Raw genomic sequence first — 144,179 nt, 5'->3', positions numbered from 1 at the left:
CCTCAGGGGAGCAGAACAGGATGTAAAGAGTTAGGGGAAGAACTGGGGGGAAGGAGTTTAGGAGATAAAGGAAAACACCTGACTGACCAAGTCCCAGACCTGTCTAATGATATGCCAACCAAGAAAGATAACTTTCTTTTTGTATTCAGTTATGATTGATCTAATTCATATTATAACTGTCTTAACTTATGGTAATAAGATAGTTGGGAAAGCTAAGTTCCCATCAAGATTGTTTCAAAGGTTGTTGTGACTGTCTTTAAAGATATTAACAAGACAGTCTGGGAAACTGACCTGCTTATGATTTTCATTTTAGCAATTTCTGAAAACAAGCTGGTTTAGGGTTTACATCACTCTGATAGCATGATACTTCTCTTTTTCCTCCTCAGAATAGAGTTAGAGTTGAGATTTCACAAAATAAAGCATATGCTATCAGACTAGTCATGACTGTCCCTTGACCAAACTTTACAAATGAGGAAATAGCCCAAAAAGAGAAAAGCCTTGCTGAAAATCAGAAAGACTGGGAGAAATAAAACCAGAATCCCCAGTCCACCAAGTTGCTACTCCATGACACCCTTTTGCTAAAGACAAAATAATTTCTGTTGATATCTCTTGTATTTTACATTACCAATTTTTTTCTCCGTATCCTTCTCCTCATCCCAGAGAGCTCTCCTACGTGACAAGTAATATTTTTAAAGAAAAAGAGGAGAAAGAGTGAACAAAATTAAGACATCAAAAAAAAAATCTGAAAATATGTATAACATACCACACCTATAGACCTTCTATCTTTTTGTTGAAGTTGGGATTGGGGGAAGATTTCTCATATACCATTTTTTTGGGGGAACCATGCTTTGTAATTTTGCAGCATTCATTTTTTATTTATGTTATGGTTGTTAATTTCCATTTCCAATGTTGTAGTCATAGTTTATGTTGTTTTCTTGCCTTTATTTATTTACCCTGTATCAAACTATAAATCTTTCCATGTTTTTATAAATTCATTATAGTTATCATGTCTTATAGCACAGTAATATTCATTACATCTATGCAAACAGTTTGTTTAGTCATAACTCAACTGATGGGCATCTACATTATTTATAATTTGTTTCTATCACAAAAAGTGCTATCAAAATATTTTAGTGTATATGGGAATTTTCTTCTTGTCAATGATCTCTTTATGGAAACCTAATAGTGAAATTTCATGAAAAAAAAAGTCTGGACATATTGTTCCTTTTATTTGCCTAATTCTAAACTGCTTTCCTAAATAATTGTACTCATTCACAACTACCTACAAATTCACCAATATATTTTTCTTCCCACAATCCCTCTAAAATGTTCTTTTCTTCCATTTTTTCATTCTTTTTAGTTTGTTTGATGTCTCATAGACTCATTAGCTTTCTTTTGCTTGGTTCTAGTTTTTAATGTATGATTTTCTTCAGTTAACTTTTGTATCTTTTTTCTATTTCATTAATTCTACTTTTCAAGATGTTGTTTTCTTCAGTGGATTTTTTTTTTCATTTGGCCAATTGTATTTTTTAAGGAATTGTTTTCTTCAGTCAATTTTTGTCCTTCTTTTTCCAAACTGTTGACTCTCTCTTGCTTAACTCTTGTTTCTTTTTCCAATTTTTCTTCTACTTCTCTTTATTTGTCTTTTAAAAGTGTTTGTGACACCTGTCAGATTGGCTAGAATGACAGGGAAAGATAATGGGGAATGTTGGAGGGGATGTGGGAAAACAGGGACACTGATACATTGTTGGTGGAATTGTGAACACATCCAGCCATTCTGGAGAGCAATTTGGAACTATGCTCAAAAAGTTATCAAACTGTGCATACCCTTTGATCCAGCAGTGTTTCTACTGGGCTTATACCCCAAAAAGATACTAAAGAAAGGAAAGGGACCTGTATGTGCCAAAATGTTTGTGGCAGCCCTGTTTGTAGTGGCTAGAAGCTGTAAAATAAAAGGATGTCCATCAATTGGAGAATGGTTGAGTAAATTGTGGTATATGAATGTTATGGAATATTATTGTTCTGTAAGGAATGACCAGCAGGATGAATACAGAGAGGACTGGCGAGACTTAAATGAACTGATGCTGAGTGAAATGAGCAGAACCAGGAGATCATTATATACCTCAACAACGATACTGTTTGAGGATGTATTCTGATGGAAGTGGATCTCTTCGATAAAGAGAGCCTTAATTGATCAAAGATGGACAGAAGCAGCTACACCCAGAGAAAGAACACTGGGAAATGAATATAAACTGCTTGCATTTTTGTTTTTCTTCCCGGGTTATTTATACCTTCTGAATTCAATTCTCCCTGTGCAACAAGAAAACTGTTCGGTTCTGCACACATATATTGTATCTAGGATATACTGCAACCCATTCAACATGTAAAGGACTGCTTGCCATCTGGGGGAAGGGGTGGAGGGAGGGAGGGGAAAAATCGGAACAGAAGTGAATGCAAGGGATAATGCTGTAAAAAATTACCCTGGCATGCGTTCTATCAATAAAAAGTTATTTAAAAAAATAAAAGTGTTTGTGAAAGTTTCAAAGAAGCCTTTTTGGGCTTGAGACCAATCAATTTTTCAAATTCCCATGTGGACATTTTGTCCTCTTCTGAGTGGGTATTTTGGTTTTCTTTGTTACAATAGTAGCTTTCCATGATAAAGGTTCTTTCCTATATCTTGCTTGTTTTCTTTCTTCCTTCTTTCCTATTTTGTCACTTTTGAGATTGAGTTCTATTCCTGAAGTGCAGGGGGCACTGCCCCAAGTTTTTTTTTGTGATGCTAAATCTTGTGTTTGGTGTCTTGCTCACAGCATAATTTCTCCAGCAACAGCTTGGTTTCCCAGCTGGCAATTTATTTTCTGTACTGGGACTGAGGGTTGTGCCTTTGGTCTGTTTTGCTGTTGAGTCTTAGTTACTCATCTGCTGTGATTAAGACCCTCTTATTAGCTTTCCTAGACACTATCTGAACTTTCTTGAAATCCTTCTAATCTGTTTTAAGCTAGAGAGTAGTTTCATTCCATCAGACTCTATTCAGAGGCTTGGTTTAATGTGGTTTTTAAGGAAAACTAGGAAAGATCAAATAGCTTCCTGCCTTCACTTGGTCATCTTGGCTCTGCCCCTGGAACTCTCCCTCTAAAATTTTCTATTCCCATTTTTGGGAATTAGTCTTTGCCTATTTGTGAGGTGAGAAGTAAAACTTCAGGGTTGTTTTGATTTGCATTTCTCTTATCATTACTGATTTAGGGCTTTTTTTTTTTTTTTCACATGGAAATAGTTTGCAACTCTTCTTTTGTGATTTGTTTGTTCTGACCTTCAACCACTGATCTACTGGGAAATAGCTTTGAGAATGATTTCTTTTTGTTAGAATCTCTGCTTAGAGTTCAGATAAAGGCCTCATTTCTAAAATATAGAAAGAATTGACTCAAATTTATCCATTCAAACCATTATCCAGTTGGTAAATGGTCAAAGGATATGAACAGACAATTTTCAGATGAAGAAATTGAAACCATTTTTCATCATGTGAAAAAAATGCTCTAAGTAATTATTGATCAGAGAAATTCAAATTAAGACAATTCTTGGGTATTACCTCATACCTCTTAGAGTGGCTAAGATGACAGGAAAAAATAATGATGAATGTTGGAGGGGATGTGGGAAATTTGGAACACTAATACATTGTTGGTGGCGTTGTGAACTGATCCAACCCTTCTGGAGAGCAATATGAAACTATACCCAAAGGCTATCAAAATGTGCATACTCTTTGATCTAGCAGTGTTTCTACTGGGTTTATATTCCAAAGAAATCATAAAGGAGAAAAAAGGACCCACATGTGCAAAAATGTTTGTGGCAGCCATTTTTGTAGTGGCAAGAAACTAAAAATTGGCATGCTTTATTGGTGAATGGCTGAATAAGTTATGGTATTTGTATGTTATGGAATATTATTGTTCTATAAGAAACAATCAGTGAGATGATTTCAGAGAGACCTGGAGAGACTTACATGAATTGATGCTAAGTGAAATGAACAGAACCAGGATATCGTTGTACACAGTAACAAGAAGATTATGCAATGATCAATTCTGATGGATGTGGCTCTTTTCCACAATGAGATGATTCAGGCCATTTCCAATGATCTTGTGAGGAGAATCATCTACACCCAGAGAGAGTCCACTGTGGAAACTGAGTGTGGATCACAACATAGTATTTTCATTCTTTTTATTGTTGCTTGCTTGCATTTTGTTTGATCATTTTTCCCTTTTTATTCTGATTTTTCTTGTGCAACATAATTGTATAAATATGTAATACATATATTGGATTTAACATATTTTTAGATTAGTTTAGATTCCTCGCCCTCTAGGGGAGGGGGTGAGAGGAAGGTGGGAGAAATTTGGAACACAAGGTTTTGTAAGGGTTAATGTCAAAAAAATTATCCATGCATGTGTTTTGAAAATTAAAAGCTTTAATGAAAAAAAAGAATCACTGCTTAGAAGGTCTCAAATTCACAGTGATTGGGGTAGATCCTGTACAGAAAAAAAAAAAAAAGGTTAGAATATAGGACCTCTAAGCTCAGAGATTCTGTGAAGATAAGATAAATCTCTATGCTGATAGAGCTTTCCGTCCAAAAGACTGTGCTAAAGAATAGACCATCATCTTTCTTGTTCTCTTGGGTGTACTAGTGTTAATGCTGCTTAAGATTCCTTTAGATTTTTTTGGCTGCTTCATTAAATGCTTGTACATTTTTGTCCTCTACATAGAAAATGTGGTTGCTTCTGCATCAGGGTAGGGTTAGAAACCTCAAATTTCTACCCTGTTGACCTGGTGTCAGCCTTAGTTTCTGACACTGATTCAATGAGAGAGAGAGAGAGAGAGAGAGAGAGAGAGAGAGAGAGAGAGAGAGAGAGAGAACCAAGCAGTCTCCATCACCACATCACCACCCCGTAGATGGGATACTATCTTCTATATGATTTAAGAAAATCTGGGTGGCTTACCTAGCAGGAATGCTTGAGTCTCCGAATACAGTTAAAACCCCATTTTAAGAACTTTCCTCTTTTCATCCCCTTTTCCTCCTTTCCTGGCTGCAGCAGGACTGGAAGAGAATAGAGAGAAATTTTTTTTAAATTTTAGATAAACCCCAGGAAGAGATCCCAGCCACTGCCATTTTGTCCTCAGACAACACCTCGAAAAATCTGCAAGCCTATGTCTCTCAGCTCCCAGGTATCACCTCATGTCTCAAACAGTTCACTACCATCTTAAAAATTTGCCACCTTAAAATCCCAGGAGAAAGATTTTGAATGTCAGAGAGTTTCAAGGGGTGAAGAACTGTATTTTTTGACTGTAAAAACTGGCATATTTAATATTTCTCTTGATTCATAAAAGGGAGAATTTTCTCCCAAAATTTGACTTTAAATTTGTATGCATTTAAATTGGAAACCTGATTCTAAATTGTATGAAATAATCACTTTTAATTAGTGTGCACAAAAATTATGAACTAGGTCATTTATCTGTGCATAAGATTTTAGAAAAGTGTATTAATCTTTAATATTAAAGTATTATTACTGGAAATTTAAATCTTTACAAGATCTTTATTGGGGACTTACTCAGCACTAACAAGGTTACATGTTTGTATCTCCTTTAATTAGATGTAATTTATTTAAGGTGTTATGTTGCCTTCTAAATTACATGTTGTGCAATTTGTAAATTGTAAAATTGTGTGAACTATGTCTTGGAATTGGATTTGACTTCTAGACAGTATTGTGGGAAAAAATATTTTTTCATATTGTGGAAAATATATTTTAAAACAGCTGTTATTGTATATAATGTTTTCTTTCTACCATTTAGGGAATTAAATATTTTTACCTTTGCTTGTGAATTGAGAAGAAGTTTCACTAAAACGATTTGGCTATCACTTATAAAAGTAAGATTGTTAACGATAAAGCCTAAAATTGGTAATTATTGTACATGGAAAGGTGAGGAAGAGGTGAAAACTTTATCTGGATTGGTTTTGCATTTTAGAGTTGTTTACCTAGGAAACTGAGGGTTTGTAGCTCCCTTCCCTTCTTAAAAGAATGTGGGGAGAGAGGTCGAACAAATCCCACAAGGATAGCTGGGATGAACAGACAGGAGAAGTAAGGTCAGCTCCTTCTCTATGATTCCTGTAAACTGCCCTTAATTTATAAGCTTGCCAGGTTTCTTAAAACACAACAAGCACAACAGCTTTGAGCAAAAGTTTATTTGGATTATATAGTTTTCAAACAAGGAATGCCTTTACGGGGAATCTATAAGCTTGTTACATAGAAATGATTTATACCAAGATAGGGCTAAATTCAATAATGAAAAGAAAGAAAAACAATTGAAAGATGTTAAATGAAATCTCTTACATATGTGAGATTTGATGAACTTTGTTATTGTGATAAGGCTAATTTAGTTGGATATATTAAAGTCACCTTAAAGAACATGTTTTACTATAGACGATATTTCTACATTCTGAGTCTTTTGTTGTTGGTTATTGATCAATTTAAAGTAAGTTCATGTACTTAAAACCATCTTCTAAGATATCAAGATAAGTTGTGAATTTTCTGTGATGAATCTTTTACTATATCAATGCATTACTTATTATTTAGGATATGTGAATTTTGAGAGCTGAATCTACCTAAAGCTATGATTACTTGCTATTTGTGAAACTTTGCTCTGTGAAACTATTTGAAATGAAATCTCTTGGAATTGTAACTGTTATTGTTTTAAGTTTGAATTCAGCTATGGATGAAGTCAGTAAACACACTATCTCAGAATGACTGCATGTTTGGTTGTCATCTGGAGTTCATACTTAAAATCAAACAGAGGTAAAGACACTTTCTATCATAATCATAACCTTGATTTTTCCTATTATAGCAAAATTATAGCAAGTGGTCAATAGAAGCCATGAACACGATTCAAGTATGTAAGATCTTGTTTTCATTCTAAAAATCAGGTAAATTAATATTTGGTCTTGTCATTTGTCTGCTGTTAAATGTATATCTTACTAGAAAGATATACTTGTATGAAATAAAGTTTTTGAAAGTTTTAAAATGATGTAAGAACAATTGATACAATTGTTTGTGGGACCCTGCTGTCATTTTTATTAATTATTGAAACTAAATCTAAAATATCTTCAGTGTCGTTTGAAGAAGAAAATTTTAGTGTAACCAGTTTTCTTAAAAGAATGTTATTGCAAACAATAGGAGGTTATGGGGACACCAAAGCCTGGGTAGAATTGGTAAAGTATATTATAAAGAATTTGAAGAAAAGTGATCGCAATGCCTGTGTGTGTACATTTCCCCTTAGTCATGAAAAGACATGAGAGTAAATTCAAGTGCATGGTCCTCTTGTTCCAAAACAATACATTTGGAGAAAATTGCAGTGTTTTGTCCTTTCTGTTTCCTTCTGTAAAAAGAGGGAGAGCTAAGGTTATACCAGCTTCTCATCTAGGTTTGGGAAATCACTCAGGGTGAAGGATTCCAAAACCTAGGGACTTTGTTGTCATTCATTCAAAGTTGGAATGTAACTGAGGATAAACTCTGGCAATTTCTCAGAGATAAACATATTTCTAATTGACCTTTGGTGGTATTATAGAGGAGGAGGTACACTCACCTGTAACTTGGTTCAAATGTTTATTCCTTTTATTCTGGCATTTGAAAAAGAAAATGAGGATCAAACAACCATTTCCAAAGGAGTAGGAGGAGTTTACCACATGAATTGTTTGATGAAATAATGTTATCAAGACCAGAATCTTCTTATGGCATAATGAAATAAGATATAGGTGCAACAAAGTATAAATAAAAAGAAAAGAAGGGATTGCAGAAAATATGATTAAAGATGTTGCCTCTGCATCAAATTGAGGATGCCTACATGACAACACACTGATAAATGTCAATGTTACAAAGAACATGTAACTGATTTTTGCCAATATGTTCATTTATGCCTACAGTTACATTTAGGGTTAGAGACTGACACGTAGGGGTATTTGCTACTCAGGAGAGGCTGTAACTTCTGTAGTACCCAGTAATTGGGGAATTAGGGGAGGGACTTATGTCTCAGGACAGGGAACAAAAAGTTATGTTTTGGTATGTTAAGAGTGTGTCTATTTGTGGGTACCCATTCTTGCAAGATCATGAATAAAAATCTTTACCTGGCTTCATCAGAGTGTTTGCAAAGTACCAGTTAAGGTCTTTTGTTTCTGTGAATTAAGGGAAAACTAGCTCATGAACAACTAGGGGAATGGGTGAGGTTTAGGCTGGTAGTTTCAGCACTGGGCAATGCCTTCAGCCTTTTCTAGACAGACACTATAGGTAGGAAACATCTAGGAATCCCCTGCCCACCAAATAGTATGTAAATGATAGGTAAAACACTGCCAGAGTAGTAAGTCTGTTTTTCATGGTGAACAGCTGAGGTATTTTTCCTGAGAAGTCCCTTTACCCTGCAATAGCTGCTAAAAGTGATAAATTATGGGATTAGACATTGTAAGCTGATATTTCTGTCCCTCTTCAAATTTAGTATGTGATAATAGGCATCTCATTAAACCCCTCCTCTGGGTCTCAGTAACAAGAAACCTTACATTTGTGAGGTTTCAGACAAACGTTTAATACCCTCCCTGAGCAAAAAAAAAGTTTTCATTAAATTTATGTATGTTTTGTGTTTATTGAATTTGTATGTGTTTCCTCACAATAAAATGCAAGCTCCTTGAGGGCAGGAATTATTTCATTTTTGCCATTATATCAGCACCTACCATATCCAGCTCTAGAAGGGATTTAATTAGCACTTGTTAAATTAGTTTGGACCTTCAGCTGGACCTAGGATTTAAACAATAGTATTCAAAAAATAATATCTTTGACAATGATTTTTTCCCCCAGCTCCTCCCTGAAACCTAGATTAGTGCTTTGTAGAGTAAGTAATCTGAAACAAGTTAAGATTATTAAAACTATGTAATAATCTTACTCCAGATGTTTCAGAATGGCAGACTGATCTTTGCCTAATTTGTTCCAAATTTTCATGAGCAATACAGCAATTTTTGGAAATTGACATCCAAAACAATGAAGGCCTCTGAAAGAAATATCTGTTAAGTTAATCTCCAAGTATTATTAAGAATAAGGGAAAAAATGACTTTTTGAAATAGCTAATCTACCAAGCAATCGTAAATGTTATGGGCACTGTAACTTGATAACATCAGAACAGGTTGGACAAGGACAACTTGGAAATCTAAGAGTGACTACTTTCAGCAAAGTGACATGCATTATTAACACTATAGTTCCTCAAAATGGAGATAAGGAGGGATTCATATGGAAACCTGGATAAAACATATTCAATATGAAACAAAAAACTATTAGAGAATTTCTATTAGAAGAGAATTGGAGATTTAATTGAATTGGAGATTTGTATGGAAACATGATCTTATGTTATATGTGGAAAAAAATTGAGTAAGAGAATTAATTTTAGAAAAGCATAATTAATAAGTTAGATAAAAAGCATGTCAAGTATAATTTTTTATTGTATTGAAAATAAAATCAAACACGAAGCAAATCCAAATTGAAATCTATTTTATATATCATTAAAAAACACCTTCTCAGACTTGAAAATTCCTTACCACTCTGAAGTAAACTTGACTGAGGGAGCTATAAGAAGTAGTAACTGGAAAATGTGGAAGTTAATGTTGGAGGGTGACTAAGAACTTAGGAATGGATTTCAGTCACTTCTTTTCTTTTATGGTACTGTTCAACTACATTTAAAAGCTAGTATAATATTCTTATTTCATTGAGTAGCTAGCTAAATTGGATTTCTATAGTTTGGGGATTAAAGCATTATATTAAGTTTTAATCTTAATATAAATAACCAATGCAATTCAACTTGGTAGTAGAACTTAGTTAAAGTAAAAATTTGTAGAGTTAATTTAAAAGACAACATAATAGAGGGCAAAGACGATAGACTTTGGGAGTGAGGAAGACCTAGATACTAGAAGTGCCCTCAATAAATCTTTAAGACTATAAATTACAAAAGAATTGCTAATAAGCGTAGGTGAAGAGCTTTATCCTTCATACATAGCCTCCAACAGTTCCTCTCCAAAATAGCCAGTGCTATGCTTTCTGGGATTAACATATTCTTCAAAGGAAGGCTACACAACATTTTAATCATTCTTATACCACATTTTTAAAGCTTATATAAATTAAATACCTCGATATAAAGATTAAAATAGCTCAAAAAACACCTCAATAGCATACATATAACTTACTTGCCAAAATAAAGGAGATGGCAACACTGAACTAGAGTATAGACACGTTAAGTCTTAAGGAAGAATGATGATTACAAATGGTAACAGATCATAAAACAAAGGGGAGCAGAAGAAAGTAAAACCAGTCTGAAGAAAGCATAGTAAGACAGTCAGCTAAGCAAAGTCATCCCAAGGTTATTCAAGAATGAAAATAGCATTACTAAAAACAGAAGGAAAAAGTGGGGAAAAATTGCAAAACGCATTTTAACAAACTGTTTTCTCCATGAAGGATAATGAACTCACTATATTTGGACCCTAACTCACAGTCCTTAAGAGGCTTTTGAAAGAGGTAGAAATAGCACTAATCAGAATAAAAATGAGAAAAACAGCTAGATTTGGATGCAGTAGGAAAAAAAGGAGATCCATGCTGGAGATGATCCAACTGTATGTACAATGACAGATAGATATGCCGTGTATCTTAAGGAGAGGGATATACCAAAGGAGTAGAACAGTCTTAGGCCTTGATCACTATCCTCCCTAAAATGTGCTATCTAGAAATGAACACAGTATTTTTTAAAATAGTATTTTGTTTTTCCAAATACATGCAAAGATAGTTTTCAATATTCACCTTTGAAAAACCTTGTGTTCCAAATTTTTCTCTCCCCCAACTCTAGACAGCAAGCAATCTGATATAGATTGAACATGTGTAATTCTTATAACTATATTTCCATATTCATCATGTTATTCAGGAAAAATCAGATCAAAAGGGAAGAATAAACATAAGAAAAAAACTAAGCAAGTAAACAATGATAACAATGAAAAAAGGTGAAAATACTATGCTTTGATTCACATTCAATCTCCATAGTTCTCTTTTTGGATGTGGATGGCTCTTTCTATCACAGCCAGAACACTGTTTTTTATGTAGTCTCACTATGTAGTATCACCTCCCTCTTTCTAGAACAACTTTCTACTTCAATACTTTGAAGGCTCTGTGGTATTGTCCTGGGTATTACCTTCTCTTAATACAGATTACACTCCTTTGACCTTTTGATAAATAGTCTCAGAGTTGTGACTACAAAATTCATCATCTTGCAGCCAGAAGGGTGATGAGACCCTTAAAACTTAGCTAGGCTTTTCCGCAAAAACAAAACAAAACAAAACAACCCCCTCTTCTCCTGCCAAAGTCACTCCATTGCTAACTCCATACTCAAACCCTTTCCAAATTCAAAATAAAACCATGCGTGTTGATTCTTCCACCTTTGAAATATGAAATTATTATTGGCAGAGTAAGAATTTTTTTCATCTGTTCAGCTTTTGGTGGCACTGGAATTCTAGAAAACCAATCAAAAAGTGTCTATTATATGCCAGGCACTATGCGAAATTCTCAGTCACGCAGAGGTCCTCAAACTACGGCCCGCGGGCCAAATCTCCCTCACCCAGGGCTATGAAGTTTCTTTATTTAAAGGCCCACAAAACAAAGTTTTTGTTTTTACTATAGTCCGGCCCTCCAACAGTCTGAGAGACAGTGAACTGGCCCCCTATTTAAAAAGTTTGAGGACCCCTGCTGGATATAAAGAAAGATTAAAATGAAGTAGTTCCTGCCCTTGAGGAGTTTATTTTCTTTCAAGAGAGATAATCTATATCCATACAAATACAATTTGTGTATGTGTGTATGTATGTATTTTTTTTCCTAGATGGACACTAACAAGAGATCAACATAAATTTCTGAAGGATGTGGCATTTGAGATTAATCTTAAAGGTAGGTAAGGATTATAAGAGGTAGAAGTAAAGAGAGAGTAAAGGTAGGTAAGGATTATAAGAGGTAGAAGTAAAGAGAGGGTAATGGGTGGAAGTAAAGAGACACTTTGTACAAGGAAATTAGAAATTTAATTATATGAGGAAAAGTAAACAAGTCAAATGACTAAACCATAGAATACAAAAAGGAAAGTAACATATAATAAGTCTAACATGTAATAAGATAGAAAGCAGTCATATTGTGAAGGACTTAAAATACTGAACAGGTTTTTAAAATTTTTATCTAAAGGCAATAGGAAGCAACTGAAGTTTCATGAGTGGGAGTGACCTTGTCAGAGCTTTGGTTTATTATCTTGGAGGCTAATGGAGCATGAACTGGAATGGGGAGGGTCTAAAAGGAAGAAACCCAATTAGATGGATAGAGGAGGGAGTAGAGCATAGAGATTTTGTGCATTCATACCACTTACCCATTGGAGAATAATTCATATTCTCAAATATTTGTGTTACTTCCTTCTGTAGCAATCAGTCAGACCTTAGGAAGAATATTTGATTCAGCAAAAGAGAACCAAATTTATTCAAAATAATTACTAATATTTACATAACCCTTAACTTACTTTATATATATATATATATTTTGAACTTGTCAAAAACTAGGAAGTTACAATTTCTCTCTTCACTTTATAGATTAAAAAATGGAGACATAGAGATTATATTATTATATTATTATATGGTCATACAACAAGTAATTGATAAATTTAGGACTTTCTCTAAATTAGGTTATACAAATTAAGCAAAACTGTTTTGCTATCAAAATCTTCACCAAAATAGTAGGATTAACAAATAACATTTCTGTACTCTATTGCTGTAACAAATCTTTGTATTCATGGATGTGAGCATCTCCTCTATTGGATGAGATTACAAACCAGCCATATCTTCTTGTGCTTATAACCACAGTCTTACCTTAAATCCTTTGCAGAAAGTTCATCCAACATGATGGACATTTTTATATCTCTTAACATTGCATGGATATTAATGGAGTGTGTCAACTGTCCAGTAGTAATATCTCACTCTTGATATGTGATTGATCTATCTCCTCTTCCTCTTATTCACCTCTGATGATTTCTTTTATTTTCCTTTTATAAGTGTTCTCTAATAAATTATTGTTAAATGATATTTTCCTTATCTTCAGTATCTCTCTATTGAAGAGACTGAGTGTTAATTGGCTGAATTGGTCTCCAGGATAAGGTTGTTTTTTGTTTACTCACTGTAGTAATTCATTTTCATTTTCTTAGGAAAGAGTAATAGTTTGTGTAGATTATTATCATTTTATCTATTTCTCACATTTTTTGGCATTAAAAACACATTTAGTATGTCATATAGAAAAGAAGCATGGCATAGTGGAGAGAAAGCAGGTCTTGAATTTGGGGAAATGAGTTCAAATCCTTTTTCCAATATCACTAGTTATGTGACTAAGAGAAAATCCCTTAAAACCTTTGAGTTCCAGTTTCTTTATGTGTAAAATAAAGACAGTAAAACCTACCTCACAGGCATAATTTAAAGCTCAGATTAGATAAAGTACTTTGGAAATGTCAAAGTTACTGTTTAAATGACAGTTATTATATACCATATTTTCTCAGTTTTATTCCTTTCTTACTTGTTATCAATTTTGATCTTTGTTCTAACAAGTCAATGATATGACTATATGGACAATTGATTTGGAAATGTTTCACATGTGTATAACAAAATCTTTTCCACTCTATTAGGAAATTGATAGTTTTATTTTTTGTAATATTATTTGGTCTCCAATATATCCAAGGCCTCTTCTCTCTTCCTGAAAACCCCCCCAGAAAATACTCATGATGTGTGAGTATGAAGCTTCTATATACTCTACAAACTTTTGGTCTCTCTTGGTCAGAGCCGAGCAACTGTCTGACAGAGAGATAGTGAGTGACAGAGCAAGTCACAGGATAGAAAGTGGGTTGTGCAGTAGTGAGAGCCAGACACAGATGAGGCTCTTGAGCAACGAGTGTAACTTTTGGGGAACAAGAGAATTCTAATGTATAGCCTGAGAAAGAGCACTAGAGGATGACATTGAGTTTGGCAGAAGGTCCTTGCAAAGACACAAACTACTCCTGCCTATAAAAGAATTAGTCAGATTCTCTGAGAGTAAGGAGAACAAGACAGATGATTTCATCTGATCTAGAAAATGAAAATGGACAGAACACCAAGTGATTGCCTAAATAAGGGGGAATCCAGAGGGAAATTTTAGCTTGAAGGGAAACTGGCAATGTTTCTTCAGGAATTGGGAAGACCCAGATAACTCATTCTGACCCCTTCCTTCTTGATATTACAGCCATAAGGGCCATGGAGCCATGTGCAGAACCAATCTCATTATAGTCTGGACACAGTGATAGTCGCCTAGGGCATCTAAGAGCTCAAGATAGACATAATAGGCCACTGAGCTTGAGGATCCCAAGTGTGTAGAATGGAACTGACAGCAAACATATGAAGCAGTTCAGGATTTATCCACTCTGTTATCAGGCTGGCATATATTACGCTTTAGGATAAGAGAAGTTCCATGTTATCAGTAAGTCCATCATAGGGCCTTAGAACATTATTTCAAGAAAGACCAGGCTGAATTTCCCTTCCTTACCTTTTCTTCTGCTACCTCTTCCACAAATTCACAATAGTTACATCCAGTGCAAATATTTTCCCCTTCCCATTCCCCCTCCAGTTTTAGAATCATGAAAAACAACAAAATCAAGTCAATCATTGTTCCTGAATGTGTTATGTCAATCAAGTCAAGTCAATAAGCATTATGCCATACAATAAACGTTACAATTTACTTTTAAATTATTCAGTTCACCATTCCTGTGCATTTTTGGACCAAAGAACATCTCCTTGATCACTTCCCTATGTGTATTGTTTCCTCATTAGAATATAAGTTTCTTGCGGGCAGAAACTGTTTTTGCTTTTGTATCTATATTTGTAGCACACAGCACATAGTCAGTATTTTGTGAATGCTTTCCTATTCATCCCTTCACATAGACAACATCAGTAGAATATATGTGATAAATTTTCATGTAACCTTTCTGGTCCACTGTTTGCAACTTTGAGATTCATAGTTGCATATATGTAATTTGCTATATTGTTTGATATTTCAAATTCTATACTAGTAATATGTATGTAATATCTCTGTGTACAAATTAGTACAGGTTTAACGTGTATCTACAAATTATACTTATGCATGTGCTAATTTATATAGACTATAAATTTTAACTGGTAGCATAAGCATGACAAGAAATATGCTATGACAGCAAGAATGCCAGAGATGGCTCACTACTTCTGCCCCTTTTTAACAGTATTTTGTCTCTTTGAAGTGAATCAAAATTTCAGGACAATTTTGGCTTGGTGAGGCATGGTGTGAGTAGAAAGAACAAAAGGGTAAATAATTTCATTTCCATTTCAGAAAAATTCAGCTACAGGTATAGTATAATTAGGAATGCTGGCTATTCTCTAAAGTGATTAAGAGGTAAGAATTTACTTTCCTTAACAGAAATTGGAGTCAAGGCTGGTCAGATTTCTACTCTGTGAAGAGGAGAGAAAAAAGTATAATAAATAGTAGTAACATTTACAAAGTGCTTTAAGATGTTCAAAACACTTTACAAACCTTATTAATCTCTAATCTTTATAATAACCCTAGCAAGTAGGTACTATTATAGATAATGAAACTAGGCTATACGAGATTAACTAATTTAACCAGGAATACTTATTTATAAGTATCTGAAGTTAAATTTGACTCCAGGTCCAGCCTCTAATCCATCATGCCACCTAACACTGCCAGAGATTCAAGTTGAAAACTGGCAGGCAGTGGGACAAGTAGGTGGTACAGTAGATAGAGCACCAGCCCTGAAGTCAGGAAGACCTGAGTTCAAATCTGAATTCAGACATTTAATACTTCCTAGCTGTGTGACTCTGGGCAAGTCACTTAAATCCAACTGCTTCAGCAAAAAAAACCCAACCCTTTTTAAGTATCATTTAAATGGAGGTGAAAAGACAGTCCAAAGCATGTAATGAATTTCCTATTATTTATATATTTGAATATTTATACTTAACTATGTAAATTAAAATAAAATATATTTTGAGAAGATAAGATAAAATATATATAAATTGCTTACTTACAAAAGGAGTTGGTGTCAGCATATTGAGATGACATCAGATGGTGATTTTTTATAATTTTTCTGTGTGAGGATTCCAAACCAAAGAAGAAATTCTTCCTCATGTAAATCATTCATGTATTAAGCCTCTAACACAAGTGTTACATGTATGATATTAAAACTCTTTTGAGTCCTACCCCCAAACTCTCCAAACTAGCACCATCTTATCTTAATCATATATTACTCACTTCTCTAGATTCTATATTCCAGTCAAACTGCACTACCTTTTGAATACAAGCCAAATATGCTCTGTTCCCTTAAGGAAGTTAGCACTTTTAACATGGAAACATGTCTGGACTTGGAATGAAGACTCATTTCCCTAGCTGTCTCTATAGAATCCCTAGCCCCTGAGACTTTTTGCTTTCCTAATCTTTGAATGCTGATATCTTATCATCTGTTTTCCCCCAAGCTGCTGACACATTATTGGGAGAAGAAATCCAAAATGCTTTCACTTACTAAAAATCCATAGTATCTAACTTCATCTGGGTCTGACTACTGCAAAATAGTCCTTATTAATTCTATTTGTAAAAAAGAAGTGTTCAAAATTTTTTCTCCTTTTGCCACCAGTGGTACTCTACCTTCCCATACCTAGTGCAAATTATTTAGTTTCATACAGTGAGATCATTATATGAGGCCTCCTTCAGTTCCCTGCCTCATTTTTAAAAACTTCAGCATATTTATGATCTCTCTTTTTCCTAGATTCCCAAACTGATCCCATCCTTTTTCTCTCCCCCTGGACGTGGTTCTTGCAATTGTTCCCTCTCACATATCCTCAGTCTTTTTTTACTTTCCTCTGGTTACTTCCCATCAGTCCAAAAATATGCTCAGATCTCCCCAAATACCTTCTCTTCATCCTATTTCATAATAACAAATGTCTCTTCTTCTCCATTCATTATTTCATTACTTCTTTCATTATACCCTTTCATTATTTACTTTATTACTTCATTCTCTTCCCTTCAGTATTTCATTATTTTCTCCTCCATTCATGCACTCTTCAAAAAGCCTTGAAAACGCTGTCTCTAATTTTCAGATAAAGAAATTAAAACCATTTTTAGTCATGCAAAAAATGCTCTAAGTCATTACTGATCAGAGAAGTGCAAATTAAGACAACTCTGAGGTTGTCTCAGAGGTTGTCATACGCCTCTTAGATAGACTAAAATGACAGGAAAAGATAATGATAAATGTTGGAGGGGATGTGGGAAAATTGGGACACTGATACATTGTTAGTAGAGTTGTGAACTGATCCAACCATTCTGGAAAGTACTATGAAAGTATGCCCAAAGGGCTATCAAACTGTTCATACCCTTTGATTCTGCAGTGTCTCTATTGGGCATGTATCCCAAAGAGATCATAAAAAAGGGAAATGGAGCTACATGTGCAAAAATGTTTGTAGCAGCCCTTTTCGTAGTGGCAAGAAACTGGAAACTAAGTGGTTGCTCATCAGTTGGAGAATGGCTGAATAAGTTATGGTATATGAATGTTATGGAATATTATTGTTTTATAAGAAATGATCAGCAGGATGATTTCAGAGAGACTGGAGAGACTTAACATGAACTGGTGCTAAGTGAAGTGAGAAAAACCAAGAGAAAATTATACCCAATAACAAGAAGATTATATGATGATCAGTTCTGATGGGCATGGGTCTTTTCCATAGTGAGGTGATTCAGGCTAGGGCTTGTGATGGTGAGAGCCATCTGCATCCAGAGAAAGGACTGTAGGGACTGAGTGTGGATCACAACATAGTAGTTTCACTTTTTTGTTATTTGCTTGCATTTTGTTTTCTTTCTTTTTTTTCTTTTTGATCTGATTTTTCTTGTACAGAATGATAATTATGGAAATATGTATAAAAGAATTGCATCTTTAACATATATTGGATTACTTGTCATCCAGGGGAGGACAGAGGGGGAAGGAAGGGTAGAAAAAAATTTGGAACATAAGGTTTTGCAAGGATAAATTTTGAAAACTATCTATGCATGTGTTTTGAAAACAAAAAACTTATTAAAAAAAAAAAAAGCTGTCTTTACTCTGAGCTTCCATCTACACTCTCCCTACTTGACATTGGACTTCCATTCTAACTTCTTTTTAAATTTTTAGATACAGTGTCCTTTCTTTGGCCATTGTTCCTGACTTTCCTGTACCTTTTTCCACTGCCCTCTTTGAAAAGTCTCTCTTCCTGTAGATTTGGAACACTGAACTCTGGGCTCCCCTTTTACCTTTCTAATTTCTCCTTCTCTATCTCTTCTGGCTTCATATTCTCTTAATGATCCTTTAATGAGATATACTCCCAGAGCTTTTCCTTGACCTTTTTCTTCACGGTGATATAACCCCATGATCTTTGTTATTCTCCTTTATTTCCACGATTTTTATTATCATTTCCATAGGGAAGGGAGGGGAGTAAGCATTTATATAGCTCCTATATAGCACTTGCCAATATTATCTCATTTGATCCTCACAACAATCCTATGGGGTGAATGGTATTATTATCCCCATTTTATAATAACTGGTTCCTGGGTACTATTTAATAATTTATCAATAATTAGATTTTACAAGAACATATTTACTTTTGGGGGCAGCTATATAGAGGGGCACGTTCAGAGCTGGGAAAACTTCTCTTCCTGAGTTCAAATCTTGCCTCAGACACTTAGTTTTTTGATCCAGGGAAGTTCCTCTATTCTTCATTTGGGGAAGAAAATGGCAAAATACTCCAATATATTTGCCACAAAAATCCAAACAGGGTCATGAAGAGTTAGACATGATTGAAATGTCTTAATGAACCATTTTACTTTGAAGATATAATGATAATGAAATTACAAACAATTCTCCTAATACTTTAGGGCTATACTCTCCCCTATTTACTTCATTCTCTGAAGAGATGGGCTCAAACTTACTTTAGTTCCTTGATAACATTGGCCTCACCAAATTCATTACTGCTTGGCTGACTCCAAAATATCCTTGCATCTTGGGGCATCACTTCTGAGCAGGCTGCAAAACTTGGGTATTGGCATGTCTCTGTTCATTTATCTGAGACAAAAAATGACAAATGACAAGTAGGAAATGAATCAAAACCTATGTTCACAGAGGTACATTAGCTTAAACAGAAAAACTCAAAGCCTCTACTTTTATAACTATCTCTCACAAAATGTCAGGAACAAAACACTCAAAGAAAACCAAAAAGATTAAACTTACAAAATGGCAAAGAAAAATGGATGAGTCCAACTCAGCTATTTTAAAAGACAATAGCATTTCAGCATCCCATCAATCAAAAAGGCATCTCCTAATCACCATGTTTAGAAGACTAGAACCAGTTACAAAGGGGACACATGTTCAATGCCTCTCCAAGGCACTTCCATTACATGCCATTATATGGCACTTTATCTTTCCCTTGCTCTGCCTTCATTATTTTTAACTGTATTCCAAGTTTGTAATCTAGAAGATAGCTTTGGTTCTCTCCTCTCACTAATTTCTTTTTCTTTTATTTTTATTAAAGCCTTTTATTTTCAAAGCATATGCATGGATAATTTTTCAGCATTGACCCTTGCAAAACCTTGTGTTCCAAATTTCCCCCTTTTTTCCCCCCCTGGCAAGCAATCCAATATATGTTAAACATGTTAAATATGCTAAATCCAATATATGTATACATATTTATGCAATTATCTTGCTGCACAAGAAAAATCAGATCAAAATGGGGAAAAATAAGAAAGAAAACAAAATATAAGCAAACAACAAAGAGAGTAAAAATGCTATGTTGTGTTTTACACTCAGTTCTTACAGTCCTTTCTCTGGGTGTAGATGGCTTTCTTCATCACAAGATCATTGGAATTGGCCTCAATCATCTTACTGTTGTTATTAAAGAGCCATGTCCAGCAGAATTGATCATCGTATAATCTTGTTGTTGTCATGTATAATGACCCTCTGATTCTGTCATTTCATTTAGCATCAGTTCATGGAAGTCTCTCTAGGCCTCTCTGAAATCATCCTGTTGTTCATTTCTTACAGAAAAAGTAATATTCCATAACATTCATATAGCATAACTTATTCAACCATTCTCCAATTGATGGGCATCCAGTCAATTTCCAATTTCTTGCCACTATAAAAAGGGCTGCCACAAATATTTTTGCACATATGGGTTCCTTTCCCTCCTTTAAGATCTCTTTGGGATATAAGTCCAGTAGAAACACTGCTGGGTCAAAGAGTATGCACATTTTGATAGCCCTTTGGGTACACTTCCATAGTATTCTCCAGAATGGTTGAATCAGTTCACAGCTCTACTAACAAGATATTAGTGTACTTGTTTTCCCACATTCCCTCCAACATTTGTCATTACCTTTTCCTGTCATTTTAGTCAATCTGAGAGGTGTATAGGTCTCACTCAATTCTTAATGAGTTCCTGTGTCCTGTTGTTTCAGATCTGTGAAGTTAATCATACGTTCTTGCTGTTTTTGTGTACAATGTATTCCTGCTTCTGTTTGTTTCATTCAGCATCAGTCTATGTAAATCTTTTTCAGGTCTTTCTAAAATCAGCCTGTTCATCATTTTTTATAGAACAATAATATTCCATTACATTCATGTAGCACAATTTGTTCAGCCATTTTCCAATTGATAGCATTCAATCCTTTTCCATTTCTTTGCTACCACAAAAAGAGCTGCTACAAACATTTTTGCACATGTGGGTCTTTTTCCCTGCTTTATGATTTCCTTTGGATACAGACCCAATAATGACATTGTTAGATCAAAGGGTATGCACAATTTTATAGCTCTATGAGGATAGTTTCAGATTGCTCTCCAGAATGGTTGAATCATTTTACCACTCCACTAACAATGCATTAGTGTCCCAGTTTTCCTATATCCCCTCCAACATTTATCATTATCTTTTCCTGTCATCTTAGTCAATCTGAAAGATATGAGGTGGTACTTCAGAGTTGTTTTAATTTGCATTTCTCTAATCAATAGTGATTCAGAGTGTTTTTGATATAACTATAAATGGCCTTAATTCCATCATCTGAAAATTGTCTGTTTATAACCTTTGACCATTTATCAATTGGGGAATGACTTGTATTCTTATAAATTTGGCACAGTTCTTTATATATTTTAGAAATGAGATCTTTATCAGAAATACAAGTTGCAAAGATTTTTTCCCAGCTTTGTACTTTTCTTTGAATCTTGTTTCTGTTGGTTTTGTTTGTGCAAAACTTTTTTAATTTAGTGTAATTAAAGTTGTCCAGTGTACCTTTCATAATGTTCACTAGTTCTTTGGTCATAAATTCCTCCTTTCTCCAAAGATCTGATAGGTAAATTATCCCTTGTTCTCCTAATTTGTTTACAGTATCATCCTTTATGCCTAAATCATGTATTCATTTTGACCTTCTTTTGGTATGGGGTGTGAGATGTAGGTCTATGCTGAGTTTCTGACATATTATTTTCCAATTTTCCCAGAAATTTTTGTCAGATAGTGAGTTCTTATTCCAAAAACTGGAGTTTGGAGTTTATCAAATGTTAGATTGCTAGAAGTCTGGATTATTGTATCATGTATATCTAATATATTCCACTATCCACCACTCTATTTCTTAGTACCAAATGGTTTTGATTACTACTATTTATAATTATAATATAGTTTTAGGTTTCACATTGCTAACCCACCATCCTTTGTAATTTTTTTCATTAATTTCCTTGATATTCTTGACCTTTTATTCTTCCAGATTAATTTTTATTATTTTTTCTAGTTCTATAAAACAATGTTTTGACAGTATGACTGGTATGGCATTGAACAAGTAGACCAATTTAGGCAGAATTGTCATTTTTATTATATTAGCTCAACGTAGCCATGAACAATTGATATTTTTCCAGTTGTTTAGATTTGATTTTATTTATAAGAGAAGTGTTTTGTACAAGATAGCATTTAGATAAGAGCCTTGAAAACCAAAAAAGTAATAGTTAAGGGTATACTTAGTCACAAATAGGTGAAAATCCAAATATCTCCTATGTTCTCTATGTTCAATTTCAAAGAAAGCTATAAATATCCCTGGGAGGAACATTCTTGATTATGAAGTCATTATCATGATCAAGTTTTTTTTTTTTTTTTTTTTTTTTTTACCATTGAGTTTTTATAGAGAAAATTGATAACCTAATATTTATTTTGGATATAAAGATCAACAAATACCAGACCAAACAGGTTCTAAAGAAGTGTATGACATCATTGTCACCAAGGTTAGCACACTGAGCTAGCTTGATGAAGGGGAAGAAGGCCAGTATTTAATGTTGCCAAAACAAGCTAGAATTATTTCAACTATATTCAGCTAGCCTGTTCTGTATATAACATTTTCTACTATATAAAAACAAACACAACCTATGTCTTTCTCTCCATTTCAAGTAGGTAGAACAGCAACTGTTCTGGAGTCAAAAAGTATGAGTCATAAGATTTGAGTTCAACTGGCCTCAGATGCTTTTTAGCTATGTGACCTTGGGCAAGTTACATAACCTGTCTCCTCAATTTTATTTATTTATTTATTTGTTTTTATTTTAAAATTTTAATAGCTTTTTATTTACAAGTTATGTGCATGGGTAATTTTACAGCATTGACAACTGCCAAACCTTTTGTTCCAAATTTTCCCCTCCTTCCCCCCATCCCCTCCCCCAGATGTCAGATAGTCCCATACATGTTAAATATATTAGAGGATAAATAAAATACAAAATAAGTATACATGTCCAAACCATTATTTTTCTGTACAAAAAGAATTGGACTCCGAAATATTGTACAATAGCCTGTGAAGGAAATAAAAAAATGCAGGTGCACAAAAATATAGGGATTGGGAATTCGATGTAATGGTTCTTAGTCATCTCCCAGAGTTCTTTCACTGGGTGTAGCTGGTTCAGTTCATTACTGCTCCATTAGAATTGATTTGGTTCTCCTCAACTTTAAATGGAGATCATAACAGTATATGTTTCCCATGGTGGTTATATGAGTTAAATGAGATAATTTATTTCTAAAGAACTTAGTCCAGCGTATGGTAGGTGCTTAATGAATGCTTGTCCATCCCTGTTTCCTCTATTCCTGCCGCTGCTTCTTAGGAGCATGAAAACTTGTGGAAAGGAGAAACACTAGTATGCCCTTCATGGAAGATTTCCTCAAAATCTCAAGCAGATGTGTTGGCAACTGTTTAGTATATATGGGTTCTTGCTGTTTTATGGGAGTGTCAAGCAATAGTATCTGGACTGGTGTATATTGTGTTGGTTTGGGAGACCCTAGAGCTGCCAGAGAAGTCAGCATTTCCAGGGAGAGTGTATTTATACAAGAATAGAGAGTTAGAAAATCAGTGTAAGTGATGAGTGAAAAGATTAGAAGCCAAAGTAATAAGTCTGAAATTTGGCTTGGCAGAGAGAAAATGTCCTGAAAACAATTATGAGTATGGCTGAGAGCTTCAGTAATGCAGAACTTTTAGGAAATATACAGAAAAGGCTAGTGAAATGAGGAATTCATACTATTACTGGTTCTGAGTCTGTGGTTTGGTTGCAATTATTAACTCTCATTGTTAGCATACACAAAAAGAGAATGAACAGTCATATGAAATTTCAAGATAAAATTCTTTCCAGTCTAGTATATCAGAATTCTGGACATCTGGATGTCTCCTACCTTTTATATGAAGATTCTATAGAACAATATGGAAGGTGAGGGAAATTTCACAGGAAAAGGAGGAATAAGAGGGAAAATTATGGATAACTGAAAGGTAGTTGTGATTGTGTTCAAAAGAAGCACTGTGATTAGCTATCATAGAGAGCAATAGCTCGGTGAACAAAAGCTCACAGCCTAACTACCCTTCCATTGATTGATTACATATCCCTTAGGATTATGTCACAACTCTGAGATCAGGCCAAGGGGCCTAAGGAGTTGGAACACCCATTTAGCTACTTTAAGACTACTCCCCTATGATAACTAGCTTGATGGAGAATATGAAGCCAGTTTTTCCTCTTTTCTTCTTCCCTCTGAGTTTAAATAACCTTTGATTAGTTTTGCAAAATATTTGGCAAATATCCTCTCCAGTCATTTTAGATATACTTTATCTATAGTCAGGAGCCTATCATTTTTCTTTCTTTTCTTCTTCTTCTTTTTCTTTTTTTTTTTTTTTTTTTTAATTTTTTTGCTGAGGCAATAGGAATTAAGTGACTTGCCCAGGATCACACACTTAAGAAGTGTTAATCGTCTGAGGCCAGATTTGAACTCAGGTCCTCCTGACTTTAGGGCTGGTGCTCAGAACCTATCATTCTTATATTTTAATCGTCCAGAAATCTAAATCCCAGTCACACATTGTTTACTTGTTTCCAACTCTTAGTGAGTGCCATTTGGGATTTTCTTGGCAAAGATACTGGAGTGATCTGCCTTTTTCTTCTCCAGTTCTTTTGACAAATGAGGAAACTGAGGCAGAGTTAAGTGCCTTACCCAGGGTCACACAGTTAGTAAATGTTTGAGGTTATATTTGAACTCAGGAAGATGAATCTTCTTTTCTCCAGGCCCAGCACTCTATTCACTGTGCCACCTGGCTGCCCTACCAACTTGTTAACCAGCTCTTCACTTCCCAGATTTGCCTTTTACATCTACAGATCTTACCTTCCATAAGCACCAATGATAAAAACACTACCATGTTTCTTAAGATCTTTTTTCCCCAGATCTGCATAATCTTTAAGCATGTTTTGCACTCTTTGCATGGCTACATGAATCTTAGTTTGACAGATCTAGTATTTTCCTTCATGACTGGATACCAGTCACCAGAAGACAGTAGACCCTTCAATTCTTGTTAGCAGGACAACAAATAGCTGCTTCAGAGGACAGTCACCAATCACCGCTATTCATCTTTCTTCCTTTAACCTTTCTCCCACTTCCAATATTTACACCTGGAGATGGATATCACTATTCCTTGTAGAACAAGCACCTGCTTCCTTTTCTGAGCACTTAGCTTCCTCTTCAAAGAGCCTCACCTTTGTCTCATTTCCAAGAGTTCACTTGTCCTTCATTTTCTCCTTTGTGTGAGATTGATATAGTTCAGCCATTCTCCTGTGTCTATGATTCTCTTCTCCTCTTGGTTGTCACTTTGATGCCTTTCTTTAAATTATTTAAAGAAATTATTTCATTCTTCATAATAATCCAAGAAAGTGAAAAGATGTTTTCTAAGACCCCTTTCCTTCTCTTTCAGGAGGAAGGACAGCTTGCATTCTGTACATAGAAAGCAGTCATTTGACCATTACAGAAATAAAAATTTGGCCATGAGGGATAAAAGCCCTCTATATTTCCTATAATGGGCTTCAGCCCCTCAGAGCAAATTTTAACATAATTGGGAATACCCAAAGTGGCTGGGGCAGGTACCCCTCAAATGGGGGGGCTCTGCACTTCCAAAGAGCTGACCAATGAGTAAGCTTTCCACCCCTAACTATTCTTCTCATTTGGGGTAAGGGAGAATCAGAATAAATTGCATAGAATAAATAGATATGAATAGGTTGCAATTTGCATCATGTGTTTAACTTTGCGACTTCAAACATTCTGTGATTTTTATTAGTAATATCGTTTTCACTTTCAGGTCGGTAACCCCCGAAACATTTTTGCTGCTATGATCAGTAGAGGAAAAAAATGAGAGGCTTGATGCCACAAGTTTGTGGAGGGCTAGTATCCTGCTTATCTATTTTTACTGGTCTTGTTCATTAGAGCTCCTACGTACTGCATTCGTTGCATGTTTTCATTGTTTGCTTTTAAAATTCAAGTTTTGTCTTCCAATTATGTCCTGAAAGCCACTTAATGCAAGTCCAAACCTGCAAAGTCACTGATGCTACTTTGTGAGAAAACAAACATTTTAGATAAAGTTTGGGGGGCTACGAGTTTGGAGTTAATGAATAGACTATTCATTATATCTGGGGGAAAAAAAAGGGAAGAATTCGTGAATGTTAGTGAATTTACTCTAGAAAGTGCTAAAATACTCTCTCTAGCCTTAAGTGAGGGAATTGAAACAAAATATATGTGAAGAGCAGCTTACCCTTTTTTACTTCTGCCATCATATCCCTATCCCTTCCAATTACGCCCAGCTTTGCCTCTCCTCGCCTTTCTTCTGCACTTTATAGGTTATTTCCTGGTTACTATGTTAGTGAAAGTGCATATTATCAGAATCCGTGTTTTGTTATAAAGAATTGTATGCAGAAAAAGTATGTTTTAGCAATCTCTCAGGTTTTTGTGGTTGAGGAAATCAAACCTATTTCTCACAGATTCAATGTATCAGTGTTCAAATGTTTTATGACTTTTGCTCCTGTTTTCTAGAAACATTATCCCTGAGAAAGTTGAGGATTTGGTATGTTTCCTTCTCTCCCTTGACATACTCACCCTTCATTCAAACTTCCCTATCTTTGCCAAGGACATAATTTTTCTTCCAATCATTTAAGTTTGCAACTGAATTGAATTAACATCAGATAATTAAATATATAATTATTATTCATAAGACTGTCACCAAGGATGTGTGCAAAGAAAATAATGAGTTATATACAATCATATTGCTCTCAACATAAAGATTGTCAGTAACTTATTATATTTGTTAATGAGAACAAAATATGTTTGTCATGTGAATAAAGTTTTAAAATATTTATTTCATTTTATTTCATCTCATTTTAATTTTCATTTTGCATATGCTTTATAATGCACATAATATGTTATTTCAGTAGAACATATTTGTAATTTTAAAAAATATATACTTATAAGTTATATGAATATTATGGAATATTATTATTCTATAATAAATGTTCAGCAGGATGATTTCAGAGAGGCCTGAAAAGACTTACATGAACTGATGCTAAGTGAAATGAGCAGAACCAGGAGATTACCATACATGGCAACAACAAGACTATATGATGATCAATTCTGATGGATGTGGCTCTTTTCAACAATGAGATGATTCAGGCCAATTCTAATGGCCTTGCAATGAAGAAAATCATCTACACCCAGAGAGAGGACAATGGGAATTGAATATGGACCACAACATAGTATTTTCTCTTTTTGTTGTTGTTTGCTTGCATTTTGTTTTCGTACTCATTTTTTCCCTTTTTGATCTAATTTTTCTTGTGCAGAATGATATTTGTGGAAATATTTATAGAAGAATTGTATATGTTTAATATGTATGTATTGAATTACTTGCCATCTAGTGGAGGGGGTGGGAGGAAGGGAAGGATGAATGTTGAATGGATGAAGGATGAATATATTTTAAAAATAAAAAGCTTTAATTAAAAAAATACTAATATGGGGATACATTCTCAAACATTTTTCTTGATAGGGGTCTACCATTAAAAAGAGTTTGGAAACTACTGGTATTACTATAGACAGTAGATAAAAATAGGAAGAAAACAGCTATAGAGACATCCGGAAGATAAAATCCAAGAAAAATAACTATAACAAAAGCCCCTCCCCCCCCCAAAAAAAAGCCTCAAATATTTATTTAGTTGGAAATGTTCAATGGAATTAGGGAAATTTGGAGAGTGGACAGTTTTATAGGGGAAGATGATTTGTTCTGTCATGGACAAATTGACATATGGGACATTCATAAGATAATGAATAGCCAGATAGATTGGAGCCATGTCGAAGAATAATTTTCATGCCAGGATAAGAATTTTATTTATTATTATTATTTAAATATTACTTAAAATAAATTATTATTTATTTTAACACAGATGAAATAGGGAGCAGTGGAATGACACAATTGGACCTCTGCCTTAGAAATGATTTTGGCAGTTTTGTGGAGCACAGTACACTGTGAAATGTAGAGAAGAGAAGCTGGGAGAGAGAAAAGTATTTGGAAACTATTGCAATTGTTTGGGCAAGAGGTGATGAGGATCTGAACAAGGATGGTGATGGCAATGTGGAGAAAAGAGAATGGCCATGAGGAGTTGTTTGCAGAAATAGATTTCATAAGACTTGGCAAATGATTGGATGAAAGATAGAGTGAAGAAGAGCCAATGAAGAAGAACAAATAAGTTTGGAGGAATTGTAGTTCCGTAATGCCAGAGAAACTGAGGCAGGAGAGAGATTAGAGAGTTTTTAATATTTTATTAATGAGAGAATAAAATTGACTGGACAGGACTCTCGTCTCAAATTATCCAGTGCTGAATGGGAGAATCTCAAACCTTTAAGTTCCTTTTGGAGACAAAGAAGAGGGAAAGGCAGGAAAGCCTCTGTCAGTTTAGGGGAGGCCATAAACCCAAAAAAACCCAGAAACAGGATGTCTGAATACACAGAGATAAAGATGTCAGTGAAATATCTTGAAATATTTTAGAAGGATATTGTAAATTCTTGAGGACAGAAAAGAGTCAGGAGGTTTACTCTCTTGTTTATCTTGCTTGTGCTAACAATTTATAACCTTAGAGTAATTGGTCCTCAGTCTTAATGGACCAGAAGGGGATTTACAGCTTAGGGGAATAGTTAGGGAGACTGAGATAAGGGAAACTTGTACAGGGAAACTGAGTCAGGACAGTTAAAGAGAACTGTGGCATAACAGTTCTAGGGGAAAAGTGAATTCATTTAATTTTGGACATGTTGAATTTGAGATCTGGTTGGATATATTGTTGGAGATGTCTAAATATGTAGATTTTGGAGTCTACTGCATAGAGATAATATTTGAACCTATAATAGTAGATGATAAGATCTCTAAAAAGGGAGTAGATTTCAAGAAGAAACAAAAGAGGGGTGACTTATGCAAAAAGTAGGATGCAGATGATGATCCAGCAAAAGAAGCTAGGCTGGAAAAGATCAGTCTAAAGATAGGAAGAAAGTCAGGAGAGAGCAGTGTTATAAAAGTCAAGATAAGGGATAATGTCCAGGAAGAGATGGTATCCATATGTATCAAAAGCCACAGGGAGGTTAAATAGAAAAAGCATTGAGAAAAGACAATCAGATGCAGGAATTAAAATATCATTGTTAGCCTTGGAGAGTTTATTATTGTATAATATTGTAAATTATAGCTGTTTAGATGTTTTAGATGTCTGTAGATCTTGTCTGAACTATGTATCTCCTTAGTACTTAGCTATGCACAAAAGAGATACTTGTATGCAGACCCTGAATAGCTGGATGATCATAAGAAAGTCAATTAACCCAGGAGCCTTAATTACCTTCTGTATAAAATGGGGACAATGTGCTTTTATCAATTGTGTAATAGATTAAATAGTGTAAAGGAAGGAAAAGGAAAGCATTTGGTAAATTTCAAAATTCTATATAATTGTGCTATATAAAGTACTATATAAATGTCAGTCATTATCATTATCCCTTCCTCTATGTCTTTTCTTACACCATTTCCCTACACCTGGTATATATATCCTCTTTCTTGCTCTTAACTGACTGAATTCCTATACTCATTTAAAACCCAACTCACAGAGCATAGGAATAAATGGAGTCTTCCTTAAAATAAGTAGCATCTATCTAAAACCATCAGCAAACATTATATATAATGGAGAGAAGTTAGAAGCATTCCCAATAAAATCAAGGGTGAAATAAGATTACTCATTTCACTACTATTCAATACTGTACTAGAAATGTTAGCTTTAACAATAAGAGAAGAAAAAGAAATTGAAGGAATTAGAGGAGATAATGAAGAAACAAAACTACACTCTTTGCAGATGATATGATCGTATATTTAGAGAATCCTAGAGAATCAATTAAAAAAAACTATTGGAAATAATTAACAACTTGAGCAAAGTAGCAGGATATAGAGTGAACCCACATTTCTGTATGTTGCCAGTAAGATCCAGCAGTGGGATATAGAGAGAGGGGTCCCATTTAAGATAACTGTAGATGGGGCAGCTAGATAGTGCAATGGATAGAGCATGAGCCCTGAAGTCAAGAGGACCTGAGGCAAGTCCCTTAACCCTAATTGCCTCAGCAAAAAAAAAAAAAAAAAAGATAACTCTAGATAATGTAAAATATTTGTCTACCTGCCAAGACAAACCGAAGAACTGTATGAATAGAATTACAACATGCTTTTCACACAAATAAAGTTAGATATAAACAAATGGAAGAATATCAAGTGCTTATGGGTAGGCCAAGCTAGTATAATAAAAATGAGAATTCTACCTAAATCTACTTATTTAGTGCCATGCAATCAAACAGACAAGAAATTACTTTATAAAGCTAGAAAAAATAACAAAATTCATCTGGGAGAACAAAAGTCAAGAATTTCAAGGGGTTTAATGAAAAAAAAAAAAGCAAAGGAAGGTGGCCTAGCTGTATCTGACCTAAAGCTATATTATAAAGTGATGGTCATCACATCATTTGGTACTGGCTAAAAAACAGAGTAGTGAATCAATGGAATAGGTTAGGTTCACAAGACACAATAGTCAATGACTATAGAAATCTAGTATTTGATAAATTCAAAAGCTCCAGCTTCTGGGACAAGAAGTCACTGTTTGACAAAAATTGCTGGGAAAACTGAAAATAGTATGGCAGAAACTCAGCATAGACCGACATCTCATACCCATACAAAAATAAAGTCAAAATGGGATCATAATGTAGACATAAAGGGTGATAATGTAAGCAAAGTAGGAGAACAAGGGATAATTTACCTCTCTGACCAAGGGAGAAGGGAGGAATTTATGACCAAAGAACTAGAGAACATTATGAAATGCAAAATGAATAATTTTGATTACATTAAATCAAAAAGTTTTGTATAAACAGACCATTGTAGCTAATATTAGAAGGGAAGCAGAAAGCTGAGGGAATTTTTTTATAGCTAGTGTTTCTGAAAAAGGCCTCATTTCTAAAATGTATAGAGAATTGACTCAAATTTATAAGGATACAAACCATTCCCTAATTTATAAATGGTCAAAGGATATGAACAGACAATTTTCAGACAAAGAAATTAAAATAATTTCTAATTATACGAAAAAATGCTTTAAATCACTATTGATTAGAGAAATGCAAATTAAGACAACTCTGAGGTACCACCTCATACCTTTCAGATTAGCTAAAATGACAGGAAAAGGTAATGATAAGTGTTGGAGGAGATGTAGGAGAACTGGGATACTGATGCATTGTTAGGGAAGTTGTAAAATAATCTAACCATTATGGAGAGCAATTTGGAACTTTATCCAAATAACTACAAAACTATGTATATCCTTTGATCCAGCAGTGCCTGTACTGGGTCTGTATCCCAAAAAGATCATAAAAGAAGGAAAAGGACTCACAAATACAAAAATGTTGGTAGCAGCTCTTTTTCTAGAGTCAAAGGAGTGGAAACTGAATAGATATCCATCAGTTGTGGAATGAATGAATAAGTTATGATATATGAATATAATGGAATAGTATTGTTCTATAAGAAATGATTAGCAGAATGATTTCAGAGAGGCCTGAAGAGACTTACATTAATTGATGCTAAGTGAAATGCGTAGAATCAAGAGAACATTGTATATAGCAACGAGATTAGATGATGATCAACTCTGATGCATTTGGTGCTCTATTCAATAATGAGGTGATTCAGGTCAATTCCAATAGACTTGTAATGGAGAGAGCCATCTGAAATCGGAAAGAGACTTTGGGGACTAAATATAAATCACAACATAATATTTTCACATTTTTTTGTTATTGTTGTTTGCTTTTTTTTTCTTTCTCATGGTCTTCCCCCTTTTGATCTGATATTTCTTGCACAGCATGATGAATATAGAAATATGTTTAAAAGAATTGCAAGGTTTAACCTATATCAGATTGCTTGCTCTCTCTATGGTTGAGGCGAGGGAGGGAGGGAGAAAAATTTGGAACACAAGTTTTTGCAAAGGTGAATATTGAAAACTATTTTGCATGGGAAAAATAAAATAATATAAAAAAAAAACAAAAATAAAAAACTTAACTCATTTCATATCCCTCCTCCATGAAGCCCTCCATGATTCCCTATCTTTCTATTTGAATCTCAACAATTTGTCTGATATATCTTTAATGCCTATATAATGCATTTTTTATAGCAGTCCTTTTGCACTGCCTCATTGTGGCGAGGGGAACATGAAGGTTCGGCCATCAGAACACAGGATCAGGTAAGTCTTACCAAACTGGTAAGGCATCATCTCTGGATTCATCCATAAACCACATCACAAGGTTCTGAGTAGTTAAACACCAGAAGATTAACCATGAAGTGATGAATTCCTTGGCTATGATGATCTATAAAACTTCTACTTCTTCCTTCTACAATCTTCCATATCATTGCCTTTGGTCCTTTCTCCATTAGAATGAATTAAAATGTACCCATACTTTCTCATTCCATGCAATTCTTGTCAATGTTTTCTTATAATCCCTCAAGAGGGATATTTCAGGAAGCATACTTCCGGCCTTCTCTACACTTTTTTTAACATTATGTGAGTACTAATGTTTTCTATCTGTTAATTTTCACTTTTATTCATCATCAACCCAAGTCCTTTTCTGTTTTTCTGGGTGATAACTATTTTTTAAAGTTTTATCTTCATTATTAATTGACATTTTCTCCGTTGTGTTCTTGTCTCAAAATTAACAAAATAATTAATCAAGCGTCCATTTATAATATTTACTATTTAAGGAAGGAAGACTAAATAAATACTTAACAACTGACTCATAGGAGATGACCTAAGATGAAAGAGACAATGACTTTTCCAGCCCTGATAATTCACAAGGAATACATCCTGAGATAGACACATAAAGGTTGTTATACTATTCACTTTGAAAGTACTCACTGCCTTTTTTTTTTTAATAATAGATTTTTATTTTCAAAATACATGCAAAGACAGTTTTAAATATTGGATGATAACTTTGTGATTCCAAACTTTTTGCAGTCTATTTTCCAATTTTATCATTCAACTGAAACAGTTTTCTTTAAAGTTACACAGCAATTGCTTAACTGCCGAATCTAATAGCCTTTTCTTGATTTCTCTATAGCTTTTAATACTGCCAATCACCCTCTTTTCCTAGATAGTCTCTTTAAGTTTTTGTGATACTGCTTATTTCTCATTCTCATATTTGTTTGATCACTTTTTAGTCTCCTTTGCTAATCTTTTTCTAGGTCATTTCTACCAATGATATATGTCTCTGAGGGCTCCATCCTAAACTCTTTTCTTCTTTCTCTATAATATTTTACTTGGTGATTTCATCGATTGCCATGGTTCAGTTATCATTTCCATGTAGGTGATTTTTAGATCTATATATCTTTTTAACTCTAACCTCTTTCCTGATTTCCAGTCTCATATAAAAAACTCTCTCCTAGATACTTTACAGTAAAAATCCTGTAGATTTCTCAAGCTCAACATGCCCAAAACAAAATATATTATCTTTCACTCCACTCTCCCCTCTTCTGAACTTCTCAGTGACTGTTAAAGTAACACCATCCTTGCTATCACTAAGGCTTGCAACTCTGGCACTCACCCTACATATCCAATCTGTTGCCTAGTTTTATCATTTCTACTTTCCCAACCTCTCTTCTGTAAGTTTTTTTCTTTCTACTCAGATTGTTCCCACCCTTCTCACCTCACTCCTGGACTATTATCATACTCCTCTGATAGGTCTCCCTGATTCAAATCTCTTCTTATTCCTTCTTACTACTACTCTTCATATTCCATTTAGCTGCCAAAGTGATTTTCCCAAAGTACAGAATCTGACCATATCTCTTTCCACTCAATAAATTCCAGTGGCTCCCTATTACTTCAGGTCTAAATAAAAATCTTCTGTTTGACTTCACAACCTGACTCCTTCCTGACTTTATAATGTTCTCTTACTTTTCTCCCCACTATGTGCTCTACAACCCAGGAAATAAGATTTTATTTTGCTGTTTCTTGTGCACACTATATCCCTACTCACTGACTACCAAAAATGACTATAATGATATCTACCTCTGGTTTCTCTGGCTTCCTTCAGAACTCAGTTGAAATCCCACTGCCTTTACCCTCTATTCTGAAGTAGTGCCTTCTCTATGAAATTACCTTTATATGTAGTATTTACATTTTATATGTAGTAATTTATATTCAATATGTTTCATTTTTGTCTCCCCATTAGAATGTGAACACCTTGAAGTAGGATTATTTTTAACCCTTTTTTTTTTTTGTATCCCTAATGCATAGTGCCTGGCACAAAATAAATGCTTAATAAATTCTGTTGAATAACAGACTGATGCTTTTTATATTCCAGAGGAAGCAGATAACATTTGAAATGAAATTATTGAGAAACAGTCTTTCCTGTGTTACCCCTCCCCCTTTTTTTTCTTTTGCAATGATGGTGACAAGATAGGAGAAAAATAATTTGATGATACTAAGAATCACATAGCAATTCTGAAATGAAATTATTGAGAAACAGTCTTTCCTGTGTTACCCCTCCCCCTTTTTTTTCTTTTGCAATGATGGTGACAAGATAGGAGAAAAATAATTTGATGATACTAAGAATCACATAGCAATTCATTTGTTTTTACTTCCTAGTCTCCCTTGTACCACACATCTAGTCATTTAGCAAGTCCTGTCAATTCTGGATTCTCCAAAATCTTTCCTATCCATTCCTTTTTCTCTATTTTCATAATTGCCTCCTTAATATAGACCCTCACTTTAGCACCCACTTGGACAATTGCAAAAACTTCCTAAAAGATTTTCCTGACTTTATTCTCTCTTCTATTCAAAACATCATTTATACTGATGCCAGACTAGTCTACTTTATACATAGATATTATTCTTATTCTACAGGCATTCTTATTGATTCCTGTATCAAATTAAGACTCTTTTTGCCTGTCATTAAATGAAGACCTTATACAATCCTGGACTACCCCACTTTTTCAACCTTATCTCCTATTACTCTCTAGCACATTCTACTTTGGCTAAATTGAACTTTTTTCTGATTCCTGATCATATATACTATATTGTAGTCCATGTTTTTTCCCATACTATTTTCTATACTGGAAATATCTTCTTTTCTTTGCTTGTGAAATTTCCATGTATCCTGAAGTTCTAATGTTAACTGTGTAGAGCTTTCTCCCAATGCTCAGAATCCTTTTTTAAAGCCCTCCCTGAACCCAGAATATTTTGTTTTGCCCCTCTCTAATACTAGAATTTAAGAATTGTGTGGGACTCTGAGACCAATCTAGTATTACCTGTATCTGGCAAAAAATCCCTTTCATAACATCCCCAAGAGTTGTTCTTTAAGACTATACTTAAAGATTCTGCACTATCTCCTAAAATAGCCCATTCTCTTTTGGTAATCACTTTAACTCTCATATTTTTTCTCTTAACATGAAATCTAAATCTAGTATTGTCTTGTTGGGGGAGTCAACTTGAAAATATTTGGAAGACTTATCGTGTCCTCCAAGCCTTCTCTTCTAGAATAAAGTAGCTCTAATTCTTTCAACTATTTTTTTTTGGGGGGGGGGCTGAGGCAATTGGGGTAAAGTGACTTAACCCACGGTCACACAGACAGGATGTGTTAAGTGTCTGAGGTCAGATTTGAACTTTAGGGTTGGTGCTCTATCCACTGCACCATCTAGCTACCCCTTAATTGTTTTTCTTAAAAGCATGTTCTCTAGATTATCCTCTTTGATTATCCTTCTGGACCTATTCTAGCACTTTGGGGCCTCTCCTCATTTAACCATCAGAGTGTGTTACTGACCAGTTAGTTGTTTCTATGGAAAGCTCATTTCTAACAGTGATGAGTTTGGGTGAACCCCAAACTAGAGACTTTCTGGGTGGACATGGCTCTCTTCAACAATGAGATGATTTAAAACAGTTTCAATTGTTCAGTGATGGAGAGAGCCATCTATACCCATAGAGAAGACTGTGGGAAATGAGTGTGATTCACAACATAACATTTTCACTCTTTTTGTTATTGTTTGTTTGAATTTTATTTTGCTTCTTTTTTTTTTCTTGTGTGGCACGATAATTGTATAAATAGTTATACATATATTGGATATGACATATATTTCTATCATGTTTAACATATATTGGACTACTTGTCATCTAGGGGAGGGCATAGGGGAAGGGGGGGAATTGGAACAAGGCTAATGTTGAAAAATTGTTCATGCATATGTTTTGAAAAATAAAACCTTTAATAAAGAGAGAGAGACAGAGAGAGACAGAGAGAGAGAGAGAGAAAGCTCACTTTCTGGGGATAATGCCAATCCCACTTTAGTTCTCAGAAAACCGGCTACCTCTCTCTTTGCTTTGTCTTTTCATGATTGTCAATTTTTATCCACAGTGGGAAAAATTATTCCACCTCTCTTTTAATGGAGAGTTTATTCACAAAAGCATGGAATAGCTGTATACAATTCTTTAATGGAAATAATAAGGATAAAATCAAATACAGTGAAGCAATTGTCATCTGGGAGTCCACACTTCCCTTCCAGACCAGTAAATCAACAAGCCAGGTTCTCTATAGACAAGTCAAAATTCAGGAGCTCATTTCCTTCCTAGATACTCCTTCAGGGAACTAGCCAGCATTAACACTGGAATTTATATCAGATATATCAAAAGTTCCCCAAAGATCATTATTTAGCCAGTGGAGATGGCTCAGAAACTGAGGTTGTCAATATTTCTTTTGAGGTCTGAACTCTAGACAATGGGCAATATGGAATCTGGATCAATGGCTAATGTCTTCCTCAGAATAACTCTGTCTCCATTTCTATCTCTGCTTAGTTTATCCCTGGCTGTATTCACTGCTTGCCCATGGTCTGACTTTTGTCCCAAGAGGGAGGTGACCTTGCTAATAAGAAATTATCGGAAGGGCCAATCATAACCAGTGGTATCCTGAATAATTGATTCTCTCTGTCTGTGTCCCCTCTCACTTTCATCAAAGTAGCAATAGTCTGATGACTTTCATATCTGAGATTAGATATTCTTTCTCCTTGTCCTTCATTCCTCCCTCAGCTTTTTCCCCTTTTGCCTTGACTGCTTTTCCCTCATGCTGGCTGATTCAAGGGATGACAACAGTGGAAGAGGACAGGAAAAGAAAGCTGTTGCATGTAATCTGACACCCAGAATTGAAAATGTTACTCCAGACATTATCTGACCAGGGCAAGAGTGTAGTGGGACTCTCACTTCTCTTGTTCTGTACACTAATGTAACCTTGGATTGCCCCGTTAGCATTGACTCATTTTGAGTTTTAAATTCACTAAGACCTTCAGATTTTTTCCACAGCAACTTTTGTCTAGCCAAGCTTCCCATTTTAATTATGCAGTTGATTCATTGGACTCCAGTTTGGAATTTGCATTCATCACTATTGAAATTCATCTTGTTGGGTTCAAACTGTTCTAGTCTGTGGCTATATTTTTGGAATTTGACCCTGTCATTTAACATATGACTTATCCCTACTAACTTGGTATCATTGGCAGATTCTATGGCTTCATTCAATTGATAATAATTAAATAGCCCTGAGCTAAGGACTAATTCCCAGCATACTCTAACAGACTTCCCTTCAAAGTAATTTTGACTGATTAATGATTATTCCATGGGTTTCCTCATTCACCCTATTACTTTAGCCTTCCATCTTTTCTAATAGAATAATTGCATGAACTATTTTGTCAAATATTTTTCAGACTTCTAGGATTATGTCTACAAAACTGTATATATGTTCCTTTACAAAATGATTTCCCAATCTAGTTACTGCATCAAAGAAAAAAATGAGATTAGTTTGTTATGGCTTGCTCTTGATGAGCCATCCTGGTTTCTAGTGCTCATACATAGCGCTCAGAAACCATCACTTCAATAAAAAAAAAAAAAAAAAGTCCCTATCACCAGTCCTGTGTGTGTGTGTGTGTGTGGTGTGTGTGTATGTGTATGTGTGTGTTTGCAACCTGGCTAATATGGAAATGTTTTGCATAACTTCACATGTATAATCAATATGTTTGATGTATAATCAATAATCAATGAGTGAGAGGAGTGGAAGGGAGAGAATTTGGAACTCAATTTTTTTTCTCTTCTGTATTTTATTTTTTCAAATACATATAGTTTTCAACATCCATTTTGTAAGATTTTGCATCCCAATTTTCTTCTCTCTCCCTCAACTCCCCCCTTCTCAAGAGACCAAGCAATTTTGATATAGGTTATACAAGTACAATTATTTTAAACACATTTCCATATTTGTTATGTTGTACAAGGGAAAAAAGGCCAAAAAGTAAAACACCAAGTGAAAGAAAAAGCAAACAAACAAAAAAAGTGTGGTAGTAAAAATACTATGCTTCAAAACACATTCAGTCTCTACAATTGTTTCTCTGGATGTGGATGACATTTTCCATTCCAAGTCTATTTAAACTGTTTTGGATCATCACATTGCTGAGAAGAGTTAAGGCTATTCTAGTCTATCACATAAACTTGCTGTTACCGTGTACATGTTCTCCTGGTTCTGCTCACTTCACTTAGCATCAGTTCATATCTTTTCAGCCTGTTGTTCATCATTTCTTGTAGAACAATAATATTCCATTACATGTATATGACATGATTTATTCAGGCATTCCTCAATTGATGAGCATCTACTCAATTTCCAATTCCTTGCTACTACATTTTTGCATATATGGGCCTTTTTTTCTCTCATTTCTTTGGGGTACAGACCCTGTAATGACATTGCTAGAATCAAAGGGTATGAACAGTTTTATAGCTCTTTGGGCTTATGGAACTCAAAATTAAATGTTAAATTAAAAATGTAATCAGGAAGTAGTTAACTTTATGTGTATGTAATAGCTTTCAGTGATTGCAAAGGTTTGTTTTTTAAAGGTCTGAGAAGATGGGCAGTTTGGAAGTGAGTAGGAAAGAATAAATAGAAGATGAAGATTAGAAAGATGATTGAGGTTACAAACTACAAACATTGGAGAGAATAGGATTAAGGATATGTATAGAGAGGTTGTTGGGATAAAACAACTCACTGCCAGATTATGGGGAAAGAATTGAGTAATGGGGGATTATTTGAGATGGAATAGATCAGATCCAATGGCCTCAATTTTCTCAATAGGAAGCAAGATTCTCTGCTGGGGGTAGGAGGTTACGGATTAGGAAAGAAGGGAAAATAAAGGAATCTTGAGGAGGGAAGAAGTTTTGAAAAATTTTGATAACTGGGGATTAAGGAAGAATGAAAAACATAACCTTGTTTCCATGGGGGTAAAATTGGATAGCATGAATTTGACCTACAAGCCTAAACTCAATCCTATCTTTCTAGAGTCTTTAGGACTACCAATATATCAAATCAGACCTGTAAGATTTTATATTAATATATGCTCCATTACCTCATTTCTCTAGTGGGGGGAGGGGGGAACCATAACAGCCTTCTCACGATTGAGGATGTGTCAATAATAAGGGAATTCCAAGAGGAATTGCAAAGATGGTTAGCTAATAATGTCATTCATTATATTTGTATTTTAAGTGGCTAGCATTGTGTTGGTACCTATCGATTTTTTAATAAATACTTGATTTCAAGGTGATTATGTTTGGAAGATCTGGCGAATCCCACTTAGAAATATTAGTTTTGGTGATTTCTTTTAAGCTTCAGTCAGGAAAATATGATCACCTCAGACATGGGCAAACTATGTATCCTTTCTGTACACTAAGCAATGAAAACTTTTAAGATTTAAAAATTATAATTTAGGGGCACTAGGTGGCGCAATGGATAGAGTACCAGTCCTGAAATCAGGAGGACCTTAAGTTCAAATCTGATCTCAGACACTTAACCCGCCCTAGTTGTGTGACTTTGGGCAAGTCACTTAAGCCCAATTGCCTCAAGGGGAAAAAAAGAAATTATAAGATAGAGAATTTGGAACTCAGAATTTTTCAATGTAAAAAATTGAGGGGCAGGGGGGGAGGGGGCTTTCTGCATGCAATTGGAAAAAATAAAGTATTATCAGAAGAAAAAAAAATTGTCAAAACAATCTATGTTTATTCCAAGACGTCCAAGTAGACTGATTAAAACTGTAAGGTTTTAAAAGATCTTTATTGGATAAAAAGTTACCTGCATTTGAATTTTCTCTTGGCTATCTTAATCAGACCATCCACACAAGCTTCTCTAAATAATTATAAATCATAACTTAGAATTAACACCCCGCCACAGAGATCTTCAACATACAAAAAAATTTTTTTTAAATTTTAAAACAAATTCACAGAGTAATATAGGTTGTCATCAAATAGGAAGCTTTTCTGGAGGAAAAAAAAATCTAATTCAGATATACTTGTGGTTTACTGTCCCTATAAAAGAAAATCCTAATAAACATTATTTTTGATAAATATACAAAACTTTTGGTTATAATAGGGTAATTCAGATGTTTCTATTTCTAACATTTTAACATTTTCCAGTTAAGGAGGAGGGTGATGTTAAGAGATGGAAGAAGTGGTTACAGGTTGAAATTAGTATCTAGAAATACACACTTTATCTGCTTTCAATTAGAGGCACACAGAGAGGAGGGAAATGAAGTTGTCCAATGTGTTACAAAAGGATAGAGATTAGCTGCTAAACTGAAAAGGAAAAATTAGTTAAAGCTGAACAGACATAATTAATGGCATGACAGAGCATGCGAACATCATTTCTTTTCAACACAGTGACTAATGATAACAGGATGAAGTTAACTTATACAAGGATTTGAAACTGGAAAGCAGTCAGCAAAATTGTTCTAAGGATCTTAAACTTTAACTAATAAAGGCCATTCAAAACAATGTCCATTATGAACATGCAGTAACTGGAATGTGTTTTGACTATATGAAACCTCACTAAATGAAGTCTACTCTATGCTGCTTTCAAGTTATCAAAAGAAAAAATTATGCTTCTACAAATTTGGATTTACATACATATAGGATGGAATATACACACATTGAACCTAATTGTCTGTTTACTGAAGAAATAAGGATAAGGGGTACATAGGTTGTGGGGAAGGGGACATCATCACATTGACAATGTTAAATTACAAGGAGAATAGTAACTTTAATACATTAAGGAATACCACTACCAAGTCAAGAAACTATCACACAGTTGGCCCTTAAAAAAATCTCAGGCAGTGTCCTGACCTTCTATTCTAGTGTTTTGACCACACTATTCAATCTCTCAAATGATTCAAATCTTTATTTGTTCAAATTAACAAACCATTAGGTTCTCTAAAAATCAGTTTAATTTAGTCATAAGTTACAAAGGCATGTTCTAAAATTAGATTTATACATGTCAAATAAAATTCCATAATCAACTGCCCCTCTAATGCTATCAAACATTAAAATTTTCAATTCCAACTTCAAAACTACACATGGACAATTTGAGCTCAACATCACATTGTATAGGTGTAGATAAAACAATTTGTACCTGTTAACTTAGACTATATTAACTTTTTAGCATTTCCTGTATTTTTCTGGATTCAAATTTCTAGAATTGGATGACCTTACTTCTTAGAACTAATTTTTAAAATGTAATATGGCTGTTTTGGTAGGATCATAAAAGTAAAGCTTAACAGGACAAAATGTATACATTTTAAGGAGAATCAATCTGTCTAGGAGCACGAACTGTTTAGGGAATATAGAGACTAGACCAGATTTTGTTGGTACAGAATTTCATGTAAGGAAATTCCCCATTATCAGTGAAGGTTGGCATTTTCTTGGCAATTTATATAGTTTCTGAAAGTAGCCTGGGGCATTTACAGGTTGTGACTTGTCCCAGGTCAAAGCTATCATGTGTGCAAAGGTGCCTGGGGGAAGGGGGGGCGGGAGGGGAGAAGAGGGACGAGAGTAGGGCAGGTTTTAAATCTAAGACTTCTTGGCTTGGAAGTCAGCTCTCTACTCACTACACCATGCTGTCTCTTGGGCTGAACTTAACTGCTTATAAATTATATTTTTCAACAGCATTCTTATTCAGAAATTCCGCCACCTGTGCCATTCATTCATTGACTTCTGCACAAGAAACACACCCAAACCCACAAACTAAAATATTTAAGCTAATTTAGATATTCAGGGGACAATAAAAGATAAGCAGATGTTGCTGTAAAGGATTTTATTTATAATAGAATCCTATGTGCTGCAAATGCTACAACATAGAAAAAACACTAAGGAAGGTTTAAATGGAATTTCAAAAATAAGCTATTATCAATTTCAGAAACAATCATAAATTTGAATATATGACTTAAAATCTCTTAAATTAAACCAGGTAATATCTAATCATTCTAGGTATATAATACAATGACCGAAAATGCCTGAGAATTAAAAATCATAAACTGGGGAATTTAATGCTTTTGAAAATCAGGCTAGACTACATGTAATACAAAATCTCATTCTTTACTAAGTATTTTCTTATCATGCAGTACCATTTTTGAATTACATAATTTCTCATCTGAATTCTAGCCATACTAATCTGTGGACATTAATTTTTAGTATTTTATGATGTGTTCAAGTGTAGCCATGAGTTAAAAAGGTAACCTATTAGGACAGAGCCCATTAGAAATGTAGTTTCTGCTACCATCTTGACCTATAAGATCATCATATCTGTACATAATTGGTATTTTTGTTACCATCTAGCATTAAAAATCCCTGCACTTAAGTGGACACCAGTAAATACTCCGATACTGTGTATATGAACCAGAGTTTGTCTTAATGAATTACTAAAGTAGATGTAATAATTATTTCCAATTAAGATTTAAGAACAAACCGATTAGGTTTTCAGATAAATTTTTTTTCTTGGTAATCTGTGGAGTGAACTAAAATAATCTAGTCACCAGTATTTAAATTTACATTTGTATAACCAATTCTGTTATTTTAAAAGTAGGAAGCTGAAACAGCCTTCATGTTCTTAACTCCATACCTAGGAAAGACACATTGACTGAAAATTTTAATTTGTCCATAATAATACTAATGGTTAAAGTAATGTATATTTTTATCAAAATAAGCCTAATTATACTGATGTAGTCATTATCCTTGTTATGTATGGGCTTTGTTTCTTAGTATTAGAAATACTCTAAATAGCCACTACATACAAAGACAACTCCATAAACCATTAAGGCGCTTTACGCTAGGCTTTTACCATAAATTTCACAGTTCCAGAATGATGATTATTTTTTGTTCAATTCTAGTATTTTTTTTGGAGGGGAATAGCAGTACAGGGGTGTGAGGCTGAATTTTGCCATGATCTTATTTTAATACATTTGCTTCATGATTCTTTTTTAATGTAGTAAGTGAAAAGTAAATTGCAAAGGAAGCTTTCTTAGCTAGATGATTAAGTACAGTACTTTGGATTGTTCAAAAAAGATATTGTATGATTATCTCTAAGTTTTCAGAGCCAAAGCCATGTAGTACTGTAGTTACTTATTGATAACTTGGCTAAAGTTCTTAAAAATTCACTATTGCAAAAGCTATACCTAACAATCTTCCATAATGGTTTAAAAGAAAAGTACCACTTAAGTTATGACAAAAACATACGCAGATACACTTTGATATGCTAACATGACTGCAATTTATCAAAAGACACAAGATCAATTCTTACGTATTCGAGTTTTAAAAAAATTAATGTTTTGGCTGAGCCATATTTATAAACACAAGTTGACATTGCAAAATAGTTGCATATTCATAATGCTAGACAGCTTGATAGGTTCAAATTAACCCGACCTGTCCAAAAACAAACCTCCTAAAAATACTTAAGCCAGTATAAACCTGCAATATATGCCTAAACTTCAGTACTTATAATCATTGTTCTAATATTTAAAACCACACCTAAAGGATAAGGCATAGCCAGCTACTAATTGGCATAATTGTTTATTTCTCATTTAGTGAAAATGTCCTTATTTTATTTAAGTGGCAAAACAAATTTCAACTCTGATTGCTATGCAAAAGAAAGGACTGAATGTATCTGCTTTGCAATGAACTTTACAGTTCTCAACCACCCCCCACAACCACACCCCCCCCCCACACAACATGCTATATGAAAAAAGTTACTAACTGAACTACAGGTATTAAATACTGAAAAAGTTAACAGTTTATTATAATTTATTTTATTTAACAATCTAGGAAGTTCGCAGCCATCAGCAATTCCAGTGCAATTTCAGGTGCAATTGGAAATTCAGGAATCTCTGTGGAGCTGTTAGTGTAGCGAACCTTGTAGGTAAAATACATGCATACTTTTGATAGCACATGTGATGGAATTTCTCTAAAATTAACCTCATTGGTTTCGTTTTCAGCAAACTGACCTGAAAAACAAAAGTAACAATTAAGATCTAGAGCTAGCCAACATTAAACTAAAGCATTCACATAATTCAAATTAGAGAAAGGTGAACAAGACCATGATGATAATATTATACCATGTTTGTATAACAGAATGAGAAGATTTGACAAGGTGGTAGAGTATAAAGAATAATAGGTTTGGGAGTCAGGAGGCCCGAGTTCGCATCTAGGCTCTGGTAGTAGATCAGGACATTTAACTTCTCTGGGGTTCAGCTTCCTTATCTTATGAAGTAGGATGCTAAATTTGAAGATTTTTTTCTAGCTTTATAACTATATCCTATTCCTATGAACTAGTTGGCAGGTGGTTGGTCATAAAAAGCCATCTCATTTTTTAAAGCTCTTTTTAGGAATGAAATTCTAAAACTTTCTTTGGTAATCTAGTTCAAGTACTTAATCATTCTTAATGACCTACCCTTACAAACTATTCAATGTACTTTTTTTTTTTTTTTTTTTTTTTAAGCTGAAGCAATTGGGGTTAAGTGACTTGCTCAGGGTCACACAGCTAGAAAGTGTTAAGTATCTGAGGCCCGATTTGAATTCGAGTCTTCCCGAGTTCAAGGCTGATGCTCTATCCATTGTTTCACCTAGCTGCCCCTCAAAATTTACTTTTTATATGAAATATAAAATCTACTTCAAAGTCACCCATCAGCCTTCTTTTTTTTTCTGAGTAAGCCACTTAACCACTTCAGTTTCTCACAAGCATTTTTAGGATTATGCTGTAAGCTCTTCTATACTCATTATTGGAAGCATGTAAACTTTTTTGGAGAAGTCATTGGAGATGTTACTACTATTTGCTAAGCCTTGCTATCCATTAAATTGAACAAGACTACAGTAGAACAATTATAGGATGCTTTCAAAGGTGCAAACAATATGGTATTCAACTCTGCTTGGCTAGAACACTACCATAACCCTAGAACGTCCTCTGGTTTAAGGATATGCTGAAATTATGTGTTGTTAACTGTACCAACTTTGTATGGGTGTGGTGATAGATGGGTGTGTTTTTTAAAGAACTGCCTATGTTCTGAAAGAGTCAAAAGCAGATTGGTCAGCTGAATTTTTTGGCCAAAGTAAATTACAAAGGCCAACTTATAAGGTCTGTTAGTGAAATTTCCAACTAGTGAAACCTTAGATCCTTCAAGTCCTGAAATACACTTTGGTTAACTCACTATAAAACATTTCCTTAAAATTCTTAACCTTGATCTTTACTCCAAGAAGAGATTTAGGTTACAAGCAGCAAGATTTTACAAAGAAAGAGAAAAAAGTCTAGATGTTTGGAGAAGACAGTATATGAATAACTAAAATAAAGAGCAAAATTCCTGAAGAAAAGTTATACTATTTTATGACTTAAGGAGTTGAACAGGGATATTGTGATTGCAGAGTGAGTGCATGCTCCTTTTACCACAAAAAAGTCATTTTCTCAAAAAGGTTCTTGCTCTAAGCTATGAAGTCAGGTTTATTTATAAAGAGATCTACCATTTAGAAAGTGTTTTAAGGGCAGTAGATAGAATGCCTGGCCTGGAGCCATGAAGATTCATCTTGAATTCAAATTGGGCCTCAGACATTTATAAGCTGTGTGACACTGAGCAAGTCACATAACTCAGTTTGCCTCACTGTAAAATGAGGCTAGAGAAGGAAATGGCAAACCACTGCAGTATCTCTGTCAGGAAAGTCCCTAAATGGATCACAAAAAGTTGGACATGACTGAAAATGACTAAGTAACAAAAGATTTGTAAAGTATTTTCCTTATAGATTATTTTATTTGGTCCTTACAACTACTCTAGAAAGTGGATACTATTATTATCCAGATTTTACAGAGGAGGAAACAGATTGAGAGAAGTCATTTGCCCTAGGGTACTACAGGTGGTAAATATCTAAAGGAGAATTTGAGCTCAGGTCTTCTCGACTTCAAGGCCAACTAACAGTCCTTTCATAAATAGGTAAATATAGTATTGGCTTAAACTCTAGATATATGTATCATGGATAAGTTAACTTTATGACTTTAAAGTTAATTTAACCTAGCTGTTTTGAGTATGTGTTCAGAGCAGATATAAACTTTGTTGGGCCAATATATAATGATTACATTAGTAGTAAGAGAAGAGAGCAAATAGTGAAATAGCCTCAAGTCAAAAAGACCTGGATTCAAGTACTACCTTTGATACTGTTCCACCCCACCCTGGACAAGTCACAAATTCTTCATGCTCCAAGTAACTTTTAAAGATTCTCTAAATCACCTGCCTTCCTTAGCACACATGCTCCTATTCAAATTAAGCTATCCTAATCCTATAATTCTGAAACCTTATACAAAACCCCTTTCCCCACCCCAAATTCAACTGTTTTACTTCCATCCATCTCAACCCTACCCCCTAAATTTCTCCAACTTTATCCAATCTTTTCATCGTATTCTCTAAGCACAGTTAATGCCAATTAAACTTACATATATCTTAAACTTTTCCTTTCTCTATATTTAGGCTACTTGCTGCTGATGATAATATCACTGGCCACCCTTTTCAGTACATGCATAGATCACCAACTTGCAAATCATCTTGGATAATAGTGGGAAAAGTTGACATGCTTGATGCTTCCCATGGCTACTTCCAGATTTTCTTTCTCTAACTATCTTTTAGCAACCTTTCTTCTTTTGTGGCTCATTCAAAAGAGATTTATCACCTAATCAGGTTGTAGTAACTTTAACCCATAAACTTTTACAATACCTGCCATACTTTCCCCACCAAGTTTAGTACCAAGCTCATAGTTTCTTTCCATACTACCTTCATACTAGAAGAATCTAAGTTTCTAGTTTCTCAATTTACCAATTTCCCATGACCTATTTTTCCTCTGTACCTCAATTACACCCAGTGATACCCTTGATCTTGCCATGTATTCTACTTCCAAGTTCATTTCTTTTTGATAATCATATTTTTTCCTGTTTTTATGACAACACCCTATTTCTTCATACTTGTCATGGCCCCCATATCTTTTATCCTGTCAGTTCTTTTCCAAGTCATCAATGCTGCACTCTTCTCTTCCCATCTCTATCTTAACCCCTTGATGAGTCAGTTTAACTTTACATTCCATGTCTGCTTGTCCTATTGAGGATCACATCAAGTTTCAACAGTGGAGATTCTCAACATTCACTATCTTTGCTCCTATTCATGGCCTGCTGAACTTCTGATTTAAGTCTTGAAAGTGTTGATCAGAACCATTAAAAGTTTATGTTATATAATCTCAAATTGCAGAGAAGTAGTACTTTTATATCTCCTTAACTGATGAACTATCTCAAAGTGGCTATTCCAAACCTTTATATCTCTTTCAATCTCTCATGGCATCTTCTCCTCCCATCCTTTTAGCTGAGAACCTTGTCCTACATTAAAAAAAAAAAAAAAAAACCAAAAACCCAGAGGCATTCCCTGAGAAGTTAAGTCCCAGGAGGGAGTGGGCACTCCTTCTTCCCCTTCCTCATCTCAAATCACTCAAATGTCTTCCTCCCCTAGTATTCTCCTTTACCCATGTCTCCAAGAAAATTCCCTTCTTATTGTGAAAGAAACTGCAGTGGGAGAGAACACAAAGCAGAGAGACCAATCAAAAGGCTGCTACAATTGTGCAGGTGTAAGGTGATAGCTATATAAGTGGAGAGAAATAGAAGTATAAAAGAAATGTTGTGAAGGTACCAACAATGAGACTTGAAAATGTGATATGTTGAATGAATGTGAGCGAGAAGTTGAGAATACCAACAAGGTTATAAGCCTGGGTGACAGGGAGGATGGTGGTGTTTTTGACCGTAAAAAATAAAGTTCAGATGAAGGGAGGGCTTGGGAAAGAATTAAAAAAAAAAAAAAAAAAGGTAAATTCTGTTTTGGATATCATGTATTTTACATGTTTAATCGACATCCAGTATAATATGTCTAATAGGTAGATGATGTAAGATTGGAGTTAAGGTTAGGTAGATTTGAGAATCACCTGCATTGAGATTATAACTGAATCATGGGAGTTGAAGAGATAGAGAAGATGGGTGAGAGAATGGGTACGATTCAGAGGCAATCCAATGGCAATTAAATGGAAGGAATAGGATCAAGAGTATTTTAGAGGGGCAGCTAGGTGGCGCAGTGGATAGAACACCAGCCCTGAAGTCAGGGGGACCAGAGTTCAAATGTGACCTCAGACACTTAAAACTTCCTAGCTGTGTGACCCTAGGCAAGTCACTTAACCCCAATTGCCTCAGGGGAAAAAAAAAAAAAAAGTATATCATGTCTGATGGGTGAAGGAACAGATAGATACATCTTGGTGATGTGAGACAAAGGGGAAGATAAAACTCTTGATGAATAGCCTCACTTTTTTAGGTAAGGTAAGAAGAACCTCTTCCTCATCTGAGAGAATAAGGGAAGAAGGAATGTCATGGGAGTTTGAAAAGAGTTTAAAATAGTCAGTGTTAAGCAGAATAGTGAATCCAATCAGGGAGGTGACTTGCTATACTGTAGGATCTTTTGAGATTACATAAGAAACTTTGAGTGAAGCATAATTTTACACACAAATGGGATCAAAGACAGTACATGGTAAAAATGTTTTTCTTTTTATCTTAGCACAAAGTAAATTCTTGATGATGATGATGTCTTGTATTTTTGGAGGGCTGAGTATAAGGAGGGAAAAGTAAAAATCATTTATATGGTGCCTACTATGTACTACACTATGTAAAGATTTTTAAAAATTCACATTGATCCTCAACCTTGTAAGGTTGGTGTTTTTATTATCCTCCTTTTACAGCTAAGGAAACTAAGGCAAATAGAGGTTAAATCTCTTGTCCAGGGGCACACTGATCTTGTTCCTTGTACCCATATCTCAACTGTGTGCATTTGAGGTGTCTGAAGCTGAATCTGAACTTCCTGACTCTAGGTCCAGTACTCTATGCATTATATTACCTAGCTGCCTCCACTAGTCCTCTCCTCTCCCCCCCCCCTTCTCATTTATCTACTCTCCTGTGGTTCCAACTAACATCTCTCTAAAGATGACTCTCCAGCCTACATAAAATATCAACTTCTCATATCTCTCCTGAGCTGCCTGAATCACCATACATCTATTCGGATGCCTTATAAGCATTTCAAACTCAACATTATCTACAAGTAGTTTCCTTCTAAATCTACTTCTTTGCATAACTTCCCTATTTCTATCTAGGGTAGCACCACTCAGGTCTATGTTCAGAGTCATCCTAAAGTTCTTTGCCTTCCCATACTTCTCATATGCAATCAGTGGCCAGTCTTATTTCTATCTCTCAAAGATATCTTATGTCTATTCCCTTTTCTTCACTTACAAGCCCATCACATTACTTAAAACCTTCAATTCTTTTGTGTGTGTATGGGAGGGGTGGGTGGGAGGGAACCTGCAACTGAGGTAATATGACTTGGCCAGGGTCACATAGCTTGTAAGTGTTAACTATCAGAAGCTGGATTTGAATTCGGGCCCTCCTGACTTCAGGGCCAGTGCTCCACTGTGCCATCTAGCTCTCTACCAATACTTTTCCCAATAGGGCAGTCTCCTAAAATGATATCTCAAACTCAAATCTTTCCTTTCTCTAATGTGCTTTCTATATAGTTGCCACATGTGTATTCCTCAAGTACAGATTGAACTGTCATCTTCCTAGTTCAAAGAAGCTTAAGTTGTTTCCTATTATAAATAGGGTAAAATAGAAATTCTATTGCTTGGTATTTAAATGCCCTTTACAATCTTGTTTTAGTTTACTTTTCTAGAATTATTTTTCTTAGTTTGGAGGAGAAACTGCTCTCTCTAAAGTTACCAATGATCTTGTCAAGTCTAATGATCTTTTCTTAATCCTTATTCTTCCTGACTTCTCTAATCTCTGACAAAAACAATCACCCTCTTCTTGATGTTATTCTTGTATCTTAAGTTTTATAATACTGTTCTCTCCAGGTTCTCTTCTTTCTGACCACTCCTTCCTTGTTAGTCCCACATGCTCACCTAAGGCTTTGGCTTGAGATGTTTCTTTCTATACTTCACTTGAAAAAGTAATTAGTTCCCATGGACCCATCTCAATACTTATGGTTTAAATTTTACTACTTATCCAGTCTAACATCTTTTCTGATCTTTGACCCACCTTCCCACTGGATACTTCAAACTATAAGGCCTGCAGAATAAGTGACGACAGCATTTAATAAATACTTATGTAGGATACAGGCAGAAAAGATAGTTCCTGGTCTCAAGGAGACTCATGTACAAGAGACATATAGGAAGTTTCAGATATTAGTCTCTTCTTCAATGTCATTTTCATTGATAAAATCATACTTTAGAGTCAAGAACTTTGGTGGCAAAAACATTCTTTTCTTAAGTTCGTGTCTTCAGCAGCTACGGTTGCAATACCTTAGAATTGATGGCTAGGAATTACCCCCACAGGGTTTACTTCCCAGGATGCCATCTGAAGATACTAGTCCCTGGTTGCCACCACATGTCTAAACTTGGACTTCTCTTCCTTCAAGTCTCCCTAATATTTCTATTATTATTAAGGGCAACACAATCATCCTAATCACCCAAATTAGCAACTGAAGTGTCATCTTCTATTTCACAATCTTTCACATCCTAAATCCAGACTATTGCCATGTATTGTCAATTCTACTTCACACCATCTCTCACTTATATCCCCTTCCTCTTGAAACCAGCCTCCACCCTGTTATAGGCCCTCTAGCTCATACCTAGACTATTCTAATAGGCTGCTTGGTTGGGTTCCTTGCCTTAAATTTCTCCCCACTTCAGTCCATCCTCTCCAAAGTTATCAAAATGATCTTACTAAGATAAAAGTCTGATCATGTCACTTTTCTTCTCTAATTAGTTCTATTACCTCCAGATTCAAATACAAAATCCTGTTAAGCTTTTAAGGTCCCTCATAAGGTTCATTACTAAACATAACTTATTCTCCTCTACAAAATAAGTGAAATTCCTCTCAACTTTGTATTTTTATTTGCTGTCTGACTCCTGGAATGTTCTCCCATTTCACCTCTATCTTTTGGCCTCTCAAATTTTAGCCAAAATCCTATCTTCTGCAAAAAAGCATTTTTTTTCCAGTTATTCCTGTTCACCCATTAATGCTAATGACTTTTCTCTGAGATGATTTCCAATTTCTCTTGTATATATCTAGTTTACAAATAGTTTCATGCTTTCTCCATTATATGGTAAGTTCCTTGAAAAAGAGTACTATTTTCAACCTTCTTCCCATTTTTCTGTGTCTTCAGCACAGTGCCTGGAAATTAGTTGGAGTTTAAAAAATACCTATTGACTCCACAGCAACTCCTTCCTAATTCCCCAAATCTGATCAGTATATAGCTAAGTTGCCTATTTATTAAACCTTGGGTCTGACTATGCAGCTTCTGTTTTTACATAGGCTTTTTCTCATGCCTAGAATTCTCTCTTTATCTTTGTTAATACCAAGCTCTCTTCAAACCTCAGTTCAGGGTCTACTTCCTAATTAGATATTTTCCAATTCACCCAATTAACTGTGCTTTGTCAATTACCCAAAAATATGTTATATACTTTATACTTATCTCAGTTTAAGTTGTATTCTCAAGTCCTACCACCTGCAGAAAATAAACTCCTAGAAGGCAAGAATCATTTGAATCTTGCTTTTGTATTCACAATAAGTATCATGTAATATCTTGCATACATAAGCACATTAATGCTTAATGAATTAATTTCATAGTAAGCATTTGTCTTTAATTGAGGATCAGCATAAATAATAGTTCCCTTATGAAACATATTAGGCTTTTTTTTAGACCCCTCCCAAAAAACAACAACAACAAAAATTCATACTGATGACAGGACACACTCAAAATCTCTCACCAGTACTTTTAAATTTCACAAATCATTTTACAAAATAAATATGTATCATACTTATCAAGATTTAAAAAAAAAAACAAAAACAAAAACAATCAAGGGCTAATATGTATTTCTATACATACCTGGGCCACTTAACATGGCTTTTATTGTTCCTGATGTTAAAGCATGCTCTCTTTTAACAATAAATTCATGACCATCGGAAGATATCAATTTCACATACATAGCATCTGGGCCCTCACACCCACCATATGTTTTCTCTTCTCCATCTAAAATAAAACCAATGTTAAAATATCTTTATAATTACAGTCATGAAATAGAAATGTCACTTTATTCATTAATGTTTGAAAAATATTAAGACTTAAAAATTTGGGGCACAATGTCTGGACAGCTTTATAGAAACTTCACACAAAAAATTTGCACAGGGAACTCTATCTACAAATTTATAATGTGATAGTAATAGCTTTTATTTTTAAAAAGTGGATATTCTAAGCCACTTCTTTTTACAAAGTCTGTTTATGAAATGAACTCAGGACTTCAAAGGCAAAACAAACTAGTCCTTATAAACAATATTAATTTTTTTTAGGGGGGGGAGGTTTCCACAAAAATCAAAAAAATTCTCTAAAAAAGTTAACAGTCTTGGCTATTTGCTTTTAAGTCTCACCTGGAATTAGATTCTTAACCTTGTTTTAAGGCACAAGTTTGCTGTTGGTCATTTTAATGATGGAAATATGATAACTTCAAAATGAACCATCTTAAACACAGATAATATTATTTGCACTTTAACTCAAGATATAGATAGAAATTACAAAAGGCACACAAGCATGTTCTAGAAAAACAAAGCAAATGTTTTAATCACAAATGTTAAATAGAAATGAAATTATAACAATCTAGTGCTAATATCTAAAAATTTGATGCTCCATGGTGGCATTTATGAAGGTAAATCAGGGGTACTCTCTCTCTCTCTTTAAACATTAAAAGTTTTGTTAATTGGCATTTTTTCCATACCACTTACAAAGATTTAATTCCTGAGCCTGAAAAATTATCTCTACCATATTTGGGTCACAGATTTAAAATTAGAAAAAACATCTTAAGAGATCATCAAGTCTACCTCTCATTTTACAGATGAAGAAAATGAAGCCAAAATCAAGCTATTTGCTTAAAGTTATACTAAGGATCTTTGACTTCAAATTTAACAGTCTTTACATGATCACATTTACCCTTACAGAGTATATCACTACTTTTGTGATTTTACAAAAAGGAAAAATCACAAAGAAATAATTTATACAAGATCATTTAATCCTAAAGGCAATTAAATATAATAGGTCAATCTTAACTCAGGAATACCAAAGTTCAAGTCTACTTCAGATACATACTGGCTATGTGATCTGAACAAGTTTTTTAACCCCTCAGTGCCTCAGAAAACTTTCTCAAATTGCAAGTTGTATCACAATTGCTTATCTGCACTGGTAGAGGAAATTTAATTACTAGCAATTACAATAATGAAATCATAGCTCTGGACAGAAAGAAAATAAAAGAAGCTAAATTCTTAGACATTCAATTTTAAATGTGTAAAATACAAATTTGTGAAACTAATTATTATTCTATTACAAATGCATTGTTATAATGCAGAGTTAAGTTTCTTTTCATTTAATTAAACTTGTAGAAAAATCAAGTTTTTTAGCACTAAACAATGATAAAATTGCTATTAAACATTTTAATTATTTCATGATTAAGTTTATAGAGGATCTAAATTTTAGTTTAGGGGAAAAGTGCTCAGTTACGTGGAATTCTGGAGCTAAGAAGTGATCACTGTAATGGACTGTATTTCTAGAGATAAAAATGCTTTGAAAGAAAAGTTTAAAGTCATAGTTAGCCCTAAAATATAGAATCAAAGAACTTCAGAGCTGGAAGAGCACCATAAGATGAAGATGTTCTTTCTATAATGTAGAATAAGCCTTAAAAAGAAGTATGTAAAATTTATGGAAAGATAAACACTAAGAACTTTAAGTTTTGTTTAAACAAAGGTAAATAACTATGTAGTAAATTGAAGCAAACATCCTTATTCAACCACGTCAACACTAATTCAGGTCAGGGTATTATTTTATGAGCTAGAACTAAAAAAAGATACTTAACTACAAATGAATCACTTCTATACTTTTAACAGAAGCCCTCATTCAAATTTATACATGTCTGAAAAACAGACCTTCCATTAATCTTTTCCTCCAAAGTAAAGATAAGAATTTCCATTTATTTTTAAGCAAACTGCTTAAAAAACTTTTGAGCAAATAAATTCTGAATAAAGGTCAATATTTTTCCAATCCTAAAAAAATTATGTACCTCATCAATTTGAATTATTTAAAAAAAAAATCATGCTAACTCTCCTTTCAAAAAGTATTTTTTGTTCTGCTATTATTCTGCTCAATCTCTTCCTTAACTTCATCTACTTTAAAGAAAATTTTGAAAGAAAATAGGATTATACTCATGCTTTGTAAAACTTGAAGTACTACATAAATCCTAATTATTACGAGCTGTCATTATGAATTATTATTATGATTATATACACACACACACACATATATGTGTGTATATATGTATATGCATATATATAAAATAACATTATAAAAACTCTATTACCTTTATAAAACTTACCCATTATCTTCTTATGAAATTATATTTTGTTTCCACAGGAATTTTAACAGAACACCTTCCTGAAAAAAATCAGAATTTTAAAGTTAACATGTGAAATCAATATTTACACAATTAACTATTACCAATAATAATGTCATGAATTAAAATATCACTAATTCCATAACATACACTTTTTTTAAGTATGTACTACCTAATCCCATTTCTACATACTAGAGAAGCTACCTATATTATGAATCTGATGGGCACTAAAATATTTCATGATTTCTGGTTAGATAAGTGGTAGAGGTAAAAGAATCTAGCTAGCTAAATTAATGAGCAAAAAAGTTCAAATTAATTACACACCTATTTATTAAGCATATACTATGTACAACATGCTAGGAATACAAAGGCAGAAAGTGAGACAGTCCCTGGCCCAAACAAGTTTATAATTTATTAGGTAGATAGAACATGTAAACAAGATTATATACATATGAATTTTTTTTTTAATTACTAAAAGCTTACTATGTATCAAAACTCTGTTAAGTGTCAAGGATACAAATAAAACAAGTAACCTGGTTCTTCCCTCAAGGAACTTACATCCTAATAAAAGAAGACAATACATGTATAAGAAAGATGGTTACCAAGGAGGAATATATTGGTCAGGGAAATTACAACAATGATGAACAAGGAATAATAAATGTTGATGTAATTATTATCCCCAGAGATCAAATAGGAGGAGGGACATCCAAGACAGTATGATGAAGATGGTCGGGGAATTATTAAGTGGCGAATTTGAGTCAGGCTAAAAATTAAGTCTGACCAACCAGAAGATGAGCAAACAAATGAAAGTGATAGGAAAACAAAACAAAATAAAACTGTGTGTACACACACACACACACACACACACACACACACACACACACACACACAACCTTAGTGGTCAAACAATTTTAAAAAGAAAGAACGCTAGAAAGTTAGATTGAAGTTGGATGGCAAAGGGACTTAAGTGACAAAGTTGGACAAAGGAACTAGTATTTTATCCTAGCTGTAATAGGGAGCTACTTAAGACTGTAAAATAGGTAATATAGCCAACCTGTGCTTTAGTAAACTGACAGATGGAATGATGAGGGGAGACACTCTAGTGAGGGTGACCAATTAGGAAACAGTTACAATAGTTCAATCAAGGGGTGATAAGGACTTAATTAAGGTGATGGCAACTCAAATCAGATAGGATCAATGGGAAATAACAGAGACACAATTCTAAAGTGGCCAGTACTAGCCAGTAAAACCCCACTGCAGAACTGTACCACAAAACTGGTTGCAACCCTGAAGAGCCAACAAAAACATTTTTGGGGAATATATGCCAGAAACTAAAAACAAAACAAAAAAAGCCAAAAAAAAAAAAAAAAAAAAAAAAAAAGCAAGAAACAAACCCTAAACTATTTAGGATAATTCAAACACACACACACACACACACACACACACACACACACACACACACACACACACACACACACGTCTATTTTTGGTTTAGTGGTGGCTGTGAATGGGAGAAGGAGGAAATAGTAAGAGGGTTGGGACATCACTCTCATGATTTTAAGTTTATTTGCATTATAATTCCAAAGTAAAGATACCAGTAATCAAGCAACTTTCTCCCCTGCCCTCCCAAATATTTCCTCCAAAAATGATTTTTGTAGGAGTTATGACATGTCACATAAAGCAATACATCTTTAAAATTGTCCCCTGAGGAGGCAGAATCAAGATGGCAGAGTATATAAGGAGACTCATTTGAGCCCTCTCCCAAGCAATTCCAAATACCTTTAAATAATACTCAAAACAATTATAGCAAAATCCACAAAAAGACAAGAGAGAATAATATTCCAGCTTAAAACAAGTTAGAAAGTCAGCAGAAAGTTTGTTGCACCAGGGTGAGAGTGGAACACAATTATGTCAGCACAGAACCAAGCAGCAGTGGTAATGGCTTCCACAGATCTTAACCCATAGATGGTAAGAAAGTTGACTTTATGAGAAATCAAGAAAGAAAACAAAACAAAACCAAAAGAATGGGGGTGGGGTGGGGAAGACATTGTAAAATCTCACCAGAGAGACAACTAACCTGAAAAACTGATCCAGGAGATAACTGAAGAATTATACCTGAAAATTATGATTAAAAAAAAAAAAAAAAAAAAAAAAAAAGCCTACAGCTCATTTTTCAAGAAATTATCAAGGAAAACTACCCTGATATTTTAAAACTGGGAGGTAAAATAGAAATTGAAAGAATCCACTGATCACTTCCTGAAAGAGGTCCTAAAATGCAAACACCCAGGAGTATTATAGCCAAATTTAAGACCTTTCAAATCAAGGAGAAAATACTGTAAACAGTCAAAAAGAAACAATTCAAATATATCATGGAGGCACAGTCAGGATACCAGGATTTAGTAGCTCCTCAATTAAAGGGATCAGAGACCTTGGAATATGATATTCCAGAGGGCAAAAGACAGAATTACAATCAAGAATCACCTACCCAGCAAAACTAAGTATAATTCCTAAGGGGGAAAAAAAACCAAAACAACAACAAAAATGTATATTGAAATAGAAAACTTTCAAACATCCCTGATGAAAAAATTAGAGCCGAATATAAAATGTGACTTTCAAATACAAGATGTAAAAGAAGCATAAAAAGCTAAACAAGAAAGAAGTCATAAGGAATTATATAAGAATAAACTGCTTATATTTCTATGTGGGAAAATATCTAGAAACTATTATTGAGGCAGTTAAAAGCAATATACATAGAAAATAGATGTTTGAGTTGAATGTGATAGTATGACATATCTTACCATATAGGAAAATAGGAAAGAAAGGAATTAAAGAGAAGGGTATGAAGAGTTGATAGAAGAAAAGGCAGTTTGGGAGAGGCAAAAGTGAGAAGCAAAACACTTTTGAGAATGGGTAGGGTAAAAGGAGAGAAAATAGAATAAACAGGGAAAATAGGATGTAGGGAAATATGTAGTTGGTAATCAATGTGAAAAATTCATAGTGAGTTTCTCTGATAAAAACATAGAAACTTAGAAAAGTGATTCAAATTTATAGAAATAAGAGCCATTTCTCAATAGTTAGAGGACAGGAACCGGCAATTTTAAGACAATAATCAAAGCTATCTATAGTAATGTTAAAAAAAAAAGTTCAAATCACTACTGATGAGAAATGCAAATTAAAACAACTGAACTACTACCTCACACCTATCAGATTGGCTCACAAGCCAGAAAAAGAAAATGACAAATGTTGAAGGTGATGTGGGAGAATAAAACGCCAACGTATTATTGGTGAAATTGTATAATAGTTCAAATTATTCTTCAGAATCATAGAATCATGTTCAAAGGGCTACAAAACCATGCCTACCCTTTAACCAAGCAATGTCACTACTAGGTCAATACCCAAAAGAAATAAAATACAAAAAGGAAAAGAACCTATGTGTAGAAAAGATGTACAGCAACTCTTAGTAGTGGCAAAGAATTCCATCAACTGGGGAACGGCTAAACAAATTGTTGTATATGATTGTGATGGAATATTATCATGCTTTAAGAAACTGACAAGCAGGATACTTTCAGAAAAAATGTGAACTTAAGGTGAACTGATGCAAAGTGAAATGAGCAAAACCAAGAGAACATTGTACCTTGTAACAGCAATAATATGATGATATACTATGAATAACTAGCTATTCTTAGCAATATAATGATCCAAGACAATTCTGTAGGACTTATGATGAAAGGTGCTATCTCCAAAAACAAAACAAAACAAAACAAAAAAAACTGGCAAGCCTGATTGCAGATCAAAGATACCTTTTCTTTATTTTTTAATCCGTGTTTTCTTTCACTCGATGGCTTACATATAAATGTATTTTACATGACTACACATAATCTATTGCTCGCCTTTTTAGTGGGGGGGAGAGGGAGAGAATCAAACCCAGAATTAAAAAAAAAAAAAAAAAAAAAAAAAAAAAAAAAAAAAAAAAGGAATGTTAAAATTGTTTTTACATGTTGTTGGGGGAAAAAACTAGAGAATCAGCTAAGGTCTAAGAAAACCACCAATCATGCCTGAGAATACTGCTTTAAAATAATCATTTTCCACAGCTCTACAGGAAACTTTTTCTATAAGATAAACAAGTTTTTAGCTACCACACTAGTTGGCAGAAGACATCAAGAACATTCAAAGAACATATATGCAATCTTACTCAAGGAGGAAAAGGAAAAAAGCAGGTTAAAGGACTAATTTTGTTCATTTCTTATGAAACTTAATATTATTATACAACCATACATTCTTTCCATCTCTCACCTTTGAGCCTTTAGATAATGTTTTAGAGCCAAATGATAAAGGATAAAGATTGTGATTTCATTAATATAGGAATCCCCAGAGGGGGAAAATTACCTTCTTGCAAATTAGTCTTAAACTTGGCTAGTATAGTAGGTATATGTCTGAGGCAGGATTTGAAGCCAGTTTTTAAAGTCAAAGCTGCCCTCTATCCACTTATACCATTGACTAATATACTAGTGAAAAATTATATTTTGTCTAATCAAATAAAAAGTGACCTTGATCCTATGTTAATCAATAATCCTTGATTACATGCCAAGCAATAGGTGCTGGGGATACAAAGGCAAAAGTAAAATAGCCCCTAAGAAGATTACCTTCAAGATGAGAGACAATGTGTTTAAATGCTTGACAATTGCTAAAGAAAGCATGAAAAGTATTATTAATAACTAAAAATGCCTTCTGGTACTCTCTCAGCAAGACAACTCATGGAATACCTCTCAAGACTTTCCCTTGACCTCAAAAGGAAGCAGGAAGACTTCATTTCTCTGCTTTAAGAGTTCAGCATAAATAAACCATTGAAGAAAAATGTTAGAGTTGGAAAGCATTTTAGAGAAAGGAAAAGCATTAAAGTTATTTGCTAAGGAGTGTGCTAAATACTGGAGATATGAAGACAAATGCCCGATTGTCTCGGACCTGAAGGAGCTTACCCTTCAGTAGGGGAAGACAACATGAGAAAATGGTGGCCAGGGAAAGCAACATTATTCTTGATTTAACTAAACTGCTCAAAGTCACAAAGCAGGTAGTAGGTAGGAGAGAAAATTAAACTAGAACTTATATCGAGTTTAAAAAAAAAAAAAAAGTTTATCACTATTTCCCCCTTCCTGAGGCAACTGGGGTTAAGTGACTTGCCCAAGGTCACATAGCCAGGAAGCTGAAGAGCTAAGTGTTTGAGGTCAGATATAAATTCAGGTCCTCCTGACTTCAGGGCTGATGCTTTATCTATTGTGCCACCTGGCTGCCCCCCCCCCAAGTTTCAGTTTTTTTTTTTTTTTTTTTAAAGTTTTATCAGTAATAGACAGTCTCCTCACATAATGAGACTATGTTCAAGTCAAAAAACACTTTACTAAGCGACTATATATGAATCACTGGGAAAGAAACAACAAAATTTAGACAAGGGGAAGTCCCTACTTTTAAGGAATTCCTAGAGGAAAAGATACATGTAATACAACTCAAAATACAACTTTATGCCTTTTTTGGGGGGAGGGAAGATCAGGAAGGTTCTCATGGAAGAAAAAAAAAACTACATTATTATTATTCTTCATTCTCAGAGGACAATAACATTAAGGAAGTGATGCCATGACATGCAAGAGAACTAAATTTAAGTAAGGGGAGGCTGTGCTAACTCACAAGCCTCATTCTCTCCTTCAGAGAGAAGGTGTCTAGTAAGCAAGCTATAGATGAGGATAACTGAAGATGGCCTTGGATGTAGTGGAAGATCTTGGCCTTTTAAAGCCAATATCTTTAACAGGTCTCAATTTGAGGCAAAGCCTAATCAGTGATTAAGGTAAGAAATGAGGTAGAGAATGGCTTCTTTTACCTAATTTCATTCTTCCTTCTTTCCCCCTCCCTCCCCAAAAACCCCCATCAATCTGGGAGGAGAAGACCTTCAGGATTTCTAGCCCAAACCAAAAAAAGTCATTATTTGTAGTCACTGAGTCAATCAGAACACAAAGACTAAGTGGGGCTTGGGCTGGGACCTAGCCAACAGGCTAATCAATGAGAGCCAGAGTGATCTGGGTTTAAGACATTGTTAAGGAAAAAAAAAACAAAAAAACAAAAAACCTAGCTAGCAAACCCCAAAACACCTTGTTAAATTTCAGCAATCAAAATTTATATTAATTTGGAAAGGATACTTGCAGGTAGGGTATGACACCTTATGTGAAGGGAAGGAAGGGAAGGAAAAGAAAGGGAAGGGAAAGAAAAAAAAGAAAAACTCCTCCAGTAGTGATGAGGGGAAAAACCCATAAAAGTGATGTAAATAAACTTCAGTGGATTTACATGCTCTGGAATAAATTCTAGAGAAAAACTCTTTTCATACACAAACCTATATGGTCCCACACCCTCTGGAAGCAGGAAAAAAAAGATTATCTAAAGTATGTACCTCTTCCGATGCAAAATTTAAGTGGCCTTGCCAATTCCCTTCTATTATTGTGTTTCGGTATAAAATAAGTACTTAGAAAATGTCTCTTTGCAAAATCACTTAATATTGCCCTCCAAGAGAGCATTATCTTGGTGTCTAATAATAAAAGCCTTTTATTATCACTCCTTTTTGACTTAGCGAATTTCTCGCTTCCACCATAACCTGATGTTTTGGAGAACTTGGAGAACTAGGAGAACAACTTAAATTCCTGCCATGAGCCATACATCATCAGTAGAGGAAAAGATCCATATGATACACAACACTACAGTGGTGGGGTACAAAAAAAACAAGCTTTTTTTTTGGGGGGGGGCGGAGATAATGGATCAGGAAAGTTCTCAGGAACAACAACCAAAAAAATCTATATAAGGCTTTAAAGAACAAAGACTGAGATTGTAGGAATACTATTTGTGCATAGTATCATCTTGACTGTATCAATTCCTTGATTCCTACAGCAACTTCTTAACAAGATTCATAGCCAAATGTTTCTTCATCTATTAAGTGAATGAAGAATGCATACTAGTCCCATGACAGGAAGCTAAATGGGTATCAGTATACATCTTGACTAATCACTACAGGTGGATAATAATTAAGAATTCAGTACTAAACAGGAGGAAGAAAATAAATTTATTGCATCTGGTAAACTCGATCACTTAATCGAAATGGAAAAAAACAAAAATAAAAACAACCAATTTTCTCAGTGATGTTATAAAACTAGAAATCATAGAAAACCATGCTCTCAGATTCTAGACTCAAAATCACTGGTAACCCAAAGGACAATGGAAAAACAGTACGTATTTTCATATTGGATTGCATCACATTAACAATTAATTATGTGAAAGTAGCATAAGAAACGTTAAGAAAATATACAAACAAAACAATATAAGATTGTCGCATAGTAAGGATAGAAAACCTTAAATGCAGTGATGAAAAGAAAATAAAAATTGAAACCAAACACTGTAATTATAATTAGCAAGCTTGACCCCAAAGAAAAGGTATGAAAGTTCACCAATCTTTTTGCAGAAAGCAGTGAGATCTATTGTTGTAGAATACTGTATGTACTGCCCTAGGTATTAATTTATAACAGGAAGGATCTTCAAGCCTAACCCTCTCATATTACAAATGGGGGAGCAAAGGCTAAGAAAAGTTGAATGACTTGCCCAAGGGTACCCAAGTCAAATGGTCAGGTTAAGATTTAAATTTGAGTCTTATGACTCCAAGAGGTCAGCATCTTTTCCTAGGTACTATGTGGGTTAATTGGCTGAATTGCTATTTTCCCACCTCCCTTATTTTTTTAATAAGACATAACTAAGAGTGGAATATACAAAGATAAGATAAAAACAAAATTAATAATTTTTGAAGCTTCAAATAGGTATTTTTCTAAGAATAAATGAGGGAGAATGAAAAGAACATTGAATCCTGAGCCAGAAATCCTCACTCTATCACTTATTAACATCCTGTCTGAGCTTCATTTTCCTTAAGTATAAAATGAAGGTGCTATACTCCTCTAGTCCATTCTTTCTCTGTATCTATGACGCTCTATGGAGTAATTCCCTAGGGTAAAAACTTGGTTATATAAAACTTAGCTGGTAACCAAGCAACTATACAACTCAAACCTTGAAAACATATTATGATAGCAGTAGGGTTTTTTTTTTGTTTGTTTGTTTTGCATTTAACAATATCACTCTTTGATATATTTTAGTTGAGAACAGAACTAAACCAAAATTTGAATAGTTACAAATTCTAATAGCTAGGAAGTAATTAAAATTAGGATATTTAAAAATGCTTAAATTTGTTTTCTTTTATATAAAAATAATAAAATACAAATATATAGACCAAGTCACAGAAATGGTTTTGAAGTCACAAAACTTAGTTTCAATATTCATTTTTTGGGTAAGATTTTGAGTTCCAAATTTTTTCCTCCCTTCTTCCTCCCCAAGGAAGCAATCCGATATAGGTTATATATATATATATATGTATATATATATATATATACACATACACACACACACAATCATTTTAAACATATCAAGACTCACTCTGAAGTGTCCATTCTGATAATTTACTAACAACCTCTAAGCTTTAATTTCTTTACCTGAAAACCAACCGTCTGACCTCCTTCAAAAGTTGTTAGTGGAGGATCAAATAAGAAAATCTACTGAAAAAACTATTTTTAATAAACATTTATTTGTACTGCCTATATACAAGGAACAGGTTAGCTTTGGGTGAACATGAAAGTACTTAGACTTGAGTCTTGGGACACTTATCTACAAGGGAAGACACACATGTATGCAAATAAATAGCCTAACAAGTAGAGTCTAGATAAGAGTAAAGGAGAAACAAAGTGGACATGTACAAATATATATGCACACATACGGGCACACCCATAGGCACACAAAAACTTAAACCCACATAAATGATAGCCATTATGAAGAGCTGTACATGCTAATACAAGGCTGTCCTTGAGAGGTCAATTTTGAATGTGGGGTCCAGAGAGCCCAAGTTACATTCCCAGGAATCTATAGAATATCTAGCACATAGCTATAAAAATATAAAATAGATGGCTATATTCCCTTTTACTTCCTCATTATACTTAATGTGAATAATTTAGAGGGGAAAAAAAGTCCATCAATAGACATTAAATAAACAATTATATACTAGATCCCTGTTTCTTAAACTGCTATTTAAGACCCCATATGGAATCTCTTAACTAAATATGGAAGTTGCAAAATTTTGACTTACTATCAATAAATATTTAATTTGTATACCTATTTTATATATCTACATACTGGGATTGTGTTTCTCAGGCAAAAAACGCTTATGAGTGGAAAAAGTTTAAGGCGGCTTGTCCTAGATGACTAAGATTATGAAGAATTTAAGACCATTTAAAAATTAATAAAAATAAAGGCTTCAGCAACATAACATTCAGGGTATATGGATTTTTTTAAGACAAAAGAAACATTATAGGTAATTTATTGCACTGTCTTAAATATCAGGAAGGATAAGGAAGATCAGAATCTATTTGAAGGGGAAGACAAGAATTTTCCATCTTAATCCATTTCCCAAGAAGAAACAAACTTAAACTTGAAGGAATAAATAACTTAAAATTTAACATATTTCTTCAAATTAATAGTTCCCATCACTTGGTAATTTCTGGTTATGAATCTAATAAGAAAACTTCACTTGTGAATTCCTAAGTTTCCTGATATTACTCATTTTAGAAAAGGATGTCAAAAATCATTGGTTTTTTTCCCCTCTCTTTTTAATTGTGTTCTAATTTTTTTCCCCTCCTTTCCTTATTTCTCCCTTTCCCAAGACAGCAAGCAATATGATATAGATCAAATATGTACAATCCTTTTAGACATATTTCCATATTTGTCATTATACAAGAAAAATCAGACCAAAAGGGGAAGAAAAACATAAGGGGAAAAAAAAAAAACACAGATAGGAGGAAATATGCTTCAATCTACCTTCAGTCTCCATAGCACATGCGCCCTTCTCTCTCTCTGAAATAGTGACTGGCATTTTCCATCCCAAGTCTATTGGAATTGCCTTGAATCACTACATTGTTGAGAGGAGACAAGTCCATCACAGTTAATCATCATCAAAATCATTCTTTGAAATGCTATGATTGAGTTTATTATCTCTGTTGCCACATTTCCTAGGTTAAATTCCCAAGAGAAAATACCCTGAAGTGGCAGACAAGAAGAGTAGAACGAGTGTGAAAGCCATTTTTTTTTTTTAATTATGACGGATATATGGATTTGTTTTGCTTTTCTGTGTTTGTTACATGGAAGGTTCTGTTTTGTTTTTTAAAATGTGTGTTTAAAAAAATGAGTGAAAAAAGTCATTGTAGCATTTAAAATGACAGCAAAGAAGGTAAATTAAGGAGGAGATTCAGAGCAGGAAAGCTTTGAAATGAATCTAACAAGTTAGTCTTAAAAAAAAAAATCCAAAATGTACTATGATTATGGTTTTATGGGAATATAGAAATGCTTATAATTGTTGATTGTCAAGTTCTGAATTACCACCCTCCCCATTTATATTTTTAAAGAGTTAACCATTAATTTTCAATCTACCCAACAGTATTTTATGTCTCTAGCAGTCAAAAACATCTTTTTATCCTTCTATGGCCTAACACAGCATCCAGTAATAGTTACTGATGAGCATCAAAGAAAAGTTCCCAACTTCTAGAGGATATTATTCTAAACTTAATGATGGAACATGGCACCTAACAGTAAAATGGAGGATATACATACCAAGATACTCTCATTGAAGTGTAGATGTATACAAACTTTACAGCTTCCAGAGAATGGGAGATATATGTTATACTTCTTACCCAACAAGTACCTACCATTTTTGTGGTTTCTTTCTTTTGGTATACTGTCTTACTAGACAAATATATCAATGACCATTTCCCCCCACAATCCAGCCCTAGCTGAACCATTTTCTAAACTTTATACACCAAAATATATACATGAGTTCCCTTCCTCCCCTCCCCCCCAATACTCGGATATATATATATATATATATATATATATATATATATATGTATTTCTATAGAACTCTCGAACACCAAATATTTAAGCACCCACTGTGTACCATACCCTATATATTCTAGATGCTAGGGATACAAAAACTAAAAGGAAATATCCCTTCCTTTTTCCAAGAACCTAAGGGGAAACACACAAATAAATACAAAGTATATACTTTACAAAATAGAGCAATTTCAGAAGGAAAGGGGAGGAGATTTAGAGAACTGAAAATTGGGAAAATCTTAATGTAGAAAGAGATGGCATTTAAACTGAGTTTGAATAGAATTTGAAATGTTGAGATATGAAAAGTGAATGCATTCTAGATATGGGAACTAGCCTGTGCAAAAAAATCATATAGATCCAAAATATGTATGAGAGAGAAAGAAAGAGAGAGAGAGAGAGAGAGAGAGAGAGAGAGAGAGAGAGAGAGAGAGAGAGAAAGTATGTATATGTATGTATGTATAATAACAAGCAGACACATCAGGAAAGCAATGTGAAATTAACCTGGAAAAACTGGAGCCACATTGTGAAGAGCTTTAGATGTTAAACAGAAGGTTTGGGATTACCCTACAGGTAAAAGGGAGCCACTGCAATCTCCCAAGTAGGGGAGTTATACTGCCAGAACTTTACTATGGGAATATTATTGTGGCAGCCAAGTGAAGTTTGGATTAGAGCAAGAGAGACACTTGGGGCATAGAGACCAATTATGTTACTGAAATAGTCTGGGTGAAATGTGACAATGTCCCGAACTAGGGGTGTTGGTAGCATTAGTAGAAATGGACTTTGTATTGGAAGGAAATGCAGAAGACTGACTAGTACAATCCAGTAACCTATCCTGAATAAGGTAGATAAGGGGGAGAGAAGTTGAGGGAGATTGAAGATCCCCCTTCTGCCTTAATCAAATTTCGAGTTGAAGGGCCTAAATTCACAGAATCAAAACATTCCTGTTCATCAATTATCTAATTCAGGTGTTTTTAAATTGGAGTATGTGAACTTATTTAGTAATATTTTGAAAACCATTTCAGTAAGTTTCCTAAGTATTTTATCTTGCATTTAAATAGATTATCCTGAGAAAAGGTTTTACTAAACAACCAAAGGGGTGCATGACTAGATTAAGAATCTTACCTAGTCTAATTCAGGCCTCTAAGTGTCCTTTCTATAACACCTGACAAATAGCTATCCAATAAGAAGCACATTCCATTTTGATTAGAATCTTGATTCTGTTCTGTGAGATTCTAGACAAGTCACTTAACTTGGGGTTCAGGTCTCATTTATAAAATAAGGACCTTGAACTAAATAACCATTAAGATCACTTGCAAGGATACACTTATGACTCAAATTTTAACTCTTATCTCTATTATAAATAAGTATTTTTAGAGAATACTTTTCCATTTTTAAAAAATTTCTCTTACTATATTAAGTGCTTTAAACAAGTTTAAGGAATTAAATGTATATTGAAATTTCTAAAAGTAACCACATTTTCGTTAATTAAGCACTGGAATCAAACTAGCAACACTTTAGTCTTACAACTTGGTACCTATTAAATGAATCAATGGGAAATTTAAAATAAAGATAGTGTTTTTCTAAAATTTTTGTAATTTTTCTATGCAGATTAGAATTTTCCATTTCACTGACTTGCAAATTATTTTGCTAAACTTGTAAACCAAGTTAGTGGAAAAGTAAAAGTAAAAAAAAAAAATTTAGAGTGATTATCAATTATTTTTGCACATCTACTTTCAAAACAAAATGTTCCAAAATAGTAAATGCTAGGGGGAAGGAGATGAAGAAAAGGAAGGGTACTTTAAAAAACAAAAATGAGGGCAGCAAGATAGGGCATTGGATAGAGCACCAGCCTTGAAGTCAAGAGGTCCCAAGTTCAAATCTGATCTCAGACACTTAACACTTCATAGCTGTGTGATCCTAGGCAAGTCACAACCTTAATTGCCTCAGCAGTTTAAAAAAAAAAAAAAAAGACTGAAATTATTCTGACTTCAACACAGAGGCTGATGCAGAGAGGAGAAAAACCATTATTAAGCAATAAAGAAAAGGCAACTACATAGAAAATTTTTATTTTGTGTCCAAGCTCCAAATTAGGGTATCATCCAACTTTTTTTTCCTGAAAGTGTCTAGTTTTACTGAGAATTAAATACAACTAAAACTGCATGTAATTCAATATAATACAGATAGTTTGCTGGGCTAATGTCTTATGATCTTTTAACTTTTTATAAATCTTATAATCCGCTAGAAATAAATCCTAAATCTTCTGGGTAATCAAGCTGAAACACCTCTGTTTTAAGAAATCTATCTTTGTGTGTGTTCATATAGATATGGATATGTATTGAGTTATTACTCAACTGAAATGGTCAGAAGATTAACAGGCATTGTTTTTTAAACAAAGAAAACAAAAGCATAGTCATATAAAAATGCTCTAAATATTGATGAGATACAAATTAATACAACTTTGAGATCTCACTGGTATCAGATTAGTAAAAGTAATAGATATCCTTCAATTGGGGAATGGCTAAACAAAAAATGGTGGCATATGACTAATGAACACTACTACACTGTAAGATATTGTGAGCTGTTTAATTTCAGAGAAGATAGTATCCACTAGTAGAAAAAGAACCCATTAGGTGTGTGTATAATATGATTTTATGTATATGTATATATGTGTGTATGTGTGTATGTGTGTGTGTGTATGTATATGTGTGTGTGTGTGTGTGTATATATATATATATATATATTCATGCTTAATAGTCTTCTTTAAGGCAAGGTTAGGGAGGGAGGGAGAAAAGTATACAGTGGAGGGGGGGGGGGAAATCAATTCTTGCTTAGACTTTAGAATTAAAAAAAAAAAAAAAAAATCGCTCACTCATGACCATCAATGCCTTTTAATTTCACACACAAAAATTATCTTTATAACTCTTAAAACAAAGTCATCTGCTTTTAGGTCTGTTTTGTGAAAACAAGCAGTGAATAAAGCAATTTCAAAAATCCAGAATACAAATACACTAGGCATAAATTTGTAGGCCATATTTATCTTCCAAATAATGCTCTAAGTTAATAAAATTATTTTACTTTTCCTGAGCATATTATAGCCAACTTCCTGTAGGTAAATTCAGAGGAAACCAACCTCCAATTATAAAATATTATATTCAATTCACCTGCTTTTAAAACAGGGGAAGGACCCCCCTGCAAGAGATACCACAATTTAAAAGATTACCTTCCATTGTATAGATAGTTATACAGACAGGAATAAGCAAGACAGGAAGGAAGAAAGGCCAAGAGGTGTAACAGATGTTATGGAGGAAATATGCTTATTCAACTTGAGTTATTCATACATTTCAATGAATGTCTGATGGAAAAGGGATGGTACCACTTTTCATTCCTATCAAAAGCTTTTTTCCAGCCCTAACAAGCTGACTGACTATAGGAAAGACTCTCTATGCTTTCCTTAATCATAAAAAGGTAGTTAATTCTGCATTATATATCACTCAAATGGGCAAATATAAAGAGCTTTACAATCTCTGAATAATTATATCAATGACAGTTTATTGAGCTCCAGTGAGTTAGTTTTCCAGATTCTCTACCCAATGGCTTTTAATTTTTTTTTTTTTTGAGTACCAGTACAACACTCACACTGTCCCTGTAATCCCTTGCTCTTATATGACCAGACTACCTTTTTTTCCCCCAATTAGTTCCTAGATGATAATCTTACACTATAGGGATAATATGCTTTATAGTCCAGGGCTTCTTAAACTTTCTCCACTTAAGACCTTTTTTTGCCCGAGAAATTTCTAAGTGACCCCAGGTATATAGGTATACAAAATAGGCATATAAATCAAACATTTACTGAAAACAAATCATAATTTTACAACCCCTACCTTCAGTTACAAGACCCCACATAGGATCACAAACCACAGTTTAAAGAAGCTGGGCTTTAGCCTACTTGCAACTCTCCATTGTCTCAGGGTCCTTCAGTATCTATAGTGTTCCAGGATTGCTACAGCAGGAGAGGCTGAAATAAATGCAAGCTATTATTAGAGTACCTAGCTGATCATCATGGTTGAAGCAACTAAAATATCATTTTGAAATTAGCCACCACTTACAGCTCTGACTACTCTTAATAAACCTTTAGGGAGAAAACTACAACTCAGCACATCATACCACTTCCCCTCCTACCCCCCCCTTCCCCCCCCATCACTCTATAAAGTACTTCTACAGGAAATAAAACTCTATGGTTCATTTATCGCTTAGTGAGAGTATTAAGTAGCAAAAGTACTGGTTATAGGAGCAGATAGGTGGCGCAGTAGATAGAGCACCAGCCCTAAATCAGGAGGACCAGAGTTCAAATCCGGTCTTAGACACTTAATACATCCTTGCTGTGTGACCCTGAGCAAGTCACTTAACCCCAATTGTCTCAGCAAAACAAATAAATAAAAGTGCTAGTCATTCAATGAATAATTTAATTGGTAGAGATGCATAAAAGATGTCAATTACGAAGAGAGTCTGTTAATATAAACTTCTACAAAGTTCAATTAACTAGAATACTCCTCTTATTACTTGTAGCTTTTCTTAGAAATCTTTAATGTAACATGTTAACAATTCTGATGATAAAAACAACACAATATCAAGGAATTCAGAAAACTAAGATATACATCCAGTAATTCCTAATCATCGTAACCACTTGTCAGATTTCGCAAAGAAGTTTTAATGCTGGTATATCCCAAGACTGGGGTACAGGGTAAATATTTATGTATCCATTTAATAATTATCAGACACCAATGATGGCATTTGAGTAGGTGCTGTGAGAGATATAGGACACAATCCCTGTCTGTAAACAGCTTATAATAAGGATATTAAGACTAGAGCATAACTATTACAAGAGTCAGGATATGTGCCATAATAAAGGCCCAAAGACAATTCAGGAAAGGGATGCATGGGCTATGGTTGAAAACATTGCAGATTTCTTGAAAGTTTGGTCCTTGAAGTTAACTTAGAGTAGACAGGTAAGAGGAATTTCAGGTATAGGGTAGGTTATGAGCAAAAGAAAGAAGGAAAACAACAGAAGAATGGAAAGGCAGAAAGGCCAGTGTCTGGTTAAGTATAGATTAAGGTAACATTTGCTCAATAAAAAAAATTTGAGATGCAAGTTCCCAAAATTTATTGCTTTCGCAAATTCTTATTATAATTACGTTTTTTCCCCTCTTGAAATTAGAACTATTCTAGAAAATCTAGAATGTGCAGCCACATATTGTTATATTTTTTTCTGAATTTTATAGTTATACTTTATTACTCTGATTCTCTCTTAATTCTTTTGTCCATGTCTCCCTCCTTATTCTTATCCCAGAAGTATCATCACTATATGAACACCAATCATAAATCTTGGTGTGTATGCCCTGTCTCCCCCTCTTCTTCCCATATAAATTTTATATACTATATTTTTATGTTACTTCCAATTTTATATCTCCAACCCTAACTTTTCTAAAGTTACAGTCTAGCATTTTCCCAACTGCTGAACAGTGTGGATACTTCATTATGATTTTTGGGCTTTATTCTTAAGCTGAACAATTAGAATTTATATAACATCTCAACAATTTTATAGGTTCACAGATGTGAAGAATGCACAAGCTATCTAGTCCAATTTCTTCTTTTCTAGAAGGGGGAAGTAGGGTTGAGGCAGGGTAAGTGTATTTCCTAAGGTTACACAATTTATAAATATTAGAGATGGGCTTTAATAATAATGTCTAAGAGGGCAGCTAAATGGCACCGTGGATAGAGAACCGGCCCTGGAGTAAGGAGGACCAAAATTAAAACCCAGGCTCAGATATTTATACTTCCTAGATGTGTGATCCTAAGCAAGTCATAACCCCAATAGTCTCAACAACAAAATAATAACAGCTAAGGTTTACTTAGTACTTACCATGTACCATGCACTGTGCTAAGCACTATTCTCATAGCAACACTGGGGAGGCAGGTGCCATTATTATTCCCATTTTAGAGATAAAGAAACAGTAGCAAAGTGAAATTAAGTGCCTTGTACAAAGTCACACAGCTAGTAAATGTCTTGATTTGAACTCGGATCTTTTTGATTCCTGACCATGATTCTCAAGTCTGGAGGTCATGCTTCTCCCCGTCTTCTTCCCCCATTACACAGTCTCCAAATTATGAGAAACTAAACTAACCTTACTTCTTCCTTCCTTTTCTCTATGAAAAATTCAATGCACATTTATTAACCATCTACTTTGTACAAGGTCCTAGAAATAAACAAAATAAAAATAGACATCTTTGGTTTCTCTCCTAATGAAATAAACACATTTCAAATCCATACTATACTATACATTAGATGTGTGGAGCACTGGAGTAAAATACAAAGTTTCTTTAAGATGCCATTGAATTTGCAGAGAGTACAAAAATGGGGAGGATAGCTAATATACTGGGCGAGTTAAGATTCAAAAAAGTCTTGACAAGCTAAGCACTATACTGAATCTAGGTTAAAAAAATCAATTCTACAAGTACAAGATGGGGGACACATCTAGCTAATCACTCAACTGAAAAAAGGTAGAATATTACCATTCTGTAAAAAACAATGAATAAAGGTGGAATGAATAAAAATGGAAAGACATATAAACTAATGTAAAGTGATGCAAGTAGAACCAAGAAAATATAAATAATCTTAATATAAGTGGGAGGAAAAATAGTTAAAACTCTACAAAAACCATAATAAGTCTGGGCTTAAAGAAATATGTAAGTACCTTTTTCTTTGCATAAGAAAAAATGGGCATGAAAACACTGCAAATTTTCAGACTTTAGGAATACGTTGGTTGGCTTTTCCCTCACGTTTTAATTCTAATATAAGGGAAGAGAAAGAAAAAGGAATACATTGGGAAATATAAGTGAGGGAAAAAATAAAAGATAAATTTTATTTCAGATAAGAATAAACCAAATGTATCCTATCAAGAAAAAAAAAAGTAGAATAACTTGCCTCAGGAATTTGTATACTTCTCCTCACTTGAGATCTTTTAAGAAAGGCTAGATTGTCAGGTATATTGTAGGATATATCCTTTCTTTTTTGTTTTTTCCCATGTATGATTAGTTCTGCTTTCATACAGCTGACAGCCTAATAAGATACGACACATGAAAACATACCTATAATACAAAATTCACAATCAGTGTGTAAGAAATTCAATTCAATAAACATTAAGTGCTTAAAGGTAAGGCACTATAGTGGGTGTTGGACTAGAGATCTCCCCAATAGTTTTTTGCTCTTAAGGAGAGTATATTCTAGAGGGGAAATACATCTTATATTCAGATAATGCAATTAGAGAAACAAGAGCACACAAAATAACTTACATTAATATAGTATTTTACATCGATTTCAACTGCTCTAAAGCAAAAACAGAGCAGGAATCATTACACTTATTTTTACAAATGAAGACATTAACAATCAGAATTTAAAAAAAACAAAAACAAAACAAAACAAACAAACAAAAAAAAAACAACAGCTCCTAAGACTCCAAGTGTACTGCTCTTTCCAATAAGGACAGAAAGACTAGATCTATTTCTATGGACTATATCCTACAATATGAAGAATGATCTAACCAGTAAGGAAGACCTATTAAAAGTTTATATGAAATGATCTTATAATTTCAGAATTGATAATAAAGGATATTAACAGTGACACAGCAGTGATAGATTCAAAATGCAAAACAAGACAAACATTTTCAGTCGTAGCCAATGTGAGAATTGACTTTATAGTTTTACTATATATTTACTATATATTATATATACTTACTATTTTACTATTATATTTTTATTATTGTTTCCCTTTTCTTTTTTCCCCAGTGGTTGATGGTGAGGGAACAAAGAGGCATAAAGATAAAGTATTTTAAAAAACAAAGAAGATAAAAGCAGGTCATAGAGGAAATCTTTTGGGAAGAAAAAAGGAAACTGCAGGGGGAGGGGGGAGAAGGGGGGAGAAGCAGGCCAGAAAGAAGCAACAAAATCTGGACAGTTTTTTTTTTTTTGGGGGGGGTAGGGGGGAAATCACAGAATGGAGTTATAGGTTTAAAAAGAAAAGCAAACTGTACAAAAGAGAAAAATAGAGACCTACAGTTTTGTATAATATTGTTTTACTATTTACATGGAAAATTAATTTTTTGGTTAAGTTTTGAATTCTTAATAAAAAAAAAGATTGGCTGACAAGTGAGTTATATAGAAATCTTACCACACCCTCACCCTAAATATATATCATCTCAGTTGCTCCTAGTAATCTTAGGAAATAATAATTAGTCCCATTTTAAAGAAAAAGCAACTAAATTGTATAAGGGTACATTGTGAAGGTAAGTGACTTGCTCACAGTCGCACAAAAACAAACTTTATTCCCTATAAAAGAATGATGAATATAAAGAGTTCAGAAGCATCTTCTATAAACAGAAGCAAGCAAAGTAAGCATAATCAGAAAAAAATGATACTCAACTATAACATATATGGAAAGAAAAGCAAAAATGTAATGACCAAGATTGGAACTTAAACTAAACAACCCACAAACCCCAAAACAAACAAAAGAGAGAGAAGGTTCCCCTCCCCCCCTCAGCAGAAGTAGGAGGCTATAACAGTGAAACATTGTATAAACTTGATTGATACATCTGTTAGCTTTGCTGAATAGCTTATTTACCCTCTTTTTTATTTTAAGTTAAATGAGATGGCTCTAAGAGTAGAAGAGAAGGGATAAACAGATTTTTATCTAGGTGAAGTATATGAAAGGAAAAGTTGGAAAGAAGAGAGTTTGGAGAGCTGGATTACCTTTTTGACACAATCAAGTTTGAGGTAAGAGACTAGAGATGGATATATATATCTGGAAACAATCTGCATAGAAATAATTTTGGAAAATGGATGAGATCACCAACGAGTCTAGAAGGAAAAAAAGGAGAGCCCAATATAGAATCGTGTAGTTCGTTCACAGATTGTGGGCATGACATACATGAATAATAAGCAAAAGAGAAGAAATAATCAGACTGACAGGAGATTTAAAATAGAGTAGAAATAGAAGAGTAGTACCGGAAAACCCAGAAAAAAGAGAGTAACCAGAAGAGAACCAATAACCAGAAGGTGATCATAAAGATCAAAAAGGGCAGTTTCATTTGAATAAAACCAGAAGTGACATTAGAGAGTTTATGGAAGAGAGTATTAGATGTAAAGGCAACCACTGTCAACTGAATTCTCAATCAGTTTAGTGAAGAAGTTAAGAAATAAGATGGTAGCTGGTGGGGATGGTTAGATGAACTTTTTTTTTTTTTTTTTTTTAAAGGATGAGATGAACATGGTCATGTTTATAGGCAGCAGAAAAGGATCTGAAATATAAGAGTGAAGGACAGTGCAAAGTTGAAATGATTCACCCAAAGCATCCAGGAAAAGGAGTACAATAGAGTATTAGAGTGATAGCTTGCAGAAGTGAGAGGTGGAAGGCAATCTTGTCACAGTGAGAACAAAGAACAGTCAGAGGATGCAAGTTATAGGGAAAGATGAAATGATAAAAATTATGATCATTAAAAGAATCTTGAAATTCATGAATATAGAAGCAGAATGCTTGGTGATCACAAGTTCTAGAATACAACTATCTATGTAGATAAGATATAGTGGAGTGGATCATGGTAGTTAAATAGTTTAGGGAATTGGAAAGTTAAGGTATTTAAAGAGGTTGAAGTCCTCTAGTGTGAGGGCAAGAGGGTAGAAAGAAAATATAAGCACTTACCTCATTGAGAAAGGAAGGAGAATATTTTAGGGGTTGACAGATAAAGCTACAGGGTCTGGATTATGTGATAAATTAGAATAGCACAAACCTTAAGAAAGGTTACTGAGTAATAGTGGTAGAGAGAGTCAAAGTAGCAACGGAAAATAATGAATATTTTGACTTTTACCATCTTGACTAGGCATGTGGGAGGAGTATGTATAGGGTATGAATGAAAGTACAATCAATACCTGAGAGGGTTATCAGGGATGCAATATAAATATAAAGGAGTCAAGTCCCAGCTATTGTCAGGAAATGAGGAGTGAGAAAGGAAAAGGTTTATTATGAAAGCAAGTTTTTGATTACAGCTAGGTATTCCAGAAAGCTAAAAGTTAACATCAAGATTTCAAAGAAAGAAAACCTAGGTGAATAGTGATGCTGGTGTTAAAAATAGGGATAAGGCTTGGACCTGTGTTTTCATATTCCTATTGAAAAAATTCCTGCCAGTGCACAGGACAACCTTTCAACAATTTATAGTACCAGTTGCCCAGGGGCAGTGAAAAGTTAAGTGATTTGCCCAGGGTCCTACAGGTAGTATGTAAGATGGTAGACTTGAACTAGAATCTTCTTGGTTTGGAGGCTATCCATTATTCTACTATCTTACCTGTGTATGTATATATATGTATGTATATGTATATATATATGTGTATACGAAGTATCTGACACTAGCTACTCTTTATCCCTCACTTCTTACTATATAATTCAGAGCTGGAAAGGACCTCAGAGGCCAACTTGTCCTCTGGAAACCTAGGCCCAAGACTAAATAGGCATTAAGTTGAGGAGCTTATTTTGGAAGCTGGAGCCTTTCTCCAAATCCAGTACTATTTCAACCACACTAGGTTTCTCGACGCAGGACATAAAGCAAAGATTAAATACAATATGCTTATATAGAGAAAATTCATTTTATATCAAACATGACTTGTCTGAAGTCTGCCTTCCCATAATCCTTAGTCAAGAAACTTCTTGCATTGCTTTAAATTCTGTATTCTGGTACTACACTATTAAAATAGTATCTTGTCTTCTAATGGAAAATCTTCCAAAAGGAAGAAAGTATATAAATTGTTATTTAAAGTAATTCTCCAGTAAATACTTTTAAAGCAAATGTACTTAATTTAATTCGTTTCATAATTTAACAATTTTTTTTTTCTGTTTTAAAGGAAAGCACACTGCACAAAATATTGAGGACAGAAGAATAGAGATTAATTTAGGTCATATTATTCACAAATGGCATAATAGATAAAACATGACTAAAACTGTTTAGAAAAAAAAAAAATCAAAGACTAAAACAGCTGTTGTAGGTTGGTATTAATTATCCCCAAACCTGATTTAAAAAAAAAAGCAGAATTTGCAAACTAATTTTGTTTCATTGAATAATTAGGCAGCACACAAAAAAATTAAATAAACAATTTGTAGTTTTTTTTTTTTTTTTAATCAAAGTCATACTAAAGGCTGGAAGAGAATTAAATGAGAAGAGTAAAAAAAAAGTTTTAAAAAAATTATTTAGATTAATGACAAAATCACGATGATCTGTGTACTTAAGTATCATCTCTGGTTATAAGAACACAGTAAATTATAGTCTCCAAAAAGCTTAGGTATTTTCCTCTGTGTACAAAAAAATGGGGACATTTTAAATAATTCAACTAGAGTTCCAAGCTCATTTTAGTATTCAAAATAAAGATATTCAGTTTCTATTAATAATGACGTTGATGCCTTTACTCCAACTGTGAAATACACTTTGTAAATTAACATTCAGAAATAGATTTTATATGAAATAGTCATACATTTAGAGAGTTGACTATTTAGGCATTGGCTGCTTCATCATTGAAAGGGATTAGAAACTATTCTAGAACATCAATCGATAGCCCAAACCACAAGTCCTCCCAACTACAGATTACCTTTTGCCTAATTATATTTCACCCTTATATTGCTAGTATTATATTAAAAACCCAATGGCACTCAAATCTGTCAACATTAACAATAAATATCAGTCCATTATTCCAAGCCCATTGTGTATAAGGCACAGAGGTAACCATAAAAATAGGCCATTGTCTATTTCCTCAAGAGACTTAAAAATCCAATAGAGGAGATAACACATAGACCAATGGTTTAAAAATACCAAGCAAAAAGCAACAACAGCCTGACAAGTATAAAAGTGCTTAATACTTAATATTCAGGCTCCAAGAATTCGGGGTACCAAAGCACAAGATACTTCAACCAAAAGTTCTCAACCCTGCAGACCACTTAAACAATAATTATCTAGGATTGGTTAAGTATGCACATAAAGGACCTAATAATCTTTGGTATCATAATTAAACTTTCGATTTTCTACCTGACGAACTACGTTACAAACGATTAGGAAAACTGGATTTGAGGATTTAAAAACGCATTCATAAAGATTACGATACACACACGTACACGCATTTAAAATAAGGTTTGGGAGTGGGTTGTTTGAGGTTTTTTGTTTTTGCTTTTTGCACCTTAAAGAAAACTCCACTAACACAAGTGCGTTGACACTACCATTTGAATACAGCGAGCTGGTGGAGGAAAAAAGTCAAATGAGTGCACAAAAGTCCCTGTCTGCTGAACCAGCTTTATGTCCATCTTCACTCATCCCAATCCTAATAATCCCCTAAATTTACCCAAACTTCCAAACACTCGGCATCGAGGGAACCTGTCCGTTCAGATATCCCTGGGCAAGTCAGCGAGGGTCAGATTCAGCAACGCCAGAAAAAAAAAAAAAAGACATTCCCTCCCCGCCTCCACCCATCCAGGCGGTGGGACGTCTGGCCCCGCAACTGGAACCTCCCAGCAATCGAAAGTCCCGCAAGGGGTACCTCAAAGAGGCCCCGTCGCTCTCCTCTCCACCACCCTGAGACGGCCCCGAGAGAAGGGTCGCCCGCGGAGGCGAGGTGGGGGGGGGTGGGGGGGTGGGAAATGGTTTCCGTTTGCTCCCCGCCCAAATCCGAGGTCGGGATGGAAAAGTGAGCACTCTCTCCCTACCTCCCTAGTCTCCCCGCCTGGCCCCAGAAGTGAACTCCCATTCCGGACCTAGACCCACGACTCACTTGTCAGTTCTGCAGCGGCCGCAGTTGGCTCCCCACTCACCGCCACAGCCCCAGCTCCCAGGGCCGTCCCCCCCCCCGCGGGCCACAGCCGCCCGCCGCCGTCTCTTCCGGGGCAACGAAAGTAACCACTTCCGGCGGGTCAGCGCAGTGTCTCCAAAGAGATGGTATACCTAGCCACTAGACGCCTTCTACCAATTGGAAACGCGTCGTGTACCCTTCCCAATCCTCATACACTTTGATGGAGCCTAAAAACCCGCCCCACTTCCACTTTTTCCCTCTCTCTACTTTCCACACAAACACTCTATCCTCAGAGGAGGAGCACGGACCGGACTGATGACCAATCGGAGTCTAAGTCATGTGTTCCTACAATTCCCAGCATGCAACAGGACGACCCAATTTTTCAGCCGGGCGTTATGTGTGGAAAGACCGAAAACAGGATGGCAGGGTTGAGGGCCGCAGTGTAGGCTGGAATTTGTAGTTTCCTTTAATGATTCGGGGTCTGGGGCAGCTGCAGTCACGTACTCTGAGTGGATTGCAAAGCGTGGGGCGCGGTTTCATTGCTAATGAGAACATCCTGCTCTCAAACTAGCAGCTTCTTTCTTTTGGAGAACGTTGCAGAATAATCTGGGAGAGTGGCTTGGTAGTTTCTTTTGATTCTTTTTTCTCAGTACTAGTTGTGCATTTACTGATTTTGATAAAATTACGAAAACCAGATTGGCACGTTTAGTTTGCTTATCCTAGTATTGTGCTTTGTACCCCGTAGCAGAACCTCCCCCATTTCTTTTAAATTGCTTCCTCCCTCCCACCCTACCCTCTTTTTTTTTTTTTTTTTTTTTTTTTTAAGGTCTATGAATTTTTGTTGCCCAGACATTCTCAATCAAAACATGCGGAGAATGGGCATTTATCTCAGTGGAAAATGATTACTTATGTAATTGGGAAGCATCAAAAAATATTTTTTTCTAAACTGCAAGCAGTTGTGTTCATTTAAATTGAATACAAAGTTTTCTTGAAATTGATTGAGGTTCAGCTGTCAAACCACTGATTTGAAACACTGGTTGTAAGATAAATCTTTTAACTGTAACAAACCAACTGCTTCCTATACAGTTAGAAACAGATGACTGGGGGATGGGCACAAATAGACTGCTTTCATTTTTCCTCCCTCTCCCCATTTCAGCTGCTACAGCTGTTTTCTTACTTTTTACTCATTCCATTATCAGCGCCTACTTTTTTCTCTTACCTTCTTTCTTCTCCTTTCCTTCCCTAATTCTACCAGCTCTGAAATCCATTTCCAAGAAGAGTTGTGGAATAGAAATAAGTGACATCTTCAGAAGGATAAGTGCAACATAATTGGATTAGGTGACTTTACCAGTGTGAGAATTAGTGAAAATGTGGCATTGGCAGCATGAATTTTTGCAAAGCACATTATTAAAACACCAATTTTGCTATTTAAAATGTTGTGATTCTGCTAGTGGGGGAGGGGGAGATAGTTGTCCATCTTGGAATAGATGTTCTTTGGCCATAATGGGAGAGAAAACATTTTTTCTTTTATTATTATCTATATGGTATGGTATGCTATGCTACTATAAATGCCAAGTGTCTCACCCATGCACGAACAAAGGTGTGATGATAAGAATATATAATAATAACTAACATTTAACTATTTAAGTCCCTCAATGTTTTATATACATTTAGTAAACAGAATTGATATAAGTAATGTATTAGAAGGAAATGAGGCTGGATCTGTGATTTCATTGGTTTAGCTAACTTCTACATAAGGAAACTCCTAATAAAAGAGGTGGTAGAAGGTAGTTGTCTAGATCAGGATTTCTTAAACTTTTCATCCATGAAATTTTTACATGTCTCTGGGTATACTAAATATATATATAAACATAATTAATGTGATAATAATATAACATATATTATGTGATAACAAGTATATTTTATATGTAATAGGTGAACAAATCAAACATTAACTGAGCATAAATTTTGCATAAAATCATAATTTTGCAACTCCTACATTCAGTTCCAAGACCCCCATATGGGGTTGTGAACCACAACTTAAAAATTTGGGGCATATAGCACTGAGAAATTAAGGTTCTTGCCCAAAACTATATTGCCAGTACTTTTGAAGGCAAAACTTGAAACTAGGCTCTCCAGGCTCTTTCTAGATCTTCCACTATGCAGTGCTGCTTTTAGAAGTCAAACACAAAATGACAAAATTTTGAATTATGTTCATGAAATACTGAAGATTTTTTTATGTTATAAATTTTGTTAAAAAGAATTTCAATAAAAAATAGAGGTTAAAAAACAATTGGAATTTAGACTTAAGAGCATGAGATGATAAGAATTTTCATCTATCTTGTGGCAAAATCATAATCAAGTGTAACACTCAGAACTTAGAGGGCACTGAAATTTAAAGGCAGTACAATTTTTAAAGATTAAAATTCATACATATTTGATTAATATTTATATTTTGCCAGTATTTCCATTAAATTGAGTTCTATGAGGACAGGGAATGTTTTCACATTTCTTTGTATCTCTAGCTCTTAGCATAGTGCTTGTGCATATAGTAAGGGTTTAATAAATGCTTGTAGAGCTTACTTTACTTGTATTTTCAGTCCTTTCAGAGGATATAAATTAGTTAGCAAGAATAATTAGTTATACTAGGAAGCTACCAGATAGTACCAGATAATAAAAGTGTTTAAAAAGTCCTATTCTGTAGTTCTCTTCTTCAGACAGCAGTCTCATGGTGTTCCAGGGCATCTCCCAAAACAGGATAGTTGGGACCAGAATAGAGATTTTTTTGATTGATTGATTTGAGAATATTTTTACTTGTCCTAATCGCCAAAACAGAGTTTTAGCTTTGTTTTGCTAATTTAGGCAGTAAAAAGCAAACAGTGAAGCTGAATGAAAAAGATAGAAATTTCAAATTAAAATTTCCTTGCAGACTCTTCTGTTTTAATGTAAATAAACTTGGCCTCTCAACTACTTGAACTGATAGACAATGGTGAAAGTCAGTTTAATTTTGGCTTCTTTAATAATAAGCCTATAATCATAGTTAGAATCATAACTTATTCCTTGAGATTCAGGATTGGTAACATATACAATTCTAAAATATGCAACAATATCTGTTGGACTCTACTGCTCACATTAGAGGTATCTTCCACTCCTGCAGTGTCTCCTGATTGGTTGATTTCTCCCAGAGCCTTTAATGTAAGGAATGAGGCCCAGAACCCACATTACTCTCCATACTGTTCTACCGACTCATCTCTACAGGACTTTTTCTACTGTGCCCCTGTGTACCTGCACTCAATCTCCTTTTCAACTCTTTTGTGTTGTTTTCCCACTTTAGAATGTAAACTTATTAAGTGCAAGGCATTAGTGCTTTATTTTTTCTTTTATTTGTATGACCAATGCTTAACACAGTGTAGAGCACGTTGTAAGCACTTAATAAATGCTCATTGACTTGTGATTTGTACGAATTTTCACTATCCTTGGAACAGACTATCATGGGGATTCAATGAGAGAGAGATGAGGAAGGAGGTCTTTCTGAACATGGGTATTGCCTATACTTCAGTCAAGGTACTTTGACTGAAGATGGAATAGCATATATTGGGAATTTCAAGTGTGTCATTATGGCTAAGAAAATAGAGTAAGTAAAGGAGAATTATGTGTAGTCAGCAAAAATAAGCAACCTATATGGAGTTGACTGGAGCCAAACTGAAAAGGTTTTTAAACGTCAGAAGATGTGCAAAATCACCCAGTAAATAATACAAGGACCACAAAGGAAAAGATGGCAAAAAAATCACAGAAATGTCCAAGCTAAATGTACTATCTTTTGTAGATAATCCTAAGAAAGAATAGTTTCTCCTTTTGAACCAATGGACACACTAATAAAAGAAAAATAAGATCAAAGTCTTTACACTGAGGTCTAGATCGAAGTGATGCTCCTATTGGATGAACTTGGTGCAGCAGGGTAAGAGGAAGGAGACTTTCCTTACTGTACAAGACAACAGTGTCTGAAAGTGGCGATTAGGGAAGTGGGAGGAATGAACGAAAAGAAGCAAGGCTCACACCCCCACGACTAGTTAGAGGTACTGGATTATCAAATGAGGGGGAATTCACTACTTCCCAAGACATTCCATTCTATTCACAGACAGTTCTAATTTTGCTATAATTTCTTTTTCCCCCTGACATCAAGTCTAGATTTGTTTCTTTGCTGTTTCCACCCATTGTTCTTAGTTCTGGCCTCTGGACCAAATAGAATTGGTGCAATCCACTCATTCACATACCAGTTCTTCAAATTCTCAAAGAACACGACTTGTTTTTTGTTTTTATTTAATAGGATTTTGGGGTTTTGGTCTCCGCGATACACTTCTTCGAAGTCGTTTCTCCAGCCGCCAGACGTTTAGTTCAATCATAGATACTAGCAACAGTAGCTCTTCGATTCTCTTTCTGCTACATTTGCGCCTAGACTCTTCCTTAGGGTCCCAAATTGCAGCTCTGCTCTCCCAACTTGGGAACTTTTGTTTCAGGACCAGTTTCCGAGGGGACAGGAAAACCAGAGTACCAGCCAGACGACCAATCGCTAGCCTGAGGGGTCACGAGACTGAGGGAAAGAGCAGCCGGAGCGGTTGTCTCTGCTGGTGAGAACAGGCCGCCGTAGGTGCCCTTCCCCCAACTCCCCCTCCAGAAACTGCCCGAGTTCACTCCGAGCACTAGAGATGTTGTTGTTCCTGACCGCCACCCGCCCGTGGGTCGCCCGGCTACAGCTCGGCGGTAGCGGGACGAGAATTAGACCGTGGGCAATGGCGGCTCTGCGGGCTTGCTGGGCCTCCCGAGATCCCCGGGAGACCTCTAGCCTCAACCCCGAGCGCGCTGGCAGTGATTGGAGCGCACGCGCAGCACCCCTGGGAGTAGCTCGAGGCCTCCCTCCCTGGGCGCTCCTCCGAGAACAGGTGCAGCCTCCGGCCTCCTGGCCCGTCTGGGGTGGGGGGTTGGAGGTTCCGGGAGTAGACTGGCGCCTAGGCTTGTTCCCATTATCCCCTAGAATATTAACCTTAAAAAAAAAAAAAAAAAAAAGAGGCCATGGCAGCCGCCCACACAAGAGTCAAGTTTATAGGCGTGGAAGGTCTCGTAGGGCACTACGTCTTGATTTCTACGTGACACGTGTCGGAAGAATCCAGCCTTTTAGATTAGAGACTGACCCTGGAGACGGCACTATTTTCTCCTCTTAAGTCTCTTGACCCTGGTACCCACTGTGACAAGCTGTTTTCTTATTGTGGCTCAAAGATTTTTGAAGATCGGTAGGAATAAGTATTGAAGTGAAACCTACACCGTACCCCTCTCCCCACTCCTCAACAGTTGAGCGTATGAGCTCAGAACTAGGGAGAGTAGGACCCCCCATTCTTGTTTTTCGAATCATAGTTCTATTTTTCAATTAATGATTTCCATTTCTAGGAATTACATTATATGAAAGTTCATCTGTACAGATATTTACCCCCTCTCGAGTGCTGCAATTGAATTTATGATGGTTACTGAAAGGAAATAACTTTAATGGGGTTGGGAAGTAAAGGGTTAGATAATAAGACCATAAGACAAGATTTAGGATTTAGAGAGATCATGGTAACCTGGCTTCCCCAATTATATTTCACTTTTTTCGTAGCAAGAAAAGTCAATTGCAGTAATGTGCTGCAGCCTTAAGTTTTTGTGAAATTTAAAACAGTATCAAATAAAAAGATGATAAAACAACTATGTGAATAGAGGATCCATCCATTGTATTCACAAGGCCTTTAGGAAAGTTGTTGCTTTGATACTTAACTGGATTTTCTGATCATAAGCAAGGTTTTGTTTATCCCTGTATGCTTGGATTACTGGTAATTTTAGGTGTTGGATACTTCTTTCCTTTTTGAAAATTCACTTTTTATTCAGTTTCTCTAGATGTTTCTTGTGGTAATCAAGACAGTTTTTGAGGAGAGTTTTGAAAAACCCTTAAAATAATGAAAAGCTCTCTCAAAATGGCTAGATTCTATACTATGCACTGTGAACAATTTTTAAAAGTTGTGTAACATATACAATGTGTTCTAATCCATTAGACTGCTTTTTCTTCTGGTGGATGTGTTCGATATGTTCATACTCATGCCCATCTTGAACAATCAGAAGATGGAAGACTGATTTATACAGGGAACATGGCAAGAGCAGTATTTGGTATGTGATTAGAATTGGGATATTGCATATTTGTAATTTAAATACTGTTTCTTCCTTGTTTAGAGAGGACTTTTGATAGGAATGGAATCAAGTGGTGTTTTAAATATATTTTTAAGGTCTATAAAGTTTTTTTTTTTGGGAAATTAGTAAGCATCTATTAGTAAGCATATAACCAAAAATGAAAACAGTCTCTAGTCTCAAAAAGCTTGCATTCTATCAAGGGAAATAGCTATACAAAGCAATTTGAGGATATAGCACTAATAGCTATTGCGATCAACAGAGGTCTTAGAGAAAAGAAAGGAGTCAAGAAAAAGGAAGGAAATAAATATTTATTAAGGACCTACTGTATGCAGAGCACTTTACAATATTACTTCATTTGATCCTCAAAGCAATCCTTTGAAATAGATACTCATATAGTCCCTATTTTACATTTTAAAATATTTTATATATTTATGAAGGAACTGAAGCAAACAGGGGTAATGTGATTTACTCAGGATCACACAGCTAGTATATGTTTGAGGCTAGATTTAAACTCTGGTCTTCCTGATTCCATGTTTGGTGTTCTGTCCATTGTACCAACTAGTTTCTCAATGTAAAGCATGACACTTGAACTGAACTTTGAAAAGAGTTAGAAATTCTAAGAGGTAGAGGTAAAGAACAAATAAATTCCAAGCATGGGGTTAGCCTCTGAAGACACTTGAGTACTAGAATTAGAATGTTGTATATATAGCAAGCAGAACAGTTTAGTGGAATATAGAATGCATGGAGGTTATCATTGTCAAATAAACTTGGAAAGGTAAACTAGAATCAGATTGTCAAGAACATTAAATGCCAAACAGTAGTTTGTGCTCTCTCCTAATGACAATAGGAAGGTACTAGAGCTTTTTGAGGCTTTCACTGATATGGACATTCAACAATAAGCAGACATTTTTAAAGAATCTACTCTGTGCCAAATTCTGTACTAAGTGGTGATAAGACCTGTGATTTAGTAATATCTTTTTAACAGTTGTATAGAGGATGAATTAAAGAGGGTAGAAACTAGAGAAAGACCAATTACTGCTTAATGCAATAGCTGGAGTTAGATAATAGGGGCTTCTTAGTAAATTCTATTAAGTACATACAGTGTTCCAGGAACTGTATTAAGCTATGGGAATACAGAAAGAGGTAAAAGACCGTCTCTGCTCTTAAGGAACTAACAAATCTAACTGGGGAGACAACAAACAAATATATATAAATAAGCTATATTACAAAATAAATAGGAGATAAGAGAAGGAAGGCATGAAAATTGAGAGGTTGGGAAAGGCGTCATGTAGAAGATATGGGAGGAAGCCATTAAGTATGTGGAAGTAGAGCTTTTCAGGCATTATGGATAGTCAAAGAAAATGCCTGGAGCCAAGAGCCAGTTGTGAGGAATAGTAAGGAGTCCTGGAAGGCAGAAGAGGGGCAGAGCATGTTATGAAGAGGTTTGAGTGTGAAATAAATTTTGTATTTGCAAATCAATCAATAGGAATCCACTAGAGTTTATTCAGTAGGGAGGGTCATATGGTTGGACTGTTACTTTAGGAAAATCACTTTAGTCAGTGAATGTATTGAAGTGGAAGCTTGAGGCAGGCAGATGTACCAGCAGGTGGATCTCCAGGTATGAGGTAATGAAGGTCTAAATCACAGTGTTACATGGCAGCATTAAGAGAGAGAGAAGAACGTTATTGCAGAGATGTTACAAAGTTGAAATCTGATAGGTCTTGACGACAGATTGGATGGGCAGGGAGGGGATGTCAGAGATAGTGTGGAATTGGAATTGAAAATGACACCTAGATTGGGGACTGGGAGGATTTGTTATCTTCTACATCTGTAGGGAAGGTGGTAGGGTTAAGGGGAAAGATGTCTTATTCTGTTTTTGAGATATTGAGTTTAAGATATCTATCTAGGTTAGGTGTCTAAAAGGCAGTTGGATATATAAGATTGGAAGTTAGCAGAAAAATTAGGTCAGGATAACCTAAATTTGAGAATAATCAACATAAAGATGCTAATGAAATCCCTGGGAGTTTATGAGATCACCAAGTGAAGAAGGCTAAAGAGAGGTCAAGGAGAATGTATTTTGAGAAAGATGCAGTTGGATTTAGCAGTTAAAAGATCAGTGATAATTTTGGTGAAATGATGAGGTCAGAAGCTGGATTGTAAGGAATTAAGAAGAGAGTGAGACAAGATAAATTGGAGTAGAGTGTTTTTTAAGTAGGTTAACTACAAAGGATAGGAGAGATCTAGGATGATTTCAGAGATGGATAGGTTTTTTTTGAGGGTTTTTTAAGGATAGGGAGACATGGTCATGTTTTAAGTAATGGGGGAAGAAGCCAGTAAACAGGGAACAATTGAAAATAAATGATAGAATTCTGGAGAGCAATCTGAAATTATGCCCCAAAAGTTATCAAAATGTGCATACCCTTTGATCCAGCAGTGCTACTACTGGGCTTATACCCCAAAGAGATACTAAAGAAGAGAAAGAGATCTGTATATGTCAAAATGTTTGTGGCAACCCTGTTTGTAGTGGCTAGAAACTGGAAAATGAATGGATGCCCATCAATTGGAGAATGGCTGAATAAATTGTGGTATATGAATGTTATGGAATATTATTGTTCTGTAAGGAATGACCAGCAGGATGAATATAGAGAGGCTTAGACCTACATGAACTGATGCTGAGTGAAATGAGCAGAACCAGGAGATCATTATACGCTTCGACAACGATATTGTATGAGGATGTATTCTGGTGGAAGTGGATTTCTTTGACAAAGAGACCTAACTGAGTTTTAATGGATAAGTGATGGACAGAAGCAGCTACACACAAAGAAAGAACACTGGGAAACGAATATGAACTATTTGCATTTTTGATTTTCTTCCCGAGTTATTTTTACCTTCTGAATCCAATTCTCCCTGTGCAACAAGAGAATTATTTGGTTCTGCAAACATATATTGTATCTAGAATATATTGCAACATATCTAACATATATAGGACTGCTTGCCATCTAGGGGAGGGGAGGGAGGGGAAAAATCGAAACAGAAGCGAGTGCAAGGGATAATGTTGTAAAAAATCACCCTGGCATGGATTCTGTCAATATAAAGTTATTATTAAATAAAATTAAATTAAAAAAAAAAGAATAGTTTGGTGAAATAAAGATATCAGGCTCAGTTAAAAAAAAAAGAAAATAAATGATAGAGTGTGGATGACAAAAAGTAGATAACTATTGCAGGATATATGATGGAATAGGTCAATTAACTAAATAAAGGGTAATCTTGGTAAGGAGTAAAACCACCTCATCATGTGAGAAAGGAATGAAGGAAGAAATAGTGGCAGAAGGAGACATCTGTGATATGAAATGAGGAAGTAGGGAGAAGCTTATTGCAAATGGCTTCAAAAGAGGCAAGAATCAAAGGTAGTGTGAAGGTTATGAACATGAGAAACACAGTTAATGTTGTTGCTATGGACGGAAATACTGGATTCAGAAGGAAAAGCAGGAACAGGCCAAAGATAAACGTGGTTTTGGACATATTTGAGTCACTAGTGGAGATGTTGTTATTGAAGATACAGGTTTTGATCTTAGAAGAGAGCTCAGGACTAGAGAAAGATGTGGGAGTCTTCTGCATACATGTGATGGTTGATTTCTGCAAAGAGTGGACTAAGGACAAACCCTTAAGAAGTCTAATATAGATGATTGGGAAGTAGATAAAGAGCTAGAGAAGAAATGAATTGGGTTAAATGTGTTATGTCAGATGAAGGAAGAATAGTGTACCAGTATTATAAACTACAAGCAAAGGACTTGAAAAAAGCAAGAACTGGAAAATCAAATTATTGTCACTGGCATTTAGGAAGTCTTTGGTGTTAGAATTGTCTTCCTACAGTGATGAGCATGAAAACTAGTTCCACACAGATAGTTATATTCTGTATCTGACTTTTGGAGATATAAAGAAGCCCAAATATGGAAGAAGATCTGGAAATCCTATCTAAAATTAAGTAAACCTAATCAGAATGTTTATCTTTAAAGTAACTTTCATGTCAGCACTCTGTAATCTATTTGTGTAAGAACATTGTCATAGAGACTGCATACATTTGAACATGAAGATAAAGACTGACTATAGCTATTTCTATTGGAATAATGAATAATTATAAAAATAAATATAAGGACTTAAAATAGTCCCTAGGGAATCAGACATTTGAATGAATAGTTAATGAGTTGAGGGGTTTTGAACTAAAAGAAGTTATAAGATCTTAGATTTAATATTTTGCACATTAGAGATCTCCTACTTTTCTTATTTTGAAAGAATGAATGAATGAAAAAAAATCTATTGAATACTTATTATGTTCTAAATAAATTTTGGTGTGGTTGGCTTAATTTTGTCCTTAACTATCTTGCCACGGAGAACCTTCCCACAAAGTTTGTGATGATTTGCTTATTTTTTTTCTTTGCTCTGTTCTGCTAAGATTGTTAATATTGGTATAGATAGAATATTTTATTTAGTATTAAAATTATTGAAGTATGAAATTGCAAGCTAGTGTATAACAAAAGATCCTATAGCTTACTATAGTGATTATCTGTTATTCATTATGATTATAGACTTGAGTATTCTGTTTCTTCCAAAAATTGATAATATGCTTTGCAATACATTTATCACAAAAAAACCCTCAGGAATAATTTAATATTTGATAATTCAGGGGGTAGTTACTTTGAGGTCTTGAAGTAGATTTAAGCTCTTTACTTTGAATGCTGTAGATATGCAAGAGTGCTGTTTAGTAGAATTCCATTTGATAAGATGATAAAACCAGTTTTTATTTGTTAATTTTTTATTATTAATCTAGATTTTATAGTAATTTGAAAACCTTGGTGATGAATAAGTTCTTAAGCAATTTTTGTCATGTAAGAAGAAAAATTGAAAATGGGTGGGGGTAAAGTAATTACTTTGTATTTTAGAAAAACACTAACCAATTTTTGTTCTTTTTTTAAAAAATTCAGGTGTTAAATGTTTCTCTTATTCTACAAGCCTGCTGAGCCTTGCATTACTCCCATATATATTTGGACAAACTAATATTGAATTTGGAAGTCTGCCTCTGAAAATTGCATTTTATGGTGCTTTGGGAACTTTTACATTAATTACTCCAGTGCTGCTTCACTTTATTACAAAGGGATATGTGGTTCGATTGTATCATGAAGCCAAGACAGACACTTATACAGCCATTACTTATAATGTTGTTCTTTTAGAAAAGAGAACAGTATTTCATCAGAATGATGTAAAGGTTCCAGATATCAAAAGTATTTTTACCTCATTTTATGCAAAAACAAAATCAATGCTTGTTAATCCAATGCTTTTTCCACATCCTCAAGATTATAATCATCTTATGGGCTATGATAAGCCTTTTACTTTTGACATTGAAGAATCTGATGAAGATAAATAGCATGAAGAAAATAAATGTGATACTCTTTGTTATTGTGTAGCTTTTCAACTGTATGTTTTTTCTATCATTGTAAAATAATAAATTATAATTTTATTGTTAATATGTGACTTTTAAAATAATGATGTAATAAAACATGAAACATTTGAAGATATGAAATAGTGTTAGCTTAATTATTATAAGCCATTTAGAAAGAGTTCTTTTATTGAAAGCCAGATTTTTAAAAAAATTTTGAATTTCATAAACCAAAAAAAGAGAATATTTCCAGCTATAGAGTAGAACAGAAAGACATTTATGTATGAAACTATTACATACTGCTTGCAAAACCAGAAATGCTGACAATGAGAATTTTATAAATTGTGTGATGTCACCTCAAATCTTTCCCAGACCCCTTCAATTACACTATTTTTAAGGTTTCAAAATGTTTTATACATATGTTATTAGATCTTCACTGTGACTCTGTGAGATCAGTTTGCAAATTGATGTCTGGACTTGGTCTCTCTCTCTCTCTCTCTCTCTCTCTCTCTCTCTCTCTCTCTCTATATATATATATATATATATATTATATATTTAGTCAGAATATATATAATGATAGATCAAGTTACCTATTCAAAAGCATATTGTAATCTGAAAAATAGGCATTCATTTGTCTTTCTTTATGTGTATAAACATGTTGAATTTTTGAATGATAAGTTCTTATTTAGGAAGCTTAGAAATGTTCATGGGCTTGAAGCAATCAACAAGCATTTATTGAGCACTTGCAGTGTACTAGGCATAAGGAATATGAGAGACAGTCTCTGCCTTTAGGGAACTTACACTTTACTTTGAAAATTCAACATGTTCATAAAGAATGAAATCAGGAAAAGCCCTTTGAAGGAAGCAGTACTTGAACTGAGCTTTGAAGGAAGTTAGGAGTTCCAAGATGGATCACAAAGGCATAAAGGGGGGAGATGGGATATCAAGTATAGTGTGGGGGAATAATGTAGAATTGCCAGATTGGCAGAAAAGGTTAGAATAAACTGGAAGATGTTAAATGGAAAATGGGAGTTTGAATTTTATCCATTTTAAAATAAGGCTTCTTTAACTTAGGACACATATGTCTCCAGGGGATATGAAAAGTCATGAGGGCACAAGAAATATATGACTTCTGACAAAATTAAGAATTTATGTATTGAATAAAGTTTTATGAAAAAATTTGTTTCCTTTCATATTGAATAAGGAGGGTGCAGGGACTGAAAAAAGTTGGGAATTCCTATCCTAAGACTGTAATAATCATACAGAAAACTTAGTCTATGGAAGGTATAGCAATTTATAAAAAATTCCCCTTCTATTTATACTCTTTACTAGATATCCTCTGTGATAGCAGCAAACACCTTTGTGTTTTATACATTGTTGACAATAGTAAGCAGATGGTCACTAAAATTATTGTTATCACATCTTTCAGAGAATCTTAAGGTGGCATTTCCCTTACTAATTTGAATGTTTTTTAAAATAGTCAATAAGTATAATGAGATAATTGTATTTTCTACATCCCTCTGTAAATTGTATAATTTTATTTTCTTGCTGAGGCAATTGGGCTCAGTGACTTGCCCAGGATCACACAGCAAGGAAGCATTAAGTGTCCCAGGGCAGATTTGAACTCAGGTCCTCCTGATTTCAGGGCTGGTGCTCTATCCATTGTGCCACCTAGCTGCCTTAAATTTGTATAATTTTAAAGATTTGTTTTGCTATAGAATATTGCTTGTGAAAGTTTGCCTATTCCCTTCTCATTGTTTCTGTGGATTATACTGACAAACCTTAGAGATGAGATAATAGACTTATGGTTTGGGAGTTATTGCTGTTTTATAGTAACATCTCTTTTCCCTTCAGCTCCCATCCAATCCTCAAAATTATATCCATCCCAATGCTGATCAAGTTAGAGTATGTCATGTAGTTAGTTGCTTTTCTTGTGTTTGTTTTCTTCAGTATCATTTAGTGTGTATAGATTGTGACTGAGTCTAAATAAGGCTAATGGTCAGAAATTTATTATGAAAATTCCCATAGACTTTGTCCAGTTTTCATGTTTGATATGAGCACTCACTACTTCACATTCATGGACAAATAAGTTGGTATAGTAGATAGAATGTTAGAGGAAGGTCTGGTTTCAAATTTTGCTTCAAATAAAATCTGTGTGATTGAGCAAGTCACTTAACCTCGTTGATCTTCAGAATCTTCATCTAAAAAATAAGGGGATTGGACTCTGGCTTCTAAGGTCCCTTCCAGCTTTAAATAATATATTTAGATATGGGTACGTCCACACATTTTTTAATGTGTGTGTATGTATGTATAGAGCATGACTATAAGATTTCCTTGTGTAACTTGTATTATTTAGAAGTTAGTTTCAGAAGATGATTTCCAAAAATATTCTGAGCAAAGATAACTACTTTGAAGGAAGACATTCATTTGAATGTGTATATTTCTAGTATATTTATTTTAAAAATTAATTCCATTCTTGTAACTCATACCTAGGTTTTATGTCTTTCTGTTTTCTCTCTGTATAGATAAAGCACAATGTAAACTTGTATATACCTAAACAGTAAAACTCTTAAACAGTTCACTTGTATGTTTCTTTTGATACATTCTAGTTTTAAATTCCTTCTTGCATGTGTGTGTGTAGGATAAAAGATGGGAAGTGTTTGCTCCCAAGCTATGACAGCAATGATATAGGGATGTCATTTAAAATCTATTCTTGGAAATTTGCCTGGGAGCTTTCTCCCAGAGAGAAAACAGTTTCAGTGACTTCTCTCATCACAGAGCAAGTACATGTTAAAAGTGAATGTTGGCGCAGCAATATAGTGGATGGAGTAGATAGAGCAAAATTCCTTGAAAATATAAGTTGTCTTTTTTTTTTTTAACCATGTTTCTAAAAATATCTAAAAAATCCACTGATCCTCTTTATTAATAATTCATACTTTAGTAATAAACAGTGCTCATTTTATCTTAATTTTAATCATGTCACTAGAGATTAATAAGGCACAGCCAAAGATATGAAATCTGTAACTCTTGATTTCTATACCATTACAAGTAATGTGAATCTATTTCCATCACAGAGATTCAAGATGCTAATTTTCATTGCAGGCATAACCAGGACTAGTTTGATTGTATGTTCTTTTAAATTGCCTCTAGTGTTTTCCAAGGAAAATAATAAAAATCACAAAATTAAAAAAAAAAGTCACAATTACTTCATTATTAAGGCTCAAAGAAAATTGTTTTAACTAATTTGCTCTAGCTTGAATGCTTTCTGAAGCCTAAGAGTTGGCACAAGAAGCACAGCCAGTTTTTCTCATAAATACCTACCTAGATTCTTTATCCTCAGCAGATAAAACAATGTTGAAGAATGAATTGTTCTTTTCACGTTGTCTGGACACTATTCAAGGTCATAGGATTTAGAGCTGAAGAAACTTTAAAAATTATTAAGTGATTCTACTCTAACCTTCTTTATAAGATGAAAAAAACTGAGGACTAGAAAGGTAAAGCTAATTGTCCAAAAATAAAAGAAAAATTAATAATATCACTGCTATGTAATGTGATTTACAGATGACAGAGCCACAGTCTCTCTTTTTTTTGTTTGTTTGTTTGCTGAGGCAATTGGTGCCAAGTGACTTGCCCAGGGTCACACAGCCAGGAAATATTAAGTGTCTGAGGTCAGATTTGAGCCCAGGTCCTGACTTCAGGGCTGGTGTTCTATCCCCTACACCAATTAACTGGCCCTCAGTCTCCTTTCCTTAAAGCAAATTTCCCAATTCTTACTTTTCCAAATTTTTCTCTACAAAATTCCTTCATGCAGTTGTGAATATTACTTTTTTATTCTGATAATAGGAAAGATTTTTCTTTCTTTTTTAAGGCTCAGATCACTATTTTTTTTAATATTCAGTTTCATTAGGTGTGTTGCATAAAGTTCTTTGCACATTCATTGTTAAGTGGCTGTTCTTTGTATATATAAATATGACAAGAGCAAATATGTAAGCATTTATTTCCTCCCCTCTCATTTTACAGGAATTGCTTACTGGAAGGTAGTACAAATACTGAAAATCAGAAAAACAGGAAATAAAATTGAATAGGAAGCCAGAAATCATGTGACCGATGACTAAGTCAAATTTTTTCTTTTTACAGACTGGGAAGAGTAAGATACTAATTCTCTGCTCTCCGATTTTCATTTAGAAAGCTTTAAAAGGTACTTAATTATGCTTCTGATTGTGTTTTTCTCCACTCTATTTACTTTCACATTCATTGAATCTGTGAAAAATAAGTGGACCTGCCGCACCCAAGATACAGAGATATCTTACTCTTCCTGTGGTAAGTGTATTACAAACTTCACTGTATTAATTGTTTTGAAGATGAGTTTTCACAAGAACAATATTTAGATACTTGCTGAGTCTGAGATGACCAAAGCTTCTTTAACTGTTGCTGTTGGTAAAAAGAACACCTGCTAATTGTAGCAGCTGGCCCTAATCCTGGTTTTAAGGAAGTTTCTGTCCTTTACATAAGACTAATTTTTCAATTTGTGTTATGCTTCACCCTAAATGACAATTCTCTTCCCCCACCCCTAACCCCAGGGATTAATTTATTGTTTCAGTTCAAGATTCTCTTTTATTTTCCATCATCCCTCCCCAACTGATAGACTTCCATGTTCTCCTCTGTCACTAATGTCATGGAAACATGGTTACTTCTCCACCAGTCTTGATTTCTGAGCTGGGTAAGGGTTTCTAGAGACTCTGTGAACCTTCTCACAATCCCTAATTTGGTAACACTCCTGGTTTTTTGTCTTTCCCATTTTAGGAAAGTGAAGAAAAGAACTTCATTCAGTGTTTTATATACAAAAAACAAACTATTGAAAAACTCTCCTCTTACACCATTGCAATTATCCTTACTGGCCACTTTCTCTTGGCCTTATCACTGACCCTGAAGGTGACACTTCTAGGCATGGAACTTCCTGAGGTTACTCATGCATTCTGTTGTTGATAGCTCTAAATTGTAAGGAAATTTCCCCATACATTGGGGTGAAATATACTTCCTATAATTTTCACCTATTGATTCTAGTTCTGTCCTAAATGGACAAATAGAACAAATCTGACTCTCCCACTTTATGGAAAATATTCAAATATTTGAACACAGGCAACTCTTTTTATACTGTAAGTTACTGGAAAATAGTATGAGAAACTAGGCATTGACCAACATCTAACACCTTACACCAAGATAAGGTTGAAATGAGTTCATTATTTAGACATAAAGGTCATCACCTATAAGCAAATTAGGAGAACAAGGAATAGTTTAAATCTCAGATCTGTGGAGAAGGGAGGAATTTGTGGCCAAAGAAGAACTAGAGAACATTATGAAATGTAAAATGGACACTTTTGATTATATTAAATTAAAAAGTTTTTGCACAAACAAAACTAATTTAGCCAAGATTAGAAGGGAAAGCACAAAGCTGGAAATTTTTTTTTTTTTACAGCCAGTGTTTCTGATAAAAGTCTCATTTCTAAAATATATAGAGAATCGACCCAAATTTATAAGAACATAGGTCATTCCCCAATTGATAAATGATCAAAGGATACGAACAATTTTCAGGTGAAGAAATTAAAGCAATTTTTAGTCATATTAAAAAATGCTCTAAATCACTATTAATTAGAAATGCAAATTAAGACAATTCTGAGGTACCACTTCACATCTCTCAGATTTGCTAAAATGATAGGAAAAAATAATGATGAATGTTGGAGGAGATGTGGGAAAACTGTGGGGACACTAATGCATTGTTGGTAGAATTGTGAAATGATCCAGCCATTCTGGAGAGCAATATGGAACTATACCCAAAGGACTATAAACCAATCCCTTCAGTGTTCTCATTACCCTGCTCAGTAAAGGTTCTTAACTTGCCTGTTTTAAAATGATGTCCAAAATTAGATAAATGCCCTAGATGTTCTGCATAGGCCAAAATATAGATCTTTTTGACTCTGGGCTCTATTCCTTCTATAACTGCAGCCTAGGGTTTCATTAGCTTGTTTGGCTACTAACTCTTAGAATCATAAAATCTAGAGATGAGGGTGATGATATCACTCCTGGCATTGAGATAGGTAGGTTTTGCTGCCTCATTTCCAGAAATAGTTTGGAGAAGGAGGCAAAGGATAGAATAGAGTGCTAGACCTAGGATCAGGAAAACCTGAATTCAAATCCTGCCTCAGATACTTACCAGCTCTGTGACCTTCTTTGCTTCAGTTTCCTCACTTGTGAAATGGAGATAATAATGGCATTTACTTAAGGGTGGTTGTGAAGTTCAAATATGTAACACTTCCAAAGTGTTTTGCAAACTTTGAAGCACAATATAAATGCTAGCTATTATTATTATCATTATTATCTTAAAGTTCATTTAGTTCAAACCCATCATTTCATAGCTGAGGAAAATGAGGCCCAGAAAAGTGAAACATAGTTACTGAAAGTAAATAGCAAACTGATAATTGAACTTGGGACCTCTGGAATAGAATACACTAAAATTTGTAGGCATTTTTTACATGATGTTTTTTCTGGCCACATATTCTTTCTCTTATATATGCATAGAATAAGACTTTCATAGAATCAAAAGATTCCTTCTCTCCAATTAAGAAAAGGGTCAAAGTGCAAAGCAGACTATACAACACTGCATTCTTGTCCTCTAGGTTAAGCCTAACCCTGGTTCTAATTTGTATTGGCCTTACAAACAAAAGGAATTCAAGATCCTTATATAAACAGGCAAATTTGATGTCAGAGAAGGTAGAATTAGACATGGTAGAATAAAAAACTTTAAGTGGATTATAGTTCTGGATGGGTATATCTAACTCAAAAAAAATAGGATAGGTAAAAGTAGGGAATTTAACATGTATTTTTAAAAGATGTACTTATGTGAGGAAATTCAGGAAGCTGCACAGTGGAGATCACTTGAGTAAAGACAAATAGAAGGAAAAACAAAAGTGATATTTTATCATTAGAATATATTATAGATCATGTAGAAGACCAAAAAGAGAACTGTATTTTCAATTTCATTTTCATAAACAGGGATGTTAGGGTGAAGAAATGATGGGAACTCTAGGTGAGAAAGGGGAGAAATGATAGAGGAAAGACCAGGGGTAGAAGTAGAAGGTGGGGACCAGAGAGAGAGGGCAATTAAAAAGAAAAGGAAAAAAAATAGAAAAACATCAAAACAGTTTAAAATGCACAGAATAATATACTCAGGTTTTTATTCAAATAATATAAATCTTTTACCTCTTAAAATGTGTAGAATGAAACAGAAGGAAGTCTAGAAAGAATCAAAATAGAACAGCTTTGAAAGTTACATTTTTAATTTATTATATATTTTTTAAAAAATCAAATTCTATATTATAGAATCAAATGTCAACAAAAACAATCTTTTTCTGTTCTACTATGTATATAGTGAAGTCCATTTTATTTGAAATATGTAAAGTCAGAAAAAAAATTGATTTAAAAAAAGAAAGTAGATGTTTAAAACAAAGAAACACAAACAGACTTTCTCCCTGTCTAGAAAAAGATTTCGGCTTCCACAAAGTTTTTTAGCCCAAAAAGAGAAAGGAGGATTAGTCTGGTATGGGGTTTCAGCAACAGTATTTGTCCTAATATTTCCCTGTGTCCAAATGGCCCCCAAAGCTTTGTTCCCAGAATTCTGGCTCCTCTCTTCGTGGTTCCTGAACTTTTATTCTCCCAGTTTAACAATGCTTCTCAGGGTCTCCCCATTTCAAGTTTTGAATGCCTTCTATATGGCCTATTATCTTTAGTTCATTGACATTGCTTTCCTATTTAATTTATTCAAAAGACTTTGCTCTCATAAAGGGATTACCTCATAGAAGGCTTCAATTTTACAGTTATTTTAACACTGAGATATCAGTCCTTTCTCTCTCATTCGATATTGGGTTTCCAAGAGCAATTCCCTTCATGTATATTAATTTTATTTCATTTAATGGTATTTTCTTTTCTTTTTAAATTAAAAAAAAATTATTGTATCTTTTTATTTACAAAACATATGCATGGGTAATTTTTTCAGTATTGACCCTTGCAAAACCTTCTGTTCCAGATTTTCCCCTCCTTTCCCATACCCTCTCCCCTAGATGGTAGTCCAATACATGTTAAATATGTTAAATCCAACATATGTATATATATCTATAGTTATCTTGTTGCATAAGAAAAATCGGATTTAGAAAGAAAAAAAAAACAACAACCTGAAAAGGAAAACAAAAATGCAAGCACACAATAACAGAGTGAAAATGCTATCATTTAACAATATTTTCATAGAAGTAATAATCAAAATAATTTAAAATTTTGCTTTCCATGTCTCTAGCTCAAAAGAATAATGAAATGAATAAGATAAATAAGATAAAAAATAACAATGGTTATTTATTTGAATGAATTGATTCTACATGGGATAGTCATTGAAAAAGCTATTTAGGTTTGGCTTTCTTTAAAAGATGGGAAACAGCCATTTATTCATTCAATCATCCAACCATCCATGCAATCAGTATTTGTTACTTATCTGTTTAGTGATAGTATGCATCCATTTAATTCCAGGAAGTACAGAACTGAAATAGAACCTGGGGAATGTGAAAAAGAGTAGATAAATATAAAAGTCCAACTCTGAAGTAAATCATGTTGTGAAAAAGATTTTTTCAAATTCCTTAACTGTTTCTGAACTCTTCTCACAGTGAAGTTTTCAATATAAAGACTTGTTGGGTGAATTTGGGTGGGTATCTGGATGAATCTAGGAACTTGAAAAGTTATACTAAGAGGTGATTTATGATAATCTACTGTCATTGTTTTTATTCCATTTAGATGACAAGAAGCCCATACCAACAATAAATGTTAGACCCTGTTTAAGTTGGAAACAGACCAAAGGAAATTTGTCTCTTTACTATGTGCCACGTAAGTCCATCTCTTATATTGTCTTTGAGTCAAAAGGGTACAAGAAACATCTTTGATGATGTATATAGTCCAAATTATCCATTAAAACATTTTATAGTCTTGACACATACTCAATTTATACTATATTCCCATTGTAAATTACTGGTTTAACCGTAACGCCCAAATAATAGTAACGCCAAATAATTATTTTTGACTCATTGCTTAGAATTAAAAAAAAATCTTAAGAGTTAGGAAGGGACTCCAAAGATACAATTCCTTCTTACAATTTTGAATTCCTTCTTCACTTAAATTCATTTTAATTAAATTCATTTAACAAACATTTATTAGATGCTACTATGTTGTAAAGCACTGTACTAGATACTTGAGTAAAATGCAAAACAATCCCTGCCCCCAAGGAACATAGATTCTATTTGGGGTGGATATAATGTATACCCAGATAAAGAAACATACAAATTTCAAGAGGAAGAGCAAGAAATACCTTGTGTAAGAGATAGTTGCTGAGTTGTACTTGAAAGGAAAATAAGAAAGGAAAAAATTCTAAGAGATAGTAATGATGAATGAGTGTATTCTAGTGAGTAGGGAAATTCCTCCGCAAAAGCATATTAATAGGAAATGAAATATTGCATATGGGAAAAAGCTAGCAGGTAAGCTTGTTGGAAACAGATTTGTGTAAGAGAATAATGTGAGGGGCAGCTAGATGGCACAATGAATAGAATACCAGCCCTCAAGTAAGACCTCAGATACATAACACTTACTAGTTGTGTGACCCTGGGCCAATCACTTAACTCCAATTACCTCATCAAAGAAGGGGAGAGAGAGAGAGAGAGAGAGAGAGAGAGAGAGAGAGAGAGAGAGAGAGAGAGAGAGAGAGAGAGAGAGAGAGAGAGAGAGAGAAATGTGAAATGTGACTGAAAAGGCTGGTGAAAAAACCTTGAATGGCAGACTAAAAATTTTGTATCATATCCTCAACTCAGGAATTACTCAAGACTTTTGAATAGAGGAATGACATAGAAAGAACAGTCTTTAGGAATATAAATTTGGAAGATACTTTAGAGAAGGGGAAGAATAGAAACAGATTGACCAATTTAGAGGTTATTGAAATGGTCGATCAATCTATGAATCAATTACCAAATATATCAATCACCTTCTATGTGCCAGGTAGCATGCTAGATACTAAGGCTTTAAAAAAAAAAAAAAAAGAATGAAACAATCGCTTATATTCTATCATGCTAAACAACATGTTTTTATATGTAGAATAAAAATAAGGTAGTTAAATACAATAAAGAAATTAGGAAGACAGGGAACTCTCAATTGGAGTAACAAAGTATAGATGTGTAGGAGGTAGTGCTTAAGCTATGTCTTGAAGAGGGAAGATAAGGATGGTATTCAGCAAAAGCATTCTGATATAAGACATGACCAATCCAAAGGAAATCCGGTGAGATTTGTGAAGAACAGAGAGAAGAACAATTTGGCTAGAACAAAGGTTGTAGGAAAAAGGAGAGTAAAATGGGACTAGAAAGATAAACTGGATTCTGGTTATGAACTTTAAAAGCCAAATGTAGGCATTTATATTTCATTCCAGCTATGACAGGAAGTCACTAGAATTTGTTGAGAAGAGAAGTGACACTGAATCTGTGTGGAGCAAATGGCAATAATCTAAGTGAGAAGTGAGGAAGGCCTGAACCAAGGTTTCAGTTTAGTAGAGAGTAGGGGTTAAATGTGAGACATTGTGGAGGTAGAAATGTCAAGAATTGGCAATTAGTTGAATATGTTGGGTGAGGGAGTGTGAAGAATACAGCATAAGGCTGAAGTTATGAAACTGGGACTCTAGGAGAAGTGGGGAAGTTTGGAAGACAGGTCACTTTGGAATGAAAGAGAATGAATTCTCTTTTGCACATAGTGAGTTTATCTAGGACATTTAGTTTGAACTGTCTGATGGATCATGTGAATTGGATTTAAGTAAAGGAAGGCCGTGCAAGGTCTCCTGCCTCACTTTCCCCTTCAGAGTTATCTGGGTCCAGTAGCCAGATATAGATCAGGGTGTCTGAAAATGGCCCTGGATGAAATGTTAGATATTGGCCTTTTTAAGCTAAGGTCTTCAACAGTTTGAGATCTCAGTTTGACAGAGGCTACACTCATTCAACCATTAAGGCTAGTAGCAATTGAGGCAAAGAATAGCTTCTTTCATTTAGTAAAAAAAAAAAAAAATATATATATGTATGTATGTATGTATGTATGTATAAAATCTAGGAGGAGAAGACCTTCAGACTTTCTGGCCAAAATAGAAATAATTGCTATTTAGATTCACTCTAAGTCAATCAGGACCCAGACAATATTATGCAAGTTGTACAAGTTGACAGATGGAGTACACCTAGTGATACAAACAGGTATCCTTGCCATATTGAAGGATATATTTAAGATAGATATTTTATTTATTAACTGTTTTGTAAAGCACTGTATAAATGATAGTTATTGTAGTTGTTACTAATAATAATATTATGTAGTTAGATAATCTAGAAATTCTGGGTACTAAACTACAAAATACTTAGGTCTATGTAGAAAAGGAAGAGGAAGGTTTCTGTACTTTTCCATGTATACCAGTTGAGCAGAGTAAATGATGCTTAGCAAAATATGTTGTTGCCTTTGTATTAATGGTAATCAGTTATATATAGATAATTTTATATGTAAATCTCACAGTCCACAAATCTATTAGCTAAAAGACTCATTTCTCACAAATCTTTTGCTATGGCTAAAAAAAGATACATAATTGCTACTGTAACAGTGACTATTCTGTCTTTCATTGCCTGAAGAGCAGGTATATTACATTTTACCCTTTTCCTAGGGTAGTTAGATATCCTTAAAGACATTTGGGGATATCTAGTATACTACTGGCTCAAGCTCCCACCAACTGTGTTCTCTAATTTTGGATTCATAGCACCCTAATTATATTTGGCCATTTAATCATATTAGCTTTTACAAAGGAATGTTTACTTCAAAAGTGTAACAAGAAAAAGGATACAAACATTCCCTTCCCCCTCCCCCTAATACTTGGGAGACAAAATCCTCCTTTATACCACTTCAGTCTTTGGGGAAGACAGGGATATTAGGGAAGGGTAAAAAAAGGCATCAGGAGTGATAATTATCAAATAGTTTTAGGAAAGAAATTGATTGTGAAAAGAATATTTTTTTTGACATAGAGCAACCATGACAATCATAAGTAAAAGGAATGCTATTTATTACATGAATTAATACATAGGAACTGGCAAGGAAAGGTTTGTTTTTTTTTAAACAATTAATAAGGGGAAAGAAGTTTCCTAGTGGAACTCACAATTAACCAGAGGAAAGATGCCATTAAAAGGAATACGTCATGAGTTGGGAGTACACCATTAACTGTCAGGCTAAATCTATAGAGGAGTTTAGCAGACTAAGTCCAAAAAGGATTAGCAAGGGAGGGGATTATGGGCTAACCCTAATAGGGATTGAGCACCTTAAAATAATTAGCTATAACAAGGAGAAAGGTACCATGATGGAGATGAGAAAAGGGAGAAGAAGAAAGACACCATGGTGGGCTATCCCTAAAAGGGTTATTAAAGATGGCACTCTGGGGGTAAACCCAAAGAGGTGGAGTGAAGCCAGGAAGCTGCTTGACTTTCCCCAGTTTCTTTTGAAAAGCATATGAAACCAAGCCTCTGAAAATAGTGTCTGGAGCATCAAAACTCTACAAAGAGTTATAATAACTCTTTGTCATTACAACAATGAGATGTAATGAAGCAATTTTCCAGAGCAAGACACAAGGGGCTCTTTTATGTTCAAAGCTAAGACTCAAAGCTACAAAAGAGATTTAAGATAGAATCCATTGTATCCCAGGAGCAGAGCTTGCTTTAAAAATCACAAAATAGGCAGAGGGGGGCGGAGAAAGAAATAAAGAAAATGAACAAGAAACAGAAAAGAACCTTGAGTATAGAAAGCCACTTATGGTGAAAGGGAAGACTAAAACATCAACTCAGAAGAGGACAAAATCCCTATATGTAAAACCTCAAAGGGTATCATAAATTAGTCGCAAGCTCAAAGAGCCTTCTTGAAAGATCTCATAAAGGATTATAAAAGTTAAATAAGAGATGTAGAAGAAAAAATGGGAAAAGAAATGAGAAATATTTAAGAGAGAGTCAACAACTTGGAAAAAGGAGGACAAAAACTGATTGAAGAAAACAATTCCTTAAAAAATGCAATAAGCCAAATGCAAAAAAAAAAAAAAAAAAAAAAAAAAATCCCCTGAAGAAAACAACACCTTTAAAAATAGACTTAAACAAACAGAAAAGGAGATAGAAAAGCTAACTGAAAGAAATCATACATTAAAAACTAGATCTAGACAAATGAAAACATTTGTATGAGAGATCAAGAATCAGTCAAACAAAAGAGAGTGAAAAATTGTAAGAAAATGTTAAATACTCATTGGAAAAACAGCTGACTTGGAAATAGATCCAAGAGAGACAATTTGAAAATTATTGGACTACCTGAAATCCATGACCAAAAAAAGAGTCTTCACAGCATTTTTCAAAAAATGGCAAAAAATGGTTATAAATCTGCCCATAGGAGAAATTTAACCTTGGGGGTTTGACATCTTAACTTGGCTTTTTGATTGGATGCAGTAAGATGGGATTTCCAAACACCTGAGGTGGGAGTGAGGTGGGGGTGAAGGGAACCTTAATGAAATTCCACTTGAACAAAAGGCCTACTTAAGAACCAAAGACTTGCTTAAGGCTGAGCTGATCGATCTTAGGGATACCTTTCTCTGCTTGCCTCAGGGAGAATTATTAAACTTATTAGTGCTTCAGGCATTCTTTGTTGACATCCACCTTGATACCCAGGACCTCATCATTAGTTTTACAATTTAACTAAGTCCGCATATAGCATCTGTCCTACTGAGTTATAAATCCAAAGTTTCCACCTTAGCTTCTTTGAGTTTCCTTATTGGGTTTGCAGTAATAAATGACTTGAGATCTTGCTTCCAAAACCCATGGCTTTCCTTTTGGGTTCATAGAGTCTCCTACCTACCTCCAGATATGAAAAGGACACATGAAATCAATTAAACCCTACATATATTTTGGAGGCCATAGAATCTAAAAGTAGAGGTGGAAGGTGGAACTCTTCTTACATCCATCTCAGTATTGTTTAATCAATTAATCGTGTCTGATTCTTTCCACATCAAGTCCAATTCTTTACAGCTCCATTTGGGATGTTCTTGGCAAAGATACTGGAGTAATTTGGCATTTCCTTCTTTTGCTTATTTTATAGATGAGGAAACTAAGGCAAACAAGGTTAAGTGACTTGCCCTGGGTTATACAGCTTGTATGTGTCTGAGGCTGGGACTGAATTCAGGTCCTGATTCCAGGACTGACACTCTATTTACTAAGTCACCTAGCTGCCCATTTTAGTACATGGTGTCTAAGATTTAGTTGAATAGGGCTTTCAGCAAGTAGACGCTGTTAGAAAAGAGAAAGACTGACTCATTTTGGTTTAAAAATGCATCTTGCTCCAGCTACACAGTCAATGGAAAGAGATGCCAACTATCTGGCAGGGGAATGGAGACTGTCTTCCTCTAGAAACAGCTCCTTGATTTTTCCCACATGGCCCCTAGCCCAGTTTCAAGTCTGCAGAAGAATCACAAGAGTAGAAAGCATTTTTTAACAATATGCTATTTACAAGAAATATACTTGACACAAAAATTAACACAGTTATAATGAAGAGTTGGAGCAAAGTTTATTATGCTTCAGACAAATTTTTGAAAAACAATATATATCCTCCACAAGTAATGAAATAATATCAGTATTTAATATTTATGTATCAAATTGATATAGCATATAAATAGTTAAATGAAAAGTTAATTGAATTAGAAGTAGATTGAGGGTCATAGTAACTCTTCTCAGAGCTTAGACAAAACTAACAAAAAGAAAAACAAGAGAAAAGTTAAATGAGGTTTTTTTTTTTTTTTTTTTTTTTTTTTTGTGGAAGACAAAGAAAAGAACATAGGAAGGATAGTGAAAATGATGCTCCTCCTCTTCCCCCCTTCCCAAAGAAAACAGAAAAAAAAAAAAGAAAGAAAGAAAAGAATACCACTGAAACATTTAAAACTATACAGAAGATAGAAAGCAGTTCAGAAGCCAGTGTTCTCTCCAAGATGAAGAAAGAAAAGCTTTGGGAGGGAGGTAGTACAAGCATTTTCACACTCCTTTTTGAGTGTTAATTTTCAGTTTATGAGATGAAACAAACTTTCAGTGTAATCTGCATGAATACAAAATCAGTCATCTATAGTAAATAATAAAGAAACACGATAAGGATGATGGAGAAATACATTGAGAAAATTTCCCTCAACATAAGACATATATATTCAATTGGTATGTTGTCCCCCACCCTATTTTTCTAGAAGTTAACAATAGCACTTATGTTAAATTTAATATATACTTAAAAACCAAGCCATACATAACAGAAATTCATAGTTTTATATTCTTTCTTTTTTCCCTGTTAATGGAAATATTTGTGGGTTTGTTAAGTTCATAACAAAATAATTTTAAAAGAATGGTTTTAGATGATTTTTGAAATTTTCAAAAATTAAATAAAAATTTAATTTTTGAAATAATTTTTTGGATTAAAATCAAGATAAATATTTTCTTCTTTATTCTCTTTAACTTGATATTTTTTCTTCTATTTTTATATTTTTTTCTATTCTTCTATTGGTATATATTTTTTCACTTCTAAGCAGTGTGTAATAATAGATTTTTTTTTTTTTTAGGGAGAGACTTGAAAGATCTATATTTTAATATTCATGCAGAATTTAAGTCATCTATAATATTACCACATAGAAAAGAAATTATATGCCGTGGAGCTGATGGTGATTATTCATTCTGCAATATTTTAAAGGGAGGTAAGCATTTGTTTCATTTTATTTTTCTTATGTAAGGCAGTATGATAGGAAATCTAGAGAGCCAGTGACAACCTGGATTCAAGCTTTACCTCTCATTTCTATTGGCTGGGTGACCTTAGACAAATCATTCTAATCTTTCTGCATCTTGGGTAGTTCTATAAGACTGTAAATTGGTGAATAGTTGCTGTTCTGAACTATTGTAGGCAATTCCCTACACCAATGAAATCACAGATCTGGATTATCTAGAATTATATCTATATCTATCTATTTATATATCTACTACTTTTACATCTATCTTTATCTTTATCAACATCATCTGTCAACATAACTATCTACATTGACATCATCTCTATTTATATCATCTCTCTCTCTCTCTGAATTCTCTCCCCCAAAGAAATCACAAGTTTGAACCGTGTGTGTCTGTGTATGTCTGTATGTGTCTATGTGAATACATAAATGTGATCATGGATCCGTCAAAGTACATACCCCTTAGAAATTAGCAAAACAATATTTTGAAACATTTAAATTTTAAAGCTGTACTTAAAAAAAAAGAATATTGAATTCAAACATATAATTGCCACTAAAAAGATTTATACCTTTATTAATATATATATATATAAATACACATATATACACACAAATATGTCTATATATGTCTCTCTGTGTGTTTATAAATACATATATATATTTTGTTGTTGTTCAGTTGTTTTTTAGACATGTCTAACTCTCATGACCCCATTTGGAGTTATTTGCCATTTCTTCTCCATCTCATTTTACAGATAAAGACACTAAAGCAAACAGGGTTAAATGGCTTGCTCACAGTCACAAAGCTGGTGAGTGTCGAGCACAAATCTAAACTCATGAAAAGTAATCTTTCTGACTTCAGTCTCAGCACTCTATTCACACAGCACCATCTAATGTGTGTGTGTGTGTGTGTGTGTGTGTGTGTGTGTGTGTGTGTGTGTGTGTGTGTATAGTTTCTGCTTCAGGCTATTGTCCCCAATAGGTACTTGCATTTGCAACATAAGTACCCTATGGGATTGTCCTTCTAAAAGGACAATGCCCATGAGTCTCTACTAGTATGCTTCTCCTTAAGATTATTAGCTAGGATATGCAATTAACTTATAGTATATAATTTGTAGCAATAGTAGTTTGTTTTTCCAGTTACATGTAAAGATAGTTTTCAACATTCATTTTGTATGATTTTGGGTTCCAAATTTTTTTTTATCTTTTCCTCTCTTACCTCTGCCTTCCTTAAGAGAGCAAGCAATCTGATATAGTTTATACATGTACAATCATTTAAAACATATTTCCATATTATGTTGTGGAAAAAAATTAAAAGAAAAGGGAAAGACCACAAGAAAGAAAAAGTAAACAAAAAAATAAAAAGTAAACATAGTATGCTTTGATCTGCATTTAGTCTCCATAGTTCTCTCTCTGGAAGCAAATGGCATTTTTTCCCCAGGTCTCTTGGGATTGTCTTGGGTCACCATATTGCTGAGAAGAGCTTTGTCTAACACAGTTGATCATCACATAATCTTGTTGTTACTTTGTTCTTCCTGGTTCTTCATTCAGCATCAGTTTATGTAAGTCTTTCCAGGCTCTTCCGAAATCAGTCTGCTCATCATTTCTTATAGAACAATAATATTTCATTACATTCACATACTATAATTTATTTAGTCATTCCTCAAATGATGGGCATCCACTCAGTTTTCCAGTTTCTCACCCCCACAAAAAAAGCTGCTTCAATCATTTTTGTACATGTGGATTCTTTTTTCTCTTTTATGATCTCTTTGTGATACAGATCCAATAGTGAAACTGCTGGATCAAAACAATATGCAATTATCTTTTAGCAAAGGCAATTACTAGAAGGGCATAGTAAATACAGTAGCTCATCCCATAAATACAGGATATGCTCTCCTACAAATATACAATGACTTTGGGAAGAATGGTCATAAACTTAGAGGTACAAATGTGGGGAACACATATGGTTGAAGTTGCTAATTGTTTTGGCACTATTAGGCATTAAAATATATTATTTCCAGTGAAATCCTTATAAAGCTTCCCCCATGGCTAAGTGTTTCTTCTGTTTGCTTAGCTCAGCTGGATCCCCAAGGTTTGGTCTTTTCTCCAGCTATAATCTTGAGTAAACTAGCTCTGGCTAGTTCATGAATAGGATTTTTCTCTTCTGTCAGTGCCCACATTCCTGGAAATTGCTTTCAGCCTCCAGTGACTATATCTCTGTAGCTGTATCATTTTGGCGTGTGGGTCTCTACTCCCTCAAATAACTTTAAATTCCCTTGAACTTATTCTATAAATGTTGCTCTCTCTGGGCAGGTAATTTTGATATTAGGCAACATGGCTAATATAGGATAGGGGGAGGAAAGAAAATCCCCTTATTCTCCCTCCTAAGAAGTGAAGTACTTAGTTATACCTTCATAGGTGGCTATCTCTTACTCTTTTTGATTCAATCTTACTTACTTTAGCTATTACCAGGGCTTAGGTATAAAGTCTTGCAAGACTTACAAGGTGATTTTTTAAAAAGCCAATGATATTAAAGAGATATTCATAGGTAGAAAAAGTATGAGAGGGTGTTAATACTTTATCAATATACTAAGTTGTCATCATCTGTGATTCTGTTGACTGACTTGGGTATCAGATGAAGCAAATCTTCCATATATGTATATTTATATACATACATATGTATACATCTATGCATATTATATATGTATATAAATTCTTAAATTGTATAAAATAAATTTTCAAGATTTTCCTATCTAATACACACAGCTTTTTGGAGGGGATGGATTAGACTATGTGAAAATTTTAAATTTCTTTCCTAAGTAGTTGAAAAATATTTTAAGGGTATTTTATTGAGTATTGTTAAGACTAATAAAATGGCTATATTTTTGTCCCAAAGTGAAAACAGAAGCATATTATTGTATTATATTCCTTTTTTAAATTATAGAATTTTACTTTTGGCATGAACAAGTAAAAGCAAAAATAATAATAATAGCTAGCATTTATATGATATTTAGTATATGCCAAGTACTTTACAAATATTATCTCATTTGATCATCTCAATAATTCTGGGAGGTAAGTGCTGTTATTATCCTCATTTTGTAGTTGAAGAAACTGAAGCAAACTAAAGTAGATGACTTGCTCAAGACCACACAACTATTATGTCTGAAGTTGCATTTGAACTCAGATCTTCCTGACTTCAGGCCTAGTGCTTTATTTATCTATGGCACTATGGACCTGCCTAATAAATATCTTTGAAATAAAGAGTGATGTAATTAATAGAATGCCTTCTTTGAAATCAAGAAGATCTAAATTCAAGTTCTCCTCTGTCACATACTATTCATATAAATGTTGCCCCTTACTGTGTTTTAGATATGTCTGTAAAAACTCTATGGAAGTAATAGGGAACTATTAGAATTTATTGAGTAAGTATAACCTTTGCTTAAGGAAATCCACTTTAGTTGCTGAGTGGAGGATGAATATAGTAGGGAAATATTTGAATAGAGATACAATTAAGAGGCTATTGAAATGTTCCTGGAGAAAGGTGAAGGCCTGAATCTGAGTGGTGTCTGTATGAGTGAAGTGAAGGGGACTAATATACAACACAGTTATAGTGTATGAATCACTGAGAAGTTAAAACATACATACACACACACACACACACACACACACACATACACACACACACACATACACACACCACACACGGATTCCAAGCTTGGTTGTTCTAGCATAGTACCTTGATATACCTAACTGAAGATTATTCTTCATTCTTTCTGTTTTTTAAATTAAATTCTAATTTTTTTCAACCAGATTCCTTGCAAAAGAATTTTTCTTCAACTCTGATAATGAGGTTTTGCTGTATAGTGCAATAATTTCACTTTTTCCATATATCTCGTAATTTCACCAAGCTTATTTTACTCAGGAAAATACTTGTCCATCAAACTTGCAATATTTTCTTGGTAGCTAATTTTGGAATCTTTTGTGGGACCTTTCAAATTGTCCTCCCAAGGAAGATGACCACTGAGCTACTGGAGCATGTAGTAAATTAATATTTCCAAGTCACTCCTGTCTTGATGTGCCACACCATTATGTGCATCAATACTTGTAAACTCAATGGTTCTCTCATGACACCTTTAAGGGTCTTCTTTGTATTCTTTCAGAACTCCTTCTGGATAATATTAATAATATGGCTCTAACTAAATATTCCTGGTTAATATTTTTACAGCTTAAAAGAAAATTTGATAACTTGATTTCTCCATATGAATATTCATGCTCATGAATTTATTCCAGAATATTTAGCATATATAATCTAACAAATTAGATTTCTGTATTGGTCATGTCAAAGGGCTGACATGCACATATATCTCATTCTGCATTCTGAGTCTTTCATCTTTGTATCAGGAAGTGGTAAGAGGAACTCATGGAAAAGATAAATGACAGAATGCTAGATGTGGAATCAAGAAAATCTGAGTTCAAACCCAGTCTCAGACCTTTACCAGATGTGTGATTTTTAAGCAAGTTTCTTAGCCCCTTTCTGCCCCAATTTCCTAATCTATAAAATGAAAATATAATAACACTTACCTACCAGGATTGTCATGAAGGTCAAATGAAATAATAAAGCATTTATTTATGCTTTTTTCCCTTACATTTTTTTGGGGATATTCTTATGGATTAATAAAGTGCCTTGCCCAAAATAAGTGTTTAATAAATGCTTTGGTGTTTGATTGGTTGATTCATGGAAAAGGTGGTGCCTAAGAGCTGGATGTTCAAGGAAGAAAAGGATTTTATTAAAGATGGAAGATGAAGGGAACAACCTGAAAATGTACAGAGGTGAAAAAAAGCAGCATGAGATCAGAGAGCAAAAAGCCTGTGCTTCTATTTTTGTAAGCAATGGGGAGTAAGTTTTTGGGCAAAAGAGCAACATATTCTGTTCTGTGCATTAACAAATTTATCTTTTTATTAGACAAATTATTTTTGCAGCTCTGAGATGGATGGATTGGAGAGGGGGAAAAAACCAATAAGGAGATTATTATAATGGTAGATGTAAAGTCTGGGCTAGCTCCCTGGAGGCCTCAGAATCAGCCAGAGTCAGGATAAGCAAAAGTCCTTGGTCTTTAGGGAGAGGAGTGAAGGAGATGGACAAAACTGCCAGGAGTTTTGCCAAGAATCTTTCCTTGATTCTAGAATCCAGAATCTCCAGGAATCTCCAGGAATTCTCCTCCTGAGGCCAAGTGAAGTTCTTTACCTTTCTCACTCCATCTCTAATCCTTACCTACAATTCTCTTAACCCCAAGCATTGAGCCAGCATTAACTGAGAGAAGAGAAATTCCAAACATATGCTAATAGAGTTATTGTCCAATAGGTAATTAGCCTTAAGTATTCAGCTGTCTGATTCAAGCACACCTTTTAATAGTTTCAGCCCTTTACAGGTGGCTGTGTGAGTGAGAAAATAAAGGATAAAAGGAGGAAAAAATCAAAGGTGATTCTAAGTATTTGAACCTGGGTGCTTAGGGGCCATCTATAAACATAATTATGTTAAACAAAAGGGTGGATTTCAATTCTGTAACTTAGTGGCAAGGTCTGGACTAGATAGAGAGCTCTGGAAGTCATCTGTATGGAGAGACTAATTGAAGACATATAAATGGAAGAGATTTCCAGAAAACAAAATTGTGGAGAGGTAAAAGAGAAGGCCTGAAGATAAAATTTGAAGGGATTTCCCACACTTAGAAAGTGGAGGAAGAAGATAAAACAATGAAGGAGACTGAGAGGGTGAAGTCACACAGATAGGAAAAGAACCAGCTGAGACAGAAGTATCAAATATGGAATGTTCAAGGACATAATGTGTAGAAAGCTGGAGAAGAAGTAAGAAAAAGTTTTTTATGTTGACAACCGAGGAAACTGAAAGGGAGAGAGAGCGGGGGGGGGGGGGGGGGAGAGAGAGAGAGAGAGAGAGGAGAGAGAGAGAGAGAGAGAGAGAGAGAGAGAGAGAGAGAGAGAGAGAGAGAGAGAGAGAGAGAGAGAGAGAGAGAGAGAGAGAGAGAGAGAGAGAGAGAGAGAGAGAGAGAGAGAGAGAGAGAGAAAGGAAATTGAAAAGTGATTAGGATACAAAGGAAGTGTAGGCATAGACTAGCCTTTGGGGTTTAGCAGTGATGAGAACAGAAGTCAATCCTTTGTGTTCAGATAATAAAATTTCCTTTGACGGACAAATATGGATTTTGTTTGAACTTTATTCAAGAATGGCTAAAAACTTGGGAAGTTTTCTAGAAGTTCTGGAGTACAAGGGGAGAGGTGCTGGAGACAAGATTTTAGAAAAACTCTCTGACTCAGTTTTTCCTATCTATAAAATAGGGTTAGTCATAGCTCCTACTTTTTTTTTTAATGATAAAATGAAGTAATATTTGTAACATTGTAAACCTTAAAGTGCTATGTAAATACTTGCTGTTATAATTAGTTGACACCTGGCTTTTTGTTCTTGCTTTTCAACAACTGTTCATTGGAACATGGAAGGCAACAAAGGATATTGATGGATAAGGGAAAACCCATGATAACTCAGATCTACACATTCTCATCTTTGGCAGAATCTCTTCATTCACTCAGTGGATTTTGATGACACAGGATTGTCATAAAGAATTAGATGGAAATTAGTAGGAATTCCTCGGACAATGAACTGTTATTTAGCTACAGACACAGGAAATCCAACAATAATATTAAATTGGGCCCTAAAGGCTCTTATTAGTGGAGTAGTTAGCTGATATATTCTAAAACCGTTTGACTCCTGGAGGCTGACTCTGGGACTAATAGACATCTTTAAGGAAAGGCTACTTCTTGTCTTGATGACTCAGGGTGTGTGTGTGTGTGTGTGTGTGTGTGTGTGTTGTGTGTGTGTGTGTGTGTGTGAAGGGCTTATTTGTCAAAATTGAAAGAGTGGCTTAGTCTATGGACTATAAACTAAAAGAGATGGCAGAGCTAGTGCTTTTCTTAGAAGAAGAGATTTCCTAAACCACAAACTTCTGTTCAAGTCCAATAAGTAGCTGAGTGAGAATAGCCTTGGAAAGAAAGGCAAATACAGCAGAGATACCAACCAGTGGGAAGTAGTAGGAATGAGAATTGTTACCCAGATGCAGACCTGGAGAGAGCAAGCTGAAGATACCACTAGAAAACATTAATAGCTCTGAAGAATCTGAAGTATGAGTTTGTTGCCTTTTCATTCATGGGGCCTGGCCATAAATCCTAATGTGTATACATATCCAATTTTGCCTGTGGTGGAATATTCTGCTTAAAATACAGTCTAAAAGATATAAAAATTGTTAGGTTATTTAACTTTTCTTCTAGGAGAAAAAACATGATGTGTATTAATAAAATTTTTTTTTGTTTTTTTAGAGACCCTCAATGCAACAGTGTATTTTTCCTTCTCGTTGCTAAAGTTTCTGAAGGTATTTTTCAAAATAAATTTCATTATTTCCTAGTCTACTGAAATAAAGTATTTAAAATGTCAAAGAATTAATTTAGCACTCAAGAAATGGCCATTAAAAATTAATGTTCAAAAGTAGTAGTGGTGTTATTAGCTAGATAGGAAATATGGTGTGATATAGTGGTATCAAACCATTCATAAGAATCCTTCTTGGCCACATATTGACTTGGAAAACCACATATTAACATTATTTATATTTTGTTATTTTTTAATTTTTTGCTTAATATTTCCTAAATATCTTTTAATCTGACTCAAGCCTCATTCCAGAGTAGTATGAATTTGACACCTCTGATGTAGAAGATGGAGTGATAGAATTAGGGTCAGCTTCGATGGAGTTCAAACTAGTCATTTTTTATAAGCAATTTTTACTTAACCTTTTGAGATTTGGGATCATTAAGATAAACAATTAGGGATTTTCTCTTTTGAAGGGGTACAGACAACTATTTCTTCTTTTTTGGAATATAAAGAGAGAAGATAGTGCAAAGAAAATTCTTTTATGATGTATTTTCTTAAAATAAATATGCATTGAAATCATACTTTATTTCCATTTATTTTGGGATCAAAAAGTTCCAAGTCCATTTCATGTAACTTTTTATGGCACCCAAAGTGGTCTTTAATATATTTTTCATTGCTTAGTCTGATTAAAAAAATATCATTTTTTCCCCAAGTAAAATGTAATTTGTGTTTGTGTGTTTGTGTGTGTGTATGAAATAGTTTATTATCAGACATAGACTGTTAGGCTTATACCTCTGGGGGAGAAATATATGACCTTAATGAATACTGTAAATATGGATGTTTACATTCATGTTTAGTGTATAAATTCATACATTTCTTATTTTAAGTTAGTTGTCTTTATGAAGAATGGAAATTTTCTCAAATTTCTTGTCCTTCAATAATAAGTTATTCCTAATGTTTTGAAATTCCAAAAAATTAGTAAAAAGAAAATGGTAAAAAATATATGTTACAGCCTCTCTTTCCCCATGTTATTCAATTATAATAGCCTTGGGGTAGAGGTCCATTGCAGTTGCAATGCTCTAACCCAAAGCTTCTTAAATTGTGGGTTGTGACTCTATGTGGGGTTGTGAAATTATGATTTATTATCAGGAAATGGTTGATTTGAACCTATATACCCAGGGTTTTCTTGACCAAAAAGCGGTCATGAGGAGAAACAGTTTAAGAAATCATTCTCTAAGCCATGTCACTAGAGAAAATTCCTAGACATTGGATTCCTAGACAAGGGCAACGGTGTAATCTTTTGGCCTTTCCCTGAAGAGATGACAGTCATATAGAGAAGAACAAGAATCTGAATGATGGAGATCCCTGATCTCTAGATCTAGATCCCTGAGCCCTAGGCGTCTGATGTCTTGTACAGAGTTCCTGAACTCTCTTTAGAGTCATGGGTTAATGATTTCCTCAAAAAATTAACTGAATCTTATTGAATTCCTAGAGAATTAAAAGACTCAGTTATATAGAAAAGATAAAGGAGAATTTTTTGGTACGGTAAGACTCTTGGGGAGAAGGGTGTCATGTATGTTGCCCTAGAATTGAAAGAGCAGCAAAAGACTGTCATAATATGCTAGAGCAAATGATTTTGACTTTGCCCTACTCTATTTGCTGAGTTTATTGGACAGGATAGGAACTTTCTTCTTCATTTCTAGATATATAGTGAAGAGCATATACAAGTAAAATATGTTCCTGTCCCAAGGCAGACATTAGAATCTCCTGTTGTGGGACATGGGAAGGTGGAAGCAGACAGCTATGTATGTGCACTGCCTCCTAACTTCTGTTTCTCCACCTCCATGAGTGAACTTTTTATTCTTTAGCTCTAGTCTATGCCCAATTTTCTCAATATTTTTCTGAAAAAACAGAAAAGACCAATACAACAACCAAGGAACCTTTTTTAGGGGAATTATTGAATATCCTGCAGTTACTGATATTACTAGGTACATCCCAATAGATAATCTAATTATATCAGTGTGGTTCTCAGTGGGTATGGCCACACATTCCCTAGGAAGAAAAAGATAAAAGCCCCAGACAAAGGTTTACTGAGTTGTAATGTCATCAAGCTGATCAATTGCCTACATTTATTTTAAAATAAAATTTATGATCACTAAATGCAAAGATATGGTTTCCTCAGTACTTTAGAAATTGAAAAAATTATAATTAACTAATTTTGAAATGGCTTACTCTTAATCCTTTCAGAAATAGATTTTTAGAAAAATATATGTACATAAAGCATTATATTAATTATATTCCATATTTTCTTTTTTTAGGGATTCTATATTTTTATTGCAGAAGCTTTCTCTGCTGGTATGCAAGATTCATTGTTTTGTTGTAATATTACACTCAAAATCAAATAACAATTTTATTCAAAAAATAAATTGATTTTAGAAAAATGAAATGACTGACTTTTCAATCAACAAACATTTATTGAATAGCAGACATTGTAAAAGATACAAAAGAAGTATATGACATATCAGTAGGGAAAAGATGAACAAATATAAAACATCTGGGAGAATAATCTGAGATAGCACATAATTAAGGAATAGATTATACAAGTTCTATCTGCAAATGCTATATTTGTTCAGAAAAAAGAGGAGATCAACATTTTTTGATTAGATAAGAAAGGCTTGATAGGGTAAGGTTTGTCCTTGGGCTTTTCAAGGATGGAGGGAATTTGGATAAATAGTCAACTAGTATAATCCCTTAATGTTATAGATAAGTGAACAAAGGTCCAAGGAAATGAAATATATTGTCTAATGACAATTTTGTGATTAAGATAAAACATGTGTACATGCACACATGCACAACACAGCATACACACATACACACATCCACTCACATGTATGTACTTATATACATGTATATGAATATACATATATATACACACAAGTAATCTATAATTGCTCAACCTCAGTCATCCAATCATACTTAGACAACATATTTAATTTTATATTTATTATATATATTTTGTTATACATGTACATTAGGATCTTTCTCCATATATCTTACTGTATATGTAAATATATATTTTACATATGCATAATACATACACAAATCTCTCTCTGTATATACAATATAATATATATTATAGTCATATATATAATAGACATAATAGAAGACATGACCTAAGTTTGTCAATTACTTATATTTAACTTTTCAAGTTTTGGACAGAGATAAAATTCTTTTTTTTCTTTTCTTTTCTTTCTTTCTTTCTTTTTTTTTTTTGGAACCAAGGGATTTTTAAATTGTTGTTGTTCATTTATGTTTGACTCTTTGTTATCCCATTTGGGGTTTTCTTGGCAAAGACACTGGAGTGGTTTGCCATTTCCTTCTCAGCTCATTCTTTTTTTTTTCCCCTGAAAGAGATGCATTTTTTAAAAATTAAAGCTTTTTATTTTCAAAACATATGCATGGATAATTTTTCAACATTGACCCTTGCAAAACCTTGTATTCTAAAATTTCCCCTCCTTCCCACCCCTCTCCTAGATGGCAAGTAATCCAATATATGTTAAACATGTTAAAGTATATGTTAAATCCAATATATGTATAATATTTATAGAGTTATCATGCTGCACAAGAGAAATCAGATCAAAAAGAAAAAAATGCAAAAGAAAACAAAATGCAAATGACAACAAAGAGTGAAAATGTTATGTTGTGATCCACACAGTTCCCACAGTCCTCTCTCTGGATGTAGATAGCTCTCTTCATCACATCATTGGAACTAGTCTCCATCATCTCATTGTTGGAAAGAGTTTCTTACAGAATAACAATATTCCATAGCATTCATATGCCACAATTTATTCAGCCATTCTCCAGTTGATGGGCATCCATTCAGTTTCCATATACAAGAAGTTTTAATGGGGGGAAATTAGTTTCTCTATGATGGGTTTTGAGTAAGAGAGAACAATGTAAGTCTCTGGGTAGAGAGAGAAACCTTAAATTTCATTTTTCTCACTTGAGCTGACATATGACTGTAATAAACACTTTGCCTCTTTGTATTTGTTCTTCCCAGTACTTAGATCAATGGAATGGACTAGATTATGAATGTTTAAGCTTTTGAAGGTTGGAAGAGTTACTAAAGGTCTGCAGCTTAACTAAGGAATGCACCAGGTCTATGGACTGATCTGCTTGATGCTTCCCAGAGAAGGATTAACCTGGGAACTGAAATCCTGTATCCTACAAGCAAAGGAATAATTCATCCACTGACTACACTATAACCTAAGGTGAATTTTGTGGTGGGGAGAATTTTTGTAGCTACCACTTTTAAATTTGAGCTCATGCTTCTCAGGATCAGGCATGATAAAAGAATATATCGTCAGTATAGGGAGATGCATTCATACTTTGGTTTTTTTAACTTATTTTTTCAGTAAAAAAGATTAATGGAAATTAAAACAACACTATGATTTCACTTTATACCCACTAGATTGGCAAAGATGACAAAAAAGGAAAATAATTTCTGGAGGGCTTATGGAAGGATAGACACAGTAATGTACTACTGGTGGAAGTGTGAATTAGTCTAACTATTCTGGAAAGCAATTTGAAATGAAACCCCAATAGTCACTAAATTGTGCATATTTTTTGGCTCAATGATACCACTGCTGGGATTCAAAGAAAGAGGGGAAGATCCCACATGTACACTAATATTTATGGCAGCCTATTTTATTATAGCAAGAACCTGGACACAAAATGAGCATCCATTAATTGAGGAAGGGAATGAAGAAATTAAAGCATACAAATGAATAGAATATTTTTGTGTCTTAAGAAATGATAAAAGGGATAGATTTAGACAAGCCTGGAAGGATTTATGTGAACTGATGTTGAATGTAGTGAGCAGAACCAGGAAAAAACATTCATACAATTACAACATTTTGAGGGAAAAACCGGTGAAAGACTGAAGAACTTTGATCAATATAATGGTCATAAGACTAATGACTAAACATGCTTCTAACCTCTTGGTACAGTAGTGATAGAATAGAGATGCAATATGAGTCACGCATTTTAAGGCATAGGCAATGTGTGATTTTTATTTTACTTGACTGTAGTCATTAATTACAAAGGAGCACTTTTATTCGGCAAGGGGGAAAATGTTGGAAGTATAGTGATAGTTATAAAGAAAATTAACAATAGAATTTTTTTCTATTGTGAGTCTTTAAAAAATACACCGAAAAGAAGAAAGTTTAGGAGTACAAAAAGACAGATCAATACTATGTTAAATTCAAACATTAAAGAAAAAAGATTATTAGACTCCTTTCTGAAATTATACAGACCCCCAAAGTCTGAAATGATTTTTAGGAAAAAAAAAGATATAGATATCTCAAAAACTCTTTAATTTTTTTTTTGTTTTTAAAATAATATTTACATGTAACAGTAAAACTGGGTGAAAAATATTTCAAAACTATGTTCTTTTTTCTTCAAAATATAACTTGTGGTCCAGAACTTCCAACCATAGTACTACTGTAAATTTGGAAGATCATATGGGTCCTTAGAAAGCCATACCTCAGTAAAGAGGAGGTCTATCTAACTTCTCCAATGAGAAGAAAGCATGAAAGATTCAGAGAAGACTTGGCTTTCCTAAACCACACACACACACACACACATACATGTACATATTTTGCTGGCATTTTCTTCTAGTTATGAGAACTCAATAGCTTTAAAAAATATTGGGTATTAGTTTAAAACTTTTTCTTGTGTGAAAATGGGCTTGTATCTTCTTCCTTTACAAAACATTAAATGTGCAAGTGAATCAAAGTGAAAGATATGTACAGAGTCATACAGCCAGTAGTATTATGAACTTAATATCAAATATCAGTACAAGTAATTGAAGATGCTTTATAACTCAGGTGTGGTAGGCATAAGTGCATTTCTACACATTGCAATAAAATAGGATAAGGCATATCATCAGAATATGATGTATGACAAAAAAAAAGTCAATGTATCCCCTCTAGTAATGAAAATGATAACCCTCTTATGTGACTTTTCTCCATGTTCTCCTTTTGCCACAATGGGTCCATACATCATGTTTGGCAGAATCATCATGATCCCAAATGCATCCAGACTAGATTAAAAAGTCATTAGGAGGGGCAACTAGGTGTCACAGCAGACAGAGCATGGGACTTGTAGTCAGGAGAACCTCAGACACTTGATACTTACTAGTTATGTTACTGTGGGCAAGTCACTTAACTCTAACAGTCTCACCAAAAAAAAAAAAAAATCATTGGGAAATATTTGATAAAATGTATAAAAATGAAATTTATTCATTTGTTTTTGGCTGAGTCCAACTCTTTGTGACCCCAATTGGAATTTTTTTTTTTTTTGGCAAAGATATGGGAATGATTTGTCATTTCCTTCTCTAGCTCATTTTATAGATGAGAAAACTGAAACAAACAGGGTTAAATGCCTTGCCTAAAGTCATACAACTAGCAAGTGTCTGAGGCCAGATTTGAATTCAGAAAAATGAGTCTCAAAAATGAGCTACCTAGATGTCCCCCAATATAATAAAATTTAATATTAGTGTTATTAATATTAACTTAATGTTAAATAAAATATCAAATATTAATTTTTGAAAACTAAGTCAATTTGTGTCTTACATCCTTACATATGAATTAATGATTCTGTTTCTATTTGAGTTTGATATTGTTGATCTAGTTCTCCTGATATTTTGTGGATATGAATGGAGCAAAAAAATCTATTCATAAGTTATCCTTCCCTTAGGTAATATGACTAACCTTTTTAAAAAAATTAGAATTGATTTTTTCTTTCCTTGTCATTCATTTTGCCTCTGATATGATTATGTATATACTTTTTTTTTGTGCTTTTGTATAAAAAAAAAAAACAACTAACCAAGAGCTTTGCTTTATTTCATGAAGATTTTTTAGATTTAAAAAAATATTTTTCATAGTTGCCTAAATTGTATTATAGTTCTTTATTTCATTAGAATCAACCAGAACATTTTGAGAGGTGAAAGGTTAAGTATGGGATCATACAATCAGTAGTTGTCAGAGGTCTGACTTATATTTAAAATTTTCTGCTTCCAAGGCTGTTGCTCTATTCAGTGCATCAAGCCTTTCAGTTTTCCATAACATTAATAGTTTGGGTTTTGGGTTTTTTTTGTATCTGTGATTAGGGTGGAGAACTTCCAGTAAAGAAACTCCTTTCACTTGCAGATATGCAACTCATTAGACAGTTGTATGGAGAGGATGGAGGTGCACTACAACAGGCCTTCTTAAACTTTTTCTATTTAAGACCCTTGTTGCCTGAGAAATTTTTACTCCACTCCAGATATATAAGTATCTAAAATAGGTATACAAATCAAATATTTACTGACAATTAATCATAAAGAAATTTATTTTAAAATAATTATTTGGTATATACATAATTTTACTTTTTATTAAAGATGAAAGCAAATTTGCATACTAATGAAATAAACGTACTTGTTTATTTTTCCATAAACAATTACATCTTGGTGGAATATTTGATACCTTTTATTGTTGTCAAATTTTTCTATGACACCCCCTCCATCCCCCCTTGCATTCATTTATGTGAGTCCTTATGGGGTTATGACACACAGTTTAAGAAGCTTTGTACCAAGAGGTGAGTTACTCTTGATTATACAGCTTTTATTTGTCAGAGGTAGGATTTCAATGCAGGTTTTCCTAACTTCAGGGCCTGCTCTCTACCTACTATACCAATCATGCTTGTATATGTTTTTGTATCATTAATTTAAGTAGTATGGTCTCAATTGCTAGCCATTTAGGTTGTTTTTAGGTTTTTGCAATTACAAATACTGCTTGTTATGTACATCTAAAAGATAATTCTCTAAGACAACAACGACAACAAAACCCAAACACAACAATTTTATATATATTCCCAACAATAAAATTGTTGCGTCAAAGAGTATGATTATTTTTGAGAAGTGCATCATAGTGTCAGATTTATTTAAAAAAAAATCCAAAAGGGCCTTAACACTACAAATTTGAAATTCTGCTAAAAGCAAATAAGTGTCCCTTTTTGGTTATTCAAATCTGCTCTCTTTAAAGTATCAATGAGATAGGCTGCTTTATTAACAATCTCTTCCTCTTTTGAAAATTGCTGTTCATATCCTTTGTCCATTTATTCATTTTAGAGAGAGAATTAAAAATGCTAATAGTTCCTTATATGTTTTTGATATCAAGTTGTTATTGTTGTTTTTTCATCTGTTTTACATGCTATAATTTTCTCCCATTATATTTCTCTGGAACATGAGGATTTTTCTGATTTTACCAATATCCTTCCATCTGGCCTTAAATTATTTTATATCTACCTATTCCATATCTACTTTCAAATTATTCTTTATCTACTTATATGTATAGCCATTCCTCCCTGGAAAGAATGCAAATTTCTTGGGATAAGCCATATTTTTTTGTTTTTAATACTTCCCAGAGCCTGCCAGTGCCAGATATATAATATTCACTATCCCCCATAGCCTGGCATAATTCTGGGCACTCTTACCAAATGCTTGCTGGCTGATGGATTACACATAAATTTATTTCATATAAAAAGATATAAAAATTTTTAAATATATTTTATAAAAACAAGTATCTTTTGTACCAACTACTTTTGTTGATTAATAAAAATTTTTCTTTTGCTTCTGCAATTAAATGCCTTTTTCCATTTTCTTTCATCTTTAAGTAGTTCTTTTGCCATCTTTCTTTAGGTGTTTTCTTGTATGGTTTTCAGTGTAGTTTTTTTTCACACATCTTTTTGCCAATGACATTTTTTTTCTCAATAGTATTTTATTTTTCCAATTACATGTAAAGATAGTTTGCAACTTTCATTTCTGTAAGATTTTGAGCTCTGAATTTTTCTCTTTCCCTTCCTTACTCCTTCTCTCCTCAAGACAAAGCAATCTGGCATAGGCTAAATATGTGCAATCCTTTTAAACGTGTTTCCATATTAGTCATGTTGTAAAAGAAAAATCAAAACAAAAGGGAAAAACCATGAGAAAAAGAAAACAAACATACAAACAAAAAGGTAAAAATAATATGCTTCCCATCTGCATCCAGTCTTCATAGTTCTCTCTCTGGATGTGGATGGCATTTTCCATCCCAAGTCTATTGGAATTGTCTTAGATCACTGTATTGTTGAGAAGAGCAAAGTCTATCATAGTTGATCATCACATAATCTTGCTCTTACTTTGTATATGTTCTGATTTTGCTCACTTAAATCAGCTTTGGTTCATCTAAGTCTTTTCAGACTTTTATGAAATCAGCCTGCTCATCATTTCTTATAGAACAATAATATTCCATTACATTCATATGCTCTCAGTCATTTCCTAACTGATGAGCATCCACTCAATTTCCAATTCCTTGCCATCACAAAAAGAGCTGCTATAAACATCTTTGTCCAGGTGGCTACTTCCCCCCTCCCCCTTTTTTTAATCATCTCTTTTGGATACAGATTTAGTAGTGACACTGTTGGGTCAAAGGATATGAACAATTTTATAGTCTTTTGGGAATAATTCCAAATTGCTTTCCAGAATGGCTGGATTAGTGTACAATTCCATCAACAATGCAGCTAATGATATTTTTTTAGAATAACTATATATAATGTTTCCTATTTTACTGCATACCTTCAAAAAATTCTGTCTGAAAGAACATTTAAACTTGGGGATTTTCTTAGTGCTTAAAAAAAAATGCTTCATTTAGCTGTTTTTTCCCAAGAATGAATATCCTACCCTCACTTCCTTCCTTACTTCTTCTTTTAAATTAGTCTTCAATCCAGCATTGAGTTCACAGTCAGTTCACACTGGGGATTTCCATGATGATCCATGAACAACCAGTGAAAAAAAATTCTATGTTGAAGTTATTAAGCACAGACTTTGTACTATCTAGCACAATTTGTTTTAAAATTATGAACTTTGTTCTTTTTGGGTTTTTTTTTTCTGCTCTCTTGTGAATAACTAGAGGGACAAATGAGAAAAAAAATCTGCTCCTTTACCTCCTTTCTTTAATTCCTTCTCTGTTGGAGTTCAAATGTGGGGTTCTTGTTCTTCTATAAAATATTATAAAAGTTCTCTCTGGGTGCCTTCCCTGGAATCAGGATTTTGTTGGTCCCTGTTCGGGCACCAAAATGTGGTGAGCTTTTTCTTCTCAAAACGCCGCCAGGTGATAAAAGTTCAGATCTTTTATTATCTCCAATATAGCCCGGTTAGCTTAGAGGCCTGTCTCTCTGCTTGGTTCCAAGAGCTCTTGCCGCTTTGTCCTTTGCTTCTGCCTCTGCTTTCTTCAGCCTCCAGCCAGCTCCACTCTGCATGAGAGAGGCCACCAGACAGTGTTTCTCCTGTCCGAAGGCAGAGACATCATGCCATCTAATCATTATGGACTGCAGCGCTATCCAGGAATCTTTAACAGCACCACTTCAGATGCTTTCCTACAGTCCAAAATGCGGAATATTTTCTCTGGGAGACTTACAGTAATAGAACTGTTCGACATACTGGACCACTATTCTAAGAACTGTGAGATGATGGTTGGCAACGGTGCCTTGATGCAGGGCCTGAAAAAAGAAAAATTTGATTTGCTGCTCGTGGATCCTAATGAGATGTGTGGATTTGTTATAGCTCACCTTTTAGGGGTGAAGTATGCAGTATTTTCCACAGGTCTTTGGTATCCTGCTGAAGTGGGGGCTCCCATGCCATTGTCTTATGTTCTAGAATTTAACTCCCTTCTCACAGATAATATGAACTTTCTGGAAAGGTTGAAAAATACTGGCGTTTATCTCATTTCCAGATTAGGAATCAGCTATCTGGTTCTTCCAAAATATGAAAGGATAATGCAGAAGTATCACCTGCTTCCAGTGAGATCCATGTATGATTTGGTTCAGGAGACCAGCCTTTGGATGCTTTGTACAGATGTGGCACTGGAGTTCCCAAGACCCACTCTACCTAATGTTGTTTACGTGGGAGGAATCCTAACCAAACCAGCCAGCCCACTACCAGAAGTAAGGTTTGCTGAATTTTATGATAATACTATAAAAGTCAATTTTTGAGGATTAGTGATATGGAAGAATTTTTAAAAATGTTTTCTAGAATGTTACAATGGAAAATTGAAAGAGATAATTGTGATAGTAACCAGTGACAATCTCAAAAACAGGTATAGATAGCATACAGCTATCTATGCTATCATAGCACAGAGTCTACATAAGTGCCTTTATTCATAGCTGCTTGCACATGGTCCTGTTCTTCTCAAGGCAAAGCCGGTTTAGAGGCTTGGAGCCCTTCGGATGTCTCCAAATCCAAAGGTTCTGTCCTTCAGCCTCTGCCTCTGCTTTCTTCTGCCTCCAACCAAGACAGAGATGGAAGGTCTCTCTTATCTCCTTCTGGGGAGCCCAGCCACCAACTTGCCGCAGAGAGAGGGCTTCTGGCGTAGCTCCACTGAAATCCGTCAAAGTGTTCTCTACACCAGAGTCGTTCCTCTCGAGTCCAGCACGACCAGCCAGCCAAGAGGAAAAAATGTATTCTGTCATAGATCCCTCATCGCTGGCCTTTTATCTGCCTCTTCTGAGAGAATGGGATTATGGGTTTTCTCCCATAGTGCTCTCTGGCCCAATGAGCTTTAAGGGAGGTGTGGACTCCCTGAAAGTAGAAAGTCTACTTTGTGAAGCTAGCATACTTGTGGATCCAATGAGTAAAGGTGGGAACACAAGCCTTGTCTTGATTAGTTCTACTTAGTACCTTGTTTCAGGTTCTGGCCAAAACATCTTCTTGTAAGATTAGATCAACTCTAATTAGTTTAGCAGTTAGTAAGGATTCCAACACTTCTCCTTTACAATAAAACTCAATTGCCCATTCTTTCTCAGTCTTGGGGAAATCAGCAAAGCACCTATTCTTGTTTCATCCATGACACTGTCACAGAACTCTTTGAAAATTCTTTTTGCCATCATCATTTTTAGTTTCTTTCCTTAGAAAACATAACAATAAAGAAAAGCAGTCATTAGGTTTATAAAAAACAATTAGAACTGATAAGATACATACTTTAAGGTAATGAATTCAGTCTAAAATATTTAAGATAAATGTGAATTTACTTACAAATGAAAAAAAACCTTTTAGATCTCAAAGATCATCATTAGATCAGAATTGAGCAATTTGAAATTATAAAATTCAGATTCATTTCTTTAGCCCCCTAATCAGAACTCTATGAATACAACTTTAGGTTGAGATTTCTTTGAAGAACTACTACTGGAAAATCTGAAAAGTTCCTATTTGAATTCTTGTATACACCAACAAAAATGCAAAGCATTTCAAATTGTGTTCTTTCATTAAAAAAAAAAAATAGCTTCTGAGGATGTTGTCAAATTTAAAAAGGAAAGAAGAGTGGAAATTTCCATAGAAAAATCTGACTTCTTTTTTTTAATTAAAAAAAATTTTTTTGGGGTCAGACCACAAGGTACTTTTCCACTGAAAAGTTTAAAGCACTTTACCAAGAACTTTCAAAATCATACTATATCTCAGGAATGGGTGAATTTGATTCAAGTGATCATTACATATGCTCTTGTAGGCAAAAATCCTTTAGAAGAAATGAAGTAGCCCTCAGAATCAATAAAAGGATGAGAAAAACAATACTGGGGTATAATCTCAAAAATGATTAATTGATATCTGTTTAAATCTAAAGGCAACCATTCAACATCACTGTAATATAATCACTACATCAGCTAGAAATAATACCAAAAAAGATGTCATATTCATTAAAGAGGATTGGAATGCTAAAATAGGTAATTAGGAATAACGAGCAAGTTTGACCTTGTGGAACAAAATTAAATATGGCAGAGATTAATAGAATTGTCAAGATGATTCTGGTCTTCCTCCTCCTCCTCCTCCTCCTCCTCCTCCTCCTCCTCCTCCTCCTCCTCCTCCTCCTCCTCCTCCTCCTCCTCTTCCGAGGCAATTGGGGTTAAGGACTTGCCCAGGGTCACAGAGCTAGGAAGTGTTAAGTGTTAAGTATCTGAGGTCAGATTTGAACTCAAGTCCTCCTGACTTTCAGGGCTGGTGCCCTATCTACTGCACCATCTAGGTGCCCTCAAATCTTTTTTTCAACAAAATTGGATTGATTGTATACTTTGCAGCCAAAGGTGGAGAAACTATGCAGTAAACTGAAATAAGATCCAGAACTGAATGTGACTCAGATCATGAGTATTACATAATACACATGGAAATTGAAGAAAGTAGAGAACGCCATCAGATCATATAAGTATCATTTAAATTACATCCTTTATGAATATGAACTAGAATAGATTTAAGGGATTAAATCTAATAGAGTGCTTGAAGAACTGTGGACAGAGATTCACAAAATTATTTAGAAGGTAGTAACAAGAAATATCCCAAAGAAAAAAAGAGCAAGAAAGCAAAATGGCTGTCTGATGAGATTTTGCAAATATCTCAGGATAGGACAGCAAAAATTAAAGAAGAAAGGAAAAGATATACACAACTAAATGCAGAACTCCAGAGAATAGTGAGGAGAGATAAGATTTTCTTAAATGAGTAATGCAAAGGAATAGAAGGAAAAAAACAGAATGGAAAAGATAAGAGATCTCTTCAAGAAAATTCGATATATCAAGATATGTTTCATGCCGAAAAGAGCATGATAAAAACCAAAAATTACAGAAATTTAGCCAAAGCAGAAGAGATTGAGAAGAGGTGGTAAGAGTACATAAAAGAACCAGATAAGAAAGAGCTTGACAACACCAATAATCACAATGGTATAGTTATTGATCTAGAGCCAGATAACCTGGAGAATAAGAGCCTTTGGAAACACTGCTAACTAGAAGATTAGTAATTGTGATGGAATTCCAGCTGAGCTATTTAGAATACTAAAAAATATTGCTGTTAAAATACTCAATATTTTAGCAAATTTGAAAAACTCAGCAGTGGTCTTTAAATTGGAAAAGATCATTTTTATATCCCAATTCTAAAAAATGCAAAGCCAATGTTCAAATTACCAATAATTGTGCTCATTTAATATGCCAACAAGGTTATGTTTAAGCTAGGCTTCAGCAGTATGTGAATTGAATATTACCAGAAGAGTAGGCTGGTTTTCAAAGAGGCCTTTGAAATTAGTAAATTAGAAATCAAATTACTCAATTATAGAGAAAGCAAAAGAGTTCTAGAAAAGCATCTATTTCTGCTTCATGGACCACCAAAACTATTGACTATGGATTTCAACAACAAAATATGGAAAGTCCTCAAAGAAATGAGATCATCTTACTTGTCTCTTGAGGAATTTGTATGCAAGTCAAGAAAGCAAGTTAGAATCCAACATGGAATAAGTGAAAGGTTTAAAATTGGAAAAGGAATATTTTTTCTTTTTTTATTAAAGTTTTTTATTTTTACAATATATGCATGGATAATTTTCAATATTTACCCTTATAAAATCTTGTGTTTCAAATTTTTTTCTCTCCCTTCCTCCATCCCTTCCCCTAGATGAAAACTAATCCAATATGCTAAACATGTGCAATTCTTCTATACATATTTCCACAAATATGTTGCAAAAGAAAAATCAGATCAAAAAGGAAAAAAAAGAAAACAAAATGCAAGCAAACAATAACAAAAAAGTGAAAATACTATGTTATGATCCATACTCAGGTCTTACAGTCCTCTCTCTGGTTGTAGATGGCTCTCTTTATCACACAACCATTGGAACTAGCCTGAAATATCTCTTTGTTGAAGAGAGCCATGATTATTAGAATTAATCATTGTATAATTTTGTTATTGCTATGTATAATGTTCTCCTGGTTCTGGTCATTTCACTTAGCATCAGCTCATGCAAGTCTTTCCAGGCCTCTCTGAAGTCATTCTGCTGATCATTTCTTATAGAACAATAATATTCCATAACTTATTCAGCCATTTTCCAACTGAGGGGTATCCATTCGGAAAAAGGAATATTACAAGGCTGCTTGTTGTTATCTTATTCATTTAACTTATATGCAAAGTAGACCATGTGAAATGCCAGGCTGGATGAATCAAAAGCTGAAATTAAAGTTATTGGGAGAAATATCAACAATTTCAGATATATAGATAATAACATTCTGATGGCAGAAAGAGAAGAAGAATTAAGAAACTTCTTAATAAGGGTGAAAGAGGAGAGTACTGGCTTATAGAATAATATAAAAAAATAAGATCTTAGCAATTGGTTCCATCAATTCCTGGCAAATATAGAAAGAAGAAATGGAAGCAGTGTCAGATTTTATATTCTTGGGCTCCAAGATCATTGCAGGCATCAATTACAGCCATGAAATTAAAAGACTCTTTCTCTTTGGGAGGAAAGCTATGGTAAATCTGGATAGCAGAAATATCACCTTGCTGACAAATAGCTATATAGTCAAAACTATGGTTATTTTGGTAATAATGTGTAACTGAGTGATGGAAGGGATGTTGAGTGATACAGAATGAATGCTTTCATATTATGATGCTGGAGAAGACTTTTGAGTGCTTCTTGGACTGCAAGGAGACCAAATCAGTCAATACTTAAAGAAATTAATTCAAACTATTCACAGGAAGATCAAATATTGAGCTGAAGCTTAAATACTTTGGCAACACGATGAAAAAGACAGGACTTATTGGAAAAGGACCTGATATTGGGAAAGATTGAAGGCAAAAGGAAAAGGGGATAGAAGAGAAAAAGATGGACATATAATGTCATGGAAACAACAAACATGGAATGCAGATTGAAGCATACCACTTTTCACTTTATTTTATGTGTGTGCGTTTAGTTTGTATTTTCTTTCACAACATGATGAATATGGAAATATGTTTCGCATAATTGTACATATATAACTTATATCAAATTACTTACCATCTCAGAGAGGGGACAAGAGAGGAATGGAGTGAGAGAAGGAGCCAATTTGGAACTTAAAATATAAAAAAATGTTTAAAATTATTTTTACATATAATTGGGAAAAATAAATATTATTTTAAAAAAGATCCAATTAACATGAGCTTGGCCAAATTTCAAGAGACAGTGGCGGATAGAAGGGCCTGGCATGCTATCATCCATGAGGTCACAAAGAGTTAGATATGACTTGAATGAGTTAACAACAACAATAAACCTCTGAATAGTCAGTTACACATATATGTATATAAGTACACATATACATACATACATGTGTATGTAAATGCACATGGCATATATTTATATACATACATATAGACAATATACAAATATATGACAAGAGACCAAAGGGTTCAATCTTTTTCACTAAATCCTAATTCAGAGTTTCATTCTTTTTCTTCTGGTCTGTTGCAATTGTCTCTTAAAAGACTACCATCATAGTTGCCCCAAAGTTACATTTCTAAAACAAATCTGAACATGTCATTGCTCATGCCAAAAGTTCCAGGGGCTCCCTATTACCATTAGAACAGAATATAAAACTCTTCTGTCTGGTCTTTAAAACGTTTTTCAAGGAAATGATCAAACATCTCTAGCAAGATGAATCATCTAGTCATTTCCTTATAGAAAGAATGATGGATTCAACATGCAAAACGAGACATACATTTTTGAGCATGGCCAATGGAGGGATTTGTTTTGCATGATTTTACATATTTCTTTGACTATTTTTTTAAAATTTTAATTTGCAGGGAGAGAATGCTTCAGATATGGTTCTCCCTCTCCTCCCAAAGAGTAGAGAACAGAGGGAAAGCCAGAAGGAAGCACAAACAAGCAGAAAAGCTTTAAAAGTTATACATTGAATTAATTATATTAATTAATCATATACTTAAAAAGGAAACCAAGCTTTATTTAATGGAGAGTCAAAGTTTCATATATAATTCTCTTCTGCTCCATTGTTCATATGGAAATGCTTTTTTTATTTTATATTTAAAAGTAAAAATTAAATACAACCCCTTCATTATTTGGCTCCAACCTCTGTCTCCAGCCCGATTTCACATTATCTTACTCACCCAGTCATTTCACATTCTTCTCCTTCACTTACTTTATGGTCTAGCCAATTGGCCTGCCTGGCCTTTCCCCTGTGTGACATTCCCATTTCCTGCCTCTGGACAGACATATTCTCTCACCTCTCCCTCTAGAAAATCTTAAATCCCTTTACTATCCTGAGAGCATTCTCTCATATAGAGCCCTGAGACCATCCCTGCTTTTCTGTTCCATGCCCAACCAATTACTTTGTATATATTTTGTATTTATCTTTGTACATATTGTTTTCTTCCCAGAAAAAATGTTTCATTTTTGTCCTTGTATCCCCAGCATTTAGTTCAGTACTTAGCATAAAAATGATTCTTTGTTTTTTCCTACTGCTGATAACAATCATTGACAATGAAAATACAAATACTTTTTCTTTTTCAGGTGACATTTTAATATCCTTATTTCTTTAATTAATCTTTAATTTTATTGGCCTTTTTTTTTTTTTTAAAGCTGCAAGGAGATAGTGCCTATATCAAAATTTAGCAAAGAAAAAACCGCCTTAAAGACTGTGGCTTTCTTGGTATTGTGTATGTATGTGAGACGGTAGGTCAGAATGTGTGTTATTATGGCATTTTATGGCATCTTTATGCTTTATGTCCTCTTACATATTACTTCCCACCATATACTAAATTGTCCAGCCAGATTGGTCTAATTGCTGTTCCTCACGCAGGACACTCTATTACAGAGACAGTGTGGCCTAATGAATAGAGTGTTGGAGTCAAGAAAATCTGGATTCAAATCTTGCTTCTAATACTTACTGACTATATGACTGGGCAAATCAGTTAAACTCTCTTGAGCCTCAATTTGCTAATATGTATAATGAAGATGTTGGACTAGATGACCTCCAGTTCTAAATCTGTCATCTGTAATCTTGTGCCACTGCACAAACTAGAATAAACTCTTTCCTCACCTTTGCCTTCCAGAATCTTTTGCTTCCTTTAAGATTCAGCTCAAATGCCATCTTCTGTGGGAAGAATTCCTGGAATTTTACTCTCTGCTCTTTGTCTCCTAGCTTCTTTCAAGATCTATCTAAAAATCCTTCCTTCTGGAAGAAGCCTTTCTTAATATTCTTTAATCCTAATGCCTTTACTCAGTTGATTATTTTCCACTGTTTTGGCCAGAAATCCTGAGGGTCTTTCCCTCCTAGACTGATAAGAAATACATACATACATACATATATATATATATTATATATATATATATATATATATATATATATATATATGTAGTTATATAGTATATATACCCATATGCACACACATATATGAGTACATATATACATATGCAAACACATGTATATATAGTATGTATGTGTATGTTCATACACATGTGTGTGTGTGTAGAGAGAGAGCTTGGGTTTTTGTTTTTTTTTTTTTTTTTTGACTGAGTAAAAGAGACCATTCTCTGCCTCCTTCTTACCTAGCCTTACTCACTGATTGGGCATTGCTTCAGTCAGACTGAGACCTGTTGAAGACCTTAGCTTCAGAAGGTTAAGATCTCCCACTGCATCTAATCCTGATCTATGTTTTGCCACTGGACCCAGCTGAGTCAGGTGACCTTGCCCAGCCCTCCCTCACTTAAATCCAATTCACTTGCATGAGATGGCATTACTTCCCTGATGTCATGGTCCTTATCAAGAATGAAAGACAAACAACAACAACAACAATAACAACAATTTTCCACTTAATCTGTATGTAGTTTTATAAAGTTGTTTGCATGTTTTCCCCCCATTATATTGTGAGCTCCTTGGGGGGAATAAGACACTATCTTTTGTCTTTGTCTGTATGCTCAGCACTTAGTATGATGCTGGGAACATAGTAGGTATGTAATGTTTATTCCCTGACTGGTGTGTTCACCATTAATAATCTGTTAGCCAGAAATTAGCTTTTATAAAATGAATTTATTAAGAAGGCAAAATAACAGTATGTGGTACAACTCTCTCCTCAAATCTGGCTTAGAGTCTTCTACAAGCACAGATAGTGCCCACTATAGTGGGTGGAAGGAAGAAGAACTTGCCTTTTCTTTTTTAGGATTGTGGCCTGAAAAAAATAGGTTTGGATTTATTTCCCTTTTCAGTTTTTGGCAGACAGTGGATGGAATCCATAGACTTAGAAGTTTATATATATATATATTGCAAAAGCTGATCTATTAAGAAGTTAAGTGGAACTGAGCTGCTTGGGAACCCTCTAAACTGGTGAACATAATTGGTGGAGGGTTTAAGCTTATGACAGAGACACTATATGCCTTCCAAACCTCCTGAAGTTACAAGAGGACTCTAGGGGAGGCATGAAATTGAAGACACCTGGCCTTCAGAAGGTCAAATCAATCAATGTTATACTAAAATACTCCTCAGCTATAGTCAAACCAACATTTTAGTTGTAAGATAATGATAAGCATTTCAATTCTTAAAGAATTTTTTTGCCTAGGTCCTGAAAATTTTTGGTTTTTAATTTTGTTGTTATTGTTCAGTTATGTCTAACTCTTCATGACCCTATTTGAGCTTTTCTTGGCAAAGATGCTACAGTGGTTTGCCATTTACTTCTTCATTTTATTTTATAGATGAGTAAACTGAGGCAAACAGCCTTAAGTAGCTTGCCCATGGCCATATAGCTAGTAAGTGTCTGAGACTGGATTCGAACTCAGGTATTCCTGACTCAATCAGGTACAGTACTCTATCTATCCACTGTGTCACTTAGCTGGTCTTAACTCCAGTGGATCTTTTAAAAAATACAGGTGGAAGAGGGTGGGAATAATACCTTGAATAGATATCACTTAGTAACTTAATGAAGACAATTGCAACATGCAAAAAACTTGAGAGCCAGGTATTCCTTACTCTGAAACCAACCCTCTAACACGATCCAGTGCTGCTTCTCATCTGATAGTTGAGAGCTAGGCCTTAGGGAAATGAAGCACAAAATGAAGGTGAGGGGAAGGGAGAAATGAAATGCAAATGTCAGGGTAGAGGAGGTGGTGACACTACAGAAGAATTGAGATTCTTTGAACTGCCAATTTTGCCAATTTTAAAATTTAGTTGAGTTCTAGTTTTGGATAGCAGAATCTTGAAAGTCCTCAATATGTCTTGAGAGAAATTAAAAAATCCAATAGCTGGCCCAAACCTTTCATTTTAAAAATGGGGGAACTGAGGCTCAGAGAGTTAAATGATTTTTTTTTAACAGGGTCATACAACTTGCAAGAAGTAGAACCAAATTTGGAATTTAGATCCTATTATCTAGAGGTTAGGACTATTTCCACTATATCTTCTTTCTTATAGATATGACAGAGCAGACACTGAGAAACTTGGTGAAAACCATAGGGAAGGCATATAGTGAAAACACATTTGTGACAATTGAAGTTCAACTCTAAATTTATTTTTTTCAAATTCTAAGATGGAATACTGTCATTGTCAGTCATCATTTTAAGGGATAGTTGTGTATGTCAGCAAATTATTGTGAACATTTGTCAGTACCTTCCCACCATTATTTACATGTTTTCATATTTCAAAATGTAAATTAGCAAAATATACTACTTTGATCATTCTATAAGACCATGATCTTGGCACTGCAAATTTCAATCCATCCATCCATCCTTTCTCATCTTTCTACAAACTTCTCATAGAGGAGTTTCTCAACACAATGAAAGCATTTCCTTGGATTTTTACATACAGTAGATATTAGTCAAATATTTAGGCAGTTCATCTACTATGTTCCTTATTCTCAGTATAAAATTGTCTTATCTCCTTTTTCAGACATATAAGATCTATAGCTACATCAGTATTTCTATCTCATGTGATATCTAGATGCAAAGCAGCATTGGGTAGTGTTACGGGGTTGGTTTCAGAGTATACATGTGCATATATGTATAGATACAAATACATATCATATACACAAAATAAAATATTGAGTACATATTTTTAATGAATCTGTGACTCTGAACTGTAGTTCTGGGTTCATACAGATTCATTTCAGACTCAGGAAGTTTTTGTTGAAGTCTATTTTGGCTTTTCCCCCAAACTGAATATCATCATGTCTAGGTCTGAACAATCAGAAAGTCTTCAGCTTTTGTGGAAGCAGTCAATTAAAAAACCTCCAACAAAATCGACCATTGAATATAAGATAGACTTTATTTTAACCATTAGAAAATGCCAAGGACAAACATTTAAGAGGATAAACAATCAAAATAACTTTCTTGCTTCTCAGGAAGCCAAATTTCCCCAAAGGATCTATGCAATTCTCTTCATTTATAGTGCTATCATATATTAAGGTTTTGCTACACGATGAAAGCACTCAGCATTGCTAGAGCCTTTTCTTTTTGGTGCTGCATAATCTAATTCATTATGCCAGTGCAAGTCAGAGAGTCTAGAGTTACTTTTGCCTAATATGGGTCTGGCTCTTGATGTTCCTCAGCTTTGGCTGCAGTTAGATTCAGAAGCTCTAACGTCAAAAGAATCATTAAGTACTAGAAAAAACTTGAGGGAGAAAAAGGTTAGTGTAATATATATTTTTCAATATTTATTATATATTATACATTATTAAATTTATTATATATTTACATATATGAATTAATATATTTCAGAAGTAACTGTAGGTGAAATGTAGGAGTTTTAGGAATCTGAACTATTTGGAATATAACATTATAGAATAAGCAATATAGCATCTACCATGTTCCAGACTCTTTGCTAAGTGCTTTACAATATTATCTCATTTGATCTTCATAACAAACTTGAGAGGTAGGTACTATTATTATTCCTATTTTACCACTAAAGAGACTGAGATAAGCAGAAGTTAGTTCCTTATTCAGGATCACACAGCTAATAAGTGTCTGAGGCTACATTTGAACTTAGGTTTTTTTTAATTCTAGGTCCGATGCCCTATTGATTATACCATTTAGCTGTCTATTTTCTTCGGTTTCCTTATCAGACTAAGGCAACTTCAAATATTATAATTACCACCACCTTTTAATATTTTTATTAAAGCTTTTTATTTTCAAAACATATGCATAGATAATTTTCACCTCTGCAAAACCTTGTGTTCTAAATTTTTTTCTTCCCCCCACCCCTTTCTCTAGATGGTAAGTAACCCAATATCTGTTAAATATGTGCAATTCTTCCATACGTATTTCCACAATTATCATGCTGCACAAAAAGGAAAAAAAAATGAGAAAGAAAATAAAATGCAAGCAAACAACAACAAAAAGAGTGAAAATACTATGTTGTGATCCACACTCAGTTCCTACAGTTCTCTCTCTGAGTGCAGATGGCTTTCTTCATCACAAGACCATTGGAACTGTCCTGAATCACCTCACTGTTGAAAAGAGTCAAATCTATCAGAATTGGTCATCATATAATCTTGCTGTTGCTGTGTACAATGATCTCCTGGTTCTGCTCATTTCACTTAGCATCAGTTCATGTAAGTCTCTCTCCAGGCCTTTCTGAAAATCATCCTGCTGATTATTTCTTATAGAACACTAATGTTCCATAACATTCATATACCATAACTTTTTCATTCTCCAACTGATGGGCATCCACTCAGTTTCCAGTTTTTTGCCATTACAAAAAAGGCTGCCACAAACATTTTTGTACATGCACCACCTTTTAATTTTACTTGAGTTGGCCAACAGTCGGCATGTGTTCCAGTCCTTGGTCATTAATCAATAACTACTCCCTCCTGATTTACATTAACACTCTCCACACTATTGCTCAAACTTAGAGAAATGACTGGAGCTCTGAGAGCTGACATTGCCACAGGCTCTATTCCAGTATCTCATTTACAAATTTCTTTTTGCCTCCCTTCATCACTTGGTTTGTCATATTGAGAAATGGAGTTTCTTATTTATGGAACAGCCAGGAGACCAATGTCATTGGATTAAAAAGTATGTGTTGAGAAGTAAGGTGTAAAAAGACTAGAAAAATAGGAAAGGAATAGTTATAAAAAGCCTTTTGTATTTGCTGCTGAGGACAACAAGGAGCTGCTAAATTTATTGAGTTGTGGGGGTGTTGGTGGTGAAAAAATCCAGAATGACTTCTGGGTTGTGAACCTGAGGAATTGGGAGGATAGTTTGGCCCTCTACAGTAACATGGAAATAGTGTGTGTATATGTGTGTGTAGGTAATTTAGAGGGGAAAATAAGAAGTTCCATAGTAGACATATTGAGTTTAAGAAGTCTACTGGACATCCACTTAGAGATATCTGAAAGATTGTTGGAAGTACAAGTTAAAAAGTTAGCAGAGATTTTGGGACAGGATAGACAGATTTGAGAATCATCAGCATAGAGATTCTGGAATCCTTGGAAACTGAGATCTCCAAATGAAGTAGTATAGAGGAAGAAGAGGAGTAGATCCAGGACAGACCTATGAAAGATACCTACTGTTAAAAGGCATGATCTGGAAGAAGATGTGGCAAAGAAGCCAGAGAAGGAATGGTAGACTGGTAAGAGAAAAATTAGGAGAGAGAGGTACCCCCCAAAATTAGGGAGTAAAGAGTATCAAAAAGAGAATGATCAATACTGTCAAAAGCTGCAGAGATCTTAAAGAATGAAGATTGAGAACAGGCTGTAGATTTAGCAACTATAATCATTAACAACTCTGTAGAAATATGTATTAGTGGAATCTTAAGTCAAAAATTAGGTTGTAAGGGGTTAAGAAGAGAATGAGAGGAGAAAAAGTAGAAACACTTATTCTGTTTTGGATGAGCTTTTTTTTTTTTAATTTAATTTTTATTTAATAATTACTTTATATTGACACTCGTTTCTGTTCCGATTTTTTTTTCCCTCCCTCCCTCCCTCCACCCCCTCCCCTAGATGGCAAGCAGTCCTTTATATGTTGGATATGTTGCAGTATATTGGATGAGCTTTTAAAGGAGTTTAGTGACAAAAATGATACAGGATAGTGATAAAGATAGAAGGATCAAATGGGGGTTATTTTTTTTTCCAGGTTGGAGAAGACTTAGATGTATTTATAGACAGTAGAAAATGAGTTAGTAGACATAAGGAAAATAAGTGAAAGATTGGGAATGACAAAGGGGACAATCCAGTGGTGGAGATGGGATAGTATAAAATCACTTGAACAAGTAGAGGAATTATTCTGGGTAAGCATAAGGCTACTTACTTCATCATGTGAATGAAACAAGTCATTGACTTAAAGAAAGCCATTGTCCAGGTCCTGCATATGTGAGGGAAACTCCCTGAGAATCATGTAACTTCCTGATTAACAGACTTGCAGTTTCACTAATTTGGGGAAATCTTGGATAAGAAATCCCCCTTTACTGATACTAGCTGCCACTTTCTCTTCAATTTATAGTCCTAGAGAGTTGTCTTGGTTATAGAGAAGTTAAATGACTTGCACAATATAGCTTGTATGTATTGGAGTCAGGTCTCTCTGACTCCAGCTAACTATCTACACAAGGCTAACCCTCCTGGCTAACACTGAAAAGAAATATGTTCACATTTTATGCTGTTTCTTCATTATCCTTCCCCTTTATGTCTATTTGCAGCACTCAATACTAAAGATTTTTCTCTCCTCACTAACAAAATTTCTTTCCTCTGTTCCATTTCCTTTGGGAATATCCCAGCTCTATCTTTTTGATTACCATATAAATCAATTCTCTGTGAGATGGTTTTGACTTAAATGTGTGAACCCCTCAAGGTAAGAAGATATTCATAGAGAAGCAAAACCAGTTAGGAAATAAAACTTTAAGTCAATGTAATAATTTTAATGTGGGAATTAGAATAATTTCTTTCTAGGCTTGAAATTGTTGAATCATCTTTGACTCTTCTCTCTCACTTTCCATATCCAAGAATGTCCTGGAAGCACAACATAAGCATTTTTTTTTTTAATATAATGGGATGGGGATGAAAGAAGACTTGGGGTAGCTAGATGGCACAGTGGATAGAGTGCCAGATCTGGAGTAAGGAAGATTCATCTTCTTGGGTTCAAATTTGGACTCAGACTAGCTGTGTGACTCTAGGAAAGTTATTGAATCCTGTTTGCCTCCATTTTCTCACTTGAAAAATGAGCTGGAGAAGGAAATGACAAATTACTCTAGTATCTTTGTTGAGAAAATCCTAAATGCTATCCTGAAGAGTGGAAATAACTGAAAAACAACAAACAAAACCTGCAATAAACTTGGACCTTCATTATGAAAAGATTAGATGGATTTGGACCTCTTTCCCACATTATAAAAAGAACATCACCTTTCCTCTTCATCTAGAGGGCCAAATACTACCTTTTTTGGTTCCAATTCAAATCTAATTATATCAGAATATAAGGAGAGAGGTTGAAGGTGTAGTGGCATTAGCTTTTTCCACTCCTGGACATTCATTCCAGCCTTTATTGGGACTTTATTTATCTTTAAGTTAAAGATCATAGATGATTGTTCAAGTTGATGAGGACCTGGGTCACTAGGTGAGTTGGCAGAGAAAGCCTCAGGTACTGATAAGATTATTCCCTGAGGCAAGCAGGGAAGGGCATTGATGGGTATAAATTTAACCTTACAATCCTACCCTTGGTGGAGGTCTTCTAGAATCCCACCTTTCCAATCAGAAAGCCAAATTATGTCGAACCTCCGAGGATAAATTTTTCCAATGAATTTGTTGATGATCTATGCCATTCTTGTTGAATCCCTTTTGGGTTAGCTCAACATAGCTTTTGCCTTGTTGGCTTTCTCCTTCCCCATGCCTCATAGTGTCTTTCTCCTTCTTATAGTTAACTAACTCTTTTAAGGAGTTAAATTCTTCTATGGATTTAGTCTGCTACTCAATGGTATATTCCCATCTCATGGTTATTCTCTTTCTCCTGGTCAATTGTGAGTTCCATTGGGGAACTTATCTTTTCTATTGTTAATTGTTAAAATCTCTTTCCTTGATAACTATATATTCTCCCAAATCTGTTTCATATTTACCATTCCTGGTGCCTATTTTACCTCTTCATTTTTTTTCTGTAAACTCTTCTCATAAATAAATCTACCTTTTGACAACTGAGAAAGGCATTGTGAACTCATTACATAATTGGTGCCAAACCTCCACATTTGGGGGCAATTACTTTCATCAATCTCATCATTTGGTATTTCCTCAATCTCATCAAAGTAATTCACCACTAGAACCTGGATATAAATAAGGTAGGAAGGAGCTATTGGAAAGTTTTTATGTCAGGATCATGTTGCTTTGAGGACAGAGTATATGGTCTAGTACTCATTAGAATAGCAGAAATAGGAAAAGGAGGAACCTGATCCGTTGGCAAAAATATCTTCTTTTAATGCTTTTAGTGGTGCATAGAGAAAAGGAAGGAAGATGTTCCTGAAGGTAAATAGGAACCTAGTCAATGAACTAAAGATGAACTTCCTTTTAGATCTCTAAATTATTACTGAGAATCAAAAGAGAAAACAATAATTCAGATAAGGAAGTAAAAAGCTTCTGTTTTCTTAGGGATATATTAGAGAAAATGAGATTAGATTGACTTCAGATGAAAAGAGTTTATATCTTTATTCCTTTATTGTATTTAGATAGTGTTACCCATCATGCAGGCTCTTTCTTCTCCCCACACTCCTAGAATCTTGGCTCAAACAAAGAAAGTTGGGGGTTGACCACAAAGGAGTTATTATCTTCCTTTGCCTCACTGCCCCCTCTTCAGAGTGAAACTCGAGAGAAATCTGAATAAAGCTTAGGTATGGCTAATGACTAGGTTTTCCCAGATGTGGGTTAACAAGGTTCTTTCTCTCATGATTCATTGTTCAAATGGGTGTTGAGTATAGGCCAGCTTTTATTTCCTCCACCACAAAAAATGCAGGTGGTTAAAAAACCAAACCAAACAAAATAAAATGAAACAAAAAAATCCCCAAATCTTCCAAAGCCCATGAACAAATAAACATAAAGTGATTCAAATGATATTTCAAATTAATTGGTTCTCTTCAAAATAAAAATGCTGTGTGGAATCATTAAATAAACACTCTCCATTCATGTTAAATCTTCATTATTTGAGTAAGTCACAGCAAATCTATAAAGATTTTGATACAGTACAAATTTCCTGGACCCTTGTGACATTGTAATAACATATCCTTACTCCCTTAGCAGCAGGCTAATCCTCTATGGAAATTATTCTCCTTTACCTTGTGAAGTTTCTGCCACTTAGAAATGCCCATTATCAGGATTTCTAGTCTCTGACATAAGCTTAAAAAAGGAAACTAAAAGGACAAGAATTCGAGGTCCAGATTCTTCCTTTTCAAGCTTTACTTGAGAAGCATAGGCAAGTACAGGCCACTCACCATGGAATTCCCCTACATATTGCCACCTTTTCTAACACTCTTAGCAGGAAGGCAAATAGAAATTCTTTTTTTGCTCTCTTGCCATATTCTAATAAAAAATTCCAATAAGTAAGTGAAAACAAGGGGAGAAAAGGGATTTCATACCTTACCCTTATAGATCACAAAGTAGTTGTCTCCTTTATTAAGAATCCATCCTCCTGAGTTTTAGTTAATCAGTCATCAGCAAGTAGCCCCAATCTCAGAAGACCAGTTGGTAAAGTGTCAGTGTTTAGATCTATTTCTACTGAAGATGGTCCTTAGATGACTAAAACAGTTTAACCCCTGTAATCTCATCAGATTGAGTTAGGGATTCATCAACTGATTAGGGGTTCTGCTGATCAATCCCCCATTATACTAGGATTAAAATAATTCTAATAAAAGGCAAAGACAAAGATGATCAAAGCTAAAAGAAAAAAATCATATAAATGTTGAAAAATGAACAATTTTCAGACGAAGAAATTGAAACTTTCTAGTCATATGAAAAGGTGCTCTAATATTGATCAGAGAAATGCAAATTAAGACAACTTTGAGGTATCACTACGTATTTCTCAGATTTCCTAAGATGACAGGAAAAGGTAATGATGAATGTTGGAGGGGATGTGGGAAAATTGGGATACTGATACATTGTTGGTAGTGTTGTGAACTGATCCAACCATTTTGGAGAGCAATTTGGAATTATGCCCAAAGGGCTGTTAAAATGTGCATATCCTTTGATCCAGCAGTGTTACTACTGGGCTTCAATCCCAAAGAGATCTTAAAGGAGGAAAAGGGATCCACATGTGCAAAAATGTTCGTGGCAGCCCTTTTTGTAGTGGCAACAAACTAGAAATGTAGTGGATGCTCATTGGTTGAATAAGTTATGGTATATGAATGTTGTGGAATATTATTGTTCTATAAGAAATGATCAGCAGGGTGATTTCAGAAAGGTCTGGAAAGATTTACATGAATTGATGCTGAGTGAAGTGAGCAGAACCAGGAAATCATTGTACACAACAATGACAAGATTATATGATGATCAATTCTGATGGATGGGGCTCTTTTCAACAATGATCTTGGGATGAAGAGAGTCATCTACAGCCAGAGAGAGGACTGTGGAAAATGAGTGTGCATCACAGCATAGCGTTTTCACTCTTTTTTGTTGATGTTTGCTTGAATTTGTTTTCTTTCTCATTTTTTTCCCTTTTTGATTTGATTTTTCTTGTGCAGCAAGATAATTGTGGAACTATGTATAGAAGAATTGCACATATTTAACATATAATGAATCACTTGCAAGCTAGATCAGGGGGTGGGAGGAAAGGAGGGAAAAAACCACAAGGTTTTGCAGGGTGAATGTTGAAAATTATCTATTGATATCTTTTTTGTATAAATACGTATACATATATTGGATTTAACATATATTTTAATATGTTTAACATATATTGGATTAGGGGCAGCTAAGTAGTGCAGTGGATAGAGCACCAGCTCTGAAGTCAGGAGGAACTGAGTTCAAATCTGTTCTCAGATATTTAACACTACCTAGCTGTGTGACCCTGGGCAAGTCATTTAACCCCAGTTGCCTCAGGGGGAAAAACAACACAAACATATATTGGATCACTTTCTATCTAAGGGAAGAGGTAGGGGGAAGGGGGGATTTAGAACACAAAGTTTTACAAAGGTCATTTTGAAAAATTATATATGCATATGTTTTGAAAATAAAAAACTTTAATTAAAAAATTTAAAAAAGAAAAACATCATAATAATTTCTCTAGTGTCTGCCAAGAAATGATTCCTCAGCATGAATTTGAAGTTATTAGGTATCAGATTATCTTCAAGTTTTAAAAATTCTGAATTATGATAAAGGATACTCAATATTGATTCAACAAATCTCAGAGTTGGAAGGAATCCTAGGGGTCATCAGGCAGCTAGGTAGCATAGTGGATAGTTCTATTAACTGTCCTGGTGTTGGAAGACCTGGATTCAAATCCAGCCTCACATGCTAACTAGCTGTGTGACTCTGTGCAAGTCACTTAATCTGTTTGCCTCGTTTTCCTCATCTGTAAAATAAAATGCAGAAGGAAATGCCAAACCACTCAGTATCTTTGCCAAGAAAACCCCAAATGGAATCAGGAAGAGTTGGACATGCCTGAAACAACTGACAAACAGAGAAGCTAGTGGTCATTTACAACTTCCTAAAGTATTCACTCCTCTAGAACATTTAGTATATGTATTATTTAATGGGAGGTGACTATGGTAATGTATGATGGTATGTAGCTACAATGGGGCTACTTAGCATTATAGAGTTTTGATCTAGAAAGTAAATTAAGAGATAGTCTTTTCCACTACCTTCATTATCTGATATTATTTTCCTTTGTGGAGACAAAATAAAGGAATAAAAAAGCCCTTATATACAGGGAAGGTGAGTAGGCTGGAGATTAGGAACAATGATAAGATTCCATTTCTACCACTCTAAATATTTTCCCCACACAGTACAATTCAGAGTATGATTGTAGACAATATATGTGGTTACAAAAATTCTTCCTGTGGCTTAGGATAGAGTTCATCTGGGTCAGGTGATATGAGATCATCAAGGGAAAATAGGTACTTTTTTTTAGAAAAACCACCTCCCTGCTTATCTTGGGCATCAATTCCTTGTTAAAAATAATGGTACATTGTCTGTAATCATGTCATCAGTGACTCAGTTCCCTTCTTCTTTTACTTCCTCTTCTAAAGAAAATAATCTTTAGACAAATTATCTTTGAAGATCAATCTAAAGACTTTTTAGCTGGAAAGAAGAAACAAAAGAAAAATAAGAGCTAAATAGAACAAAAATACTTAGATTTAAGTAAGAAAATGACAAGAAAAACAAAACCTTAGAGTTGGAAGGGTCCTCAGATGTCATCTATTCCAACACATATTGCTATTCAGTTGTTTCACGAAATTTTCTTGGCAGAGATACTGAAGTGATTGTCATTTTCTTCTCCAGATCATTTTTATAGATGAGGAAACTGAGGTGAACAGGCTTAAGTGACTTGCCCAGGTCACACAGATAATACTGTGGGAGTTTTCCTCCTCCCCCCTTCCCTAGATGACAAGTAATCAATTATATGTTAAATATGTGCAATTCTTCTATATATATTTCCACAATTATGCTGCACAATAGGCTGGACCTGAATTCATGAAGAGGAGTCTTCCTGACTCCAGCCTTGGTACTCTATCCATTGAGCCACCTAGCTGCCCATATTCCAACACAT

The 144,179-nt window shown here is 34.4% G+C and overlaps 3 protein-coding genes across 8 annotated transcripts; 2 read left to right on the top strand and 1 right to left on the bottom strand.

The window, feature by feature from the left end:
* Positions 1-40,086: 40,086 nt before the first annotated feature.
* ELOC (elongin C) lies at positions 40,087-79,138 on the bottom strand. Of its 5 annotated transcripts, XM_051970035.1 has the most exons (5): positions 78,709-78,990; positions 72,835-73,002; positions 54,835-54,889; positions 52,308-52,451; positions 40,087-44,318 (listed from the first exon to the last, which is right to left on the bottom strand). In XM_051970035.1, exons 3-5 carry the CDS (start codon positions 54,836-54,838, stop codon positions 44,128-44,130), a joined length of 339 nt encoding a protein of 112 aa, XP_051825995.1. In that variant the 5' UTR covers positions 54,839-54,889; positions 72,835-73,002; positions 78,709-78,990; the 3' UTR covers positions 40,087-44,127. The 5 variants fall into 5 exon arrangements, with proteins under 5 accessions (XP_051825995.1, XP_051825996.1, XP_051825993.1 ...); XM_051970036.1 differs by lacking the exons at positions 72,835-73,002; positions 78,709-78,990 and adding an exon at positions 79,035-79,138 and having other exon boundaries at positions 54,835-54,893; XM_051970033.1 differs by lacking the exon at positions 72,835-73,002 and having other exon boundaries at positions 54,835-54,893.
* Positions 79,139-82,958: 3,820 nt separating this feature from the next.
* TMEM70 (transmembrane protein 70) lies at positions 82,959-90,514 on the top strand. Its single transcript, XM_051970032.1, has 3 exons — positions 82,959-83,666; positions 84,804-84,915; positions 89,919-90,514. The coding sequence occupies exons 1-3, from the start codon at positions 83,433-83,435 to the stop codon at positions 90,356-90,358; spliced, it is 786 nt and encodes a 261-aa protein (XP_051825992.1). The 5' UTR covers positions 82,959-83,432; the 3' UTR covers positions 90,359-90,514.
* A 3,938-nt stretch (positions 90,515-94,452) lies between these two features.
* Positions 94,453-116,110, top strand: LY96 (lymphocyte antigen 96). Of its 2 annotated transcripts, XM_051970030.1 has the most exons (6): positions 94,453-94,690; positions 99,203-99,292; positions 106,083-106,214; positions 106,994-107,047; positions 113,619-113,671; positions 115,983-116,110. In XM_051970030.1, the coding sequence occupies exons 1-6, from the start codon at positions 94,579-94,581 to the stop codon at positions 116,067-116,069; spliced, it is 528 nt and encodes a 175-aa protein (XP_051825990.1). In that variant the 5' UTR covers positions 94,453-94,578; the 3' UTR covers positions 116,070-116,110. The 2 variants fall into 2 exon arrangements, with proteins under 2 accessions (XP_051825990.1, XP_051825991.1); XM_051970031.1 differs by lacking the exon at positions 106,994-107,047 and having other exon boundaries at positions 94,457-94,690.
* The last annotated feature ends 28,069 nt before the right edge of the window (positions 116,111-144,179 follow it).

The sequence above is a fragment of the Antechinus flavipes genome, chromosome 1 (assembly GCF_016432865.1).
Source record: "Antechinus flavipes isolate AdamAnt ecotype Samford, QLD, Australia chromosome 1, AdamAnt_v2, whole genome shotgun sequence".
Classification (NCBI taxonomy): domain Eukaryota; kingdom Metazoa; phylum Chordata; class Mammalia; order Dasyuromorphia; family Dasyuridae; genus Antechinus; species Antechinus flavipes.
This window is presented reverse-complemented; position numbering and strand designations above follow the sequence as displayed.

What these genes read in the sequence shown, in the direction of transcription:
- TMEM70 (XM_051970032.1), top strand. Translation starts at nt 83,433, where the DNA reads ATGTTGTTGTTCCTGACCGCCACCCGCCCGTGGGTCGCCCGGCTACAG. An exon ending in GGGCGCTCCTCCGAGAACAG is followed by an intron (nt 83,667 to 84,803) that starts GTGCAGCCTCCG and finishes CTAATCCATTAG; the next exon opens with ACTGCTTTTTCTTCTGGTGG. An exon ending in CATGGCAAGAGCAGTATTTG is followed by an intron (nt 84,916 to 89,918) that starts GTATGTGATTAG and finishes TAAAAAATTCAG; the next exon opens with GTGTTAAATGTTTCTCTTAT.
- LY96 (XM_051970030.1), top strand. Translation starts at nt 94,579, where the DNA reads ATGCTTCTGATTGTGTTTTTCTCCACTCTATTTACTTTCACATTCATT. An exon ending in GATATCTTACTCTTCCTGTG is followed by an intron (nt 94,691 to 99,202) that starts GTAAGTGTATTA and finishes TATTCCATTTAG; the next exon opens with ATGACAAGAAGCCCATACCA. An exon ending in CTGCAATATTTTAAAGGGAG is followed by an intron (nt 106,215 to 106,993) that starts GTAAGCATTTGT and finishes CTCATTTTACAG; the next exon opens with ATAAAGACACTAAAGCAAAC.
- ELOC (XM_051970036.1), bottom strand. An exon ending in AGCCATGTTAAGTGGCCCAG is followed by an intron (nt 44,319 to 52,307) that starts GTATGTATAGAA and finishes TTTGTTTTTCAG; the next exon opens with GTCAGTTTGCTGAAAACGAA.